This window comes from Oncorhynchus nerka, linkage group LG19 (assembly GCF_034236695.1).
Source record: "Oncorhynchus nerka isolate Pitt River linkage group LG19, Oner_Uvic_2.0, whole genome shotgun sequence".
Classification (NCBI taxonomy): Eukaryota; Metazoa; Chordata; class Actinopteri; order Salmoniformes; family Salmonidae; genus Oncorhynchus; species Oncorhynchus nerka.
In genome coordinates this window covers 22,695,525-22,829,541 of record NC_088414.1, presented here as the reverse complement: position 1 = coordinate 22,829,541, position 134,017 = coordinate 22,695,525, and the positions used below count along the sequence as shown (strand labels likewise).

Genomic DNA, 134,017 nt, shown 5'->3' with positions numbered 1-134,017 from the left:
GTCATTTCATCCAATGGCAGCTCCTTTCTCTCTTCAGCAACTACATTCTTTTAGCCATTAGTAGTGAATGATTGACAGCCCATGGTTGTGTGGATTCAATCATTTCCTCTCTGGGTGATAAAGTAAATAACTGAAACAGTAATGATGGATCTTCTTTGATTGAAGCCAAGTCCATGCGACTGACTGGCTGGTGCTTTTGAAGCAGGGGTGGAGTGTGCTGTACCGTCTGCTGCGGTGAGCAGAATATCAACTCCCCCACTGGCCCAGCTGTAAACAACCTTTGAGGGAGACAGTCACTCCATCGCTCTACCCTGTTCTCTCTCTTCCTTTTCATCCCTTCTTTCCATCTCACAGATCTTTTTTTCCCCCAACTCCAGGTCTCTCCCTTTTTGGGAATAGCCATTCCTTTCTCCTACTGTATGAATGAAAATATTCACTGCTCTGATCGTACAACCATTTGTTCCCCCAGTAGACAATAAGAATGTCTACGTATATAAACAAGTGGGTAGACAATTTGGAGGCGCTATTGACTCTAAAATGCTAAATTATCACGGTAAAGTGGAAGTAAAGGCAGACAGACATTAAGCAAGACAAATAGCTGCTATCTCCCCACCTATGCATTGTCTGTAAGTCCCTCTCCCCTTGGACTTGCACTACTGGGCTCTCTGCCTAACTGTCACAGTGCTGCCAGCGTGGTGTGGGGCATGACTAGTGGCACGGAACATGGACTCATACGTGTGTCAATCAAAAGTGCACCCTGTGTCCCCCATGGAGAGAGAAAGGAGCGCTGGGATGGAACGGTCCGCTCTGGGAGGCACCAATCAAATGTTGGATACTGGCTGTGGCCATTCCACTGGGAGTGGAGTGGGGATGCGCGTCACATGACAGACAGAAAGGAATAGATGTGGCTAACTAGACAGACACACAGGGGAAATGACAACAGAGATATACTGTGTGTGTATACAGCGCAGATTCCCATAGGGACATAGAATGCATGTTCAAACTCATAGTGTATGTCTAAGAATCATAGTACTAACCTACAGAAATACACCCTGAGGTACAAACACAAACAAACAAAACACAGGTTTGTAACATAACACACTGGCAACTAGAATCAAAGTCTCACAGTGGTGTACACAGATCCAGTGTTTCTCAAGTGCTGTGCATACAAAGACAAATTGAATTCGGTGGCACAGAAATACTCATTCAAAAAAAGCATTGAGAATGAAATACTGTGTGTACTCTGCGGGTATCTGTGGTTTAATTTTCAGCCTTATGTCAAAAAGATTCTAAAAACACACCTTCCAGTCCTTCTGAATTGATAAAATAGCATATCATCCCAGTATACATGGAAGAGGTTGGAGTTTAGAATAAGCTTTCCAAGACCTAGGAGAAAATCCATGATCTTTTCCTATGGCTCAGGGATTCACTGTGGAGCTCACTGTGGAGGATGACACTTGGCTACAAGTGGATCTTCCAGCATGACAATAACCCCAAGCACTAATCAAAATCCACAAAGAAATGGTTCATCGACCACAAAATCAACATTTTGCAAAGGCCATCTCAGTCTCCGGACTTGAACCCCATTGTAAAACTGTGGTTTGAATTGAAGAGGGCTGTCCATAAGAACAGATGAAGGATATCAAGGATCTGGAAAGATTCTGTATGGAGGAACGGTCTATCCATCCAAACATGTTCTCCAAACAAGAAATATTTATCTGAGTAATTGTGTTAGTATAAAATAATATAAATTGTATACATTTTTAGCATACAATATAGCTCAGTATTTGTATTATTTATTTTCAAACAGTCTTTTTTGCTTATCTTTATCAAGGGTACCAATAACTATGGACCTAATTGTATGTATACATCAATTGATGTAGTCATTAGTGTCTAGTTAAACCGGGGGTAGTTTTTTCAATTTGAGGGTCCTTCCACGAAATAGGTTCCTTTTGCATCCCGTTGATATTTTGTGGACCAATATTACATTTTAAAACATGTAACTGACAAAATAAATGAAACACCAACATACAGTGCATTCGGAAAGTATTCAGACCCCTTGATTCCCCCCCCACATTTTGTTACGTTACAGCCTTATTCTAAAATTGATTAAATTGTTTTTCACCCTCATCAATCTACACACAATACCCCATAATGACAAAGCAAAAACAGATTCAGAAATGTTTGCAAATGTATTAAAAATAAAGGAAATATCACATTTACATAAGTATTTAGACCCTTTACGCAGTACTTTGTTGAAGTACAGATGGCAGCGATTACAGCCTTGAGTCTTCTTTGGTATGACGCTACAGATCCGTTGGACGGGGAGAGTCGCTGCACAGCTATAGGTGAACGTTGCAATAAGACAGTGATTATGAGCACACAGCCAAGACAACGCAGGAGTGAACCCGATTGAACATCTCTGGAGAGTCCTGAAAATAGCTGTGCAGCAATTCTCCCCATTAAACCTGACAGAGCTTGAGTGGATCTGCAGAGAAGAACGTGAGAAACTCCCCAAAAACAGGTGTGCCAAGTTTGTGGCGTCATACCCAAGAAGACTCGACGCTGTAATCGCTGTCAAAGGTGCTTCAACAAAGTTCTGAGTAAAGGGTCTGAATATTTATGTTAATGTGATATTATTTTTAATAAATGAGCAAAAAAAATTTAAAAACGTTTTGCTTTGTCATTATGGGGTATTGTGTGTAGATTGATGAGGGGGAAAAACTATTTAATACATTTTAGAATAAGGCAAATGTAACAAAATGTATAACAAGTTAAGGGGTCTGAATAATTTCCGAAGGCACTGTATGTGATGGGATGTATAGACATTATGGACAGTATGTGGAAAGAATATGTAGTATATATGAAGAATACAAAAGGATATAATAATAAATGTACAGCAATAGTTGAATAGGATGGTCTTATCTAGAATACAGTATATACACATATGAAATAGGTAAGTACTGTATGTAACAGTATGTACATTATACAAGTGACCAGTGTTCCATAACAAGGAATTTGAAAGGATTTATACTTTTACTTTTGATACTTAAGTATATTTTAACAATTACATTTACCTTTGATACTTAAGTATATTTACAACCAAAAACATTTAGACACATACTCAAGTAGTATTTTACTGGGTGACATTCACTCGAGTCAGTTTGTATGGTCAAATCAAATCAAATTGTATTTGTCACATACACATGGTTAGCAGATGTTAATGCAAGTGTAGCGAAATGCTTGTGCTTCTAGTTCCAACCATGCAGTAATATCTAACAAGTAATATAACAACCCCCAACAACTACCTAATACACACCAACCTAAAGGCGTGAATGAGAATATGTACATGTAAAGTATCTTTCCTTTTACACTTGGGTACTTTTTCCACCACTGGGATCATAGCTTTCAACTGGATTCACCTGGTCAGTCTAACACCTTAGCAACAGCTGCCAGTGAGAGAATCAGGTGTTTTATACCTGTTAACAACTTTAATTATTTAAGCTTTGTTGCGATGGTGGCAAAATGAATGACATGCTGTGTAATGGGTGCAAAAACAGTTCCTTGGAAAAAGATAGATCTGTGTAGAAAACCTGGCTGCGACCTTCATGTCTACATTATGTAACAGATTGATCGATGCTTCGTGGGCAGATTAGAGTTGACAGAGTGCAGCTGGGGGAAACGGCATGGGTAACAGAGAAAAAGTAGATGTGGTGAAAGGCCAGCTTGACTAATGATACTACAATACTGTGTGTCAAATAAATCACAACGCCTTTTGAAAATCGGATCCATGCAGAATTCAATTCACTCAGCATAATTTGCAAGACTCACTGTTACAACCAATACAAAACACAGTAAAAGTCATTTTGAAGCATAATATACTTAACCAATGCAATTTATTTACGAGAGGTTGCATCTGAGATCAGTTGCTTCAACACTGCTTTCAAATTCACCAACGCTTCCTTACAGATTACTGAGGAAAATAGGCTTGTGCAAGGGATCTTCTCCTGTCAGAGTTTTAAGCTGACACTGTCAGTCCTGCACCCACACACTGCCATTAATAAAACATGTGGCCGCTTCCTCTCATTTCACCCAGATCTTCCAATCCCCCACAGTTTATCATCCAACAGGGATTACACGCAATGGGGACCGAGGTAAAGAATGACAGGATTAAGAAGGGGGGGGGCACCACTGCCGACTGGCATCTGTGTGTGACAGAACAAGGAGTGCCCCATTGAAACATACTTTCCATGGTCAGAATGAGTTGTGTAGAGTGCACGTTCGCATCCAGTTGCATGTGCCTTGCAATAGTACCAGCATATTAATAAAACGTTCTGCACATTGAACCTAGATGACATTTCTCCAGGCCATTATACGGTGCACACCTACAAAACATTTTTACTGCACTCCAAGTGTGGGTCTAATCGGCGTGCACTTCAAATTCCACATGCCCGTTTCATGTGTAACACCTTCCAACATCCACAACAACCGGTGTTGCCTGGTCACGAACATGTTCCCTACTATTCCCATGCTAAAGCAAGACAGCTGATCGACAGGCAAGACTTGTGAATAAATTGGACCCTATTTTTCTAATGGTAAAGAATGAATGATCACCAGAAGCAGTTAAAGATCTGCCTCTACAGTGATACAGTTAATAATTCTGCTATAGATTTGCTGGAACAGGAAGGGAAGCTTTGAGAAGGAATTAAACTCAAATGAGATGTATTCATATTGTTGTGGTTCTTATGCAACAATTCAGACCGTGAGGTGTGACTGTATCTTCAACAAGCAAGGTTTGACATGAAGTATTAAATATTCACTGCGCTGGAATTTTATGAGACTAATTTCTCAACCACCACTATTGATTTTGATATCAATATGTATATTGTGCCTTCAGAAAGTATTCAGACCCCTAGACTTGTTCCACATTTTGGTAGGTTACATTCTTATTCAAAAATGTATTATTTTGTTATTTTTTTCTCTTCAATCTACCTACATACAATACCCCATAACAGGATTTTTTTGTTGTTGCTAATTTAAAAATCAGGCTGTAAATATCATGTGAAGGGAATTTAATCACAACTCTGCTATTTTTGGATAAACTCCTATTATGGTGTCCTGGTAAGGTCAATAATGTGCTACTGTTTCTGAAAACGGCAAGGGTCCAGTGTATTTCTTGCCTGGCTACCCACACTCCTTGTTCAGGTCAAACACTACACCATATGCCCACGGACGTTAGTTTCTTCTCTGCAATGAGTCTGCATCCGAGTACTTCCTTCACCGAATAGGACCACATTTGGGGCAGTCTGATTGGTCCAGAAACCTATGGGTTGGGCCAGAGCCAGAACACACGTGAGTAAAGCGGTGGTTTGAAAGTTCGTCATTGGCTTTCATACTCTGATTGGTTAGAGACAGTACAATTGCTGATTAATTCTTGTACAACGCCTCGTCACCACAAACAACTTCAATGATGGCAGTCTTAGACTAAAGTATGTAGTGAACGACAGAACAGCGGACAAATTTAGTGTGAGGTGTCAGGCTAGTGTTTTCCAGCATAATCCCTCGCAATATTGTAAAGGTACAGTAAAGCATGACTGCCACAAACATCAAGTTTGAGTTTAATTAGGCTCTTTTCCTGTGATGAAAAATATTATATATATAATATATATATATATATATAATTTCTTTATGGATACTGTAGACCAAGCTTACATAATAAACATATTGTGGGCCAAAATAACAGATCTCCCTCCCTCCAAAATTAAAACAGCGTAGATTCTTTATTGTAGTCCAGGCCATCTTGGTCTGTAAAAGCACAGAAACATCAGTGTTAGACACGGCATGGCTGCACAGGCCTCCATTATTAACTGTAGCAGGTTTGTTCTCAACTTGAAAACACACCATTTAGTTTCCTCCTGGATTAGGGGACCTCACTGGATCATCTGAAAGAAACAACTTCTTTTTAGGTTATTTGTGTTTAAAGACCATTTCCTACTTGATAAGCTAATGCCCAAACAATGAAAGTGGGGGGGGGGGGGGCACCATTAACTGTGACACCAACCAAGGGATGAGTTAAATAATTGGATGAAATAAGAGGGGGGCTAATGGGCTAAGGCTAATATTAGTGGGCTAAGGGGCTAGTGGGCTAAGGCTAATATGTTGTTATCACATGGGATGCATTCAGCAGCTGAACTCACAGCAAGCAGTCTAAACCCATGGATATATAAACCTACACATTGAGGACTATATTATCAGATGGGAGTATAAAGAGAGAGAAGGTTGTTTTTACAGTAAAGAGTGTTTCCACTCCGGGCATGAATACCTAGCCTCCGCTAACAGCGCAAAGACCGAGAGCCTCTTAAATAATAGCGGCCTTCTCCCGGTATCAGTGATGAGCGTGGACACTAATTGTAATTCATTTCATTTACGATGTCTGCCTGCGGCACTCTTATCTCGGCTGAGGTAAATCTATACATCCACACAGAAACACTGACAGCACACAACCTAAGATATGGAAGGTTATTTCCTCTCTCCTCAGTTAGTGGATTGTGGCTCCATCAGATAACTGGCTGGCTGATGTGATGTTAAAGTCAGGGTCGCATGGCTGATTTCACTGGCGCGCCCTCACACAGACGGCAATCAAATACAAAATGTCTGCATGTAATTACTGTAAAAGCCCTAGAGGGCACACAGACTGATTCCTGCACCCTTACTGTCCAATCAGACAAGGCAATAGAGACTGGGAGTAGGGTCAACTATCTATCTATCACACACACACAGAGAGCGAGCAGTATTTCAAAACCTCTGACCACGTGAAGGGAACATTGGCTACATGCACTTGGCATGACATGGTATTGTTGGGATAGCACTGGGCAGCTGGGAGATGGCGCACACACACACACACACATCTAACTACACCTCTAATGCCACTGTATATCAGGCAATAAGAACGCAATCACTGTTTGATGTGCGAATTTGCAAACCTCTCACTGATCTTGAATTTGGAGTCTCCGGTGTGCTCTCGCTTGCTTGCGTCCCATTACATAATAAAATAAGCTGCCAGCCACAAAGCTAGACCATAGTGATTACTGACTACACTCTCCAAATCAGACTTTAAAACATCTGTTTACCTCTCTCCCTGTCCAATCTGTGTGGTGGGGAGAAAGGGATATTTTTTACCAAGGTTATCAAATGCTACCCTCACTGGCACCCATGCCTCTGTTGCTAAATGAGTCACTGGGGATTTGAAGACAATCAAATCCAATTCTCCTAGGATGAACGAGTTGAAAAGCAAGTAAGCTCTATTAGCCAGTGACAACAGGCGACCAAACCTTCCATTTAAAGCCAATAACTTTCCCATAACATAAAAGTGGCATAAATCTGACGAAAAAACAGGACAGGTACCATACCTCTAAAAGCTAGCTACATATAGTTGAAGTCGGAAGTTTACATACACCTTAACTAAATACATTTAAACTCAGTTTTTCACAATTCCTCACATTTACAATTCCTGACATTCCTGACAAATCCTGTTTTAGGATCGCCACTTTATTTTAAGAATGTGAAATGTCAGAATAAGAGGAGAGAATGATTTATTTCAGCTTTTATTTCTTTCATCACATTCCCAATGGGTCAGAAGTTCAAATACACATAATTAGTATTTGGTAGCATTGCCTTTAAATTGTTTTACTTGAGTCAAACATTTCAGGTATCGTTCCACAAATTGGGTGAATTTTGGCCCATTCCTTCTGACAGAGCTAGTGTAACTGAGTCAGGTTTGGAGGCCTCCTTGCTCGCAGACGCTTTTTCAGTTCTGCCCACAAATTTTCTATAGGATTGAGGTCAGGGCTTTGTGATGGCCACTCCAATACCTCGACTTTGTTGCCATTTGTTGCCATTTTGCCACAACTTTGGAAGTATGCTTGGGGTCACTGTCCATTTGGAAGACCCATTTGCAACCAAGCTTAAACTTCCTGACTGATGTCTTGAGATGTTGCTTCCATATATCCACATAATTTTCCTTCCTCATGATGCCATCTAGTTTGTGAAGTACACCAGTCCCTCCTGCAGCAAATCCCCACCACAACATGATGCTGCCACCCCCGTACTTCACGGTTGGGATGGTGTTCTTCGGCTTGCAAGCCTCCCCCTTTTTGCTTCAAACGATCTATTCTATTCTATTTTTGTTTCATCAGACCAGAGGACATTTCTCCAAAAGGTATGATATTTGTCCCCATGTGCAGTTGCAAACCCTAGTCTGGCTTTTTATGGCGGTTTTGGAGCAGTGGCTTCTTCCTTGCTGAGCAGCCTTTCAGGTTATGTTGATACAGGACTCATTTTACTGTGGATATAGATACGTTGTACATGTTTCCTCCAGCATCTTCACAAGGTCATTTGCTGTTGTTCTTGGATTGATTTGCACTTTTCACACCAAAGTATGTTCATCTCTAGGAGACAGAACACATCTCCTTCCTGAGCAGAATGACTGCTGTGTGGTCCCATGGTGTTTATACTTGCGTACTATTGTTTGTACAGATGAACGTGGTACCTTCAGTCATTTGGAAATTGCTCCCAAAGATGAACCAGACTTGAAGAAGTCTACAATTGTTTTTCTGAGGTTTTGGATGATTTCTTTTGATTTTCCAATGATGTCAAGCAAAGAGGCACTGAGTTTGAAGGTAGGCCTTGAAATACATCCACAGGTACACCTCCAATCGACTCAAATGATGTCAATTAGCCTATCAGAAGCTTCTAAAGCCATGACATAATTTTCTGGAATTTTCCAAGCTGTTTAAAAGCACAGTCAACTTAGTGTTATGTAAACTTCTGACCCACTGGAATTGTGATACAGGGAATTATAAGTGAAATAATCTGTCTGTAAACAATTGTTGGAAAAATTACTTGTGTCATGCACAAAGTAGATGTCCTAACCGACTTGCCAAAACTATAGTTTGTTAACAAGAAATTTGTGGAGTGATTGAAAAATGAGTTCTAATGACTTCTAATGACCTAAGTGTATGTAAGCTTACGACTTTAACTGTAGGTCTCTGGGTACATCAACATAGGTTGACCCCCCAGAAATCAGCTCCGCATCCAACACTGGGTAGGCTTATTGCATTACACACTCTGCCGGCTTGTAGACAAGCCAGCGAGCAGAAAAGGCTGGACCGATGAAGCAGCGAGAGCGTGAACAATGCCAATCATCCCTCTGTAAAAAGAGGGAGAGAGAAACCGACCGAGTGGTTGTTTTTATCTGAATTCCTCAAAAACAGCTGCTGTCCCCACGGGTGCTTGTATGACTGCTATACTCTCCCGCTCTCTGTCAGAGCAACGACAGAGGGAGAGAAAAGGACGAGAGAGAAGGCAGTGCTGCAGTCTGGGAGTTGTCATTGTTGAGCACCACAGGACACTGAGTACGTATCAGCGTTGCACAGCAGCAGCAAATCCACAACACAAAGTAGACTGTTCTTGATCTGTTCAAATAAGTCAATTGTGGGAAGGAGGGTGGATACTGTGCTGAAGCATGTGTAGCAAAATTTATAATAAATTGCCAAGTGAGATATTGAAACGGAGCAGATATTCCACATACGTATACCTATGACTGACATTTCACACACCACACAAACACACCTCACCTTGGGCAATAACAGCAAAACATACAGTTAAAAGTGTAGACACACCTACTCATTCAAAAGTTTTTCTTTATCTTTACTATTTGTAGAATAATAGTGAAGATATCAATACTATGAAATAACAAATATGGAATCATGTAGTAAGAATAAGTGGTAAACAAATCAAAATATATTTTATATTCTTCAAAGTAGCCACCCTTTGCCTTGATAACAGTTTTGCACACTCATGGCGTTCTCTGAACCAGCTTCACCTGGAATGCTTTTCCAACAGTTTTGAAGGAGATCCCAAATATGCTGAGCACTTGTTGGCTGCTTTTCCTTCAATTTGTAGTCCAACTCATCCCAAACCATCTCAATTGGGTTGAGGTCGGGTGACTGTGGAGGCCAGGTCATCTGATGCAGCACTCCATCACTCTCTTTCTTGGTCAAATAACCCTTACACAGCCTGGAGGTGTGTCGGGTCATTGTCCAGTTGAAATGCTGTGGTAGCCATGCTGGTTAAGTGTGCCTTTAAAATTGTAAATAAATCAGACAGTGTCCCCAGCAAAGCAACCCCACACCATCACACTTCCTCTTCCATGCTTCACGGTGGAAACCACACATGCGGAGATAATCCGTTCACCTACTCTGCGTCTCACAAAGACCAGACGGCTGGAACCAAAAATGTCTAATGTCCAAAAATGTCTAATGTCCATTCCTCGTGTTTCTTGGCCAAAGCAAGTCTCTACTTCTTATTGGTGTCCTTTAGTGGTATCTTTGCAGCAATTCGACCATGAAGGCCTGATTCACGCAGTCTCCTCTGAACAGTTGATGTTGAGATGTGTTTGTTACTTGAACTCTGTGAAGCATTTATTTGGGCTGCAATTTCTGAGGCTGGTAACTCTAATGAACCTATCCTCTGAAGCAGAGATAACTCTGGATCTTCCTTTCCTGTCGCGGGCTTCATGAGAGCCAGTTTCATCATAGCGCTTGATGGTTTTTGCGGATGCACTTGAACAAACTTTCAAAGTTCTTTAAATGTTTGACTGACTTTCATGTCTTAAAGTAATGATGGACTGTCACTTCTCTTTGATCTGTTCTTGCCGTAATATGGACTTGGTCTTTTACCAAATATAACCATCTTCTGTATACCACCCCTACCTTGTCATAACATAACTGACTGCCTCAAACACACTAAGGAAAGAAAATCCACAAATGAACTTTTAACAAGGCACACCTGTTAATTGAAATGCATTCCAGGTGACTACCTCATGAAGCTGGTTGAGAGAATATCAAGAGTGTGCAAAGCTTTCATCAAGGCAAATGCTGGCTACTTTGAAGAATCTCAAATATATTTTGATTTGTTTAACACTTTTTTGGGTAATATATGTTTCCATGTGTTATTTCATAGTTTTGATGTCTTCACCATTATTCTACAATGTAGAAAATTGTCAAAATAAAACAAAACCCTGGAATGAGTAGGTGTCTCCAAACTTGACTGGTACTGTACATTAGTATGAACGATAAGCGGTAGAAAACATCCTTAAGTCCAATACAAATGTAACTCCCTCTCTCTCGTCTTGCCTACCTCTGATACCACTGACAGTTATCCATCTCTAATATTATCTGCCCTGAACACAGTGTGTGTGACCAATCATATCCTAGCAAACAGGGGAGGATAAATTCAACTGTTACAGTGGGAAGCTAGGACTCTAGGTCACATGTTGTGACTGCAACATTCCCCAATCACTTGAGTGTCCGGGCTTGCAACATTCCCCCCATTGCCAGGCCCGCCAGAGTTAAGGGGACAGAGCGACGGTGACATTCTCAATTGCGGTGACCATGGATGGCATTCTGGTGACAGCCACAAACACCAGATACCACTACAAAACACTAGCACCCCTCTTTTCACTATACACTCATTCCTGCAATGTCTTAGGCTTACATCCAAATGTCTAATACTTAATCAGGGCCAGTGAATTCCTCCACATCCACCCACCTGGAGCTCCCTTACCTTACTTATGCTGCATTCAATTACTTCATTTTTCACCAGCTAATGCCAGAGACAACCCTCTTCAGCAGCTCTTCTCTGATTCAAATACTCTTAATCCAAGGTTGATGAATTAATTACATCAATTAAATACATCAATTTACATGATACTGCCACAAATTTGCAACAAATTTGCCCCACGGATACAATAGACAGTAAAGTATTTAGTCCAAAGACATCTAATTGTTAAACAGCAAGCTAATCATGTATGAAATCTTCTGTTTAATAAGCAGACAGACAGACTCCCGAGTGGCGCAGCAGTCTAAGGCACTGCATCGCAGTGCTAGAGGCATCACTACAGACCCTGGATTGATTCCGGGCTGTATCACAACAGGCCATGATTGGGAGTCCCATAGGGTGGGGCACAATTGGCCCAGTGTCGTTCGGGTTAGGGGAGGATGTGGCCGCGGTAGGCCGTCATTGTAAATAAGAATTTGTTCTTAACTGACTTGCCTAGTTAAATAAAAAAACAGACACAAAGGCAATAGGAAAATAGCCAGAGGCTGTCATCATTAAAACAACAAAAGGCGATCAATTAGTGCTCATCTTCAGTGCGTTGTCAAAAAAAGAGAGACTACATTAGATACAGATTTGAGAATTGCCAAGTTTATTTCCCATTTTCCATGTATAAAATATACATATTTATAGGAATGGGGGTACCAGCAGTAGGCATTATAAAAAGCAAAATATTTTCTCATATTGCAGTTCATTGTACGCAATCAAGAGTTGATACTTCTATCAACGACCTGCCGAAGTCTTGCCTGGAGTCAGTAAATGATGAATTATTGTTGCGGAGGATGGTATTTCCTACTCCATTTAGTGAGACAAGACATGTTTTGAGAAACATTAAGAACTTGATTCTTATCAGAACTACTAAAGCTTGTAATATAAGATATCTTAAAACTTCAATTGAAAGTTTAAAACTTTCCCAGATTCAAAATATGTGAGAACGAGGCTCAATTATGAACTGCAGAATTATTTTATAGAGGAAAACAAAGTTCATATGGATGAACAAATCTATTATAGCGTTACAGCCAACTGTTCTGATTTGAAAAACACACACAAAATGTAAATTCACTCATCCAAATACACATTCCACATGGTAGTCACCACTGATGTACTTGACGTAAGACTATTACGATGGTCTATGAGATCAGTCTACATACTTTACAACTAGTTTGGACTGTCTCACCTCAACCCCCCTTCCTTCCACCCCCAACCTGCGCACCCTTCCTCCCCCTTCTCCCTTTAGGTGTCGTCTACTCAAAGAGCTTGATTGCAGAGAGCAGTGTTGCTGGTCACACACACCAGGGGTGCACTCGCCCGGGGCGGGACAACAAAAACTAGCTTCTCCAACCCGGACCGGCTCCAAACGTTTGAGAAGATGATCTGAAGAAAAAACAAACAATGAAGACAGAAACAAAACAAAAAAAACGAAATTCTGCTTGGAAAGTTAGCTACCTTATTATGTGATGGTTTGGACTTTTCCCCCTAGGCCCTGCCTTGCCCTGACTGATGATTATGAGGAATACTACTGCTGTCTGACAGTACTGTGAGGGATGTACGTACTGTATACACAGGGACATACAACATATATGAGGAGGGAGTCCTGGAGGGCACACGATACATATCAACACATAGCACACTAAAAAGGGAAGATGAAGGAGTAAATGGATGGGTGGAACAGAGAAGGAGAGAGAGGGTTGAGATAGGTGGGCGAGGGGGAGAACTGAGGGAGGTGGAGAGAAGAAAGTAGGAATGGGACTAGAAGGAGGAAGAGTGATGAGAGGCACTTGAGATATGTCCGGGTGGTTAGAGTCATACTAGGATGCAGCTACATGAAGAGTGGTGTCAGTTTCTATGGGACAGAGGGGGGAATGAAATTAATTTGACTTAAGAACTACATATAGCTGCCGTTATGTACTGTAAATTCTGTCTACATGAAAACACTTTGCCTCATGAAAATGTATTCAGAATGACATCAGGACTTGTTTTAAAAAAAACGCAATGCTTGCTTGTGTCAGAGTATTAATATAAACCATGTTTCTTTAAGCATATACATTCTAGTTGCATCAAATGAAACTAAAACATACACAGAGGACCCATCTGAAAGCATTTGGCAGCATTTTGCTCTCATCAACAATTATAAAATGGGTACGATGAGGGGATGAGGAAGAATAGAGGAGCGAGTGAGAAGGAGAATTAGGAAGAAGGGGGGGATGAGGGAGGGAGCAAGGTCAGAAATGGGGGTGTTAAAGGAGGGACGAGGAAGAGAAAGCAAGCAATAGAAGACAAGAACAGAGAGAAGAGGAGGGAGAGGGTGAAGCGGAACAGAGGGAGACAGAGGAGCTTATCTAACAGCGTGTGAATGACTGAGCTGGGCCGTGTTGCCACACTCTCCTGAGCACTTCAGATCGCATTCCACTGCAATGCACCCTGGGGGATACACAGGGGCCATGTGACACAGCAGCACAATGAGAGGAGGCATGGGAGAGTGGGAGGAGGAAAAGGAGGGCAGAGACAAAAGGAGGGGGAGGAAGCAGGAGGGGAAAGAGAAAGAGGGAGGGAAGAGGCAGGAGGGGAAGAGGGAGGAGGCAGGAAGGGAGAGAGAGTGAGAAGCAGGAAGGGAGAGAGAGAGGGGGAGGGAGAGAGAGAGAGAGAGGGAGGGAGGAGGCAGGATGGGAGAGAGGGCAGAGATAAAGGAGGGATGAGGCAGGAGATAAAGAAAGGAGGGAGAAAGGGAAGAGGTAGAGGTAGGGGGAAAAGGAGAGCGGTAGATGAGATAGGGGGAAAAGGAGAGCAAAGAGGGGGAAGCGGCTCGAGTAGGCGAGTGTCTGGGGTGAGGCCTCGAGGGTGAGGAGATCAGTGGTGTTAGAGATGAGAATGGTGAGGGTTGAATAAGGTACAGGAGAGACAAAGGGGGGAAGGAGGGATGATATATTAGGGCAGCTTGTTATGAATTCGTGCTGCCCATCAGATTCTTATAAGTGGGCTGTGGTCACACTTTTCCTTCACACGCTACTGCCAGAGACACAAGCGAGTGCGTATAGGGAGGGTTCAAACACTCAACATACAAATGTATACACTCAAGCAAAGACACTCATGAACACAACAAATGTGAACAGACACCAAACACCCATCCACACACACACAAAGATGAGTGATACTTACTGATTTGATCCAAAACCGCCAGCAGACCCAAAGCCTGCAACAAAAAAATAGACACAGAAAAACAAAACACACTGAATTTAGATCAAACTCTTTTTGCCCCAGGGGCACTGAAAAATGATTAGATTTCCTTGTTGTCAAAATGTGCCATTTTTGGGGGGTATTTTCAGTGCTCCGACTGTCTAGCTTTCATTTCAGTGATTATTAGCCAGCTGGACACAGTCAAGAAACTGTATGAATGTAGGTTCAGTATCATTTCTACAGTTTCAATTTGGTTTTAGTCATTTTAAATTTGATTGAGTTGCCTGCCTCCCCCCGATTTGTTTAACATCCTCGATCTAGATAGAATTATCAGTAGAGACTATTTAAAATGACCCTGTAAAATGTTGACTGAATAACACAGAGAGAAACCTGGGTGAGTTACTACTACTTCCACCTTATTACCTCTGTTCCAGAGCCAGTCAACCACTTGGGTGCCAACACAAACCATAATAATGGGATTGCTTATCTAGTTCCTCTAGACCTAACAGGATTTGAAATAGGCCCTAATCTATGAATTTCACATGATTGGGAATACAGATACGCATGTTGGTCACAGATACAGTACCAGTCAAAGGTTTAGACACACCTACTCATTCAATGATTTATATTTTTATATATTTTCCACATTGTAGAATAATAGTGAAGACATCAAAACTATGAAATAACACATATGTACTCACCAAAAAACAAAATCAAAATATATTTGAGGTTTTTCAAAGCAGCCACCCTTTGCCTTGATGACAGCATTGCACACTCTTGGCATTCACTCAACCAGCTTCATGAGGTAGTCACCTAGAATGCATTTCAATTAACAGGTGTACCTTGTTAAAAGTTAATTTGTGGAATTTCTTTCCTTCTTAATGCGTTTGAGCCATTAAGCCGTTGTGACAAGGTAGGGTTGGTATACAGAAGATAGCACTATTTGGTAAAATACCATGTCCATATTATGGCAACAACAGCTCAAATAAGGAAAGAGAAACGACCGTTCATCATTACCTTAAGACATGAAGGTCATTCCATTCGGAACATTTCAAGAACTTTGAAAGTTTCTTCAAGTGCGGTCACAAAAACCATCAAGCGCTATGATGAAACTGCCTCTCATGAGGACCGCCACAGGAAAGGAAGACCCAGAGTTACCTCTGCTGCAGAGGATAAGTTCATTATAGTTACCAGCCTCAGAAATTGCTGCCCAAATAAAGTTCAAGTAACAGACACTTCTCAACATCAACTGTTCAGAGGAGACTGCGTGAATCAGGCCTTCATGGTCGAATTGCTGCAAAGATACCACTAAAGGACACCAATAAGAAGTAGAGACTTGCTTGGGCCAAGAAACACGAGGAATGGACATTAGACCGGTGGAAATCTGTCCTTTGGTCTGATGAGTCCAACTGAGATGTTAGGTTCCAACCGCTGTGTCTTTATGAGACGCAGAGTAGGTGAACGGATGATCTCCGCATGTGTAGTTCCCACGTGAAGCATGGAGGAGGAAGTGTGATGGTATGGGGGTGCTTTGTTGGTGACACGGTCTGTGATTGATTTAGAATTCAAAATGTACACTTAACCAGCATGGCTACCACAGTGTTCTGCAGCAATACCATCCCATCTGGTTAAATCTGAGTGGGACTATCATTTGTTTTTCAACAGGACAATGACCCAAAACACACCTCCAGGCTGTGTAAGGGCTATTTGATTAAGAAGGAGAGTGATGGTAGTGCCGCATCAGATGACCTGGCCTCCACAATCACCTGACTTCAATCCAATTGAGATGGTTTGGGATGAGTTGGACCACAGAGTGAAGGAAAAGCAGCCAACAAGTGCTCAGCATGTGGGAACTCCTTCAAGACTGGTTGAGAGAATACCAAGAGTGTTCAAAGCAGTCATCAAGGCAAAGAGTGGCTACTTTGAAGACTCTAAAATCTCAAATATATTTAGATTTGTTTAACACTTTTTTGGTTACTACATGATTCCATATGTATTATTTCATAGTTTTGAGGTCTTCACGATTATTCTACAATGTAGAAAATAGTAAAAATAAAGAAAAACCCTTGAATGAGTAGGTGACCAAACTTTTGACTGGTACTCTACCTTACAAAAAAAATGGGCCTCATAACAGGCCTCAGGATCTCATCACGGTACCTCTGCATTTAAATTGCAACCGATAAAATGCAATTGTGTTCGTTGTCCGTAGATTATGCCTGCCCATGCGATAACTCCACCATGGGGCATTCTGTTCACAACATTGACATCAGCAAACTGCTCACCCACACAAAACCATACACGTGGTCCGCGGTTGTGAGGCCGGTTGGATGTACTGTCAAATTCTCTAAAACAACGTTGGAGGCGGCTTATGGTAGAGAATTCTCTGGAAACAGTTCTCGTGGACATTCCTGCAGTCAGCATTCCAAATGCACGCTCCCTCAAAACGTGAGACATCTGTGACATTGTGTTGTGTGACAAAACTGCACATTTTAGAGTGGCCTTTTATTGCCTCTGCACCTGTGTAATGATTATGCTGTTTAATCAACTTCTTGAACATTTCTGGCTCATGAAACATGGGACCAACATTTTACATGTTGCATTTAAATTTTCGTTCAGTGTAAGATGCTGAAAGAGTTCTTCCCACCCTCCTCTTCCCATCTTGAGAAAACTGCCATATACAAACAAAAAAGATAACTTGCATGGCGGCATGTGACCGCAGTAGGAATGTGCGTTAATAGGAAGCCACTTGTGGGATTCCACCATCCCCACGGCTAGCCTAGCCTAGAATGAACCTAGTGCTGCATCTTGTGGCCCTGTTGTACTGCACAGCAGACAGAGTGCTGGGGATAGCATTAGCCACTAGGCTAAATGACTGCTATTTAAAACAAGCTTAGGAGGGGGCGGCAGGTAGCCTAGTGGTTAGAGCGTTGGGCCAGTAACCGAAAGGTTGCTGGATCAAATCCCCGAGCTGACAAGGTAAAGAAAGATCTGTCGTTCTGCCCCAAGTAGGCCGTCATTGTAAATAAGAATTGACTGACTTGCCTAGATAAATAAAGGTTATATTAAAAAAACAGTGGCTTTACTTCAGGGGAATAGGGGAAGGGACTCACTGGCAAGGCTTCAAACGAGGACCTTGTTTATTTGTTCCGTATTGGCTGGGGGAGTGGGGAGGAGACTGGGGGCAGAAATGACTAAACTGGGGGTTGGACTCCTTTCATACAGTTTAGTCACAAGAATAGGGAGGGAAGAGTCAATTAAGGCTTGGGGTGCATCTGGATAATCTGGAGCAGCGTTCCCATGCAATGATCTGAAAGAACTGAACGGGTGAGATATTACTACTCACCTCCTCCTCCCTGCTGTCCGAACCCAGAGAAGCCACTGGGCTGAGGAGCTCCGAACCCTGACCCCTGCTGCTGCTGGGCCAGGTTACCAAATGATGGGGCACTCTGGTTGGCCAGAGCACCAAATGACATTGTGCTTTGTTGAGTGGAAGCAAAGCTGTGAAGGAAGAGAAATGCACATAAAAGATTAAAAACATTAAAAGACTGAATATTCAATATTACAGTCTAACAATAGCCTAATAAACATTTAATGGAAATGTGTTGAATAACCATTGCTACATTTGATTTCTTACGTTATTGAGGCACTGGTCCGTTTACATCCACTTTATAATACTCTATGTCTACGTCAGTCCTGAGACCATACAGTCAGAGGACGAATTACTATGCTCTGTGCTCCTTAACTCCCTCTCCCTCCAGTCTGTAGACTGTTTAGTACAGCTAGTCTAGCACACTACCCCAGTCACTCTACTCTGTACCCATTACCATTCTAACCCAGAGAGGAGAGGTAACCTAAAATATGCAGAGGAACAGCCTTGCCTGGAATAATATCAGAGCCCATTACATCAAAGCATATTGCAATAAGCCTTGATTTAAATGACAATGGAATAAGTCGCTATTGCTCCCACGGCTCTTCCCCTACTGATCCGGGATCTGTGTGTGGAAGCTACGACACAGTCAGGGAGCAGAGTTTGTTTGATGTTTTATTGAGTTTAAATGTAGTAGAACAGTGTGAGGGGAAGTTACTTCTGACAGAGGCTTCAGGTGCCCTGAGCGAGACAGACAAGACCAGTGCCAGTCACACAACCGAACCAGGATTATTTGACTAGTCATCAAACATCAGCAGAGAGATGAGGGGATGAGGACGAGTAAAGGAGAGACATATTATACTATGTGCATATGTAATAAGTGTGTTGCAGTAGTCAGAGGAGACAGAGAGAGAGGGGAAGAGGAAAAATAGACAGACGAATAAAGACATGAAAGAAGAGAGCGAGAATATAGAGGGATAGTGAGAGAGGGGTAGAGAATAGTCCGGGCCGTCCAGCCAGCTCAGTTGCTCTGCTGGTTTTAATCTTGGAGGCAGCATGGGTAGACCCCTGGACAGAAATAAAGGCTGACCTCTGACCCTAATACAGGAGACAATCTTTTTCTGCTCAGCCCGCCCACCTCTACCGCCCTTGGGTCAATCGCCTCATCACTAGGTACGGCAAACTGCTAAATTGAGCCACTTTAAAAAGATAGGGAGGGTGACATTTACTGGTTGTAGGGAGTCATGAAATACTGTATCATCGAAACCATCTTTCAAGAAATATTTGCAGGGGTTTGGAAAACAAAACTAGGACCGGCATTCGTAAACAACTTTATCAATATTTCTCCTTGTAAACAAGACGACGGGGTGATAACAAGTGAGAGACTGCAAAAATAATTACCTCACGAGTCCTGACATAATAACACATAAAAAAATAAAAAATAAGTGTGACTGAATGGAGGAAGGGAATGAATGAAAACACCAAGCCACTTGGCCTGCTGCCATCTGACAGCCCAATAGGATGAAACCCTGACAACTTAAATAGAGAAAGGAGTGAGAGAATGGGAGAAGAATAAGAAAAACAGAGAGATGAGTTCACGCACGGCAAGGCTAGCTCCCATCTCCCTGCAACCAACAGGACCCGAGGCAGAGGGTGTAAAGCGTGTGTGTGTGTGTGTATAGAGTGTGTGGTAGAGAATTGAGGGGTGGGGGTTTAGTTGGCAATTCCCTCTAGAAGACCTGTGCCTAATACAACAACTCCAGGGGGAGAGAGAGAGGGAGGCTAGAGAGAAGGGGGGAACTAGCCCATCTTAATCTGCTGGCAGTATGACCTCAGAGTGGGATTATCTGGAATAATCTAGCTCTACATGCCTCTGTGGTTTGGGGCTTGGCAGAGGTGCCCAATGCCTCAGCAGGCCTGCACATGGCCAGGGGCTGCTCCAGGGGGAGAGGGAGCTGAGCAGGAGGGGATGAAGGAATAATCCCATTTTCTCCCATAATTGTACAATGAGGGTTGAGGTCAAATTCAGAGCTAAGGTTGACTCTGCAAGAGGTCTGGGTGGTTATAGCTGACTGATTTCCATCCCCTGATGTATAGTGATAAACAAATACCAGAAATACTTAAATACTTGATGTAAATGCAGTAAGTAAATCTTCAATACTCATCTACTGTGGACTTTTCTAAATTAAATGTCAAGCTCATGTGCCTGTGTAGCCGAGCAGGGTTTAGGGTATTATGCCCCAAGTTGAGAAAGGAGGTTGGGGGTTAGCAAGGTATTATTTACTTATCAGGGAGTGTTGGTGACAAAATCCATGTGTTAATATGAAAACAGTGGCTAGGAGGTGTCAGCGTGCTCTCAGTTGGAATGGCTAAAGCCCCTCGTCTCTATATAGCTTTCCTTTAATTTGTCAACCTTAATCATATTTTTTATTTATTTAACCTTTATTTAACTAGGGAAGTCAGTTAAGAACAAATTCATATTTACAATGATGGCCTAGGAACAGTGGGTTAACTGCCTTGTTTAGGGGCAGAATGAGAGATTTTTACCTTGTCAGCTCGGGGATTCGAACTAGCAACCTTTCGGTTACTGGCCAACGCTCTAACCCCTAGGCTACCTGCCGCCCCTAGGCTACCTGCCGCCCCTAGGCTACCCGCCGCACATAGGCTACCCGCCGCACATAGGCTACCCGCCGCACATAGGCTACCCGCCGCACATAGGCTACCCGCCGCACATAGGCTACCCGCCGCACATAGGCTACCCGCCGCACATAGGCTACCTGCCGCACATAGGCTACCTGCCGCCCCTATACATAATATACATAAGAAAACCAAGACAATAACCAATATACAGCAATAAACGCATAAAAACTTTGCAAGACATTCTACAGCCTTTATGGTCAGTATTATCAAGAATGTTGAGATCTTCTACACTGTCATTTTAGAACAATACAAAACATCTCACTCTGCATATCCAATAAATGTCTAAGAGGGGTGTCTTTCTTACCCGAATCCTCCCACGTTGGCGGCTGCCGTGCCCTCTCCAAACACCTTGCTGGCTGAGGAGCCCATGGGACTGCTGAAGGACGGGGCCGAGCCAAATGCTGCTGACCCCCCAAACGCTGGGGAGCCCCCGAAAGCAGGGGGGCTACCGAACACAGGGGCGCTCCCAAAACCACCTGAAGGGGTACAGATAGAGGGGTGTGAGGAAGAGGAAGTTGGCTGACTTTGATTTGATAACAATACGTGAGCGGGACGGTTACATGAATAAAGCTGACACGTATATGAGCAATATTCTTGAATTCGTTGAGATGGGCGGGCAGGACAGAATGTCTCAGGGGACACTTACCACAGTCTAATACTAACCATACATAAGTAAATACTTCAAAAATAGAAGCAAACACAGGCAATGTTTATATTCTTCCTCAACTTTGATGGATGTGTATGTCACACCTGCTGTTGCCCTGAAACGAACAGCCCCAACATGATTAATAAAGTTTTTATTGTATTATTGCCTGCTCTACAACACCTCCATTTCTGTTCAGGGACAACAGCTTTCTCACTCATAGATAAATGGACATGGATAACACACACACCATTGCGGCTATGAGGGCTTGATGGGAATCAATTTCCAACCACACATTCTATGGGATGAAAAGAGAGTCATAAACAGAGGGGATCACTGAAATGACAGCCTGGCTACAAGCACGGCCCAGTGAATAATTGATTGGGTTAATGTAATGGGATTACATTCCTTGGACCCTGGCCAGTGATAGTAGCTATAGAAGTGACAGCAGTACCAAAAAGACGCAGGTTCCGTATTAATAAAGCGTCTCAGAGTAAGAGTGCTAATCTATGATCAGGTAATGAATAAGAGGGATGATGAATAGCAATCCTATTCTTAGATGCTTTGTGAAAATGACCAGAAGATTTTAGGGGTAGATGCTACCACTATATAGCTAGCTGAGTAAAATGCCAAGACAAAACTGCAGTGGTGCTAACTTTTGGGGAACGCTATGACCCTAATTGCTAAGATATGCTATATTATTTGCTAAATTGAGGAAATATAACTGCGTTGACTAAATTGATTGATGCTTTGACTTCTTTAGCCAAGTAGACGCCAAGACTGTTCATTAGCTCGGAAAGATGCTACATTGTGGAATGTAGCCTAACCATGATCCACTAGTGCTGTACTGGCAGAGAGAGAGAGATAATGTGACTGTAGCTGTAACTCAGATGATAAAGGAGTACAGAGTGAGTCTCTCCTTGGGGAGCAAGCAGTGGCGGCAGCTGAGGTTGCAGGGAGTGGATCTGCTGCTGCCACAGGGCCAAAGAGGAAGTGATGCGTGTGTGGAGTGTTCATCCACAACCACCTGTCTTTCTCTCTGACCCTCACACATCACAGAGCCGCCCGCCGCATCAACACCCCAAGGCGGACAGGACAACATCAGAGACGGAGCCAAGAATGTAAATGGCTGTTACTATTACAGTCAAAGAGACTGGAGGGGATAGTGATGGGGAATGCGTTCACAGAGGGTAGAAGGTATTGTAAAGAGACCGCTACGCCACTCGGGAGGCCCAAGGCACTGCATCATAGTGCTAGAGGCTTAACTACAGACCCCGGTTCGATTCCGGACTGTGTCGCAGCCGGCCGCGACCGAGACCCATGAGGCGGCGGACAATTGGCCCAGCATCGTCCAGGTCAGGGGAGGGTTTGGCCAGCCGGGATGTCCTTGTCACATTGTGCTCTAGCGACTCCTGGTGGCTGACCGGGCGCATGCACGCTGACTTCGGTTAAGCGGGCAGTGTGTCAAGAAGAAGTGCGGCTAACAAAAGAAGGGTTATTTGTAACTTTGTTGGATAACACTTTTGAACATATACAGTACATCACCATGGGCACAAAAGTCTGGAGTTGACAGAGCTGGGTGACTTGTCACTTGTTTTGGGGTGAGGGTGTAGCCTACCTGTTTGTTTGGTGGGGGTGGAGAAGGAGCCGAACCCCTGAGCGGCCACGCTCCCCCCTCCCGTGCTGAAGGTTCCACTGGCCGTCTGCTCCCCCCCTCCGAATGTTGACGCTGGGGAGCCAAAGCCAAAGGTTTTGGCCCCGCTGTTCCCAAACAGGGTAGTTCCTCCTGTAGGACAAACAGAGGTTAACAGTGGATTTATAGCAGTGCTAAACTGAAATAGGTGCCTGTACTCATTTTGAGTGCTGGGACTGTTCATATTTAGGTGCAATAGTTTTGAGCTAATATTCTATAAGGAGGTGCAGGAACTCAAGCAGCAGAACATTTGAAGGGCCGGTACTCAGTTCCAGTTAACTTATAGTTAAGTCAACAGCCTTAGTGTTTCCAATAGATAGAGAGGAAAACAAGAGTTTCTACACAAAAGTAAACCAACCATGTGTTTCCCATAAGAGTTAAAATGAACCCCAAATATTTCTAGACAGAGCGCCACTGAGCTAAGCATCCTGCCTAAGAAATGCTATGGGAAACAATTGACAGCTTCACAGAGCTCTCTTTCCTGCCCATGATTCCTCACTCAGACACATCCATTTCAAAATCCTAATCATGCGAGGAAAATCAGCCCCCTAACTTCTTTCTCTCCATACATCTCCCTCCAAGCTCATTAGATGTTCATCTCTAGAACGATGTGGTGGAATATTGTTTGGGGGTGTCATGAGAACACACTTTCCGGTTGACCCAGGTCTCCCTCTGTCTTTTGATCTTCACAGTGCAGTGCGTCTCACTTTTAAATGGCTGGGAAGTCTGCCTCTTCATCTGACCTGGGATCAGCTGCAACCTCACAGCCCACTGGTCACTTTCTGTTCCGACTGCACTGGCAGATGTGGCCCCCATGTCAACGCTGCCAATGTTTCAATACACATGTAAATCTTTCCTCTCTTTTTGATAGAGAGACACTGGAGAGATGTTTAAAAGGTTTCCTGCTCATGTTCATTTCACACATCTTTTCCAAGTCCCAGACATCATATATCAAATCAGCATAGACTCTTTTCTAGGAGCCATTTTCATACTTTTTTTGCACAATGCTTTCACCATAATGGTAATACTGAGCATGGAAAGTACTTGTGTGTAAATGACACGCAACACTGAAATCTCATTTGAGATGCAATTTAGCACTTCACGCTTCAACAATTTGCAACATAGTAACTTGAAAGCAAACAACGTGAGATAAAATAAAATAATCACCTTTCAAATCAAAATGGATTCTCCTGTGGCTGGGTGGTTACATAGACAAGTTACCTGACTACCAGATAAAGGGGGTCACTTTTCATCGTAGAGACAAGGAGGGAGGAAATGGATATGTGGCTAAATGGTATTAGGTGTGTGTGGAAGACATTGGGACGGACACTTGATGTATTACGCAGCATGGCACAACGCCTACTGTCAGTTAAGAGCTACTCAAGGAAAATAGTCATTTGCAGTGCTCTTCCTAAAGGTGATTGTGTCCAAGAAACAATGGAATTGAGGAATTTGACTAAAAGCTAATGGTCTGCATGCAGCAAAGACATGGGTGAAAATGTGGGTAAGAATATGTTCAGGGAAAATGTAATAAAAAGCAATACGAGTGCCATTGCATGACTTATCTCATAAGAATCAAAGCCGTGGGCAAACAAGCGATATACTATCACATAGTCCCTATGAAATGGGTCATACATATTCACATAGCCATAATCAGAATACTGCACCATTTCAATTCGGAACAAAAGAGGGCATAGGAGGACAGAATGGGGGTGGCTCAAGTGGATATTTCTACTCATCAAACCTACATGTACAGTACCACAGTTTCATTAACATTGTTTAACACAAATGAATCACGTACCACCTCAAGGTCTCAAAGGTTGAGAAAATATTAACATATTTGCATTCATCTACAGAACAAACATGGATGATTCGATGCAGTTTATGTGCATTAGAGGAATAAGAAAACAAGAGATACAAGCCTATTTGCTATGGAAAACTATGCCAGTCTGTTGAGCAGTAACATATGACCGGGAGCTATAGAGGATGGTTGTGTTGTGTTGACTCATGTTGTGTCATAGATAGGACAGCACAGATACATACGCTGTCAGTGCCTCCAGCAGCAACAGGCTAAATCACTGCTCTGCTTATGAGATTAAGACTCGCAGCATAATGCTGAAGAAAATCAATTTACGTGAGGCTGTGTTTAGAAACAAAAAATATGATTATATTCGCTACCTCCCCCCACATGAAAACATCGGTCTTGATAACATTAATGCAAAAGTATTGGAGCTATGAATTTATTGCAGTGGACTTTGTCATCCTTTTTCAAGAGGGATGTCAATCAAAGGGTTCCCACCCTGCTGATGATAACTGCACCCGTCCGTCTTAAAATTGAACAGGAAGTTTAAATCTAAGATCAGTCATCCTTTCTGCTACAACCCTTCCGCCCCCTGTTGGTTCTCCCACCTGTCTGGTTGGGCTGTCCGAAGCCCCCGGTGGCAGCGGCAGTGCCGAAAGGGTTCTTGTTGGCGGCGTCCTCACTGGGTTTGCCCCCCAGGCCACTGAAGAAGCCTCCCCCTGCCTGCTGGGAGGCTGCAGCCGGGACAGAGCCAGATCCAAACAGACCCCCACCGCTGGATGGCTGCTGCTGGGTAGGATAGGGGAGGGGTGCACAGCCACGGTCACAACAAGGTCACAATGATCAGTGTTTGTTATGCAGTAATAAGTACATATGAGCCTCCCTGATGAGTTCTCTCCATGATTCTTACCCAAATGCAATAATACATCTCATGTGTATGTGAGTGGTGCGGCGTGTGCACATTTGAAGAGGGGCATTTGGGAGTCTTTCCCTGAAGTGTTACATATCAAAATGGTAGGATGGTTGTCTATTTTGTACACACTGTCAAATGTGAATGTTACCTGTCCAAAGACACTCCCAGTACTGGACTGTTGACCGAACACTGAGGTAGTGGAGGAGTTTCCAAAAGCTGGGAGGGAAGAGGACAGAAAATAATAAGTAGCACATAAAATACATTAAGCAGGCTCTGTACAATACAACCATACAAACTATCACAATTTGTCCTTTAGACGTACAGTCATTTAAGGTTAGCGATGATGACAGTGGTAGGACGTCAGAACTGTGTGTGTGTGTGTGTGTGTGTGTGTGTGTGTGTGTGTACGCTGATAGTGCAGTCGTTTTATGGATGGTCTCGTTCCAGCAGCATTAGACTATGGCGACAGAACTATTTTCTTTGCAGGTTATAGATGACTGAGGGGGGAAGACAGTGGAGCAGAAAAAGACAAATCCCCACATTTATCTCTGACACAATGCCACCATGTACACTGGATATGTATGCAGTGTGATAAGCCCTCTGACAAACTCTAGATGGATGTGTACATGCTGTGTGTGTGGCAGAGCTTAAGCTGTGTGTGTGTGGGCGTGCCTGTGCGTGTGAGAAAGAAAGGCATACTGGCTGGTGGATATCTTCCACCAGTCAACTCCACATTTCCCTTTTATTCCACTTCCATTTTGCCTGGGCCTCTGCTCGTTTTCCCTTTAAATCGACTGTCCATTAAATCCCTCATGCCGAGAGTCAACTCCCCTATAATAAATCAGGCGGAACATGAAATGCTATTCTCTCAGAGTATGGGGGACAGGTCTACAAATGAATGCTGGGACTGCCTTTAGTCTGGACCTGGGACTTGGTAATGACTCATTCATGACACCCACTATATCATTTACTGTGGCTTGAATTAGTCCATGTGGTGACTTTGTTGGTGAACAAGTTTAGGGCGTAGATGAAATGCTTCTGACTGTGTATGCTAATTTTCTATAAAAAGAAACAGTAGGGCTGACTCCATTTAGACGACTGGTCGATTGTTTGGTTGATAGGCTGTTGGTCGATCGAGAATATTTTAGTTGCGCAGTTGTAACAACAAAAATGTGTTGCACATGTCTTGACTGACGCCTGTCTGAGTGGACTAATCCATTGTGGAGAAGGCGGGGATGGCACACCAGTATCACCAGCAGTACATGTACTGTTAATTCCCATCATTTATCATCTACAATGTTTGTTTGGTTACAGTCATTTCTGTTAATGCATTCAATATAGGCGTTCAATATTACATAAATATTACATAAATATTTTACAGTTCTCATTGTCGGAGTGGACACGTTGTTTGCAGAGTGCACAACCTAGGTTACACTTGTGAGAAACAAGTTTTGGTTTATTTCATTCCATTTACGAGTTGTCCATTTATTCATTGTGTTTCGTATGGAGGGCTCCTGTCAATGTTGAGTAAGGACACGTACCTGATTACACAGAAGTAGGCCGTGGCTACCTGGCCTGGGGGCAAACATAGGCTTATAAATGTGCCCATTTGGGGATCTGATAGTATTTCTGATTTAACTCACCACCACTACTGAGCTTTGGAGCATCTAAGGAATTTTTTCTTCACCGCAAACAGCAAGTAAACTCAGTCTGTTTTTACATACATTGAGAATGCCAATAGTTCCTCAATGTAGCCCATTTGAAAAATCTTTCCAGCTCTCTCCCATTCGAAAAAGTGGGGGGAAAATGTCATGCTCCGAACCGGTGGAAACGTCTTAAAATAGGCATACCTGATTACTTATCCCTTAAGCAAATAGACTACAGCTGTGTCTGTCTGAAGCTCACTGGCCCGGGAAACTGAGGGTCCTTAATATTTTATACAATGTTGCAAGTTTGTTAGTGCAAGCTTCAGGCTGGACCAAGTTGATAGTTGATACAATTTTTGAAGGTCCTTGCAGACAAGCCATGATTAGCCAATGTAATTTATTTTTTAATCAGGATATTTTCTACCTGCAGGCTGCAATGTTTTATTTGTTGGCTTCAGATAGGCTAATTTTTACATAGTTGGCAATGGCAATAGAAGATACTTTTAGATTTGTATAATTTTCATTTAGATATCATTTTTATTAATCACATGACAACTATTTTGAGATACGAAGACTTTATTATGAAATAAATTGAACTGTTCCACAAGAATGTGCATATGAAAATCATAACTGGCACACAGATTGGTAGAAATTGTAAGATAAATTGGCACTCCAAATGGAAAAAGGTTACCGACCCCTGGTTGTAGCCTATTACCGGCAACTTCTAGAGCGTAGTGGCAGACTCTGCGAAGGCTAGCAGCAGAGGGAGGAGATGATTCGGGAACATATTTTTTTCTTTTGGTTAGGCTATCTTGATCTCTGGCTCCCTCAAGACATTTATGTGTTAAGTATTTAATCACAGTGGGCTTAAAGCATCAGACAAGCTCAGTAGCCTACATATTTAGTTGATTTGATCAAATCACATAAGGTGTGTCTATATATGGTGTGTCTATATTCCCCCCCCCCCCCCCTCTCTCTCCCCGGGGACAGCCCTAAGGAACAGTCAACATTAATTTTTATTAACGAATACATTCACGAATGTTCCTGTGCAGTTTGCGGACGACGGACGTGCAAACAAAATCAAATGTAACAGCAGCCCTTTTGCTAGTTCACATAGCTATGCTGACAATATACTGCCTGAAATAACTAGCCAGCCGTGAAGGGGACAGAAATAATACATGGGAATGCATAACACATATCCAGACTCAATAGGAATTCTAGGGCCATTTATAGTGTAACACCTGTTGCTGTCCTGGCGTTGCTAGCTAGTTGGCTATTGTAGCTATAAGACTGGCTGCTGTCACCTCAGACCTGCACAAAGACATTTAGAAACAAACATGACCCTGGCTATTAACACTCCCTTAGATACCCCTAACTACCCTCTCTACCAAACTGCTAATAGAGTTAAGAGAAATCACCCCTAGGCTTACAGAGCAAAGCCAAAGTCTCTCCGATTTCTTCCATGTCTATGATGTCAAATGAAGCTTTCTTATTAGACAAGTTCAGGCAGTTCCTCCTCTGTTTCAATACAGATTTAATGTAGTCTGGTCTTTGGTTATACCATCTTAATCCAGCTCTGTTAAGAGCGACATCGACCAGGCGTGCTCTGACGCAGGGTAAGTAGGCCTAATTCATGTTTAACCTGCTGTGGGGCTCCGCGGATAAATGACGGGCCAAGGGCTGCTCTCCTCACATATTGCCAATCTAATACAGTAAAGACCGACAAAGGCACCGAAAGTGGTACAGACCATGCACACCAGTGAGCTCAATTAACCCCCATCACAACCTCCTCCGTTACAGATAACTAGTTCAGATTTCCTGTTCACCTCATCAATTTGACAGCGTAACTAACCCTGCTTCCACATTCAATTCTTTGTGTAATTAAAATGAAAAAGTAACCCAACGTGGCTTTGAAGTGTAAGCCTATCTCCACTATTAGTACATGCATATGGCCAGACAGACACATTGCCACTATGATATAACAGAAAGCCTATCTGGGTGGGAACACAGAGCCCTAGGACAGTCAGAACCGAGACATTGCTTCAGTAACTACGGAGTTGTTGTGACACACACAGACAGGTCAACTGTCTTCCCGCGGCCCAGCACCTCTTAGCACGGGTGGGAATTCAGAGAATCCCTGGGAAGAGGGCAACTCCCGGCTCAACATCACTTCACCACCCAAATCATTTTTTAACGTGGTGCCATAATAATGGCTTAATTAAAGTGGAACTGACAGTGTTTTAACTACTTTGCAATTATGAAACAGAATCGTGACAATACCAGTAGCGCGAACATTTTCAACAGTAACTCTCGGTTCTTTAAAAACCTGCAGTATGTACATTTTGTCTATATTTTGGAAAATAAATAAATGTGATTCTGGATATAAACAATGTTTGTTTCCAAAATTAGGGCTGTTTTCTAAAGAAGTTAAATTGGCATTGTTTTTGTTTTCCTTGTCACGATACTAACGACTATTGAAATACTGGTATCATCCTGGCAATAAGTAGAGTGTTTACCTTATACTTGGGTTTACAGGGTCAAGGTAGAGCTTACCCCTAGAAGTAAAGATCAGGGATCAGCTAACCACCATCCTCAACCCTAACCAGATCGGTAACAGGTGAAACAAAACTGACCACCCTATACCAGTGGTCAATGCCAACTTCCTCCAGCATAGTGGTTTAAAGAGGCCTATGACCCATGGAGGAGTATGGTCTGCCAGCCAATACCAGCAGATCCTAACAGGCCCTGATGGATGGATGGGATTGGACTGGATAAGACCATCAGAGAGTAGTGGCCTTCTCTCTAAGCTCCATTATCCTAATGGCGTGATAAATACCCATCCTAATGATGCTGCTCAGTCCCACAGAGGGAAAACAACTACATTAATTTAAGCACTTTGGCAGCAGCTCTGACTGGATGAGTAACTGAGGTAACTGCCTTTATCAGGATGCCCCATTGCTTCGTTCCCTAGATACTGCGCCTTCGGAAAGTATTCAGACACCTTGACTTTTTCCATATTATGTTACATTACAGCCTTATTCTAAAATGGCAATAAAGATTCCTCAAATCAATCAAAAATACAGCATAATGACAAAGCGAAAAAAGGTTATTAGAAATGTTTGCATATTTATTAAAAATAAAAAACAGAAATACCTTATTTACGTAAGTATTCAGCCTTTGCTATGACACTCGAAATTGAGCTCAGGTGCATCCTGTTCCATTTATCATCCTTGAGATGTTTCTACAACTTGGAGTCCACCTGTGGTAAATCTATTGATTGAACATGATCTGGAAAGGCACACACACCTGTCTATATAAGGTCCCACAGTTGACAGTGCATGCCCATGAGGTTGAATAAATTGTCCGTAGAGCTCAGAGACAGGATTGTGTCGATGCACAGATCTGGGGAAGGGTACCAAAAACATTACTGCAGGATTGAAGGTTCCCAATAACACAGTGGCCTCCATCATTTTTAAATGGAAGATGATTGGAACCACCAAGACTCTTCCTAGAGCTGGCCGCCCAGCCAAACTGAGCTGGCCCCCCAGCCAAACTGAGCAATCGGGGGAGAAGGGCCTTGGTCAGGGAGGTGACCAAGAACCTGATGGCCACTCTGACAGAGCTCAAAACTCTGTGTCCTTCCAGAAGGACAACCATCTCTGCAGCACTCCACCAATCAGGCCTTTATGGTAGTGGCCAGACGGAAGCCACTCCTCAGTAAAAGGCCCATGACAGCCCGCTTGGAGTTTGCCAAAAAGGGACTTATATCACACAGCCAAGACCATGCAGGAGTGGCTTCGGAACAAGACTCTGAATGTCCTCGAGTGGCCCAGCCAGACCCCGGACTTGAACCCAATCTAACATCTCTGGACAGACCTGAAAATAGCTGTGCAGCGACGCTCCCCATGCAACATGACAGCGCTTGAGATGATCTGCAGAGAAGAATGGGGGAAACTGCCCAAACAGGTGTGCCATGCTTGTAGCATCATACCCAAGAAGACTCGATGCTGTAATCCCTGTCAAAGGTGCTTCAACAAAGTAGAGTAAAGGGTCTGAATACTTACGTAAATGTGATTACATTTTAATTGAAAAACTGAGCAAAAATTTAGAAAACCCTGTTTTCACTTTGTCCTTATGGGGTATTGTGTGTAGATTGATGAGGAAAAATCCACATTTAATACATTTTAGAATAAGGCTGTAACTTCAAATGTGGAAAAAAGTCAAGTGCTCTGAAAACTTTGCGAAGGCACTGTATGCTGCAATTATATAGGTCAACATACCATGGCTGAAATAATACCAGCCTAGTAGTCCTAAATATGGATTTTGGAGATCAATCAAAACCAACTAGAATCTGGTAATCCAATCCATAAGCATTTAAGGTATCATCTGATTCCTAGAGATTGTACATCCAGTCAATAAGAAAGACAGGTTGGCAGCTTGAGTGGCCGTCTGTGTAAATGCTAGAGGCTTAAAACAACTTAATAGTGTCATGGTGATGTCCAAGGGACGCTCTTCCAATAAGACCACTGTCCTGAGCTGTCTGCCACATATAAAATATATAACATTACATTGACGATTCATTTCCAGTTTTGTGATATGGAATGCAGAGGCCTAACAGCTACTTCGTATTAGTGCATTTTCACAAACATGTGACATATCACAGATACACTCACCTGCAGGCTGTCCAAAGCTGAAGCCAGTAGAAGATGTGGTGGTTGTGTTGCTTCCAAACATAGAGCCTTGTCCAAACCCAGCACTCTGCTGCCCGAAGGCCGGGGTTGCGCTCGGCTGCCCAAACAGGCCCGTGCCCGTACTGCTGGCCGTACTGGCGCTGGGGGAGCCAAAGGAAAAACTGCTGGCATTGCTGGCACTGGGGGCTCCAAACAGACCACCTCCACTAGCAGCGGTACTAGCAGCTGCAGCAGTGGTGGCCGCTGCAGGCTGCCCAAATCCAGGGCTGGCCCCGAACGCAGACTGGCCAAAACCGAAGCCACCGGCTGCGTTGGGAACAGGTTCGCCGAACCCGCCAACTGTCTGCCCAAATACAGGTTTTCCAAAGCCAGCCCCTGCACCTGCAGGTGGAGCACCAAAGCCAGTGGAACTAAAGCAGCCGGCAGTCACTGGAGCAGGCTGTCCGAAAACTGTGCCTGTGGCCGGGGCTGCGGTGTTGGAGTCAGTAGGGGTGGTGGTGGTGGTAGCAGGGGCCGCAGTGTTTATGACCGTCGTGAGGCTGGTGACAGCTATAGTGGTGCTATCTGTGGTGATGGCAGGTGGCTGGGTGAAGATGGAGCCAGGTTTGTCAGAGCTGGGGGCCGGGTAGGCTGGTGGTGGGGCCTCCGGGGTAGGGGTGATAGTGGGTGGTGATGCCTCGGGGGCAGGGTCTGGGGTAGTGCTGGGGGCTGCCTGGGCTGGTGGGGTGGTAGAGGCAGGGGGACAGGGGTGGTGGAGGCAATGGGGGAGCTGGGGAGGGGGTGAGGCAGGGGAAGTTGTGGCCTTTTCAGGGATGGTAGGGGTGGGGGTGACTGAGGACACTGGGGAGGTAGTAACTTCAGGCTCAGCAACAGGGGGCTGACAGAGGGGCTGGGCTGTGAGGGAACAGGCTCTGGGGGTGGAGTAGGGTCTGATAAGGGGGTGGGGGCTTTGGGGGCTCTTCCTCCAAGGTGGGGGAAGGGGAGGAGAGGGGTGCAGCTAGGAGGCTGCTGAAGGAGGTGGCTGTTGAAGTGGAGAACGCAGGCTTGGTGATCGACAGGGCTGCCAGTTCGGGAGGCTTGAATGCAGTCTTGGATAAGTCTGTCACGGTAGAATCCGCCTCACCAAATGCAGCCTCAGCTGGCTTTCCTTGTTGGAGGGTCGACCCGAAGCTAAACTGAGCCGTGCCCGTGCCTAAACCTAGCCCCACTCCATTGTCCGGCTGGCCAAAGCTAAACGCGGCCGCTGAGGGCTTCTCTTCGTCCCCCTGGCCCACGCGTAGACCCGAGAAACTCCCCAGGGTCTCTCCTCCTACCACCTTGGTTGCCTGGGGCTCCACTCTGAAGGTGGGGGTGGGCCTCACAGGCTCCCCTGACATGCTGGGAGGAGGGGAGCTGGTGCTCCCCAGGGTGGGGGAAGTTGATTTTGGGATGAAGGAGAAGGGTTCCTCTCCGGCAGAAGAGCTGAACATCATCTTGCCGGTGGCGCCAGCGCTGCCAAAGAAGAATTTACTGGCGTCCTTCACTGGGAGGAAGAAACATGGACAGCAGATTTACAAACTATGCCAGACATTGAAACACTTTGAACAAATAGATTTAATACATGACTACCGCAAAACTTCAATTAAAACGCTGCGTCTCAAATAGCCGCCTATCCTTTTTAATAGTCGGGCAACCGCACAGTAAATAGTAAATACTCGCTGTTTAAAATAAATGGTGGGTCTAAATTAATTGCTTACGAGGTTTAATGTTTTATTTGATAATTGATTTAAATTATGTAAGTGAATGCTGGAATTAAACAATTAACTATGCAAATGAGCAAAAGCTGTGTGCATTAAAGAAATAGACATCTGGCTCAAAAAGAAATGGGAATACCTAGTCAGTTGTACAACTGAATGCATTCAACTTAAATGTGTCTTCCGCCTGTCTCTAATGCGCCTGTCTTTAGTAATTTAAGAAAATAAACACCCGGGATATTAATTGAAGTTACTGTAATTCATTGATATGGCATTCATTGAACTATAGCACTGACTTTACTGTCTAATAACACCAATGAGTGGCATATATGGCTGTATATTTGAGAGAGGTACCTGGTGGAGCTCCTTGGGACACAGAGGAGAAACTGAAGGCCCCGGCAGACCTGTCCGAAAGCATCATAAAGTATGAGAAAACACAGTCAGCCAGAGCTAAAAAAAAACATTCCTGTTTTCTGATCAAGAAGGTCTGACATGAAGTTTCCCTCTCTGACCCCTGACCCCCAGTGACTCACGCTGTGGTAAAGGAGGAGAAGGCTTTGCTGCTCTGCTCGCCTAGTGACGGGGCTGAGCTGGAGGAGGCCAGGGAAACTAGGGCGTCAGGTTTAGGGGGTCCGCCTGGGAGAGAGGGACAGGAGGAGACGACATTAAAATAAGCATGACAAAAGAGTTAACACACCTTATACAAAGAGCTAATAAAATATGAAATATAATGAATGTAATCAAATGGATGTAATGTATGAATGGTTCAACCAGAAATTGTGTAGATTTGTAGTATATAAAACCCCCCGAAAAAAATATTACCTGGGAAAAGGTGGAAGGCATTTTCCAACGTGTCTTGATATGATGAGCATCTAAAACATCTTATCTTTATGTACTTACCAAACACAAAACCCTGGGGGGAAGCTGAGCGGATACTCTCAGCAGACACCTTCAGTATGCCTTGAGTAGAATTCTGAGGAGAAAAACAACAGAAGGAAAGTTTATACATCTCTCATTCCCATGGCTTCAAGAATAACTACACAAAGTAAGAGTGTGTTTTAGAGAACCTAACAATCAATGTTCATGTTTATCTTAAGTCAAAGCTAAATGTAATTTAGTTAATCTCACTACTCAAGACTTTGGAGTCTGTTTCTTGCAAAACAGTGTTTTAGTGTTCGTATACGCAGTGTTTTCTGTGAGTGTTTCTGTGTGTAGGATTATGAGTCATGCATCCCATGAACTTGAACCTGGTTCGGACTGAGGTGTGATGTGCGAGAGTTCCCCTGTATGAATCCGTTCCCACCCAGTCGCCACTTGTATCACTCCTCCGCCGGCACATGGGAGAAACCTGGGACATTTCACAGCCCTGTCATAACGACCTTCCACTCTATCCTATAACATCGCAGGCCAGCGGTCAGCCAAGTACACTGGAACTCCAGGAACTACACGGAGTTGCTGAGTTCTTAGAGATGGGGTGTACAGATATTCAGTCTCTGATAGCGGAAAGCACACAGATGAAACGCCTTGACAGTTGGGAGGATGTTAGATGTACTCTTCATACTCACTCGTTTGGCCTGGTTGGTGTTGGCTACCGTCGCCAAAACCTGCTGAACAACCTGACCAACCGGGGCTGGGACTGACGAGCTGAAAGAGAGAGAGAGAGAGGGGAAAGAAAATAATTGAGCAACGACCTGGATTTACACAGCACATAAAATTTTAAATGTTGCCTAATTTCTCTTCTCCACACTCTCTCATCAGGATTTGCTTTCTGAAAGTAAGTGAATGCAAGTCAGTCATGAGGAGACATGCACATATCTACAAATGAGGTATGATAACAATTCATGCCACGTTGATTAATTGGGGTGTGTGCGCATTAGAACTTTGTATCAGTCTATAATTTACTGCCCCATCTGACAATACGTGGCATAATCCAGGGATAATGTCGTCCCAGATAAAAGCCAGGGCCATGCACAATATCTACAGTAGTGAATAGAACACAGAAAACAAAAGCCATGGTGAACTGCACTGCCTCACTAATTATTCTCCAGCATCAACCCTATAACTACTGCCACAGACAGACCATAGCCAACTGAACCATACTGACGTGGATAGACACATTACAGGCCCAGTGTTGTGACTGAGAGACTGACTGGCTGGGGAGTGCATCTCTAAAATAAGCCCCCTATCTGACGGTTTGGCTGGGGTGGACTCGTTATTGTGAGCAGGGCTAATTTGGAAAATGGCCCCAGGGGGAGTCCTGCCTAAAATGTATTCAACCTCAATACAACAGTGGAACGAGGCCTGGCCCAGCAGAAAGTGAGAGAGTTTCTGCATTAATTACATAATCTCAGAGCGATAGAGTTGGCGAGAAAGAGAGAGAGGAAAGGGGTGGAAATCAGGGCTGAGCGATTAGTGGTTTTTGAGGTCTGTTTGGTTCGATTATTCAAAAATAAATCACCGTTAGAGATTTCAATCATTTTTCTTGAACATTAAATGCATTATGAAATAATGACAAAAATTATAAAGAGCTTTTTAATGGAAATTCCAAAGCCAAAAATATTGAATATTCAATTGCCAAAACATTGAAAATGTTCCACATCGAGAAAAAGGAAATTACTATTAAATAACAAAATATTTCAGTCGTGTATATTACTAGTTTAATTTGATGACTTTAAATTGCTTAAATTCATCATCTCAACTCTGCTTAGGCAGTAGCAGCCAGCCAACCAACCATCTAATGTTCTCTGTTCTCCCCATACTGTACAGTCTTTTAATCAACCTATTTAGCTAGGCTAGCCTGCCTAAATATGTTGCGGAGCTGTCTGATTAAATAATTTAACTAGTAAATAAGACATACTTTCACGAACTCTCTATCCCTTTCTCTCGTTGTGTTGTGTACATTCCTCTCTCATGCGGTGGCTTATGCGGTCTGTGTGTATCTAACTTAAAGTAGCAGGCGTAAAATTGTATCCATCTGTATCATAGACGGAAAAGAACAGGCACAATGGATTATGGTCATTGTAGACAATTACCATGTTTCTACGCTGAACTAGGTTGAATATTTGCTTACTGAAAACTACAACTTCCTTCAGCTCAGTGTCCCATATAGTTCTAGACTTCAACTCTCTTGTGAATGATTTGATTTCCCTCTGGAGAAACAGTGTGAATGAACCGACATCGGGCAATTACTTGTTTAATAACCCCCACAAAATAATGACAATTTGGTTAATCGATCAGCACTAGCATAGATGGAAAGAGAAAGATTTTGGGAGAAGGCAGAGAGAAAATGAAAGACAGTGAGCGACTGGGAGAGAGAGATGGGAGAACCAAAGATGAGGGAGGGAGGGGACAGAGGGAGCTGTTTGATTGAGAGAATGGGAGAGGCTGAAAAAAAAGAGTGATAAAAAAGGGAGATTGGAGCAGAGAGTGCTGTGAGGGATGAAAGAGGGGGAGAGACAGTTGGGAGAGGAGAGAAATGAGAGGAGAGATGCACTCAGATTGTTAGCCTATGCTGGCAGTGAATCAGATGCGATGGAGGCAGTGACCCGCTATCTAGCTGGGGTCTATTTATCTCGGCTGAGGGCCACATACACAAACCAGGGCTGATGGCTCGTGTGATGGACTCACCTCGACTGTGCCATGACTCTACATCAGAGATACTGTATATCAGCCTGACTAGGGGCATAGCTCATCTCCCGCTCTAGTAGATATGCCAGGGAGTGTGTTATAAGAGTGTGCGTGTGTTTCACATAAGGTTGGTGGGTTGTGAAATGGAATGTGCATGCTTTTTACTATGAAATTATTGACAGGGCACCAAATAGTTACAATTATAACTAAGGTTAAGTTACAATTCTGAAGGCAATTATGTTCTTAAAATGACAAGGCAATGCAAGACGGTAGATATTTTACCAAAAATACCAGCAATGAATGTGCAGGATGAATGAATAATGGATATTGTGATGGCAAAATGATGTACTAATGTGATAAGCTACAGAATCAGAGTCAGACAGGGAATGGGGATTAGAGGGCCTAAGATCAAACAAACAGTTATTCTTTATATTTCAAAATGAAACAAGGCAGGCAGGGATTATAGGAGAAATATAGATAGTAATGATAAAAGTAACAGATACAGGTTACACACACATTCAAAGCAGGGAAAAGATAGGTGAGATCGAGCTGGTTACTCATTCAAGGGTTTTTCTTTATTTTACTATTTTCTACATTGTAGAATAATAGAAGACATCAAAACTATGAAATAAAACAAACAAAAAACTTCAACAAATCAAAATATATTTAATATTCTTCAAAGTAGACACCCTTTACGTTGACAGCTTTGCAGACTCATAGCATTCACTCAACCAGCTTCACCTGGAATGCTTTTCCAACAGTCTTGAAGGAGTTCCCACATATGCTGAGCACTTGTTGGCTGTTTTCCCTTGACACTGCAGTCCAACTCATCCCAAACCATCTCAATTGGGTTGAGGTCGGGAGATTGTGGAGGCCAGGTCATCTGATGCTGCACTTCCTCCCTCTCCTTGGTCAAATAGCCCTTAGAGCCTGGATGTGTGTTGGGTCATTGTCCTGTTGAAAAACAAATGATCGTCCCACTAAGCACAAACCAGATGGGATGGCGTATCACTGCAGAATACTGTGGTAGCCATGCTGGTTAAGTGTGCCTTGAATTCTAAATAAATCATGACATTCATGACACCAGCAAAGCACCCACACACCTCCTTGCTTTATGGTGGGAACCACACATGCAGAGATCATCCGTTGACCTACTCTGCGTCTCACAAAAACAGAGCGGTTGGAACCAAAAATCTCAAATCAGACCAAAGGACAGATTTCCACCGATGTAATGTCCATTGCTCGTGTTTCTTGGCCCAAGCAAGTCTCTTCTTATTGTTATTGGTGTCCTTAAGTCGTGGTTTCTTTGCAGCAATTCGATTATGAAGGCCTGATTCACGCAGTCTCCTCTGAATAGTTGATGTTGAGATGTCTCTGTTACTTGAACTCTGAAGCATTTGTTTGGGCTGCAATTTCTGAGGCTGGTAACTCTAATGAACTTATGCTCTGCAGCAGAGGTAACTCTGGGTCTTCCTTTCCTGTGGCGGTCTTCATGAGAGCCAGTTATCATAGCGCAATGGTTTTTGCAACTGCACTTGAACAAACTTTCATAGTTCTTGAAATGTTCCGGATTGACTGACCTTCATGTCTTAAAGTAATGATGGACTATCATTTCTCTTTCCTTATTTGAGCAGTTCTTGCCATAATACGGACTTGGTCTTTTACCAAATAGTGCCATCTTCTGTATACCACCCCATACCTTGTCACAACACAATTGATTGGCTCAAATGTATTAAGGAAAGAAATTCCACAAATGAACTTTTAACAAGGCAACTGTTAATCGAAATGCATTCCAGGTGACTATCTCATGAAGCTGAGAGAATGCCAAGAGTGTGCAAAGCTGTCAAGGCAAAGGGTGGCCACTGAAGAATCTTTTTTGGTTACTACATGATTCCACGTGTTATTTCATAGTTGGTCTTCACTATTATTCTACAACAAAAATAAAGAAAAACCCTTGAATGAGTAGGTGTGTCCGAACTTGACTGGTACTGTATATCTGTCTGGAACCAATGACTTCAGAGGACATTGGCAGGCAGTCCAAAACAAAGCACTTCAATAGTCCAGAGAATTCTTGCAATGTCCCCGCGTGGGGTGTCCTTGGACTGTTTTGTAGTTCATAATAGTAACCATATGGCTGGTCGCCGTCCGAACACAACAGTCCTTATTCTGAGAGCCCATATGAGTTTATTTGAGTCAATAATAATCTATTATGTTAGCCTGAAACAGGTGCGTAATCTGTAAATCCTTATTGTGAATTAAGCCTATGAAGTTGTTCCTTATGATTAGACCCACGCTGTATGTCTCCTTTGTTTCGTTTTAGGATTATTAGAATAATTGCTTGCCTCTATCCTTAGTTTAGCCTAGTTGAATACATCTCTCCTCCCAGATTAGGAGCCAAGGCAGTCGTGCATGATTCATACTCTAGTCCCCATTTCTTTGACAATTCTATTGTTGGATTCTAATTGCATTGTGTAACCTATGGACTTGGACAAATCATATTATTCTGATATTGTAACTTGGTGGACATGGTGTTGACCCCTTTGGACAAGGCATACTTTAAGGTAGTGATGATTGAATTAGCCTAGCTTTTCTGCTAAATATAGTGCCTTTGAGTTGAGTTACTGTTTTTGGAAAACATATCTAATTAGGCTGTCCAGTATCTAACTGGTAGCCTACGATTATTGAATTCCTGCTAGTAATAGAGTAAGGTCTGATCAACCTAACTACCGTTTTTATTTTTCTGATAGTGAGTTCAAGGGGAGCTGCCATACTCCCTCAAAGACTACAGCAGACTTTAATTACAGTTGAATAATTGTAATTTTGACCCTTGTAGTAGGTGATAAGCTATATCTTTTGGTACCCTTCTCTTTTAATTAGGTGTCCAATTTAGTTTTATCCAGGTAATATTCAGTGTCCGCTGGTATTGCTAATGATTTTCTGATAGTTAATGAGGCTGCTCATACTAGTGTAACTTGACCGTGAGCCATAATTTTGATTTGAGACTTACGTTAGGTGACAACCTATAACTGTTGTCTGAAAGTGCCCTGCTCTTTGAGTTAGGCGTACTATTTTTGTTTGCGTGACCACGTTAGCATTGCTAGTGATCAAAGCCTATACATTACAGGGTACACAACCTGAACCAGTCATAATTTATATGTGTATTTCCCAGAGCCAACAAGCTCTTTATATGTACATGCAACTCTTGCAGGAGGATAGTCTCTCAACATGCAATACACTGCTCCAGGTAGTCCATTGGCCACAGATGACACAAGATGCCCCTAAAGAGGCAAAAGCTGCCTAGTTTGTTCCCAATTTCAACCAGTCCCACCCACTTTGCAAAGCAACTCAAAAAGAGTTCCAGGGGGGTGACCATCATTTTAATGCCCCAGGGTTAACCAAACCCCATACGGTCTTCCTCGTTCTGTAAGCCAGGCACTCCCAGGTCGATGTGCATTCAGATAAACGCTAAATAGTATATAAGTTACTTTTGGTTATCCATAAACAATTGTCTTGGTTGTGTATTCTAATCTTCTAATCTTTGTGGTAAAGCTCTATAGTGTATAGTCCTCGTAGTTAACTTGAAGTCATACTTTTCACACCATTAGAATTTGTGTGTGGGATTAGCACTCCTCCTGTGTCAATTGTTGTATTATACGTCAGGTCATAGACCCGATGAACAAGGTATTGGGACTTCAAAAACCTACTCCCAACTGACTTGAATTTTACACGGTATTTCTTTCAACATTTTTGACTAGAGTACCAGTCAAAAGTCTGGACACCTACTCATTCAAGGGGTTTTCTTTATTTTTACTATTTTGTACATTGTAAAAATAATAGTGAAGACATAAAAAATATGAAATAACATATGGAATCATGTAGTAAAAAAAAAAGAAAAAGTGTTAAACAACTCAAAATATATTTGAGATTCTTCAAAGTAGCCACCCTTTTCCTTGATGACAGCTTTGCACACGTATGGCATTCTCTCAACCAGCTTCATGAGGAATGCTATTCCACCCATCTTTTCCCTGCTTTGAATGTGTGTGTAACCTGTATCTGTTACTTTTATCATTACTATCTATATTTCTCCTATAATCCCTGCCTGCCTTGTTTCATTCTGAAATATACAGAATAACTGTTTGTTTGATCTTAGGCCCTCTTATCCCCATTCCCTGTCTGACTCTGATTCTGTAGCTTATCACATTAGTACATCATTTTGCCATCACATCATCCTGTACATTCATTGCTTTACCCTGGTTATTTTGAAATACATTATTTATTTTGTAAAATATCTACTGTCTCCAAGAATGCATTGCCTTGTCATTTTAAGAACTAAATTGCCTTTAAGAACTAGAATTCCATGTTAACTGAAGTTGCATTGTAACTATTTAGAGAGAGACGCCGAGACAGAGAAGAGCAGGTGGCAGAGCTGGGGATGATCACTCAGCTCATCAGCCGCTTTCCTCATGGCCGTCTCAGTGCTGCATCAGTATGAGCACCACGTCACCCTGGGGAGCCCGCATGGATCAATAGACACACAAAAAAGGACTGTGTGTGTGTGTGTCTGTGGAGGAAATAGCCTAAGCACTAAACAAGACAGACACACTGAACAGGCTTGACAGATATGCAATCTAAACGCTAATAGATCCTGGATCATCCGCTATAGACGTATAGCCAGTGAGGTTACAGACAGAGGAGGATGTGTAGTGTAAAGTGACAGCTGATCTTCTGACAAAGTTTAATCACATGGTGATGAGTTTGAACTGTGGGGTGCCAATGCTGTCATCTTGAAGCCCACACTCACTCAAGCATGCCCAAGTCAGGCCAAGAAAAGCCAGTGAAATTCCATTGCCAACAGGGTCCCTTCCAGGGATAAGCTCTCTCATCAGGCAGTGAGAAATATACTGGTAACTAGAGGTCGACCGATTATGATTTTTCAACACCGATACCGATTATTGGAGCACCAAAAAAAGCCGATAGCGATTAGTCGGCCGATTGTTTTTATTTATTTGTAATAATGACAATTACAACAATACTGAATGAACACTTATTTTAACTTAATATAATACATCAATAAAATCAATTTAGCCTCAAATAAATAATGAAACATGTTCAATTTGGTTTAAATAATGCAAAAACAAAGTGTTGGAGAAGAAAGTAAAAGTGCAATATGTGCCATGTAAGAAAGCTAACGTTTAAGTTCCTTGCTCAGAACATATGAAAGCTGGTGGTTCCTTTTAACATGAGTCTTCAATATTCCCAGGTAAGAAGTTTTAGGTTGTAGTTATTATAGGAATTATAGGACTATTTCTCTCTATACCATTTGTATTTCATATACCTTTGACTATTGGATGTTCTTATAGCCACTTTACTATTGCCAGTGTAACAGTACAGCTTCCTTCCCTCTCCTCGCTCCTACCTGGGCTCGAACCAGGAACACATCGACAACAGCCACCAGAGAAGTGACACAATTTCACCTGGTTAATATTGCCTGCTAACCCGGATTTATTTTAGCTAAATATGCAGGTTTAAAAAGATATACTTCTGTGTATTGATTTTAAGAAAAGGCATTGATGTTTATGGTTAGGTACATGTTGGAGCAACGAGTCCTTTTTCGCAAATGCGCACCGCATCGAATATATGCAACGCAGGACACGCTAGATAAACCAGTAATATCATCAACCATGTGTAGTTAACTAGTGAGTATGATTGATTGTTTTTTATAAGATAAGGTTAATGCTAGCTAGTGGTTAGAGCATTGGGCAAGATTGAATCCCCGAGCTGACAAGGTAAAACTCTATCGTTCTGCCCCTGAATAAGGCAGTTAACCACTGTACCTAGGCCGTCATTGAAAATAAGAATGTGTTCTTAACTGACTTGTCTAGTTAAATAAAAGGTGTAAAAAATATATATACATTAAAAAATAATAAAAATCGGCATCGAAAAATAACGATTTCCGAAAACTTGAAATCGGCCCAAATTAATCGGTCATTCCGATTAATCGGCCGAACTCTTAATGGTAACCAACTCAAGATCTGTCACTGGTGTCATTTTCAATGGGAGCAAATCAAGCATAGTGCGCAGAACAAGCAAGGTGGTGGGCATTGCCAAGCACAAGCTAGCGAGATCACATTGGTGCGTTTTAGTATTTTTCCGTTATCCAATAACTCAATTCACCCATACACTCCCAAACAAAACCATTTTTTAAAACTTTGGCAATGGGTCAAGTCTACAAAACATGGTGCACTCTTCTTAATAGATTCTAGTTTTGGGTACAGAAACCTGAATTGAGATTGAATGTTTCATCAATGAGAATATTAGCAGAAAGTCAGCCAAGTTTCATCTAGTTCCATCTTCTCTCACTTCACATCACTAGACTAAACAGGTGTTTCAGATTTCTACATCCTGTGAGACATTTGGCTCCTTCTTCCATCTGTGGCAGTACGGTGCACTGGAACATGAGTAGATAAGTAGTTAACCAACAGTGAAGCATGCAATAATTCAGAATTACTCCAAGCACGGTAAGGATTAGATAGGTGTAAGCAAAATGGTGATGGCAGGTTTTTATTGGAGACTCCTCCATTTTGCTTACACCCAACTAATTATTTCAGATCTGCAAAGGCCACAGCTAGGAGTTGTTTCTCCATGCTACAACGCATCCATAGTTAAAAACATGTCAGTTTGGTGAGCAGCACCTGGGTGTTGACCGCTCCCCCTGCGGCTTGCCTTGGGTCAGCCACACCCACTGAATAATTCAGTGTCTCTCCATCAAAGTTGCATGGGCAGGCCTTAGCAGTGCATTAACTCAGATGAGAGAGAGCTCTGCTGTCGCCTGCTCTTTCCTAGGTGCTATAAGTCAAGCAGACACACGCGTCAGCTATTCATTCCCAGGAAATATTAATAAACACACTTTTTAAAATACTTTTTACACAGTTATTCATTTTTAAAATTTACCTTTATTTAACTAGGAAAGTCAGCTATGAACAAATGATTATGTACAATGACAGCCTACAGGGGAACTGCCACCTTGTTCAGGGGCAGAACGACAGATTTTTACCTTGTCAGCTCGGGGATTCGATCCAGCAACCTTTCGGTGCTCTAACCACTAGGCTACCTGCCGCCCCATGACAGTCTTCATCCATAACAGTCGGTTACATGGTAACTGAGCCAGCCCTACACACGCACGCACATAGCGTAACCTGGCACCAACAGACACACACATTTACAAGCACTGGCTATGAATCAGCCCAGGTTTACAAGTCAACCGGCTTTGACACTGCCAGCCAGGCACCAGTGACCACCCAACTCCAGTGCAATGTTCCTGCTGTTAATTGGAACATAGTACACTGTAACTCTATCACACAGGCACTGAAGCTTGAAATTAAAAGACCACCCACGGATAAAATGAAATGAATTAATCAAAGTAAATCTTAATAGGAAGGATAGGAAGCTACAGCTGGCTATATGCTTGGAGATGCTCTGCTCAAAAGACCATGACTGGCATGTTTAAGTAAGATACATTTTGTCAGTCGTGTGTGTGTGTGTGTGTGTGAGAGAGTAAGTAAAAGGGCATGAGATGACAGATGTAGTAACAAGAAAGAGAAATACAGGAAAGGAATGGGAGAGCAGAGGACAGAGGACAGAGAGAGGTTGTGTGAGAGAAAACACTATTACTGCTGCGGTTAGGTTTTCCCCCATACACCAAATCCCATTCTCCGTCCGGACGTTGGCACGCCATCAAGTGAAAGGTCACAGTGGCTCTTGGCATCTGGCTGGCAGCAGCAGCTCTGATAATCTATACTATGTCCCCAGTTACACACCGTAGCTGGGGCAGGACAACACCACTACTGCAGTAAAGACAGGACAGGCTGGGGACATGGGATTAGTAAATGGCTGTTCCTGCGTACAGCTCTTCTGGGAAGTAATAACCTGCTAATAGGTGACTATTAGCCATGGGTGATGTAGCTTGATGCTGTGGTGAAAAATAGGGAGCAGGGTCAAAGTAAGAGACAAAGAAGATCTCCCTAGACAAGGATGATGGGTAATGTGCATTTGACAGTCTTAAATGTAATCAAAATGTAAGGAGTAGTCTGAATAAATCAATTCATTCAAACTATTTCATTCCCAAATACCAGTTACTGTCTACAAAGAGTAGAACATTTGTGGGTTTATTCGTTATCTACACTTCAGAAGCATAAAATGCACTTTCAACTGCTCCTTCCCCCAAGAACAATTATTATGAAAACAGAAACTGCTGACAGTACAAATTGAAGGTCCTCCTCCGCCCTCCAGTCTGAATGTGCTGTGACATTGGGGAGTGACATTCTCTCTCTGTCATTATGACAACAGGGACACAGGCCTGTACTAGGGCTGGGAATTGCCAGGGGCTTCAAGAGATTACAATACTTAAGTGCAGATACGATATGTACTGCGATTCTCACGATTCTATATGTAATGTGATTCGATACGGTGATTTTTTTATTGCGATTCAATGTTCCAAACATATTGCTCACCGTATGTCTGCTACAGAGGGACAAGCGAGAGCATGAGGAAACGAGTTTTGATCAGTCATGGAAATAAAAGTGCTGAAAGCAAATTTCCCCCAATTTAAAAAGATGGAGAACAACACTATGAAGGAAAAATACTGGAGTTTTGGTGCAGGTACAACTAACTAACATAAAAATAATATTGCGATATCAAAACGATACATCATCAAAAATAATATCCCGATATGTAACTATTTATCCCCCATCACTAGCCTGCACCAGCTACCAACATCTGTCCATTCTGTCCAACCTTGCACCGCTCAGTCCCTCTGGCATTGACAAATGACTTGCACAGCTGTCATCAACAGCCATTTATATCAGCAATTGCAGTGACACAAGAGGTCAAAAATTGAGCACACTCACACAAGCGTGACGGGAGTCTGTGTGTGCATCCAATGTATGTACTTTTTGGGAAGTGTGTGTATGTGTGTGTGACCTCAAAGCTCTAATACACATCTCATATTATTGAGCAACGTTAAGTCTTTAATTAGCAGCGTTCCATCTGACTCTTTAAGTCACAAGGTCAGGATGTCAACCATCTAACCGTCACTCTAGGCTCTAAAGGCGCCCGCATAGTAGGTTCGGTTTGATCTTAGCAGAAGGCGACAAACGTCTGTTCCTCCAATACTCCCTTTAAAAGAAAAAAGTGTGTGCCTGAACAGCCTAAAGAAACCTGACGAACGCAAAAAGTCTGAACACTTCCATAATTTGTGCGCAATTTTTCCACTGGGAAGCATGTGACAGGCTTATGGTTGGTAGAAATCTAGGACTGTTGTATGAATGCTTCTCTAAGCATGTTTGGAGGGTCTTGATCTTGCCAATCCAACCTCAAAAACAGCTGGTTACATGCTCTGAAATTGTTTTTAAACCTCCCGCTTTGGGCTGAATGTGTCAATGTGTACTTCATACAGTGGGGCAAAAAAAGCATTTAGTCTGCCACCAATTGTGCAAGTTCTCCCACTTAAAAAGATGAGGCCTGTAATTTTCATCATAGGTACACTTCAACTATGACAGACAAAATGAGAAAATAAAACCAGAAAATCACATTGTAGGATTTTTTATGAATTTATTTGCAAATTATGGTGGAAAAATAAGTATTTGGTCAACTACAAACAAGCAAGATTTCTGGCTCTCACAGACCTGTAACTTCTTCTTTAAGAGGCTCCTCTGTCCTCCACTCGTTACCTGTATTAATGGCACCTGTTTGAACTTGTTATCAGTATAAAAGACACCTGTCCACAACCTCAAACAGTCATACTCCAAACTCCACTATGGCCAAGAAGAAAGAGCTGTCAAAGGACACCAGAAACAAAATTGTAGACCCTCACCAGGCTGGGAAGACTGAATCTGCAATAGGTAAGCAGCTTGGTTTGAAGAAATCAACTGTGGGAGCAATTATCAGGAAATGGAAGACATACAAGACCACTGATAATCTCCCTCGATCTGGGGCTCCACGCAAGATCTCACCCCGTGGGGTCAAAATGATCACAAGAACGGTGAGCAAAAATCCCAGAACCACACGGGGGGACCTAGTGAATGACCTGCAGAGAGCTGGGACCAAAGTAACAAAGCCTACCATCAGTAACACACTACGCTGCCAGGGACTCAAATCCTGCAGTGACAGACGTGTCCCCCTGCTTAAGCCAGTACATGTCCAGGCCCGTCTGAAGTTTGCTAGAGAGCATTTGGATGATCCAGAAGAAGATTGGGAGAATGTCATATGGTCAGATGAAACCAAAATATAACTTTTTGGTAAAAACTCAACTCGTCGTGTTTGGAGGACAAAGAATGCTGAGTTGCATCCAAAGAACACCATACCTACTGTGAAGCATGGGGGTGGAAACATCATGCTTTGGGGCTGTTTTTCTGCAAAGGGACCAGGACGACTGATCCGTGTAAAGGAAAGAATGAATGGGGCCATGTATCTTGAGATTTTGAGTGAAAACCTCCTTCCATCAGCAAGGGCATTGAAGATGAAACGTGGCTGGGTCTTTCAGTATGACAATGATCCCAAACACACCGCCCGGGCAACGAAGGAGTGGCTTCGTAAGAAGCATTTCAAGGTCCTAGAGTGGCCTAGGCAGTCTCCAGATCTCAACCCCATAGAAAATCTTTGGAGGGAGTTGAAAGTCCATGTTGCCCAGCAACAGCCCCAAAACATCACTACTCTAGAGGATATCTGCATGGAGGAATGGGCCAAAATACCAGCAACAGTGTGTGAAAGACTTACAGAAAACATTTGACCTCTTCCAACAAAGGGTATATAACAAAGTATTCAGATAAACTTTTGTTATTGACCAAATACTTATTTTCCACCATAATTTGCAAATAAATTCATAAAAAATCCTACAATGGATTCTACAGTGATTTTCTGTTTTTTTTCTTGTCATTTTGTCTGTAATAGTTGAAGTGTACCTATGATGAAAATTACAGGCCTCTCATCTTTTTAAGTAGGAGAACGTGCACAATTGGTGGCTGACTAAATACTTTCTTGCCCCACTGTATATGCATAATCTATGAGCAGTACTACTGTGTTACCTCAATTAGCCACAAAATTCAGTTTGAAAGTGACTTTTTCTGGAAACCTATGTGCCATTTTCCCTGGGCCATCCCCCTAGCAATTCGATTTATAGCCAATGAACTTCAGCCCCTCGCTATTTGAGTGACAGATAGCAAGATGCACACACAGCAGAACTACTGGCTAAAAAGTATACAAAAGTACCGGAGAATCTCTTTAATGCTTAGTCTCTAGACATATATTCACATAAAAATACTTGATGTCTTTTTGTGTGTGTTGATCTCTTAAGGGTTCAATATCATGCTTTAGTCTATACACCAATGCCCTTCACATATACCCCATTAGCGTTACAACCTGGGTGTCCTACGGTTGTTTATTTCACCCATGCGTTTTATGATTGCTCAATTCTGTGTGCATTTGTGCTCTCAGATTAATTGATCAGTTTATTGCTGGTCATCTTGTCCTGATAAGGGAGACGAGGGGCGAGGTTTTAAATGTCAGACCTAACACAGAGAGAGAGAGAAGAGTGGAGAGAGAGAAAGAATGGCAGTGCTGTGCCTTGTGCTGTTGTGGCCCCCAGCATATGGACTAGAGGCCTGGGATATGCCAGCTGTGATGGAACTCGCACAAAAGATCCCAAACCACACATATTGTACATGAGTGTATGCAGGCACACGCATAGACAAACGGCATAGGCTAGTACCCCCTCCCCCAGGACGTAAACTCACAACACGTACACACTCTCGCTCTCACACACATACTTTAATATCATGGTCCATTGCCCACGTGTATGCCCATCCCCCACATACACAGCCCCCCCCCATGCAGCGCCAGTCTAGTGCTGTGACCGTCTATGTGCTGGACCAGGGTAAATATTTCACAGTATGTTTTGTGTACTGTATATGGCACACTCGCTCACCACGTTCTTTTCATTGCCCCTATTTGTATGTGGCTGTATCTTTCTGCCTCAGCGAGTCACTGTAAACATGCCTCACCAAGCTAAAATAACGATTCTCTCCCTCTACCGTGACCTCATTTTAAAGCCTTGCCAATCGGAAGACCCTGCATCGCTCAAACTCAAAAAAATACACGTTATGCTTATTAGACTAAGGAAGACGTCTTTCTGTGACTTGAGTTGTTTAAAAAAAGAGAAATAGATTCGCTGTGGCAGACCCTAAGGGACTCTGAGGGACACAGCACTGTCAGCAGACCCAACACTGCAGTGCACAGGACTTTAACTTAGACAAACAGAAACACACACAAGAAAGCTGCTGTGTACAGTATTTATGTGGACTGTAGGTTCTGTGTACAGTAATGGTGAGTCAGATTGGAATCATCCAATTATTGTAATATTGTAGTGGTATGAGATAGGAATCCTTCAGCCGTGCTCCTAATCACGAGAAATGTATTTACTTTGTCACATTTCTTATCTACATATATATTTTTTTAAATATAAATGTCTTATCTATGTGCATATATTTTATGTTTTGGAAACTGCAATCAGAAAAGGTGCCTAGCATTGTTGAAAGTAGGCTCCAGGTAAAGCCCCGATGAAGAGGGATGGTAATAAAGATGAAGACTTACTTGATCACAGTGGATACAGGCAGTGGCGGTCCTTTGTCCTTGAGCTCCTGGACGTTGACCACCTGGGGAACGGTCTTCAGGGTAGACTCTGCCAGAGAGGAACTGACCACTGGTTGTCCACAAAGGAGAAAAATCAAATGATCATTATACAAAAGTGATAAAATACATGCAAAACCATGTTGCTATTCTTGCAAAGGATGCAAACATTTTACTCAAACTATTATATTAATCTGACTATCCACAATACTAGCATAATTGTGTGCATCTAACAGTACTAAATGTCACGTTATGTTGGGTTACTGACACACAGACGTATACTACCATGAATAGGCCTAATTGATTAAAAGTACTGTTTAGATAATTGAATTTGTTGACTGAAGTTTTATCAACCATAATTCTGCATCGTAAAACCATGGGGTTGTCAGTTCACCAGTGATCCTGGTCTTTGTCTCCCCATGGTGTCAGAGTATGAATATGGCATGAAGACAGATGGTGAGCAGAAAAGCTTTACCGGTCACTAAAGCTCTGCTGGTCAATACATCGGATTGTCAAACTGTTTTCAGTGTAGCGAGACCACCAATGAAAGCTTCTTCCCAGATTGAAAAATGAACAAACTAGCAAGTTATATTACTGAGGTTAAAAGAGCATAATATGGTCGAACAATACGGAAACAGGTCCCATGTCCTGTGCGGAGCAGAAAATGAAACATTGATAGATTCTTTACTAGGTAAATGCAACGTTGTATGGGAGTTACAGTGACAGAAAAACAGTCACAAAGGCATTACACTTTCCATTATTTGCAACCTCTACAAATGTCAAGCCCCGCCTACCTGTTTTCTGATTAGCCATTTGCCTGAGGAAAGCAGCTTTAGCAGCAGCCTGTTGGGCAGGGAGGGGGACGGGTGTGGCCTTCTCAGTGGGAGGGGCTCCGTGCTTCACAGTCTTAGTGGCTAGTGCCGTGCTGTCCGCACCGCCCATGTTGATCTTATTGGTTGGAACTAGAAAAATCGCTAAAGATGTTAGTACATTTGATAACTTACTGTACAACAGACCAGCTCTCTGAAAACCACATTGAACAGCACATTGTCATATGGTTGGCTGTCCACTCTCTGTCCTGATGGTTGTTACTAGAAGATAAAACATGCAATACAAACTACATAGTACAACAGCAAAGTTTTAGAACCTCTTGTTATCTGACCAACCTGGTTAAATAAAGGAAAACTAAAAAGTCAATGGAGTTTCCTACCTGTGCTTAGGATGGGGCTGAGTCCCAGGCCCATGCCCAGGCCTTGGTGCACCTTGCTGAAAGGAGTGGACTGGATGGCACCAAACCCTGGGGCTATGGAAGGGGTGCGTACCACCGTGGGGTGGCGGGGCATAGAGGTGGGCAGCACGGGGAGGGGGGCAGGCTCGGGCTCCGGTTCCTCCTCAAAACAGTGGGAGTAGTCTGGGTCAAGGGCCTGAGACAGGGAGGAGGTGGAGCTCACATCGTCCAGATCCTCGTAGTAATTGGGAGAGAGGAAGGCCGAGCGGAACAGGTTGGCTGGGGTAAAAGATGGAACCATTCAGGAGAAGTACATTCCACACATTACTTACACTACACTGCTCACTATGTTCTGTGTGTTGGGAGTACCTGGAGCGGTGGAGCGGACTGGTGGTGTCTGCCTCTTGGAGAGGAAGTTACGCAATTGAGACTGCTTCACTGGAGACATCTTGGCTGAAGAAGTGGGAAGAATCATAATACATTTACATCACTCAAGAACAATAGTTAACACAGTGAGACACGGGTTGGAAAGTACTTTACCTGAAGATTTTAAGGTCTTAGGAATGGTGTCTAGACTGGCTTTCAGGAGTGCATCTCTCAAACTCTCCAGCTCGTTGTCCAAACTATTAAACACAAAAGTATTTTTTTATTTCACCTTTATATAACCAGGTAGGCCAGTTGAGAACAAATTCTCATTTACAACTGCGACCTGGCCAAGATAAAGCAAAATAGTGCGACAAAAACAACAGTTACACATGGGATAAACAAACGTACAGTCAATAAAACAATAGAAACATCTGTATAGTGTGTGCAAATTAAGTAAAGAGGTAAGGCAATAAATAGGCCAATAGTGGCGAAGTAATTACAATTGATCAATTTACACTGGAGTGATATATGTGCAGATGAGGATGTGCAAGTAGAAACACTAGTGTGCAAAAGAGCAGAAAAACAAAAACAAATATGGGGATGAGGTATGTAGTTGGTTGGATGGGCTATTTACAGATGGGCTGTGTACAGCTGCAGCGATCGGTAAGCTGCTCTGACAGCTAACGCTTAAAGTTAGTGAGGGAGATATAATTCTCCAACTTCAGTGATTTTTGCAATTCGTTCCAGTCATTGGCAGCAGAGAACTGGAAGGAAAGGTGGCCAAAGTAGGTGTTGGCTTTGGGGATGACCAGTGAAATATACCTGCTGGACCGTGTGCTACGGGTGGGTGCTGCTATTGTGACCAGTGAGCTGAGATAAGGCGGGGCTTTACCTAGCAAAGACTTATAAATGACCTGGAGCCAGTGGGTTTGGCGACGAATATGTAGCGAGGACCAGCCAATGAGAGCATACAGGTCGCAGTGGTGGGTAGTATATGGGGCTTTGGGGACAAAACGGATGGCACTGTGATAAACTGCATCCAATTTGCTGAGTAGAGTGTTGGAGGCTATTTTGTAAATGACATCGCCAAAGTCAAGGATCGGGAGGATAGTCAGTTTTACGAGGGTATGTTTTAGAGGTCGACCGATTACGATTGTCCAACGCCGATACCAATTATTGGAGAACCAAAAAAAGCCGATACAGATTAATCAACCGATTTGTTTTATTTATTTGTTGTAATTGTCATTATTACAATACTGAATGAACACTTATTTTAACTTAATATAATACATAAATAAAATCAATTTAGCCTCAAATAAATAATGAAATATGTTCAATTTGGTTTAAATAATGCAAAAACAAAGTGTTGGGGAAGAAAGTAAAAGTGCAATATGTGCCATGTAAGAAAGCTAACGTTTAAGTTCCTTGCTCAGAACATATGAAAGCTGGTGGTTCCTTTTAACATGAGTCTTCAATATTCCCAGGTAAGAAGTTTTAAGTTGTAGTTATTATAGGAATTATAGGACTATTTCTCTCTATACCATTTGTGTTTCATATACCTTTGACTATTGGATGTTCTTATAGGCACTTTACTATAGCCAGTGTAACAGTATAGCTTCCGTCCCTCTCCTCATTCCTACCTGGGCTCGAACCAGGAACACAACGACAACAGCCACCCTCGAAGCAGCATTACCCATGCAGAGCAAGGGGAACAACTACTCCAAGTCTCAGAGTGAGTGACATTTGAAACGCTATTAGCGCGCACCCCGCTAACTAGCTAGCCATTTCACATCGATTACACCAGCCTAATCTCGGGAGTTGATAGGCTTGAAGTCATAAACAGCGCAATGCTTGAAGCATTGCGAAGAGCTGCTGGCAAAACGCACAAAATTGCTGTTTGAATGAATGCTTACGAGCCTGCTGGTGCCTACAATCGCTCAGTCAGACTGCTCTATCAAATCATAGACTTAATTATAACATAATAACACACAGAAATACGAGCCTTAGGTCATTAATATGGTCGAATCCGGAAACTATCATCTCGAAAACAAAACATTTATTTTTTCAGTGAAATATGGAACAGTTACATATTTTATCTAACGGGTGGCATCCATAAGTCTAAATATTCCTGTTACATTGCACAACCTTCAATGTTATGTCATAATTACGTAACATTCTGGCTCGTTGCGAACTAATTTGCCAGACGGCCCAAACTGTTGGATATACCCTGACTCTGCATGCAATGAACGCAAGAGAAATGACACAATTTCACCTGGTTAATATTGCCTGCTAACCTGGATTTCTTTTAGCTAAATATGCAGGTTTAAAAATATATACTTCTGTGTATTGATTTTAAGAAAGTCATTGATGTTTATGGTTAGGTACAGTCGTGCAACGATTGTGCATTTTTCGCAAATGCGCTTTTGTTAAATCATCCCCCGTTTGGCGAAGTTGGCTGTCTTCGTTATGAAGAAATAGTCTTCACACAGTTCGCAACGAGCCAGGCGGTCCAAACTGCTGCATATACCCTGACTCCGTTGCAAGAGAAGTGACAAAGAAATTCATGTTAGCAGGCAATATTAACTAAATATGCAGGTTTAAAAATATATACTTGTGTATTGATTTTAAGAAAGGCATTAATGTTTATGTTTAGGTACACGTTGGAGCAACGACAGTCCTTTTTCGCGAATGCCACCGCATCGATTATATGCAACGCAGGACACACTAGATAAACTAGTAATTTCATCAACCATGTGTAGTTAACTAGTGATTATGATTGATTGATTGTTTTTTATAAGATAAGTTTAATGCTAGCTAGCAACTTACTTTGGCTTCTTACTGCATTCGCGTAACAGGCAGGCTCCTCGTGGAGTGCAATGAGAGGCAGGTGGTTAGAGCGTTGGACTAGTTAACCGTAAGGTTGCAAGATTGAATCCTCGAGCTGACAAGGTAAAAATTTGTTGTGCTGTCCCTGAACAAGGCAGTTCACCCACCGTTACTAGGCCGTCATTGAAAATAAGAATGTGTTCTTAGCTGACTTGCCTAGTTAAATAAAGGTGTAAAATACATATATATTTTTAAATCAGTGTCCAAAAATACCGATTTCCGATTGTTATGAAAACTTGAAATCGGACCGAAATAATCGGCCATTCTGATTAATCGGTCGACCTCTAGTATGTTTGGCAGCATGAGAACTGAGTTCATGAGGACTGATAGCCTACTTCATTTTTAATCCACTGTGCATCATTATTTGCAACACACACATGCCCCAATGAACATTTGACATATAAAAAAACTAAACAGACCAAAAACATCCTCGTGCTGCTACATATCTGGCCATTGTATTTCAGGCATACACCCTTGTACATACCCCTGTTCTGTGGGGGTGGCTGCAGCGGGCTGGGTGGGGCCAGGAGTACTCCAGGCTGCAGTCTTGTTGTAGAGCCGCAGGGCATGGAGGTCTTTGACCAGTGTGTCCAGTCTCTGCTTCTGCTGGTTGATGATGTCCAGGTTGTTGGCCAGGGCCGTGAACAGAGCCTCCCTTTCTGGGACAATCATGTGTCTGGGAGAGACAGGAGTCACAGAGGGAATTGGTTAGAAAGGAAACATTTAACATACAATGAATGATAATGAGAAAATTGTCATAGGAAATGAATTACAGGTCAAAAATTAAAGTGATCCATTTTTCTTTTTCTCACTCACTTCTGTTTCTTCTTCTTCTTCTCTAGATGTTTCTCCCACTCCAGGTCCAACACGTCGTTCACATCCTCCACAGCAAACTTCACATACTGGTACAGCCTGCGGATCTCCTGGTTAAGGGGAAAAAACCACGAGGAAATTAACACCCAACAAAACAGTCTGCTGTACGAAAAACTGTTTAACATGGGTCATCTTGTTCAATAGTGTTTTGCCATTTCTAAAACATCCACTCTGATGAATCATGGAAGTTCCCTTTACACACCCAACCATCCATCTCATCCTCCCATAATGTATAGAGCAATCATCCTCCTCCCCCCCAGGCTTACCTTGAGTTGGTCTTCACTGCGTGGGTCCAGTGGTTTCTTGTACAGCAGCTGCAGGTAGCCTCTGTCTCTGTTGAGCTCACTCATGGCCTTGGCGTCCTCTGCACCGGCAAAGCCCTCCAGCATGGTGGTTTTCAGAGTGCTGATGTCCCCATGGAGAGACTGGGGAGAACAAGAACACACACATGGTCAGAGCCTATGAGGGATAGAAAGGGTTTATGTCTTTAGGAGGTTGTAGTGTGTGTGGTACCAGTTTGTTGTGTGTTATTTTGAATTGGACACAACTGGATACATTAACAATGGCAACTTCACCAAGCTTAATGTCCTGATTCAGACTGGCTTTACCTCTCATTTTAATAATACAATCTAATCACATTCAGTTCGTACCTCAGTGGTTTCTTTTATCTCCAGGGTGAAGACGTGGAGGTCTTTAGACTCTTTCCTCAGCTCCTTCATCTCCTCTATGGTGCCCACTCTAAAGTCTGCCTTGTGGCTGCGCGCCTTCAGGTCAGCCAGCTCCTTCTGGAAATGGCCAATCTGAGAGGAACACAATCAGCATGAAGCTACCATGAGGACAATATACTTACTGTAAAATGATTGGAGCATGGTGCTGGAAATAGCCAAGTGGTGGGTTCGATTCCTTTGTGGGTTAATTACAGTGATTATGTGAGGTTATGACAACAAACAGCATTAAGTAATACAATTAGAAAGTAATTAAATAGCAGTAGCTTAAATCTGGAATCCTTACTTAGTGAAACAGCTACGCCCATTTGGAATATTATAACAACAAAGAAGTTACTTTAAACAACGGCCATCATTGCACACGCAACAGAACACCAGAATATACAGTACCAGTCAAGTTTGAACAAACCTACCGATTCAAGGGTTTTTATACATTTTTACTATTTTCTACATTGTAGAATAATAGTGAAGACATCAATACTATATAAGGCCATTCTACTGCCAGTGTTTGTCTATGGAGATTTTATACACCTGTCAGCAACGGGTGTGGCTGAAATAGCCAAATCCACTCATTTGAGATTAGTAGCCACCCTTTGCCTTGGTGACAGCTTTGTACACTCTTGGCATTCTCTCAACCAGCTTCATGAGGTAGTCACCTGGAATGCATTTCAATTAACAGGTGTGCCTTGCTAAAACTTAATATGTTCTTAATGCGTTTGAGCCAATCAGTTGTGTTGTGACAAGGTAGGGGTAGTAGACAGAAGATAGCCCTGTTTGGTAAAAGACCAAGTCCATATTATTGCAAGAACAGATCAAATAAGCAAAGAGAAATGACAGTCCATTATTACATGAAGGTCAGTCAATGTGGAAAACTTCAAGAACTTTCAAAGTTTCTTCAAGAGCAGTTGCAAAAACCATCAGGCGCTATGATGAAACTGTCTCTCATGAGGACCGCCACAGGAAAGGACGTCCCAGAGTTACCTCTGCTGCAGAGTATAAGTTCATTAGAGTTACCAGCCTCAGATTGCAGCCCAAACAAACGCTTCAGAGTTCAAGTAAGAGACATCTCAACATCAACTATTCAGAGGAGACTGCGTGAATCAGGCCTTCATGGTCAAATTGCTGCAAAGAAACCACTACTAAAGGACACCAATAAGAAGAAGAGACTTGCTTGGGCCAAACAACACGAGCAATGGACATTAGACTTCTGCCCTATGGTCTGATGAGATCAAATGTGAGATTTTTGGTTCTAACCACCGTGTCTTTATGAGACGCAGAGTAGGTAAACGGATGATCTCCGCATGTATGGTTCCAACCGCATTGAGGTGATGGTGTGATGGTGCTTTGCTTGTGACACTGTCAGTGATTTTTTATAATTCAAGGCACAATTAACCAGCAAGGCTACCACAGCATTCTGCAGCAATACACCATCCCATCTGGTTTGCGCTTAGTTGGACATTTACCCGACCTCAACCCAACTGAGATGGTTTGGGATGAGAGAACGAGAAGTGAAGGAAAAGCATCCGACAAGTGCTCAGCATATGTGGGAGCTCCTTCAAGACTGTTGGAAATAGCATTCTCTCAACCAGCTTCATGAGGAATGTAAGAGTGTGCAAAGGTGTCATCAACGCAAAGGGTGGCTACTTTGAAGAAACTAAAATATATTTTGATTTGTTTTTATGGGTTTTATTTCATAGTTTAGATGTCTTCACTATTATTCTACAATGTAGAAAATACTAAAAATGAAGAAAAACTCTTACATTTACATTACATTTAAGTCATTTAGCAGACGCTCTTATCCAGAGCGACTTACAAATTGGTGCGTTCACCTTATGACATCCAGTGGAACAGCCACTTTACAATAGTGCATCTAAATCTTTTAAGGGGGGTGAGAAGGATTACTTTATCCTATCCTAGGTATTCCTTAAAGAGGTGGGGTTTCAGGTGTCTCCGGAAGGTGGTGATTGACTCCGCTGTCCTGGCGTCGTGAGGGAGATTGTTCCACCATTGGGGGGCCAGAGCAGCGACAACTCTTGAATGAGTAGGTATGTCCAAACTTTTGACTGGTACTGTATATATATATATTTTTAAATCACAATGCCGGACACTCCTCGCCTCTGTTTCATCAACCAAACCAAACAATAACAAAGACGCTGGGACGAACAGTGGTGCTGTTTCACGTGTGCAGATTACAGTTTTAAGAGAAAGACCATTAGATTAACCTGTTACCTCCTCCAGTATTCCAGCCATGACTGGGTCCGAGTCCTTCCTCTGCTGCAGCTGTCTCTCCAGGGCCTTCACACTCAGTGCTGCCTACAGGAGGGAACACAGACAGATTTTGTCTCTACTATTATGACCAGTACTACAAGAAATGGATTGGCCTAATACCCGAGAAGGCTGATGATTTAATACCTGTGGAGTGGGTGCACTTGCCTGGGTGGCTGGGGCAGGTTTTTGTGTAACCATGGGGGGTGTACTGGTTTGGACTGGGCGAACTGGGGATGAGACAGAAAAGATAAAGAATCACAAACCAAACTACAACATGACTGAATACAAACAGTGTAGCTATTCCCTCCGCGAGGCAATCAAACAAGCTAAGCGTCAGTATAGAGACAAAGTAGAGTCACTATTCAACGGCTCAGACACGAGAGGTATGTGGCAGGGTCTACAGTCAATCACGGACTACAAAAGAAAACCAGCCCCATCGCCGACCACGATGTCTTGCTCCCAGACAGACTAAACAACGTTTTTGCTCGCTTTGAGGACAAGACAGTGCCACTGACACGGCCCGCTACCAAAACCAGCGGGCTCTCCTTCACTGCAGCCAACGCGAGTAAAACCCTCGCAAGGCTGCAGGCCCAGACGGCATCCCCAGCCACGTCCTCAGAGCATGCGCAGACCAGCTGGCTGGTGTGTTTACAGACATACTCAATCAATCCTTATCCCAGTCTGCTGTTCCCACATGCTTCAAGAGGGCCACCATTGTTCCTGTTCCCAAGAAAGCTAAGGTAACTGAGCTAAGTGACTACCGCCCCATAGTACTCACTTCAATCACCATGAAGTGCTTTGAGAGACGAGTCAAGGACCATATCACCCCCACCCTACCTGACACCCTAGACCCACTCCAATTTGCGTACCACCCCAATAGGTCCACAGACAATGCAATCGCAATCACGCTGCCCTAACCCATCTGGACAAGAGGAATATCTATGTAAGAATGCTGTTCCTCGACTATAGCTCAGCATTTAACACCATAGTACCCTCCAAACTCGTCATTAAGCTCGAGACCCTGGGGCTCGACCCGCCCTGTGCAATTGGGTCCTGGACTTCCTGACGGGCCGCCCCCAGGTGGTGAGGGTAGGTAACAAAATCTCCACCCGCTGATCCTTAACACTGGGGCCCCACGAGGGTGTGTTCTCAGCCCGCTCCTGTACTCCCTGTTCACCCACGACTGCGTGGCCATGCACGCCTCCAACTCAATCATCAAGTTTGCAGACGACACTATAGTGGTAGGCTTGATTACCAAAAACAACGAGACGGCCTACAGGGAGGAGGTGAGGGCCCTCAGTGTGGTGTCAGGAAAATAACCTCACACTCAATGTAAACAAAACAAAGGAGATGATCGTGGACTTCAGGAAACAGCAGAGGGAGCATCCCCCTATCCACATCGACGGGACAGTAGTGGAGAGGGTGGAAAGTTAAGTTCCTCGGCGTACACGTCACGGACAAACTGAAACGGTCCACCCACACAGACAGCGTGGTGAAGAAGGCGCAACAGCACCTCTTCAACCTCAGGAGGCTGAAGAAATTCGGCTTGTCACCAAAAACACTCAAACTTCTACAGATGCACAATCGAGAGCATCCTGTCGGGCTGTATCGCCACCTGGTACGGCAACTTCTCCGCCCATAACCGTAAGGCTCTACCTGCCCTCCAGGACAACAACCACCCGAGCCACTGCCTGTTCCCCCCGCGATCATCTAGAAGGTGAGGTCAGTACAGGTGCATCAAAGCGGGGACCGAGAGACTGAAAAACAGCTTCTATCTCAAGGCCATCAGACTGTTAAACAGCCATCACTAACATTGAGTGGCTGCTGCCAACATACTGACTCAACTCTAGCCATTTTAATAATGGAAAAATTGATGTAATAAATGTATCACTAGCCACTTTAAACAATGCCACTTTATATAATGTTTACATACCCTTCATTACTCATCTCATATGTATATACTGTATTCTATACCATCTAGTGCATCTTGCCTATGCCGTTCAGCCATCACTCATTCATATATATATTTTTATGTACATATTCTTATTCATTCCTTTACACTTGTGTGTATAAAGGTAGTTGTTGTGAAATTGTTAGGTTAGATTACTTGTTAGATATGGTCGGAACTAGAAGCACAAGCATTTCGCTACACTCGCATTAACATCTGCTTGTGTATGTGACAAATAACATTTGATTTGATTTGACAAATACGCTAATGTTGGTATACAAATAAAAAAAATATTATTTTATCAAAGCCATTCATATAAATATGTATGAATAATGCTGTAAAGCTCATCATTCTCCTTACCTGGCATGGCTGTGGGCCTGGTGACAATGGGCAGCGGGGCGGGCTGGCTGGTGGGCTCAAAGAATGCAGGTTTGGGGGTGAAGGAGAAGGGTAGGGAGGCTGTAACTGCAGCTGGAGCAGGAGTCTCCACTGCCAGGAACCTGAGGAACAGAAACATAAATATATCTAGCCAAGTCAGCCAGCTCGCATCTAAGAGATATGTGAACACAGTCAAATTTATTCAGCAAGTTATATCAAACTCTCCTCTTACCTGTCACTGAGGTTCATCTTCACAGCGGGAGTGGCTGGCTCGGGGATACCTCTGAAAACCGTGATAGGGGAGGCGGTGGCCAGGCGCTGGGGGGTGGGCGTCGGAGTGGGGGAGGGTTCTGGAGTAAATTCCACCACTGGAAGCTTGGGGGCACTGAAGGAGAAGGAGGAGGCTGCGGCGGGGGTATCAGTCAGAGGCTTGGAGGCGAAGGAGAAGCCAGCGGAGGTGCCCGAGGCTGGGGCCGTGCTGAAGGCTGTGTAGCCCCCGAGGGACAAGGCGGGAGGAGCAGTGGAGGAGAAAGGGGGCATGGAGAATGAGAAGCCGGATGAGGAGACTGGAGCTGGGGCAGGGGCTGTGGTGGTGAACAGGGAGGCAGGGGGAGTCTGCGTGGGGGACGAGGGGGGGCGGAGAGGAGGGAACGACCCCAGGGTTGATGCGAGAGGGGTTGGGTAAGGGGGCGGGGGGGCTGCAGAACCTGCAAAGCAGAGGAGAGCGCTGCTTTTAGTGGGCCATATCACAACACTATTATAAGTACTCCACAGTATGTTAGTAGTATAGGTATAGCAAGTATCTCCAGTGAGACATAAAATAAATACACAACTATTTGTAAATATGAAAAAGTTCCTCCAGACCCGCAGGGGGCAGTCTCTCTCCGTCCAGAGCCAGGTTGGTGGGGGCAGCGACCAGCTGCTTGGCCCCAGGGTTAAGGTTGAGCAGTGAAAAGGGGCACAACACTCCGTCTGTAGACAGAAGCAGCAGAGTAGGCACCGGGGAAGAGTCTTCTCATCGGCTGTAACGACAGTTGAGGTGATAGACATGTTAGAGGGCCAACGAGAAGCGCAGTACAACTATGGGTAGTCAGAGAGAAACACACAGGCATAAACACACAGACTTCAATACAACAGCAAACCCACAGCCATTGAAAGGCACACAAACACCCACATGGTAAACACACTAAAGCTCTCGAGGCAGATGCACACCCACACAAAGCTGAGATAAGTACAAGGACAGAGCATAGGAAGGGCTATATTTCTGTGTGAGTTAAGAGACCTTAAGGTCTTAATAAGAAACAAAGCCCCAAGCACCATCACTAAGGCCAGTGTGATGAGACAAATAATGAGTGTGCCTGAGACTGCTCTCTATAGAGAAAACAAAAGTTTGGAAAGCTCAAGGTAAACCTCATCAACATTCTCAGATATGCTTGTCTGGCTATGCTGTTTGTTGTAATTTAATTTGTCTGAGTCATTCTAATGAGCGTGGGCCTCACCATCTCTCCCTCGCTCTTTCTCTCCAATACAGTTGAGGTCTCACTTAGGTTTGATCAGAGTACAATCATTTCAAAATGCTGCACAAACGGCTGATTTGGTTTGCTGGTGGAGTCCTTTTGAGTGGGTAGCCCAGACGGCAACATCAGCGGTGCTATGTGACTGTCTGACTGCCTTAAACAGTAGATTCTGAGACAGTAGCTGATCACTTTTCATCTCACAGCTGCCCAAAAAAAAACACTGCGCCAACCAGCGTTGCCTACCAACTGCTACTGAGGAGATGAACGTTGCACAGTGCATTACAAAAAGTATGCATCTAATTGAAGTGCAACATTCACGGATCCTGCCATGGTTGACCAACATATCAGCTGATTCCAAATGGTTCACCATCTTATTTTGCTTGAAGCTTCCAGTGTATTCTACATTCTCAGATCTGGGCGAACTGGACTGGTAACAATATGGCAGGTTGGCAGGAAGTGTCTGTCAAATAGCTTACTTTAAACATTTACAAATCCTAATGCAGGTCAAGGATCAAGTGACCAGTTTGGAATGGGGTCATAGAAGAATGTGGAAAGTTGGAAGAGGAGAGAGCAGCAACCACTCACTGATGTGGATCTCCTGCTGGCTGGTGTAGACGATGGCCAGGCCCAAAGGCAGTGTGTCGTCGTTATTCTGTGAAACGGGCAGCTCTCCCCTACTGGCGTCCTCCAGCAGCCACAGCTCCCAGTTGGACTGAACAACACCACAACAGCACATGGCAGAGGTTACATGACATAGACACCCAGTTGCTCACTAGATCAACATCACTAGGCCTTTGGTAAGGGAAAGGCGATACCTAGTCAGTTGCACAACGGAATGTATTAAACCGAAACGTGTCTTGCGCATTTGACCCAACCCCTCTTAATCAGATAGGTGCGGGGGCTATTTCAACCGACGTCCAAGTCATTGCGCCCGGGGAGTAGTTGTTGTTTGGGGTTAACGGCCTTACTCAAGGGCAGAACGGCAGATTTTTCCACCTTGCCAGCTTGGGGATTCGAACCAGCAACTTTTGGGTTATGTCCCAACGCTCTTAGCCGCTAGGCTACATGCCACCCAGGCTTTGCTACTCTATAATAATTTATCAGAAGATACTGAGGTGATGTTTGCTTGTGGGAGGTACCTAATGGATCTGACTATGTGGTGCACAAAGACATCTGAAGTTGAGAAATCCACATTGACCTGCTACAGTTTCTAAGACCCAAGGTGAGAATCAAACCAATAGCGGGTCCCCAAATATTACCTTATCTTCTTGCTTGGCGATGACACTGACTTCAATGGAGGCTGCCGAGGCGGCAAGAACAACATCCCTGAAAAAAGGAGAAACAATGAGTATATGTGATTAACCAACCTCACGGTTGTTCCTCAAAACAGAACAGAGCTTATACCAACTAAGTACGCATACAAAAGCCACTTTCTACAAACAAGAGCTTTTTAGCTTTTGCAGTGTTCTGTACACAGGCAGGGCAGAATACAGAGTGGGCAGCGTCTCACCAGTCCTCTATGTGGCTGAGGAAGTAGTGCAGTTGTCTCTCTGTGCAGGTGCCGTAGACGGGGTCGTTGAAGTTCAGGTACCTCTCCTCCCTCTTCTCGGTCTTTGTCTGTCAGATTCACAATTCATTTGTTAATTGTCAAAATGTCACAATCTATCAGGAAGGAAAAAAATTGTCACTGCGTGAAATTAACCTTGTAATATTATAACAATTAAACACTGCAAAATGTTCTAATCATTCAGCTGTACGACAGAGCAGCGGTACTACTCACAGGGAGGGAGATCACCACCAGTTCAGGGGGTGTTTCTGGACAGCCATCGGCTGCTGCATACACCACAGCAAACACAAACGTACTCAGCCACTGCACATCAAGTACTGACAGAGAAAGGACAACACAAAGAAAACATATCTGTGAGATTGGGGTTATTTGGCCCGGAGAATAAAGGCACTGAAAATGTCTAAAAAGGCTAAGAGGTTTATTGCTTCAGGCCAGCAGGATCTGTGTCCAGTTTACCTTTGACAGGGTTGTCGGAGCTGTAGAAGCTTGGGCAAGGGATCACTTTCTTCTCCTGAAGCCCCTGTTCAGGAGAGCAGAGTCAGAGTCACACCAGGGCGTATACTACATCATACACACGGCACAGGAATAATGGGTGTGTCTACAATTACTGTACTATGCTGGAGTTGATGGGTCAGACTTACTGGAGTGTACTGACTGACTGTCGCATTCATTTTTCCTGCTGCCACTTGCTTTCCTTTGGGACTCCAGCATACTGTATGAAGAGAGAGGATGACAGAAATAGTGAGCAAAACTGTATAAATGATAATCACATAAAAATGTAAATAATTTCAGCATGTAATCTTTAAAGCGATGACACACTGACTGTCACACTCACCACAGGTGATTCCTTCGGTGGCGGGGAGCTGGGCCTGCACTGTGACGCTGTCTGTGACCTCAAGCACCATCATGCTGCCGTCAGACAGACAGGTAGCCAGCATGGACGCCTGCACCGGGTTCCATTTGAGGTCCTGCACAATTATGCCCAGGCAGACTCCAGGTCGCAGAGTCACAAACGGCAACTTCTGTTGTCGGGCCTGGAGAAAGGGGACAGCCATAGAAGTGAGGGGATTAAGTGTGTGGGGAAAATACGGAATTGAAGAAGTGGGGGTGACTAGTCTTATTGTGCTTGTGGCTGATATCAAAGCTTGGACTCTGAACTCTTTCACCATGATGAAACCGTATCACTTCACTCTGAAAAAAAGTGGTTTTCTAACACTGTCCCCCAAAGATGGACATATTGCTTCTCAAAAAAGCAGGCCATAACAGATTCTAATGAAAAATGAAGAGAACACACATATTGCAGCAGGTACTAGAACATAAAACGATCCATCTGCTCCATTAGCAGGTGGGGGTTGTTATGAGTCAGGTAATCACCTTGTTGATGAAGGTACGGATGTCGTAGAAGTCCAATGACAGGCCAGACTCCTCTGACATGCCGCTGACTGACAGGGTGAGCTCATCACTGCTGAGGCCCAGGTTGTGCACAGGCAACTCCACAGCAACATCAGCCAAGGCTGCTATCCCCTCAACTAAGGGAGAGAGAAAGGGGATAACAGAGAGAAGGGAGTAAGATGTAGAGAAAAGGGTAGAAATCAAGTCAAATTGGCCAAGGCAAGCCATTAACAGTCTTCGCTTAGCAAAAACTGTACAAGATGGAATGACCAATTTAAGGACATTCTTACTTATTTCATTGGAGTTCCCATCAACTTTGTCTGCAGCTAGGATGTCCCGCGTGCGGTACACCTTGATCTTTTTGTCTAGTCCGACAAATGTCAGTCCGAATTTGTTTGAGATGGCAAGTAGACTTGATCTATCCTTTGGCAGGTCATCAGGTGAATCAAATACTCGGGTTTTCTTCATTTGCCGGAACTGAAAATCCTGCATAAAATAATAATAAAATACTTAATGACCGTGATAGCACTGAAAGTCTTGTACTGTAGGCTACTGGTTTAAGACCTGTAAAGAACATTGACTATGTTAATAAACATATATTGTTGATAGGATGAGTTAGATTTGTAAATAAGTCAAAAAGATAGTTAGTGGTGCTTTATTATAGTACTACTACCACCAATGTTGGGATAGCTAGTAGCTGAATGAATGCCTTCTGGGGAAAAATGCTCCTATTAATAGCAAAAACAAGATTCAGAGCACAATATTCATAAATGGTTATCGCTAGAGTAGCAGTTTTAAGAGGTACATTTAAAGGAAAGGTCATCAGTAGTAGGTAACGTTTTATTTAACACCCACCATTATAACATTATGACAGTTATAACCATGTCATATCAGCAGACATAACACTGCCCTGACCCATATATTTACACCTGTTGTGACATAAACTACCATTCAAAAGTTTGGGGTCACTTAGAAATGTCCTTGTTTTTTTAAAGAAAAAGCAATTTTTTTGCCGATTAAAATAACATCAAATTGATAAGAAATACAGTGTAGACATTGTTAATGTTGTAAATGGCTATTGTAGCAGGAAACGGCTGATTTGTTGTGGAATATCTACATAGGCGTACTGAGGCCCATTATCAGCAACCATCTTTCATGTGTTCCAATGGCACGTTCTGTTAGTTAATCCAAGACTCATTTTAAAAGGCTAATTGATCGTTAGAAAACCCTTTTGCAATTGTGTTTGCACAGCTGAAAACTGTTGTGCTGATTAAAGCAGCATTAAAACTGGCCTTCTTTAGACTAGTTGAGTACCTGGAGAATCAGCATTTGTGGGTTCGATTACAGGCTCAAAATGGCCAGAAACAAAGACTTTCTTCTGAAACTCGTCAGTCTATTCTTGTTCTGAGAATTGAAGGCTATTCCATGCGAGAAATTGCCAAGAAACTGAAGATCGCGTGAAAAGCTGTATACTACTCCCTTCACAGAACAGCGCAAACTGGCTCTAACCAGAATAGAATGAGGAGTGGGAGGCCCCGGTGCACAAATGAGCAAGAGGAGAAGTACATTAGAGTGTCTAGTTTGAGAAACAGACGCATCACAAGTCCTCAACTGGCAGCTTCATTAAATAGTACCCGCAAAAACCAGTCTCAACGTCCACAGTGAAGAGGTTGACTCCGGGATGCTGGCCTTCTAGGCAGAGTTCCTCTGTCCAGTGTCTGTTCTTTTGCCCATCTTAAATCTTTTATTTTTATTTGCCAGTCTGTGATATGGCTTTTTCTTTACCACTCTGCCTAGAAGGCCAAGATGATTTATCCATAAAGATGAAGTGGGTGAGGAACAAACCCATCTTTACATTGTTTAAGATAGAACTGAAACGATATTTTGAAATGGTCAGTAAATGTCAAAACAAAAAAGTACATCAAATAAAACTGACAAATTTAAAATGTATTTAGACATGTAATACCCATGTCTATGTAGCTAGGTTTATGCACCTTTGTCTGTATATTTCTGTTTTTGTATGTGTGCTATTGTTCATTAAAAAATATATATATATAACAAATAAACGTACAGTAGTTAGTAGCTAACTAACGTTACTTACTAAGTTACAGCTTATGGTCAATGTTAGACACCCTATTGTACACAGCTAGCTAGGTAACGTTAGATATCAAATGTTAATCCGTAAAGTTACATTGCTTTTATGGAGACATATTGATGTTCGTGATGTTGTTAGCTACCTAGCAGAGTCTCGATTAGCTAGTCATCTTTCACTAAAGTACATGCAAGCTTCTAACGTTAGCCAGTAACATTGTGGGGATTTGCAGTAAGGAATAGCCCATACAGTACTTCAGTTGGAAGGTTATCCCCAGGCCGACACTAAAACGAGTTAACCCGTCTATGTTGCCTTTAGCTAACGTTATCCAGCTAGCTAACAAACCACTTGCTGCGCAAGTAAGCTATTGCCGCAACCTGAACCTAGCAAGCTACACTACGTACAATAATATGCCTACCTTCATTTCCCTTTCGGGAGGAGAGTCCGGGTCGTCACTCATGTTGAAATAACAGCAGGTATAATTGTTTTGGATACAGCCGAACTCTAAGAAATATACACGGGTTAACTTTTCGTTTCCACATGAAACGAAATCATACCGCGCTCGAATTTAGCGAAATACAATACGGAAGTGACACTAGCATTAGTTACGAAGGTATTATGCCGCGTTCATGTATTAGTCGGAACTGGAAAACTCGGATATTTCCGATATGCTATTTGGTTGTAGTTTTACACGTCCCACTTTCAAAGACAGAGCAAGTCAGCAATGTTGGAGTTTCCTAGTTCCAACTTGTCTTTGAACGCGGCATAATATAAGAACGCATTTTGTTTTTGTGATGAACAAGCTTTTATTTGTATTTTACATTGCTTAAACATACCTACTATTACATTGTTAACATTGTGTACATTGTGACTGAAATCATTTCAAATACTTTATCTGGGCTTGATTGAGTTTGACTGGCGTGAACTCCGGACTGACATTGTGTTTGTATACATTTCAGTAGGCTTACATTAAATAAGATGAGGACTGTAAGTGATGTATGGATGTGTAAGTACCTAGTGGCCTCCTTCACCCCAAATCATTCCAAAATTCATTGTGTTTTCAATGGTGTCTATGGCAACCTTATGTCTTTTTTCTTGTGTGTGCTGGTGTACATTAAGATGGGTTGATTGAGCAAAGCATTTCCCCACAGACAGAGCAGAGGTCAGGCTTACAATTTACATTTAAGTCATTTAGCAGACGCTCTCATCCAAAGTGACTTACAGTAGTGAGTGCATACATTTTTCACAATATTTCATATTTCGAAAGACTCTTCTCTGCCTCGTCAGCTTCACGATGTTGTCGAGGCTCCCCAGAGGATCCACAATAGTCACGTTGCCAGCCTTCCTTCTGAGAAGCAGTCAGTCACCCGGCTGTTATAAGAACGGGTATTCTACCAGCAGCACAAATTATGACATCACTCGTATGATAATGAGGAATTCCTTAAAAATATAAGCCTGAATTTCAAAACATTGCAATGTGGACAACTCATTCAAAAGATATTGAGGTTTAACCAATGGCCACTTTTATGGTGCCAACAAGAAAAGTCAATAAGTAATTTATGAAAACAATAAAACAATATATGGTTAACTTTTGGGGGGGAATACAATATTGGGATGCAGAGACAACTTTTCTACCTGCCTCAGCTAAAGTGGGTTGGGAAATACTCTGTAGGGTCTCTACACGAACAAAATATGTTTAGTTTTGGAGGGGGACTGTGTCCCACCGCCTGCTGATGGTTTTCACTCCACCCCCTCCATAGCCCCCTATGTAATACATTGTGCATAGAATACATATTGGATTGTAGAGAGAAAACCTTTCTACCCGTATCATCTGAAGTCGGGTGGAAAATACTCAGTAACGTCTCTACTAACCAAATATGTCTAACTTTGGAAGGGGACTGTGTTATAGATATATGCATTTAGTCTTGAATGTTATATTCATTCCAAAATAATAAATTAATGTACTGTTATTTTGATGAATATCAGTTGGGAAGACAAAACACCATAACACTTTTTCTTTTGCTTACCCTGCTCGCTTCCAGTGTGAAATCAAATGCCATTTCATACTAGACTTTCATGCACTCTTGCCTTGCCCCAATGGAGGTACCAAATACCAATTATTAGCAGTTGATTAGTCGAGAAGTCAACTGCTTCAAAAACACAATGTAAACAATGGACTAACATATCTGTTAAACAAATTAGATTAACGTAATGGAAATGGATGCAACTTTACACATATAAACCAGCCCAAGGCCAGTCTTGACATGAACCAAAAATGCATCATGTCAATCACTTGGCCTGACAAAATAAAATATTTTTGAGGCAGTATGCTTGTAAAATCATGTTGATATATGTTTATATCACCCCAATTATGTACAGCCTTCTAACAATTTTCTTAAACCCACCTCTCCATCTCTCCAAATTGTCATTTCTTAGAAAAAGTTATTATTACTTAGCCTTTGTATTGTCTTATTTAAAGAGCTTGGTTGTGTATGTGTGCCATTCAGAGGGTGAATGGGCAAGACAAAATATTTAAGTGCCTTTGAATAGGGTATGGTAGTAGGTGCCAGGCACACCAGCTTGTATCAAGAACTACAATACTGCTGGTCAACATGGGCCAGCATCCCTGTGGATGCTTTCGACACCTTGTAAAGTCCATGTCCCAACAAATTAAGGCTGTTCTGAGGCCAAAAGGGGAGGGGGGGAGGGGTGCAACTCAATATTAGGAAGGTGATCCTAATGTTTGGTTTACTCAGTGTATTGCATTGCAGTGAATGTAGTGGGTGGAGTAAGGAGTGACTAGCACTCTGTTAAACCCATTACCCAGCAAAATAGACTATGTATACTGAACAAACATATAAATGCAACATGTAAAGTGTTGGTCCCATGTTTCATGAGCTGAAATAAAATATTCCAGATATCTCCATACTGTATGCACAAAAAGCTTATTTCTCTCAAATGTTGTGCACAAATTTGTTTACATCCCTGTTAGTGAGCATTTTTCTTTGCCAAGATAATCCATCCACCTGACAGGTGTGGCATATCAAGAAGCTGATTAAACTGCATGATCATTATACAGGTTCACCTTGTGCTGGAGACAATAAAAGGCCAAATAAAATAAAATTGTATTAGTCACATGCGCCGAATACAACAGATGTAGACCTTACAGTGAAATTCTTAATTATGAGCCCCTAACCAACAGTGCAGTCTCTAAAATGTAAAGTTTTGTCACACAACACAATACCACAGATGTGTCAAGTTTTGAGGGAGTGTGCAATTGGCATGCTGACTGCAGGAATGTCCACCAGAGCTGTTGATGATGTGGCCTATTTAAAAAAAGAACAATGATAAACAGGGAATATAAAACAAGAAGACAGAAGATATGGTGAAGTAAGGAGTTTTATTAAAAAGCAGACTTCTCAATGTTGCATTTGAAAGAAATCAGTTACTCTTGAACTACACAAATGTCAACCTCAACTAAAACTGATGGTGGAAGGAAAAAACATAACGAGGATGGAGATTTTGTATTCTTTATGCAACATCAAAAGTGTCATCTTGTGTTTGTCTTGTATATATTATTGATGCTTGAGTTAGAAAGCGCATACACATTTTAATCATCGTCATTTAAAATATAAAGCAGTCACAGAGTTCCATTAAAACCATTTTGCCAGGTTCCAACCCTAAGGAACCCAATCTCTAAGAGATCGACAAATGTCAAGTCACTTGTCCTATAGATTTGTCAAGTAGGCTAAGTTACTCCAAAGCGCTGCTCTAGGATCAGCTTAAGCTACCCTCATCCTGAACATGACATTTAGGAGTAAAAACACAGCAGGTCCTGGATCAGTACTTAAGTGGAACTTCTATCTAAAAACAATCAGGTTCTCAATCAAATCTACAGTAGCTGAGAGAGGTGCACTGAGAACCAATAAGTTGCCTTAAGCCAGTGTTTCCCAACTCCGGTCCTCGAGTACCCCTAACAGTACATCTTTTTGTTGTGGCCCTAGACAATCACACCTGATTCTACTTGTCAACTTATCATCAAACCTTTGAGAAGTTGAATCAGGTGTTTTTGTCCGGGACTAAAACAAAACAGTGTGCTGTTAGGGCTACTCGAGGACCGGAGTTGGGAAACAGTGGCCCAGGTAATCCTGAGGGCTGGAGTTGGAACTGCCACGGGCCTCCACTCTGGAGTAAGTAGCTCACATGGACCAATAGCAAAGCTGGAAGCAACAAGGCAGGAATTAGCAGGAGCCCAGCTATTGACGACAGATCTCCCATAGTGCACGTGGGTCCTCCCTGTTCTGATTGTCAGCGCTCTGAGCACATGGCTTTGAAGGTTGCTCCCAGAGACTTAAGTCTGTCGTCCAACCTTCTCTCTTATATTTTTGAAATTAAATGTATTTATTCTTTATTTTAATGGCATTATGTCCAAAGACAAACAAACAAACTTAGTGCAGTTATTTTCTTAGTCTGTTCATAGGTTCACATGCACATCCATTGCAATAGTCAGTCTTCCAATTCCTCAGACTTTACTGTAGTAAGCTGGGTGGGTTTATGCTAACAGTCAATAGGTTTTGTATTGGTAGACAAAATGGACACTCATTCATGGCTGTCTGCTTTGTCAGAAGCGACCATAGCAAAGAGCTTGATATAATTTAGAAGTAAAATGTGTCAAGATCATAGACTTCAATAAGGTAGGAATAATGGGTGTCTGGGTATCAGCATGCATTACAGACATTTAACAAAAAGCCTGTAGTTACTGAGGCTGACCCTATTTCAACATGTCGAAAATCCATATGAAAGGACTTGTAGTTACTGTATTTTAGAACCTCTCCTTTCAGGACTAAAAGCCAAACCAGGGGTACTGAGTTAGAGCTGTGTAGAAGTGTGTACTGTAGGAATTGGGTAACCATATGCCACACAAAGCAGTTGGTTATGGGGAACACTTAACAGCTCAGATTACTGTGTGCAGACTGTTCACATTGCATTGCCAAAATGGTGGATTTACACACCCACTCAGCACAATCCCATATTCTATCCTACTTATTGAATTCATAGGTTTTGTTGGACAAGCTGGACCAAAATGCAATGTCAGATTATCGCTGATTTCTGGTAGTCAATAGGCCTCTATTTGAAGAAATAGCAAAGTGCTACACTAACGTAAACATTGTAAATTATAGCATTGTATTATGTTACATATGGGACAGAACTTTATTTCTTCAGCCACCACAAAAAGAGCTCATTCTCTTTCGGTTAGCCACGACATTCTCTGAGCTTCACTCAGTTTTCTAGTGCAACATCATTTCATTTCCAACTTCACCCCCACAAAAAGACGTTAGGGCGAGAGCTAAGAGTACAGTTTGTGAGGGTGTTTTTTGGGGGCTTGGACAGAATCAGATACAGAAGATGCAGAAAGGCAGGCAGGAAGCGGATCAGATATAAACGAGATGAAGCATTAAAAAAGGTAAATAAACAAAGAGAATGTACATAAGGGCTCCTATGGGTGAAAGTCTGTATAACTGTAGCCTACTCCATGGGTCATCTGAAGCTTTTCCAGTCTTTGTGGACATTTATGGTGATAACTGTTTGAGTGTGTGATATATCTTGCAGATTGATCAAGTTCACATGTTATCCAGGTGGTTTTGAAATAACAAAGTGACACCAATAACTAAATAACCTGCCACTCAAGCAGTATAGACCACTACTGACAAGTCATGGAGTAAACCTGGTTGTTATACAATCCAGTAGCATGAAACTAACAAAGGTTTCTAATATATGTGATAATATGTCACTATTGTAGTCTGTCAGATTCTCTAGACCTATACAAGCAGTTCCATGCAAAATGTCACAGTATTGTTTTTCTCGAGTTTACACATGTTTTGCTGAGATTTAGGAAGGCAAATGGTTCGGGGCTTAAGTCCAAAGTCATTATTATTATTTGCTTACAAGAACACAGTTCTTAAAGCTGTAGGGGTTATTTTCCAAGAAAAAGCAAGACACCTCCATCCTAACCTCACCTGCCAATGTGTTCTGAGAAAACAGAGCCTATTTCCCATCAGCATCATTTACCTTAGCATTCAGAACTGTACATAAAACTCTCCATTATGTCATTAGGACTCTAAAGCTAGTTTCTGTATTTGTTGAGGTTCCAATGCAAACAGATGGTGACTAAGCACAACACTCTCTCCCCCTGCAGTCTCAATTAAGGCACTGATCCCCGCCCCTTCTTCAGAACAGGAAAACTCACCTCCCTAATGACAGTATTTTACTGGAAAGCCATTTCACTTCCCCTTAGAGCCAGTAGTGGTTGCACATGCAAATTGACCAAAGGAGTCGATTTGCAGTTATTACCTCTATATTACAGGTTTGGTTTACAGTCTATCTTTCCTATCGTATTAGTGATTTGCAACAAGCAGGTTTACTTATAGATGAATAGAGATTGAGAACAAGGAAGATAATTGGTTTCTTGTCGGGATGTGGATAGAATAAGTATATAGGCCTACAGTATAAACATTGCTAGTTTGACTGTATATTTGGAGATTTTCCACAATGGAAGACTTTCACAGTGCTACTTTATTGAAATCACACAGCAGCTCTAGTGGCCTTTAGAGGGAAAGTCAGATACCCCACCTTTGTTTTCAAAGAAGTGTCATGTTATTCCATTCTCTGGCCCACTTTTAAATGAGTACATACAACACTGTACAAGGTGCTAGAAAATAGTTATCTTGTGGTACCAAGATACTGTATTTTTACTGTACAGTACTGTTCCCATACTCTACCAAGGATAGGTGAAGCAGTTCTACAGTTTACATTTACCCATAGTCCCACACACCCATTCACCCATCCCCCTCCCCTGCCTTATTCTCCAATGCAGGTCACATTTCTCCAAAAAAATACTCTTGTAAACATGTTTTGTTTTCTCATTACCTAGTGCAATTATAACCCTGTGCTCCTTATTAAAGAAACCGGACCATGTTAATTCCTCCCCAAAATAACCATACAACTGGATCATATAGATATTCAACACAACATAACGGGCCCAGTCTAAAAAATGGCACATAATAATAAAGCATTTGAATTTGACAGAGGAAATGTGATCTTGTTGTTTCGTTGTTGAGATCCCAAGCCAATATGATAACTGCCAGCGTCTTGAATCGTGGCTTTAGTGTAGGCTGTCGTCGGTTGACATTGATATTCGCTTCTCAAAACCAGATCAATCTTATTTTCACTTAATATAGAACAATAACATATGACAAACATGATGTGCTTTTGCATCATGCGATTATAAGACAACAATTCAAAAGCAAGGCTTTTCAGAAGGCTGGCCATTCAAATTATTATCTTGGAAGTGAATTATTTAGGTTTTTGGGACCACTCCAATTCTACTGTCTCCTTACCTTATGTTTTTACCCAGGTCTTATGATCAAGTACACATTCATAAACTACAACATACAGTGTGGGTGTCTGATAGGCCTATCAATGTGTTACCCCAAGCAACTTATTCCGGTGGGTTATCGACCAACCATTATCGTTAGAAGCTATTTATAGACTTCTTCCCTACTTTTGGCAAAAAGTAACAGAGCGAGAACAGACAAAATATATAAAAACTAAAGTGCAACAAAACTAGTAAATGTCGCTGTGCAACATTTTGTCTCTCGTCTCCCCCCTGCCGTAGAGCAACAGTCGCCGTCAGCATGACCGACCATCCAAGTCCACAAACCTCAAATCCTCCAATCGAACAAGGAGATATGGGGGCAAATTTCAGTTAGCCTACTTCTTTATAACAGTCTACGCATCTCCATAAGCTCCCCATCAATCTCTTCCTATAACCTCTTCAAGTGCAAATGCAATAAGCCAACAGAAAAGTATCATATTAGTTTCATTCAATAATTTACAAAAAACAAATAGCGGATGCAAGAAAGCTGTAGGCTGGGTGCTGTAGTCTTAGTGCTGATCCTTTCGAGCACGCCGTGACGCTAGTAAAACCGTGCTTTTCACCGGCAACTCACTTTGAAGTCCTCACTACTATGTAGTATGCTCAATTCAGCATGTCTCTAGTGCCCTCCACCCCAGATGAAAGCCAGGCCATACCCAAGTTAACAAACCTGGGTGAAACACAGGCGAAATGCATGACTCTGAAAAGAAACGCATATATAAAGGTACCTCCTTCCATATTAATGATATATCTTCAGGCAACTGCAGCTGTTGTTTCTTTTCTGTATGCATATTCATAAGTGGCTCTGTTGTTGATGTATTTTAGATTCTCTGTATTCGTTTTGCATGCAAGCTTTCTGTTAGTGCATGTTCGTGTCTCTGACATTTCCATGACTCAGTCTGCGTTACTGTGTACTATTGTAAGGGTATGCTAAGTTTGCAAGCACTGTTAATCTGATTTGTCAGAGTCTCAGATGCATCAGTACTGTATTAAGAGGTTAAAATCACAAGGTGTGTGGGAACAGTGATTGTGCGTGTGTGTATATGTACTGTATGTACGTGCGTCTATCCGTTAAAAGACACAGGCATTGCATTGACTGGCCAATCAAAGATGACGTCATCTTGTCTAAGGATGATCCATAGACAAAAAGCTCTTCGTGTTTCCAGATAATCTTTTCAATTGCGTGGAAAACCACAACCCTGAAGCAACACAAAGGGAGGTTAAAAGTTTCTTTTCTCTCTCTCTCACAACATCACATGCTATTTTTTTTTTCCCAACGTGAAATTGTTCAACTGATTTGCTGTATGTTGCGACGAGATCGTATTATATCTTCCAAGAATCTGTGTGGCACTTTAAGAAGGAATATGGTAAATTGTATTAAATACACTGAGCCATGTTGCTCCTGTAGAGTACTGTATGTTTAGTCTCTCACACCCCCAGTGTAGTGTGATCTGTTTCAAGGTTACTTAGGTTATTTATAGAACCCATGCTGCTTTCCTAGAAAGAGGACTATCATTTTACAGTCTTATCTGACCCACACTCCATAGATGTACAGTAACTGTTACTGTTGTGTAGCAAGTTCTACAACTATGCAGGAAGGATAACGCAGCAGTGTTACTTTTTTCAGTTTTAACTACAATGTGGTCTTGAAGATGAATACTAAAAATAGTCCGGAGAAAATTACCTGATGTCTCAGGTCTAAAGTAAAGTTCTTCCATATTCAAATGAGAGATTTTTGAATTCTCGCTAAGTAATTCGGTTTGTTCCCCGGCAATGCTTGTGTCTGTTCAACATAGCACATCTTGTACTCCCTGCCCTGCTAAAGAATACACCATGTGTGTGTGTTGTACTGTAAGTTCTGAGAGCATGGCTTTTTGTACTGAGAGGTTACCTTAGGAAAGGGCGGAGGAGGAGGAGGGGTGGAAGAGGAGAAAAAGAGCGAGTGAAAGAAAGTGTGGCGGTGGATGGATCAGAGATAGACGCCAGAGGATGTTCACTGCCCGTTCATTCTCAGGTCCTCTCCTAACTCCTTCCCTTCCTGTCCTGGGGCCATGTCACCCCGCCCCCCGGCCTCGCCTCCCGGCATCAAGGCCTCCTCCAACCCAGCCTCCTCCTCCTCCTCCTCTTCCTCCTGTTCCTCCTCCCCTCCCTGGGGACCGACAATTTCTGCGTCCACGCCCTCCCCTCCAGCCTCCCCCAACCCTGGGCTGACTGTGTCCAACAGAGAGTGAGTCCTGCGTGGGTCCTTCTGCTCTGAGTACAGCCTCTGGTCCAGGGACAGGCTAGAGGGGGTCAGGGATTTAAAATCGGTTTCGAAGGGGAGCACCACCCCGGGTCCGGCGGCTCCCAGGGCCAGGCCCAGGCCCACACCAGCAGCCACCCCTACACTGGCCCGGTAGACCTCCATACCATCAGGCAGCATGGACTTGATCTTGGGCAGCCAGCGTTTGCGAACGCGCCGCGCGTTGGTGCACATGTCTGCGGCGATCACGTTCATCTCACTCTCTTTGAAGTTGGGTGCAAAGTTCTGACAGTAGACTGGAGAGAGAGAGAGAGAGAGAGATAGAAAGAGACAGAGAGATGGAGAGACAGACAGAAAAAGCCAGAGAGAAAGAACAAGAGACAGAGACAGAGGGAGAGAAAAAGAGAGAGAGAGAGAAAGATAGAGAGAGAGAGAAAGAGACAGAAAGAGTTGGAAGACATATTTTTTTTTAAATAACCCGCTGTTTTGCCTGTGGCTCAGTCTATATGAATAGTTGATCAAAAGCCCCAAAAACGAATATTACAGTATGACTTAATTTATTTTTATTTTTATGTACTCACAGTTCCATAAATTCATAAATGCTTGTGTTTTCATAACCTAAAATGGCTAATGGCTACAGACTAGTCTGGAACATCACACTTCTTCATTCAAAGTCTCATAAACCATCTACAATAGTTTGAATCTGAAACAGTAACATCATTCAACAGAGGCTGCCATCCCCCTGAACCATTATCCTCCATTCTAAACAACCAGATATTTTACCATGTAAGATCACCGTTTGACCAACTTCAGACTCACGTTTGACAGCGTTGAGCACGCGGCTGTCCAGAGGTTTCCTACTGGGGTCACTGGTGGAAGAGCGGATGCCAGTCCCACAACTGTTAGCCAGGGTGTTCCTGCAGGCACACAGAGCCAACACCAGAGGGCAGTATGAACACCACTTTCATATGAAACGTCCGCACTGCAAACCGTAGGTTTATGTTGACTTGAGAAGATAGATTCATACATATATACAAAACTTTGTGCAACTAAGGGCATTGAAAACAAGGAATCTAAATGTAAGTTGGATATGTGTACGGATTCTGAGTCTGAATACGATCGCATATGAAACAGACACTTCATCATGAAAACTATACTGATAAAGCCAACAGCTTCTGGATCTGAGTCACACCTAAAACATGTAAATCATTTAACTGTTAATCAATACCTTTTAGATTGGCTTTGACTTACCTGTCGAAGAAGGTGGCGAGCAGGCGACGCAGTAGGACTTTGTGTTTGATGCCAGCGCACAGGTGACAGTTCATTAGCTGGCCCCGTGTCATAAACACAGATGTACCTTGGGTGGTGTGAGAGAGAGCTTCCTGATTGAAATAGGTTTCCCCATCATGACTCCATTACCCTATGTATTTCTATCGCTACTTTATAACCCAACTCTCATTTCTTTCATTAAACATTTATGCTGTAAAAGTACTCTCACCGAGACAGTGCTATTTCACCCCATCACTTATCTTCATTCCCATCACTTATTTTATGTGACACCTCTTGAATAAATAAGATTTCCATCGTATTCATTACAAACGGCAAATCAACTTGAACATTTCATACAGCATTTGATCTAATCTCTCTACCTTCTACCTCAACCCTTTTACCAAAGACTAACAGAGACCTCAGCCTTGCTACTTCAAAAAAACTGGTCTCATCTAACCAGTATTCACCAATCCACCTCTCATTCTCTCCTCCTGCTGCCTACCTCCCACCAGCTCCAGTTTCTCCCCCGGGTCTCCTTCGGTGTAGAGCTTGGGGTGGCAGCGGTAGCCGATCTGGCTGACGAGGCTGGCGGGCAGGGCCACCAGGTCCCTACGGATCAGCACACAGGAGCGGCTCTCCAGGGACAGGGGCATGGCTGCCATCTCTGGTTTTTCCTGGACTGGAGAGGGACAGGTGAGGAGAGGGAGTGGGTTAACTCTGTAGTGGAAGAAATCATAAGTGTTATGGAAATAACAATAAACCCTTTCTAATGAGAGGGAGACAAAATCTCCCTGGGTGAAATACAGAGAGACAGAAAGACAAAGAGAGACAGGCAGACACACAGGCTACGATCTAGTCCTTCTATAGTGCTCTTACATATTTCAAGGAGAAAGCTAGATAGAATTTAACATCAGCCTACACACAAGGTTAAGGTGATCTCCATTAAAAGTGAGGGTGTTTAATAAATGATTCAAGGCCTAGCACAGCTAAGTTCCAGATTCGCAACGTGCTGTATCAGCATCTTGAGAGACACAGGGGGGAGTGTTACTGGTTTCAAACTGTGGATTAATTTCCCTCCCAAAACCTTCACATTGACCTCTAAGATGGCCCGCACACACTCTCTCTCTCTCTCTCTCTCTCTCTCTCTCTCTCTCTCTCTCTCTCTCTCTCTCTCTCTCTCTCTCTCTCTCTCTCTCTCTCTCTCTCTCTCTCTCTCTCTCTCTCTCTCTCTCTCTCTCTCTCTCTCTCTCTCTCTCTCTCTCTCTCTCTCTCTCTCTCTCTCTCTCTCTGTAATATATCACAATCTCTCTCTCTCAAATATCCCACAATGTCACCCTGGGGTGTTCTGACTGATTGTAGATAGAATGGATTTCATAAATATCTGAAACTCTAGACTTAGACAAACCTGTCCAATAGCAATGCCCTCTGCAACAAAAAAATAAAAACCTCTGCAGTAGGGACAGTGGGGTGTTTTAATGTCTGTGTGTGTGTGTGTGCGCGCATGAGTGTGCAAGTACAGTGCATCCGGAAAGTATTCAGAACCCTTGACTTTTTCCACATTTTGTTAAATTACAGCCTAAAATGAGTTCAATACTTTCTAAAAAATTTTTTTTTTTAAATATCACATTTGCCTAGGTTTTCAGACCCTTTACTCAGAACTTTGTTGAAGTACCTTTGGCAATGATTACAGCCTCGAGCCTTCTTGGATATGACGCTACAAGCTTGGCACACATGTATTTGGGGAGTTCATCCCATTCTTCTCTGCAGATCCTCTCAAGCTCTGTCAGGTTGGATGGGGAGTGTTGCTGCACAGCTATTTTTATGGATCTCCAGAGATGTTCGATCGGTTTCAAGTCTGGGCTCTGGCTGGGCCACTCAAGGACATTCAGAGACGTCCTGAAGCAACTCCTGCGTTGTCTTGGCTGTGTGCTTATGGTCGCTGTCTTGTTAGAAGGTGAACCGTTGCCCTAGTCTGAGGTCCTGAGCGCTCTGGAGCAGGTTTTCATCAAGGATATCTCTGTACTTTGCTACATTAATCTTTCCCTCGATCCTAACTGGTCTCCCAGTCCCTGCTGCTGAAAAACATCCCACAGCATGATGCTGCCACCACCATGCTTCACCGCAGGGATGGTGCCAGGTTTCCTCCAGATGTGACGCTTGGCATTCAGGCCAAAGAGTTCAATCTTGGTTTCATTAGACCAGAGCATCTTGCTTCTCATGGTCTGAGTCCTTTATATGGCTTTTGGCAAACTCCAAGCGAGCTGTCATGTGCCTTTTACTGAAGAGTGGCTTCCGTCTGGCCACTCTACCATAAAGGTCTGATTGGTGCAGTGCTGCAGAGATGGTTGTCCTTCTGGAAGGTTCTCCCATCTCCGCAGAGGAGCTGTCAGGGCGACCATTGTGTTCTTGGTCACCTCCCTGACAAAGGCCCTTCTCCCCGATTGCTCAGTTTGGCCGGGCGGCCAGCTCTAGGAAGAGTCTTGATGGTTCCAAACTTCTTCCATTTAAGAATGATGGAGTCCACTGTGTTCTTAGGGACCTTCAATACTGCAGAAATGTTTTGGTACCCTTCCCCAGATCTGTGCCTCGACACAATCTTGTCTCGGAGATCTACAGACAATTCCTTATATGGACAGGTGTGTGCCTTTCCAAATCATGTCCACAGGTGTACTCCAATCAAGTTGTAAAAACATATCAAGGATAATCAATGGAAACAGGATACACCTGAGCTCAATTTCGAGTCTCATAGTCTGAATACTTTTTTTTGGTTTTTCTGTTTTTTATTATCGACATTTTCAAAATGTTTGCAAATGTATTAAAAATCTGTTTTCACTTTGTCATTATGGGTTATTGTGTGTATATTGATAAAGAAAAATAAATAATTTGATCAATTTTTGAACAAGGCTGCAACGTAACAAAATGTGGAAAAAGTCAAGGGATCTGAATAATTTTCGAATGCAATGTATGTGTGCGTGCGTGTGTGTGTGCATAAAAGCCAATTCATGCTCGATCCCAAGATGGAGAGTATGATGCAATTGCGGAGCCGCCGGAGGCATGCAGAGGCCAAATTGAGCTCTGTACCGCATTGCCGTGCGTCACCTACATTTTTTAACAATGTGGACGCCTCCGTATAGCTCTGTATAGCACCGCATTGACATGATTGGTTGATGGTAGGTGGTGGCAGGAGATCCAGTATAAAAACAAACTCACTTCCTGAACAACTTCCTTCACAACAGCTTTGCTCGCAATAAGTATAAATGCCCTGAAAACTGCAGATGCTATATTGCAGTAAATGCTGTACAGCCTCTGCAGAAGTCGGATTGACCATGCAAAGCCTTTTAGTTGTATAATTAATACAGTAACTATAACCTCATATAACATTCTCATAAGTCTACATAAATAAGACTATTTAAAGCCCACCATCAAATGAGCATGACAAGACACAATGCTAATAGTGCACGATGTTCATGATTGATGTTATGAGATGCATTATATGAAATCCCATTTTATGAGGCCACGTGACATAATTTATGACACATTCAAACCAATTTTATACATGGCTGTTTTTGTGTGTATAAGGTGAATGAATTTACCTAACATGCATATTCTTGATTCTAACACTTTAAAATGAAAAAAATATTGCTTAATTTTTGCATGTTTCGTGAACAGTGTTGGGGTAATGTGATATGCTACTGTACTCTGATCAATTTAAGTAATATGTTACTTTTTCAAATAAGTAACTACTTACTTTTACAATACTTCTACATTTTTCCATATATAGACACACCCTATGTGTTTTAATAAAATCAACTATATGCACTGAGCTTGTATAATACTTTAAGTGTACTGTTTGATGAAATAATTAAGACACATAAATGACTCAAGAGGGAGCCATCGATCAAGATAACCAGAAGAAAAAACCTGTTCCCAACCGTCCCCCTTCCGCTCCTGCTGGCCTTTGCCTTTTTCTTGTGGAGGGCCAATTTACAATTTATCTTACCATTTCTACCGATCTGCGTGCCAGTTATGATTTTCATAAGCACATTTTCATGGAACAGTTTAATTTCAATTATAATAACGTATTTTAGATATATTGCAAACTAGGTAAAAATAGCCTACAATAAAGCAAACAAACAAAAACAGGTAGAAAATATTTTGATAGAAATAAATATCCTATAAATCACTGGCTACACATGGAGGATTGTTCATGTTCTCCAATCGCATTCATCTCTCTACTCTACCTGTCTTCAACAAACATGAAACATTGTATCAACTATCAACTGGGTATGGCCTGCAACTGGGTCTAGCAAACTTACAACATTGTATAAATTACTCTGGGTTCTCAAAGTTTCCTGTGCCAGTGAGCTTCACAGACACAGCTGTATTTGCGCAAGGGATAAGAAGTAATCTTTTTTTTATGACGTTTACACTGGATCAGAGCATGACATTTTTCCCATTCACACCGAGAGTCGGTGGTTATTGAAAGGGGTAGAGCTGGATAGATTTTTCAAATACATTGAGGAACTATTGTCATTCTTAATGGATGTCAACTGTTCTGCCTGCGGATATGGAATCCTGACCTGTTCGGACGTCCTACCTGTCCCAGACCTATTATTTGACCATGATGGTCATTTATGAACATTTGAACATCTTGGCCATGTTCTGTTATAATCTCTACCCGGCACAGCCAGAAGAGGACTGGCCACCCCTCATAGCCTGGTTCCTCTCTAGGTTTCTTCCTAGGTTTTGGCCGTTCTAGGGAGTTTTACCTAGCCAACGTGCTTCAACACCTGCATTGCTTGCTGTTTGGGGTTTTAGGCTGGGTTTCTGTACAGCACTTTGAGATATCAGGTGATGTACGAAGGACTATATAAATAAATTTGATTTGATGTAAAAACAGACTTTGTTTACTTGCTGTTTGAGGTGAATAAAAAAAATACTTTGAGAAGCTCCAAAGTGGTGGTGCGTTAAAACAATTAGAAATACTGTCATACATGCCCAAATGAGCACATTTATACTTTTGCGCGCAGGCCAGGTGGTTTAGGCCTACATGTATACGTAATCAGGTGTGTGTCCTTACTCAACAATATGACAGGAGCGCTCCCAACAAAATACAATTAATAAATTGACAACCCATAAATGGAATGAAATAAACCAAAACTTGTTTCTCACAAGTGTAACCTAGGTTGTGCGCTCTGCAAACAACGTGTCCACTCCGACAATGAGAATGACAAAAGACTGGAAAATTAATATATTGAATGCATTAACAGAAATGACTGTAACCAAACAAACATTGCAGATTAGAAATGATAGGAATTAATGGTAAATGTACTACTGGTATATGGTGGTATATGTAATGGTGAGTTGCAAGACATTAACAATCAAAGGGCAATTCACACAAGTAAGTTATAAAACAATGAATGCGCACAAATTGGCGGGAGAGAGCACATTCTAGAGAGACAAGCCTGGTGCATCTAAGCCACAATCCCTTCTTCTTGAATCAACATTTTAAATTATACCCAAAGACACATTAATACTCTCACTCTTGCCGATATCTGTCTAAGAGTGATGGACTGTACCATCTCCATGGCCTCCGCAATGGATTAGTCCAATGAGACAGGCGCAAATCAGTCACGTGTCTAGTGTGCCATGAATTTTTTTGTTACAATTTTTGACGGCCGAACTAAAAAAATCTCAGTCGAACAACAACCTATCGACCCAAAAAATTGTAACATAACGGGTTACTTTTAATGCAAGTAATGTTGTAACATAACAAGTTACTTCATGAAGTGAGATGTTGCAAGTGAGCCCTTGCTTTGACATGAAAGGATATTCTCATAACAAGAGGTAGTCAGAGAACTGGGCAGCACTTTATTTGATACAGTCCTGTAAAGTATTTGAAACAATTGGCAGTCTGGCAGTTTGGCAGTCTGTCAGTTTGGCAGGTGTTGGTATTCATTGTCGGTATTCATTTTGGGCTGCTTTGTACGAGTTCATTTGAAATGGTTAAATACAACTGGCAACTTTACACCAAATGGAACTTGTGCTTATTTTCCCTATGAAGTAATAGAAACCAGGAGGACTATATATGGTAATAATGATGACAGCAGCTAGGCAGTTATGTAAGGGATAAATGCAGACATTCTGTACATTATCTTGGAAATAATGGACAATGTAGTGGAGTTAATTTTTCCATGGTAATGTATAGAACAGAAGAGTTTATCCCGCTTATACCACAGTTACCAAATAAAACAATATTTACCGGTAGAAATCAAACATCTTCATTGATATTTTCATTTTTTATAACAAATTCATACTTTTTTTCTTCTTTTGGTTGCTAGAGATGCGACCCAGTCATTCTCTCGATTAGTTCTATATTTAAGGACGCAACCCGGATTCTAATTCTAATTCTATATGTTCCATTACTATGCTCACTAGCAATGGTCTTATCCCTTGCTTGCTAGCTAGCCAAATAGCTACGGTTAACAGTTACGACGTCTGCAGACAGAATAACAGCGAACTAGCTGAATTTGCATTTGCTTAAGCCGTTTTCTATTGACATTATTTTGGATACATCCATAACAATAAGCAGATGATGCCCACATTTTGCCTGGCATAGTGCCTTCTCTCAGGACACTCGTCGATATAAATAGTTTGTTGCTAGCAAACCTGCCAATATGACAACCAAATGAAAAAATATCAGTTGCTGAAAACAGCTGGTCAAACCAGAAACATGTCGGAGGATTTGACAGCATAGCACCACTTGCGTCATGACTACCATAGAATTTCATGTTCATCATTCACCACATTAGGTCATCCCAAAAATATGTCTCTACAAAAACAAATCAATTGCTAGTTAGCTAGCAATGTTTTTCTATGTTGGACCTGCTTTTACAATGTATACAATTTTGGGTTTGTGTGGTTGTTGGTTTAGCTTTCTGTAACTTTGTCGCAATGGTCTGCATGTGTAGGTGCATATTGCATCATGATTGCAAGGTTTCCCAGTATCTTTTCCAACTGTCCCGATATCTTGTCCAACCGTCTCGTTATTTGGTTTTAATGTCCATTCTAGAATGCGCTTCTAGCCAATCAGAAACGAGTATTCAACAATGCTGTGGTATAACATGTATTATATGTCATTTCTACCGGTAAATGTGTGCTTAAGCATTGTTTTCTTTGGTAACTGTGGTATATGCGGGATAAACACCTCCGTTCTGCACATTACCTTGGAATAGTGAACTCCGCAAAGGGACTCGGCGGTCATCCATTCTTTTCAAGGTGATGTGTAGAACGTCGCATTTATCCCGCATATCACAGTGAACACCAAGGAAATAGCTGGCAGTTAAACAAATGAGTAGCAGTTATACTAATATACAGTAACAGAGAACTGCATTATTAAGCAACAGTTGATACTTACTTCCGTATGGGTTGGCTGAGCGCCCATAGATCTGACTGTAGGCCTCTTCCGTGATCCCGTCATACGGCTCTTCCTCAAACTCCTCATCCTCATTCTGGTAGGAGGTTGGGCTGTCCGTGGTAGGCAGGCTGGAGGCCCCAGGACTGGACCTCTCTCCCCCTGCCACTGGATAGGGCTGCATCCCGGGGAAGATGGTGGTTCCCCCCGCCCCCGTGTAGAACAATGAGCTTCCCTTGGAGAACCTCCCTCCCAGCTCAGATGAAGAGGACCCTTTCTTATGGTGACTCAGGCTGGGCAATGGATCGCACCCCTCCAGTTTGATCCTCCGCGTGGGCTGCACCAGGGAGGGGGACCAGCCCGGCGGCCCCAGGATGGACGTCCCTGACCCGGCCAGTGTGTTATTACTGGGGCTCTGGGGCTCTGAGCCTGGTTGCTGCTCCTCCATGGCTGCCGTCTGAGAGTCACAGTGGGGCGAGTTGGCCTTAAACATCAGGTCCATGCCCCGCTCCACAATATGCTGGATCTGAAGATACCCGGCGGTGTACATCACCACCAGCTGCTCACTGGCTGCCATGGTCAGCTTTCCCGTGTAGCAGAAGGATAATATCAGCTGGAAGCAGGCGGGAGTCACCGACGAGGGCAGCTCAAACTGGCTCTTGGACGAGCTGCTAAACAGGTCGCGGAAGTAGAGGCTGCTGGCGGCTAGTACAGCCCGGTGGGCCTTGAAGGCCTGGCCTTTAACCAGGATGGAGACATCGCAGTACTGACCGAGCAGGCGCTGCTCATTGAGGGAGCCCAGCACCGTGCTGCCGAAGTTGGGGATCTCCAAGTGGAGCAGCTGGGACATGGTGGTGGAGAAAGAGGAGGAGGAGGAGGAAGAGGCTTCAGAGAGTCACCACTGACAAGGCCAGAGAAAGGGACATCTGTACAAGGAGAGAAGGAGGGATGGATTAGACAAATTGGAAAACTTGAGAAGAGAGGAGAATAGAGTATGTGAAAAACAGAGAGCAAAAAGAGACGTGAGACAGACAAGTGAAACCGATGTGTGAAACAGAGGGCACAGCGGGAAAGGGAGGAAGAGAGAGGGGGACGTTGGAGAGAGAGCAGAAAGAGACATGTGACAGAAGAACGTGTATGAAGAGAGAGACATGGGATAACTGCAGAAATATGGTATAAAAACATAAATTAAGGTAATATGCAAAGTAAGTATTCAACGTAGTAGGCCTCAATGACCAAAGGAACAGTTAATATAATCAGTGTAATGATATACAGTGGGGCAAAAAAGTATTTAGTCAGCCACCAATTGTGCAAGTTCTCCCACTTAAAAAGATGAGAGGCCTGTAATTTTCATCATAGATACACTTCAACTATGACAGACAAAACGAGAAAAAAAAACCCCGAAAATCACATTGTAGGATTTTGAATGAATTTATTTGCAAATTATGGTGGAAAATAAGTATTTGGTCAATAACAAAAGTTTATCTCAATACTTTGTTATATACCCTTTGTTGGCAATGACAGAGGTCAAACGTTTTCTGTAAGTCTTCACAAGGTTTTCACACACTGTTGCTGGTATTTTGGCCCATTCCTCCATGCAGATCTCCTCTAGAGCAGTGATGTTTTGGGGCTGTTGCTGGGCAACACGGACTTTCAACTCCCTCCAAAGATTTTCTATGGGGTTGAGATCTGGAGACTGGCTAGGCCACTCCAGGACCTTGAAATGCTTCTTACAAAGCCACTCCTTCGTTGCCCGGGCGGTGTGTTTGGGATCATTGTCATGCTGAAAGACCCAGCCACGTTTCATCTTCAATGCCCTTGCTGATGGAAGGAGGTTTTCACTCAAAATCTCACGATACATGGCCCCATTCATTCTTTCCTTTACACGGATCCGTCACCCTGGTCACGTTGCAGTAAAACAGCCCCAAAGCATGATGTTTCCACCCCATGCCTCACAGTAGGTATGGTGTTCTTTGGATGCAACTCAGCATTCTTTGTCCTCCAAACACGACGAGTTGAGTTTTTAGAAAAAAGTTATATTTTGGTTTCATCTGACCATATGACATTCTCCCAGTCTTCTTCTGGATCATCCAAATGCTCTCTAGCAAACTTCAGACGGGCCTGGACATTTACTGGCTTAAGCAGGGGGACACGTCTGGCACTGCAGGATTTGAGTCCCTGGCGGCGTAGTGTGTTACTGATGGTAGGCTTTGTTACTTTGGTCTCAGCTCTCTGCCGGTCATTCACTAGGTCCCCCCGTCTGGTTCTGGGATTTTTGCTCACAGTTCTTGTGATCATTTTGACCCCACGGGGTGAGATCTTGCGTGGAGCCCCAGATCGAGGGAGATTATCAGTGGTCTTGTATGTCTTCCATTTCCTAATAATTGCTCCCACAGTTGATTTCTTCAAACCAAGCTGCTTACCTATTGCAGATTCAGTCTTCCCAGCCTGGTGCAGGTCTACAATTCTGTTTCTGGTGTCCTTTGACAGGTCTTTGGTCTTGGCCATAGTGGAGTTTGGAGTGTGACTGTTTGAGGTAGTGGACAGGTGTCTTTTATACTGATAACAAGTTCAAACAGGTGCCATTAATACAGGTAACGAGTGGAGGACAGAGGAGCCTCTTAAAGAAGAAGTTACAGGTCTGTGAGAGCCAGAAATCTTGCTTGTTTGTAGGTGACCAAATAATTATTTTCCACCATAATTTGCAAATAAAATTCATTAAAAATCCTACAATGTGATTTTCTGGATTTATTTTCTCATTTTGTCTGTCATAGTTGAAGTGTACCTATGATGAAAATTACAGGCCTCTCTCATCTTTTTAAGTGGGAGAACTTGCACAATTGGTGGCTGACTAAATACTTTTTTGCCCCACTGTATGAAGTACACATTGATATATTCAGCCCAAAGCGAGAGGTTTAAAAACAATTTTCAGTAGCCACCAAAGTTCCAGAGCATGTAACCAGCTGTTTTTGAGGTTGGATTGGCAAGATCAAGACCCTCCAAACATGCTTAGAGAAGCATTCATACAACAGTCCTAGATTTCTTCCAACCATAAGCCTGTCACATGCTTCCCAGTGGAAACAGTTTGCGCACAAATTATGGAAGTGTTCAGACTTTTTGCATTCGTCAGGTTTCTTTAGGCTGTTCAGGCACACACTTTTTCTTTTAAAAGGAGTATTGGAGGAACAGACGTTTGTGTCACCTTCTGCTAAGATCAAATCGAACCTACTATGCGGGCGCCTTTAGAGCCTAGAGTGACGGTTAGATGGCTGACATCCTGACCTCATTAAAAATCCTACAATGTGATTTTCTGGATTTTTTCCCCTCATTTTGTCTGTCATAGTTGAAGTGTACCTATGATAAAAATTACATGCCTCTCTCATTTTTTAAGTGGGAGAACTTGCACAATTGGTGGCTGACTAAATACCTTTTTGCCCCACTGTAATTTACATGTATTTTTCAACTCAGTAAGTATGCTCCCATCACTTTGACTGTATAAACTAAGCTGTAGCCAGCAAGGAAACAGATGTATAATAACTAGAAACACCTAACTTCAGAGACACAAAAATGTGTGACTTTGATAGCTCCCTTTACAATATAACACCCAGTTACAGCCAGGCATGCTCCCCAGACATATTTGCATACGTTCCTTCTTTCCATGAACCTTATCTCTGTGTTTTTCTCCACCACACACTCGCCAGTTTCATTATTGAGCAACGCTGTAGGAGGGTTTCCAAGAATACAAACGGAAAATTGTCAACCCCTCTCTACCCCCCTCCATAGACACACACACACACAGCCCTCTTCTCCTTTCTCTCACACACACACACTTGGATGGACGCAAGCACCAAAACACAAACACACACACACCTCCATCCCAGACAACTCTGACCTGTACAACCCAGTCCGTAGGAAAGGAGAGTGGACACACCATGGAGCTTCCGCACGCCAGGACCAGAAGAGAAGAAGGGAGGAGAGAGAAAAAAAGCGCTCTGATGCTCTTCATCTGTCTCAAAGCTTTGCTCTGTCTCACTCAGCGCTCTGAGCTTTTCCCTCTCCCACTGTTTCTCTCTTTTAAAGATTTTCTCCCTCGCTCTCTCTCTCCTTTCACTCACCCTCGCGCTCTTTCTCTCTCTCTCTTTCTCCCTCTGTCTCTCCCAGGGCTGAATTCAACAAGTGCTGCTGCAGCTGGAGAGAGCGCATCAGTGATGAAGGGAGTGGGAGGCTCTCTGTGTGCAATCAATGCAGCATCTATACGTATGTCGCAGGGAGAGGGAGGGATGGAGCCAGGGAGTGAGATGGAGAGAGAGAGAGAGAAAAACACAGGCTACAGTTACAGACAGAGACAGAGATGGAGACTGGGCAAGGGAGGGAGGGGGTGGGCTGAGACAGAGGGAAAGTCATCTAAGGACAGTACGAGCAAAGAAAGACAATTGCGTTTGGAGCAACTTCAGCTCCTATCTGGATGTAGACAATGGCCAAGAGAGAAAACATAATCACAGAACTAAGTAAATAAAATTAAAGTTAAATTAGAGAAAAAGGGGGAGCAGAGAGCAAAGGAGTTAACTATGCTGTAACACAGTCATTTGCTCTGAAATCGTCAATGCAATATCTTATTGAGAATGTGACTCACACAAAAACAGCTCCTACTATTACCACTACTGATTCTGAATGACGGAAAAGATTGAACTTGCTAGCGTTTGTGCAAGTATTACGTTAGATTCGTTTAAAATGCTGTGACTGTCTGTTGGGGGATTTCTAACATGAGCGAGTGAGTTCTCCCAGTGAGATGTCACTGAGTTCACTGTCTTAGTTTGTTCAGGTAGACAATTTCCTCTGTTGTTGTCTGGTTACATTTTTGCACAGGCACTAAGCAGGGCTCCCGGACTGGTGTTTGGGATGGATTAGAGAAGGAAAAAGGACCCCAGACGTCATTGAGTTTGACAGAGGAAAGCCCAGGGAAAGGTTAGACAGCAGCTTACAGTACAGAGAGTGTCTCTGCTAAGGACTATGAGGGAAGCTGTGAACATAAAACAACCATGACACACACATGAGAGAGAGAGAGAGAGAGAGAGAGAGAGAGAGAGAGAGAGAGAGAGAGAGAGAGAGAGAGAGAGAGAGAGAGAGAGAGGGGTGTGGGCAACATGAAATGTGTGTTTGTAAAAAGTTGGAGTTTCACTCGTAATTTACTCACTGCGTAGCTATGTAAACAACACCTGCTATGTAAACAACACCAGCATTTTTAACTCCCTCCTTCTCTGGCTCTCTCTCTCTTACCCACTCCCTCTCAGACAAAAACCCAGCCTGCCAGATGTAATGAAAAGATACCAAAACTGGGCAAACTTCTCACTTCACATCACCACAGGGAAAGAAAATGGAGAAGGGAAATCACACAGTCAGTTAGTGTGGTCACACATCAGCAGTCAGAGCAGTGGTGATGTCTGTATAAAAAACTAAAACTCAGACGAGTTCTGTCCCATTTAACACCTGCATACCGTCATTGACACTCTTCCCTCATCCTGTCTATCTGTCTGTCTGGTTGTCTGTCTGTCTGTCTGTCTGTCTGTCTGTCTGTCTGTCTGTCTGTCTGTCTGTCTGTCTGTCTGTCTGTCTGCACGCTGAAGCCTTAGGATACCTCCCCTCACTCCTGCTTTCTCTTTCCCCCTCCCTCTCTTCACACCACTTTCCCTCTGAGCTGCTGTCTTTCTGCCAATCAATGCACACGGGGCTGCAATGCAGTGAGTCCCGCGTGCGCCACAGCACAGAGAGAAGTGAAGCATGCTGGGTATAGAGTCTACAGACATGCATGTACGTGCCAGCCTGGGCAGAGAGGGGGAGGGGGAGCCAGAAATATGTTGAGTCAGGCAGACGGGACGACACAGCACTGCGCACAGCACATCAGAGAGAGAGAGAGCGAGAGAGAGAGGGCGATGCCCTCATGACAAGAATAACAAGATACTTTCATCAGAGAGAGAGAGAGTTAATGCGCTTGTGTGAGAGGGTGTTTGTATGCGTGTGTGTGTGTGTGTGCGCACATCCACTCTTTATGTGTCACTGTGAGTTATGGGTGTGTAGGTGTAGTTTATAGAATGGGACATGACATTTGAATGCTTTTACTGCTCCTTCTAAATTTGTTGGAATGTGTGGTGGAAATTTGAATCAGGGCAGCACTCTGGGGCCTGGTGCTGATTACTTGTAGTAGCAGGCTGGAGTATTTGAATATGTAATACATGACAAGTACTGATACAATGATAGACAAGGACAGTCACACAAATGTAATACACAACGATACACAAACAATACAACAGCAGAAATGATGTGTGGGTTAGAGTGTGTCTGTGTGTGAGTGTGTTTGTATTTGTGTCCCTTCACAGTCCCCGTCATTCCATGAGATGTAATAATCCATTTTTAAAGGTAATTTTACTGTTTGCTTGAGTAATTGGAGACAGAAGGGAGTTCCATGCGATCATTGGTCTGTATAATACTGTGCGTTCCCGTGAATTTGTTTTGTACTTAGGGAAGAGACCCCTGTTGACATGTCTTGCGGGTTATGTATGGATGTCTTAGCTGAATGTTATTTGATTATGCAGACAATCTGGAATATTCATCACAGTAATACTTCTCATAAAAGCTAGGAGAGATGCAGTTAGTTTCCCGTCAAGCCTCAACCAGGAAAGACTGGCAGGCATGTTGTTGATGTTAGTTCTGTAGGTGCAGTTAACGGCAAGGTGTGCTGCTCTATTTTCAGCCAGCTGCAGCTTTGCTAGGTCTTTTTTTGCTGCACTTGACCATATTACTGGACAATAATCAAAATGGGACAAGACCAGAGCCTGAACAACTAGTACAGTTGTTTTTTGTGTAAAAAAGGCAGAGCATATTTTTATAACAAACATACCCCATCGTCACAACAACTCTGCCAATATGACTTGACCATGATAATTGACCATCCAATCCAATACCTTTTCATTTATTTCACCTTTATTTAACCAGGTAGGCCAGTTGAGAACAAGTTCTCGTTTACAACTGCGACCTGGACAAGATAAAGCAAAGCAGTGCAGCAGTATTCATCGACCTGGCCAAGGCTACGACTCTGTCAATCACCACATTCTTATCGGCAGGCACAATAGCCTTGGTTTCTCAAATGACTGCCTCGCCTGGTTCACCAACTACTTCTCAGATAGAGTTCAGTGTGTCAAATCGGAGGGCCTGTTGTTGGGTTCAATTCTCAGGCTGACTCTCTTCTCTGTATACGTCAATGATGTCGCTCTTGCTGCTGGTGATTCCACCTCTATGGAGATGACACCATTCTGTATACATCTGGCCCTTCTTTGGACACTATGTTTACTAACCTCCAAGCGAGCTTCAATGCCATACAACTCTCCTTCCGTAGCCTCCAACTGCTTTTAAATGCAAGTAAAACTAAATGCATGCTCTTCAACCGATCGCTACCACACCTGCCCGCCCATCCAGCATCACTACTCTGGACGGTTCGGACCTAGAATATGTGGACAACTACATATACCTAGGTGTCTGGTTAGACTGTAAACTCTCCTTCCAGACTCACATTAAGCATCTCCAATCCAAAATTAATTCTAGAATCTGCTTCCTATTTCGCAACAAAGCATCCTTCACTCACGCTGTCAAACATACCCTCGTAAAACTGACTATCCTACCAATCCTTGAATTCGGCAATGTAATTTAAAAAATAGCCTCCAACACTCTACTCAGCAAATTGGATGCAGTCTATCACAGTGCCATCCGTTTTGTCACCAAAGCCCCATATGCTACCCACCACTGCGACCTGTACGCTCTCGCTGGCTGGCCCTCGCTTCATACTCGTTGCCAAACCCACTGGCTCCAGGTCATCTATAGGTCTTTGCTAGGTAAAGCCCCGCCTTATCTCAGCTCACTGGTTACCATAGCAGCACCCACCCGTAGCACGCGCTCCAGCAGGTATATTTCACTGGTCACCCCCAAAGCCAATTCCTACTTTGGCTGCCTTTCCTTCCAGTTCTCTAATGCCAATGACTGGAACAAACTGCAAAAATCACTGAAGCTGGATACTCATATCTCCCGCACTAACTTTAAGGACCAGCTGTCAGAGCAGCTCACAGATCACTGCACCTGTACATAGCTCATCTGTAAATAGCTCATCTGTAAATAGCCCATTCAACTACCTCATCCCCATACTGTTAGCTATTTTATTTATTTTGCTCCTTTGCACCCCATTATCTCTACTTGCACATTCATCTTCTGCACATCTATCACTCCAGTGGTTAATTGCTATATTGTAATTATTTCACTACTATGGCCTATTTATTGCCTTATCTCCCTTATCCTACCCCATTTGCACAGTCTGTATATATACATTTATATTGTATTATTGACTGTATGTTTGTTCCTTCCATGTGTAACTATGTGTTGTTGTTTGTGACGCACTGCTTTGCTTTATCTTGGCCAGATCGCAGTTGTAAATGAGAACTTGTTCTCAACTAGCCTACCTGGTTGTATAAAGGTGAAATTTTAAAAAACGAATAATAAAATAATAAAAACAACACAGAGTTGTTGGGATAAACAAACGTATAGTCAATAACACAATAGAAAAATCTATGTACAGTGTGTGCAGATGAAGTAAGGTTAGGGAGGTAAGGCAATAAATAGGCCATAGAGGTGAAATAATAAACAATGCCACTTCTTATAATGTTTACATACCCTACATTACTCATCTCATATGTTTATACTGTACTCTATACTGGAGGTCAACCGATTAATCGGAATGGACGATTAATTAGGGGCGATTTCAAGTTTTCATAAACACCTTTATTTAACTAGGAAAGTCAGTTAAAGAACACGTTCTTATTTTCAATGACGGCCTAGGAACGGAGGGTTAACTGCCTTGCTCAGGGGCAGAACGACAGATTTTTACCTTGTCAGCTCAGGGATTCAATCTTGCAACCTTACGGTTAACTAGTCCAACGCTCTAACCACCTGCCTCACGAGGAGCCCGCCTGTTACGCAAATGGAGTAAGAAGCCACGGTAAGTTGCTAGCTAGCATTAAACGTATCTTATAAAAAACAATCAATCAATCAACCATAATCACTAATTATAACTACACATGGTTGATGATATTACTAGTTTATCTAGCGTGTCCTGCATTGCATATAATCGATGCGGTGCACATTCGCGAAAAAGGACTGTCGTTGCTCCAACGTGTACCTAACCATAAACATCAATGCATTTCTTAAAATTAATACACAGAAGTATATATTTTTAAACCTGCATATTTAGCTCAAATGAATCCATGGTTAGCAGGCAATATTAACCAGGTGAAATTGTGTCACTTCTCTTGCGTTCATTGTACGCAGAGTCAGGGCATATGCAGCAGTTTGGGCCGCCTGGCTCATTGCGAACTAATTTGCCAGAATTTTACGTGATTATGACATAACATTGAAGGTTGTGCAATGTAACAGCAATATTTAGACTTAGGGATGCCACCCGTTTGATAAAAAACGGAACGGTTCCGTATTTCACTGACAGAGTAAACATTTTGTTTTCGAAATGACACTTTCCGGATTCGACCATATTAATGACCTAAGGCTCGTATTTCTGTGTGTTATTATGTTATAATTAAGTCTATGATTTGATAGAGCAGTCTGAGCGATGGTAGGCACCAGCAGGCTCGTAAGCATTCATTCAAACAGCACTTTCATGCGTTTTGCCAGCAGCTCTTCACAATGCTTCAAGCATTGTGCTGTTTATGACTTCAAGCCAATCAATTCCCGAGATTAGGCTGGTGTAACCAATGTGAAATGACTAGCTATTTAGCGGGGTGAGCACTAATAGCGTTTCAAACGTCACACGCTCTGAGACTTGGAGTAGTTGTTCCCCTTGCTCTGCATGGGTAATGCTGCTTCGAGGGTGGCTGTTGTCGATGTCTTCCTGGTTCGAGCCCAGGTAGCGGCGAGGAGAGGGATGGAAGCTATACTGTTACACTGGCAATACTAAAGTGCCTATAAGAACATCCAATAGTCAAAGGTATATGAAATACAAATCGTATAGAGAGAAATAGTATTCCTATAATAACTACAACCTACAACTTCTTACCTGGGAATATTGAAGACTCATGTTAAAAGGAACCACTAGCTTTCATATGTTCTCATGTTCTGAGCAAGGAACTTAAACGTTAGCTTTCTTACATGGCACATATTGCACTTTTACTTTCTTCCCCAACACTGTTTTTTGCATTATTTAAACCAAATTGAACATGTTTCATTATTTATTTGAGGCTAAATAGATTTTATTGATGTATTATATTAAGTTAAAATAAGTGTTCATTCAGTATTGTTGTAATTGTCATTATTACAAATTTTAAAATCCTCCAATAATCGGTATCGGCGTTGAAAAATCATAATCGGTCGACCTCTACTCTATACCATCTACTGCATTAGCATTAACACTGGAGTGATAGATGTGCAGATGATAATGTGCAAGTAGAGATACTGGGGTGCAAAAGAAAATAAAAAAATAATAGTATGGGGATGAGGTAGTTGGGAATGCTATTTACAGATAGGCTGTGTACAGGTACAGTGATCGGTAAGCTGCTCTGACAGCTGATGCTTAAAGTTAGAGAGGGAGATATAAGACTCCAGCTTCAATCATTTTTGCAATTCGTTCCAGTCATTGGCAGCAGAGAACTGGAAGGAAAGGCAGCCAAAGGAGGTGTTGGCTTTGGGGATGACAAGTGAGATATACCTGCTGGAGCACGTGCTACACGTGGGTGTTGCTATGGTGACCAGTGAGCTGAGATAAGGCTGGGCTTTACCAAGCAAAGACTTATAGATGATTTGGAGCCAGTGGGTTTGGCGACGAGGGCCAGCCAACGAGAGCATACAGGTCGCAGTGGTGGGTAGTATATGGGGCTTTGGTGACAAAACGGATGGCACTGTGATAGACTACATCGAATTTGCTGAGTAGAGTGTAGAGATACCTCAGAGTTTAGCTTCCTCAACTTGCTCAATGGTTAACCCTTCATGCACAACGCCAGTTGAGATTTAGGTCTTAGAGAATGTTTTGAACCAAATGGATGCTTTTAGTTTTAGATGTACAGTATTTAAGACCAGTTTATTACTAATCACCCATTCAGATACTGACTATAACTCCTTACTTAGAATTTCAGTGAGCTCACTGGCTTTGGGTGCTGACATGTAGAGTGTGGAATCATCTGCATACATAGTCATTCTAGCTTTGTGTAAAGACCAGTGGCAAATCATGTAAAAATAGAGAAGAGTAATGGCCCAAGGTAACTGCCCTGTGGGACACTGCACTGTACACATCTGATGTTGCAGTAGCTTCCATTGAAAAAAACTCTCTGGGTTCTATTGGATAAATAACTTTCCAACTATGTGCTGGCAGGTGATGTAAAGCCATAGCAAGTGAGTTTCTTCAATAACATCAAAGGCTGCACTGAAATCTAACAAAACAGTTCCAACTATCTTATTATCCAGTTATTTTAACCAATCGTCTGTCATCTGAGTCAGTGCAGTACAAGTTGAGTGCCATTCTCTATATGCATGCTGAAAGCAAGTAGTTAACTGAAAAATAGCATTGTATTTGGACAGAGATAGGCATAATATGGAGAAAAAAATAAGTAAAATACAAACATTGTTTCGCTAATAGAGTCCAATAATCAGGCACTTGTGAGTTTCAGTTGGTGTATGTGTGTGTGATGTTGGACTGAAGCTACTGACCCGGAAGTTTGTCTTTCTCTCTCACCCAGGCTTTTGGGAGGGAGGGTGGACAATGAGCTTGTCGTAGCAGATTTATGTCCCAGATTTATGTCCCCATGTACCCCGTTGCATTTTGGTCCAATGACTCTTCTTCTTCCGACGAAAGCCGTTAGCCGTGGTTCTGTAACCACCCACCACCAAAGGACCAAGCAGCGTGGTAAGGAAGAGCAGGGCTATCTGGAGAAATGGACATGGGAGGAGATACTGAAAGGCAAGGGACCCTGGGCACAGGCTGGGGAGTATCGCCGTCCGTAGGCAAGATCAGTTAAAAACAAATTCTTATTTTCAATGACGGTCTAGGAACAGTGGGTTAACTGCCTGTTCAGGGGCAGAATGACAGATTTGTACCTTGTCAGCTTGGGGGTTTGAACTTGCAACCTTCCGGTTACTAATCCAACGCTCTAACCACTAGGCTACCCTGCCGATAGGGAAACACTGTACTCTCCATTACTCCAACCTTCTTTAACTTTGGACGGCATGATGGTAGCAACGTTGGCTTATGCTGGAACTCCACACAATTTCTGCCAGCAACGTCCCAGCAAGATATGCAAACTTGCAGTGTATTCGAGTTTAAAAAATGATATAAAGTTTGTAATTTCCACTATGAAATTTCAGGCTTGATTTGCCCTCACGAAAAATGTATCAACCCCTACAAAAATGTCCATTAATTATAATCCACATAATAATTAAACATTTCTGTTGCTGCAGGATTATTTTCCTGCTGTAGCAAACTGGCTCAAATTAAGACTCTACATATGTAGGCTTAACATAATATATGTTTTAATGCATATAGTGCAGCAGCACCTTTCAATGTTTATAATGTGTGTTATTCTACATCCCTTCGAGGATAGATACAAGTCAATTCAAATTCTATACAATGTTAAACAGAGGCAAACATAGACTAACAGCTTTCCAGCACAAAGTCTAGTCACTGCTATAATAGTGAAGCTATACATTCTCAATATGTGTCACACCCTGATCTGTTTCACCTGTCTTTGGGATTGTCTCCACCCCCCTCCAGATGTAGCTCATCTTCCCCACTATCCCCTGTGTATTTATACCGGTGTTCTCTGTTTGTCTGTTGCCAGTTCGTCTTGTTTGTCAAGTCAACCAGCGTTTTTTGCATCAGCGCCTGCTTTTCCCCAGTCTCTCTTTTCTCGTCCTCCTGGTTTTGACCCTTGCCTGTCCTGACCCTAAGCCCGCCCGCTTGACCACTCTGCTTGCCCCTGACCCTCTGCCTGCCCGCCGTCCTGTACTTTTTCCCTGCCTCTGGATTACCGACCTCTGCCTGACCTGACCCTGAGCCTGCCTGCCGTCCTGTACCTTTGCCCCTGTTGCTGTAATAAACATTGTTACTTCGACACGGTCTGCATCTGGGTCTTATCTTTATCCTGATAATATGAACAATCCCTCTCTATAAATATTCAGATACTGCAGTTGTTCTCATGTCTATAGTTTAACAGACAACAGATTCCATCTACATTGTTGAGACGGTCGGCTCCATGGCAACAGTTCTACCAATCGGGAGAGAGCCTCAGCTCTCAGTCTGAGAGGAGCATTATGGTATGCATTGAGAGAAGTGTGAGAGAGAGACAGAGATAGAGAGAGTGAAAGAGAAAGATAGAAAGGAGGAACAAAGGAGAGGTGTCTGAGTGCTTATAGCTGCCTACAATACAACGTCAGGCTTTGCTTGACTACTCCCCAGGGAGAAGTTGTCTGTGCAAAGTCAATGTCAGATCATTTATTTTTGTCGTTGGAATCGTTTTGTGAACTACGGCTTGTGCAATACGCATACAGGGATGTTTGTTGTTGGTATGAATATTGTTTCGTTTTTTTTGTTCAAGGCTTCCTTAGCTGTCTCTAAGCTCTCGTTATCATCACAATGGCTACATATACAACACAACGTACAGTGTAAACGTACAGAGCATAACACATTTATCATATTCATACAACACAACATCCATATATTCCCTAACTAGTCTGGTGCATAGCCTTGTAGTTATTGTAGTAACTAACTACTATTTCTCTCAACCATTACACTCACATCTCAACCAACCCTCCACTTGAGTCTCTCAACACAGGTTTCTGACAGTGTACTCCTAGGGAGTAAAATCAGTAGAGGGACTGCCAGTGAGTGCGCTAATGGACTCCAAGTGGGCGTAGGAGCTAAACAAACAAACATTCACAGCAGCCCCACTGACAATGAATACAGCATGAGAGAGAGAGGGGATGGAGGATGACAAAGGGAGAGAGAGAAAGAGAGAGGGGGTGGAACAGGGGAGACAGCGAGAGGTAGGTAAAAAGGGGGACAGAGTGACAGAGGCAGAGACATAAAAAGAGAAACAGACAGAGAAAATGACCTAGGTGAAGAGATAGATAACACACAAAAAATGCCATTAGAGTGCTTGAAGAAGACAGCAGTAGAGAACTCAGTATTACATTAGAGAATTGTGCAGGTTATTCCCTTCCGTCCAGGGAAACCCAAACTCGAGGAATGTGTGTGTGTGTGTGTGTGTGTGTGTGTGTGTGTGTGTGCGTGTGCTAACATGAGCGTGTGTATCAAGGGCAGCATAAGTCCCATGTGATCTAATAACAGCTACTTCATTGTCGGAACTAGAAGCACAAGCATTTCGCTACACTTGCATTAACATCTGCTAACCATGTGTATGTGACAAATAAAATTTGATTTGATTTGAGTAAGACAACAGTCATTGTCACAGAGTCTATATTATAGACCAGGAGTGCTCAACTATTACCCTATGAGGCCTGCTGGTTTTCTGATCGACTTGATAGTTAATTGCACACACATGGTGTCCCATGTTTAAATCAGTCCCTGATTAGAGGGGAACAATGAAAAAATGCAGTGGAACTGGCTTCGAGGTCCAAAGTTGACTTTGAGGGTCATAGACCTTGTGCGAATCAGGTGCTAGAATAAACTCACAAATACACTACATGACCAAAAGTATAACAGCCTCCACTCTTGTGGGACGGCTTTCCACTAGATGTCGGAACATTGCTGTGGGGACTTGCTTCCATTCAGCTACAAGAGCATTAGTGAGGTCTGGCACTGATGTTGGGCGATTACGCCTGGTTCGCAGTCTGCGTTCCAATTCATCCCAAAGGTGTTTGATGGGGTTGAGGTCAGGGCTCTGTGCAGGCCAGTCAAGTTCTTCCACACCGATCTCAACAAACTATTTCTGTATGGACCTTGCTTTGTGCACAGGGGAATTGTCATGAATAAACAGGAAAGGGCCTTCCCCAAACTGTTGACACAAAGTTGGAAGCACAGAATCGTCTAGAATATCTATGTTGTAGCGTTAAGATTTCCCTTCACTGGAACTAAGAGGCCTAATCCAAATCAACTGCCCCAGACCATTATTTCTCCTCCACAAAAACTTTACATTTGGCACTATGCATTCTGTGAGCTTGTGTGGCCTACCACTTCGCAGCTGAGCCGTTGTTGCTTCTAGACGTTTCCACAGGGCAGACATTTGACTAACTGACTTGTTGGAAAGGTGGCATCCTATGACGGTGCCAGTGTTTGTCTATTGAGATTGCATGGCTGTGTGCTTGATTTTATACACCAGTCAGCAATGGGTGTGGCTGAAATAGCCAAATTCACTCATTTGAAAGGTGTCCACATACTTTTGGTGACGTAGTGTAGGTACATTATTCCATGGTCAAATATATAAGGCATTCAAGGGGAGACCGTCAAAAGATTCCTTTAGCAATATGATCTTTATAAGATCTATATTAATACATCATCAAAGAAGGCTTATGTATTCTTAGTGATTGTAAAACTGCAGTAACAATATAATCTAGTGTGATGGAAAATGTTATTGTGTGAAGAGAGCCTTGAAAATGTTAATCTTGTTTTTTGTGTCATAAATAATCCTTGGTTCCTGCCTGTGCTTGGTAAAGATATGAGAGGGGGCGACATGACCCCCTCCTTAGGACCATCTGGCAGAACTCCCAGAATATGTTCTATAAGTTAATATAGGAGACGGTGCCAGACACATGCAGGAACTAACCCTATGAACCATGCCCATGTAACTTGTCTGTGTAAGCAGTATATAAGAGATCTAACAGGCCTGCCCCAAAGGAGCTCACTTCAGACCAGGTACTTTATGCATCTAAGTTTGACTGTTCCCTCTCCAGCTTGCTGTTAATAAACAATGATTCATTTAAGATTGACTTCGAGAGTCCCTGTGTAGAATTTCCACGACACTAGCATCAATATCCTCTCATAGCAATCTAGCCAGGGACACAAACGTTTGCTGTTCTAATCAGCAAACCTGCTGATTAGGAGGTCCTGTGACTATATTTTCAACAAGCAACTATCAGGAAATAACACTGATGAAATGTTTTCACACTTTGACAGTGTTTGTTTCATCAGCTGTTGTAAGATATGATACAAAACACAAGGAAAATCATTTTGACTGCACTGGGCCTTTAAGGACAGTGGGGTCAACACTACAGACTCGGGCCTGCAGAATGTTTGCTGTCTCATACAGGGATGTAGTTTCCACTCGGTCTGAGGTAATGGGAGGTGTGTGTGTGTGTGTGTGTGTGTGTGTGTGTGTGTGTGTGTGTGTGTAAGAGAGGTGGCGAGAAAGTGTAGCATGTATGCATGTGTAATATAGTACGTTGGTGTGAGTTTGAAAGAGAGAGCGAGAGAGAATGTAGGCGTGTGCCTGAGTGTGTTCTTGTTTGTGTACAGTATGACACAGAGAGAGAGGAACGAGTGTAGGCGTGTGTGTGTGTGTGTGTGTGTGTGTGTGTGTGTGTGTGTGTGTGTGTGTGTGTGTGTGTGTGTGTGTGTGTGTGTGTGTGTGTGTGTGTTGTGTGTGTGTGTGTGTGTGTGGGACAGAATTGGGTACATCCTCTGCAAGGTAAGAGGACTCTATAACTCAATCTACAAAAAAAACTCTGCTCCTGTGCCATTGAGTCACCTGTTTTTAAGGACGGAACGCCCTGATTCTATATGAGTCAGCAGAAGAGAGGGGGAGAGAGAAAGGGAGAGAGAAATGAGATTAGAAAAACACAGAGATACATGGTATATGAAGGGAAAGTGAGTGAGTGAGAGAGAGAGAGAGAGAGAGAGAGAAAAGAGGGAAAAAGAGAGAAAAAGAGAGGGAAGAGGCACATAGTGATGAATGAGAAAGACTCAAACTGTAGTAGGCTATATGCAGTCTCGAAATTGAAAAGTGATTGAGTGAGAGGTGCCAAAAAGAGAGAGAGTGAAAGACAGAAAACATGCTAGTCAGGTCAGCAGAGCACATACATAACCTCCATTCTCAGCTGAGTGAATTACTGTACGTCATGTGATGCACGTCTGACATTAGAGTGGGGCAACATGGCTGCTGATGCGCAAAGTGAAAGGAGGACACATCATTCAGCATCACCGGTCACTGTCGGCACACCGAAACATACACAACACCCTCAGTATACTTCTGCACAGAGAATTGGTTGCAGATAAACTACTGTAAACCTGCAGGAAATATTGAATTCCATATCCAGCAAGCTCTATTATATAACCTACAGATTTTCCATGATAAGGACTTGGCAAACTTCTGCTGTACTTTGCTGTGGGTCCACCCATGCCTCTAAAAATATACTGAACAAAAATATAAACATATCATGTAAAGTGTTGGTCCCTTGTTTCATGAGCAGAAATAAAATATCCCAGAAATGTTCCATACACACAAAAATCGTATTTCTCTTATTTCTCTCAGACTTCCACAAATTTGTTTACTTCCTTGTAAGTGAGCATTTCTTCTTTGCCAAGATAATCCATCCATCGGACAGGTGTGTCATATCAAGAAGCTGATTAAACAGCATGATCATTACAAAGTTGCACCTTGTGCTGGGGACAAAAGGCCACTCTAAAATGTGCAGTTTTGTCACATAACACAATGCTACAGATGTCTCAAGTTTTGAGGGAGCATGCAATTGGCATGCTGACTACAGGAATGTCCACCAGAGGTGTTGTCAGAGAATGTAATGTTCATTTCTCTACCATAAGCCGCCTCTAACGTCGTTTTAAAGAATTTGGCAGTACATCCAACCGGCCTCACAAACGTAGACCTCGTGTACCACGCCAGACCATGACCTCCACATCCAGCTGCTTTACCTGAGTGATCGTCTGAGACCAGCCACCCAGACAGCTGATGAAACTGAGTAGTATTTTTCTGAAATAAAGCTCTTTTGTGGGGAAAAACTCATCCTGATTGGCTGGGCCTGGCTCTCCAGTGGGTGGCTGCGCCCCTGCTCAGTCATGTTAAATCTATAGATTAGGGCCTAAGTAATTTATTTCAATTGACTGATATCCTTATGTGAAGTGTAACTCAGTAAAGTCAATCAAATTGTTGCATGTTGCGTTTAAATTTTGGTTCAGTGTAATTTTATTGTTTCCACTTGCTTTCCACAGACACAGCTAGACACGCAGGTATGGCACTTTCCACAAACACACAGCTAGACACTCAGGTATGGCGCTTTCCACAAACACGCAGCTAGACACGCAGTTATGGCGCTTTCCATAAACACACAGCTAGGCACGCAGGCAAGAATGCACACACACACACAGACAGAATCTCACGTTAGTGGTTTACCAGACTTGGCTAGGTATTATAGCAGTTACACCCCCCCACACTCCACATACACGTGAACTCAAATAACATTTCAACTTAAATAATTACTGGAAGCCCCTGAGCAGTCCTCTCAAATGAGGTGTCTTTTCCTATAGACCTAGTAATAAACAGCATAGACAAAGACTTTATATATTATATTTACATGTGATTGACCTTCAGTGAGTTTACTTAAAAGAGGGAGAGTCGTGGGTCTCCACGTAATCTCGGTTAACCCAGAACTATAATCTCTCATCCTTTGGTCAGATACTTGATGTTTATGTAAACATCGAGCATCTGACCAAATTATACAACATTTTTGTTCTGGGTTAACAGAGATTACATGGAGACCTGTCCATCCATGAGAGATTAGTCTCCATGCATGATAGGATTCATAATAAGGGAATTGATTGTGGCAGCCCTTTTTAAATCTCTTTAAATGTGTATTGCTGTAATCACTAAAATACTATGTAGTATGTCAAATCAAATCAAATTGTATTGGTCACAAACACAGAGTTCGCAGATGTTAATGTTGAGTGTAGCGAAATGCCTGTGCCTCTAGTTCCCGACAGTGCAGTAGTATCAAACAAGTAATCTAACAAATTCACGATGACTACCTTATACACACAAATGTAAAGGGATGGAAAAATAATATGTACATATAAATCTATGGATGGCCGTGCGGCATAGGCAAGATGCAGTAGATGGTACAGAATACAGTATATAAACTCAGCAAAAAAAGTAACGTCACTTTTTCAAGACACTGTCTTTCAAAGATCATTCGTAAAAATCTAAATAACTTCACAGATCTTCATTGTAAAGGGTTTAAACACTGTTTCCCGTGCTTGTTCAATGAACCTTAAACAATTAATGAACATGCACCTGTGGAACAGTCGTTAAGACACTAACAGCTTACAGACGGAAGGCAATTAAGGTCACAGTTATGAAAACAGGACACTAAACAGGCCTTTCTACTGACTCTGAAAAACGCCAAAAGAAAGATGCCCAGGGTCCCTGCTCATCTGCGTGAACATGCCTTAGGCATGCTGCAAGGAGGCATGAGGACTGTAGATGTGGCCAGGGAAACAAATTGCAATGTCCGTACTGTGAGATGCCTAAGACAGTGCTACAGGGAGACAGGATGGACAACTGATCGTCCTCGCAATGGCAGACCACGTGTAACAACACCTGCACAGGATTGGTACATCCGAACATCACACCTGCAGGACAGGTGCAGGACGGCAACAACAACTGCCCGAGTTACACCAGGAACACACAATCCCTCCATCAGTGCTCAGACTGTCCGCAATAGGCTGAAAGAGGCTGGACTGAGGGCTTGTAGGCCTGTTGTAAAGGCAGGTCCACACCAGATATCACCAGCAACAACGTCGCCTATGGGCACAAAGCCACCGTCCCTGGACCAGACAGGACTGGCAAAAAGTGCTCTTTACTGACAAGTCGCGGTTTTGTCTCACCAGGGGTGATGGTCGGATTCGCGTTTATCGTCGAAGGAATGAGCGTTACACTGAGGCCTGTACTCTGGAGCGGGATCGAATTGGAGGTGGAGGGTCCGTCATGGTCTGGGGCGGTGTGTCACAGCAACATCGGACTGAGCTTGTTATCATTGCAGGCAATCTCAAAGCTGTGCATTACAGGGAAGATATCCTCCTCCCTCATGTGGTACCCTTCCTGCAGGCTCATCCTGACATGGCCCTCCAGCATGACAATGCCACCAGCCATACTGCTCGTTCTGTGTGTGATTTCCTGCAAGACAGGAATGTCAGTGTTATGCCATGGCCAGCGAAGAGCTCGGATCTCAATCCCAGTGAGCATGTCTGGGACTTGTTGGATCGGAGGGCTAGGGCCATTCCCCCCAGAAATGTCCGGGAACTTGCAGGTGTCTTGGTAGAAGAGTGGGGTAACATCTCACCGCAAAAACTGGCAAATCTGGTGCAGTCCATGAGGAGGAGATACACTGCAATACTTAATGCATCTGGTGGCCACACCAGATACTGAATGTTACTTTTGATTTTAACCCCCCTTTGTTCAGGGACACATTATTCCATTTATGTTAGTCACATGTCTGTGGAACTTGTTCAGTTTATGTCTCAGTTGTTGAATCTTGTTATGTTCATACAAATATTTACACATGTCAAGTTTGCTGAAAATAAACGCAGTTGGCAGTAAGAGGAAGTTTATTTTTTTGCTGAGTTTACATATGAGAAGAGTAATGTTGTAACGGATCTCGTCCTCCTCTTCTGAGGAGGAGTAGCGAGAAGGATCGGAGGACCAATTCGCAGCGTGGTAAGTGTTCAAGATGTAATCTTTAATAGATAAAAATGAACACTGAAATACAAAACAATAAAGTGAACGAACGAAAACCGAAACAGTCCTGTCTGGCGACACACACAAAGACAGAAAATAAACACCCACCACTCAAAAGTGAAACCAGGCTACCTAAGTATGATTCTCAATCAGGGACAACGATTGACAGCTGCCTCTGATTGAGAACCATACTAGGCCAAACACAGAAATCCCAAATGAGAGAAAAACGAACATAGACAACCCACCCAACTCACGCCCTGACCATACTAAAACAAAGATAGTTCTGTTATTATAAGGTCAGAACGTGACAAATGTAGGATATGTATACATTATTAAAGAGGCTTTATTTAAAGTGACAGTGATAACTTTATTAAATCCATGTTAGTACAATGATGTAGCAAGAATTATACTACTTCTTTGACTTAATGTAAAGTGTTACCACGCCTTTCATTGATATATCTATAGCACATTTCCTACCCTACTGACTACACACAGTTAACAGTGAAGACACCATTTATTTGATTTCACCTTCAGTTAACCAGGTAGGCTAGTTGAGAACAAGTTCTCATTTACAACTGCGGCCTGACCAAGTTAAAGCAAAGCAGTGCGACAAAAACAGCAGCACAGAGTTACACATGGGATAAACAAACGTACAGTCAATAATACAATAGAAAAAGTATATATACAGTGTGTGCAAATGGGGTAGGATAAGGGAGGTAATAATAATAATAATAGAATAATATGGGGATGAGGTAGTTGGGTGTGCTATTTACAGATTGGCTGTGTACAGGTACAGTGATCGGTAAGCTGCTCTGACAGCTTACGCTTAAAGTTAGTGAGGGAGATATACGACTCCAGCTTCAGAGATTTTTTGCAATTCGTTCCAGTCATTAGCAGCAGAGAACTGGAAGGAAAGGCGGTCAAAATACAAAATAAGTGTTGGCTTTGGGGATGACCAGTGCAATATACCTGCTGGAACGCATGCTAAGTGTGAGTCTTGCTATGGTGACCAGTGAGCTGAGATAAGGCGGGGCTTTACCAAGCAAAGACTTATTGATGACCTAGAGCCGGTGGGTTTGGCGATGGGTATGTAGTGAGGACCAGCCAACGAGAGCATACAGGTCACAGTGGTGGGTAGTATATGGGGCTTTGGTGATACAACGGATGGCACTGTGATAGACTACATCCAGTTTGCTGAGTAGAGTGTTGGGGGCTATTTTGTAAATGACATCGCCAAAGTCAAGGATCGGGAGGATAGTCAGTTTTACAAGGGTATGTTTAGCGGCATGATGAAGGATGCTTTGTTGCGAAATAGGGTAGCCGATGCTCGATTTAATTTTGGATTGGAGATGCTTAATGTGAGTCTGGAAGGAGAGTTTCCAGTCTAACCAGACACCTACGTATTTGTAGTTGTCCACATATTCTTGATCCGAACTGTCCAGAGTAGTGATGCTAGTAGGGTGGGAGGGTGTGGGCAGCAATCAGTTGAAGAGCATGCACTTAGTTTTACTAACATTTAAAAGCAGTTGGAGGCCACAGAAGGAGTGCTGTATGGCGTTGAAGCTCGTTTGGAGGTTTGTTAGCACAGTGTCCCAAGAAGGGCCAGATGTATACAGAATGGTGTCGTATGCGTGGAGTAGGATCAGAGAATCACCAGCAGCAAGAGCGACATCAATGATATATGCAGAGAAGAGTCGGCCCGAGACTTGAACCCTGTGGCACCCCCAATAGAGGTCCGGACAACAGGACCTCCGATTTGACACACTGAACTCTATCTGAGAAGTAGCTGGTGAACCAGGTAAGGTAGTCATTTGAGAAGCCAAGGTTATTGAGTCTGCCGATTTCGACAGAGTCGAATGCCTTGGTCAGGTCAATGAAGACGGCTGCACAGTGCTGTCTTTTATCGATGGCGGTTATGATATCATTTAGGACCTTGAGCGTGGCTGAGGTGCAGCCATGACCAGCTCGGAAACCAGATTGCATAGTGGAGAAGGTACGGTGGGATTCGAAATGGTTGGTGATCTTTTTATTAACTTGGCTTTCTAATATTTTATAAGGGCAGGGCAGGATGGATATAGGTCTATATCAGTTTTGGTCTAGAGTGTCTCCCCATTTGAAGAGGGGGATGACCGCGGCAGCTTTCCAATCTTTGGGGATCTCAGACGATACGAAAGAGAGGTTGAATAGCCTAGTAATAGGGGTTGCAACAATTTTGGCAAATAATTTTAGAAAGAGAGGTTCCAGATTGTCTAGCCCAGCTGATTTGTACAGGTCCAGATTTTGCAGCTCTTTCAGAACATCAGCTGTCTGCATTTGGGTGAAGGAGAAGTGGGGGGAGTAAGATTCGGCAGGGGGTGCTGAGATGTTGGCAGGAGTAGGGGTAGGGGTAGCCAGGTGGAAAGCATGGCCAGTCGTGGAAAAATGCTTATTGAAATGATCGATTATCGTAGATCTATCGGTGATGACAGTATTTCCTATCCTCAGTGCAGTGGGCAGCTGGGAGGAGATTCTCTTATTCTCCATGGACTTTACAGTGTCCCAAAACATTTGGGAATTAGTGCTACAGGAAGCAAATTTCTGTTTGAAGAAGCTAGCCTTTGCTTTTCTAACTGACTGAGTATATTGGTTCCTGACTTTCCTGAAAAGTTGCATATCGCAGGGGCTATTCGATGCTAATGCAGAATGACACAGGATGTTTTTGTGCTGGTCAAGTGCAGTCAAGTCTGGGGTGAACCAAGGGCTGTATCTGTTCTTAGTTCAATTTTTTTTTAATGGGGCATGCTTATTTAAGATGGAGAGGAAAGCACTTTTGAAGAGAAACCAGGTATCCTCTACTGACAGGATGAGGTCAGTACGCAGGCAATGAGGCAGTGATCGCTGAGATCCTGGTTGAAGACAGCAGAGGTGTATTTAAAGGGCAAGTTGGTCAGGATGATATCTAAGAGGGTGCCCATGGTTACGGATTTAGGGTTGTAGCTGGTAGGTTCCTTGATCATTTGTGTGAGATTGAGGGCATCTAGTTGAGATTCAAATCAAATCAAGATGTTAATGCGAGTGTAGCGAAATGCTTGTGCTTCTAGTTCCGACAATGCAGAAATAACCAACGAGTAATCTAACCTAACAATTCCACAACTACTACCTTATACACACAAGTGTAAAGGGATAAAGAATATGTACATAAAGATATATGAATGAGTGATGGTACAGAACGGCATAAGCAAGATGCAGCCGATGGTATCGAATACAGTATATACATATGAGATGAGTAATGTAGGGTATGTAAACAAAGTGGCATAGTTTAAAGTGGCTAGTGATACATGTACTCCATAAAGATGCAGTAGATGATATAGAGTACAGTATATACATATACATATGAGATGAGTAATGTAGGGTATGTAAAAATTATATTAAGTGTCATTGCTTAAAGTGGCTAGTGTTGAGTCAGTATGTTGGCAGCAGCCACTCAATGTTAGTGGTGGCTGTTTAACAGTCTGATGGCCTTGAGATAGAAGCTGTTTTTCAGTCTCTCTGTCCCTGCTTTGATGCACCTGTACTGACGTCGCCTTCTGAATGATTGTGGGGTGAACAGGCAGTGGCTCGGGTGGTTGTTGTCCTTGATGATCTTTATGGCCTTCCTGTGACATCGGGTGGTGTAGGTGTCCTGGAGGGCAGGTAGTTTTCCCCCGGTGATGAGTTGTGCAGACCTCACTACCCTCTGGAGAGCCTTACGGGTGTGGGCGGAGCAGTTGCTGTACCAGGCGGTGATACAGCCCGACAGGATGCTCTCGATTGTGCATCTGTAGAAGTTTGTGAGTGCTTTTGGTGACAAGACAAATTTCTTCAGCCTCCTGAGGTTGAAGAGGCGCTGCTGCGCCTTCTTCACAACGCTGTCTGTGTGGGTGGACCAATTCAGTTTGTCCGTGATGTGTACGCCGAGGAACTTAAAACTTACTACCCTCTCCACTACTGTCCCATCGATGTGGATAGGGGGGTGCTCCCTCCTGCTGTTTCCTGAAGTCCACAATCATCTCATTTGTTTTGTTGACGTTGAGTGTGAGGTTATTTTCCTGACACCACACTCCAAAGACCCTCATCTCCTCCCTGTAGGCCGTCTCATCGTTGTTGGTAATCAAGCCTACCACTGTAGTGTCGTCCGCAAACTTGATGATTGAGTTGGAGGCGTGCATGGCCACACAGTCGTGGGTGAACAGGGAGTACAGGAGAGGGCTCAGAACGCACCCTTGTGGGGCCCCAGTGTTGAGGATCAGCGGGGTGGAGATGTTGTTACCTACCCTCACCACCTGGGATTGTAGGACGGCCGGGGTGTTAAGCATGCCCAAGTTTAGGTCACCTAACAGTACGAACTCTGAAGATAGATGGGGGGCGATCAATTCACATATGGTGTCCAGGGCACAGCTGGGGGCTGAAGGGGGTCTATAACAAGTGGCAATGGTGAGTGACTTGTTTCTGGAAATGTGGATTTTTAAAGTAGAAGCTCGAATTGTTTGGGCACAGACCTGGATAGCATGACAGAACTCTGCAGGCTATCTCTGCAGTAGATTGCAACTCCGCCCCCTTTGGCAGTTCTATCTTGTCGGAAAACGTTTTAGTTAGGGATGGAAATTTCAGGATTTGACAAACGACAAAAGCCCCCTTCAACATAAAATTACCATGACAGGCATGAGCATCTGATAAAGCTACGCTAATTGCTCATGTGTTTTTGCAGTGGACTAGGGGAGCTGTGTAGCAGAGACTGTAGCTACTTCAGATGGCAGGCTTTTTCCATTGGCCTGCACTGGAAGTCCACTAAACTCTCTGGCACAGACTGAACAAACAGCGCACATACAGGGCAGGACTGCAGAGGGAGAGAGGGGTAATGGTGCTAACTCCTGCTGAAATCTGACTTTACACACAGAGGTTTGATTTAGGTTTGATTTCGCTCTGCAGAGAACCCTGTTTGTCACAATGTCATGTATTATCATATCATGATAGTTAGAATCACACTTTGAAGAAACAACTACTTATAAAGGCTTTATGAGCACAACATAGATGTTTCACAAATCATCAAAGGTGTGTTGCCTAATGTGACATAACTCAATATATACATTCCTCCCAAAATATGTGCTTTATAACACATGCGAATTAATTTGCAATTGTTGATAATAATAATACATTTTATTTAGCAGATGCCTTTCAGGGAACTCAAGGACATCTTATAATGTCCTTGATTCATGTGCATGAATCAATAGTGCAATTAAAATCAAAGACCAGACAAAACAGGACAGGCCACGAAGGGATACTGGGAAGGCACACAAGGAACTCCCAAACTGAAGAACAACAGTGCCTTCAGAAAGTATTCATACCCCTTGATTTACTCCACATTTTTTTGTGTTACAGCCTGAATTCAATATTTTTTTCTCACCCATCTACACACAATACCTCATAATGACAAATTGAAAAAATGATTCTTAAAATGTTTGTAAATGTATTGAAAATGAAATACAGAAATATCTTATTAAGAGCTTTCCACAGCTGGATTGTGCAACATTTTCCCAATATTCTTAAAATAATTATTCAAGCTCTGTCAAATTGGTTGTTGTTAATTCTAGACAACCAGTTTCAGGTCTTGCCAAAACTTTAACTCGACCACTCAGGAACATTCACTGTCTTCTTGGTAAGCAACTCCAGTGTAGATTTGGCCTTGTGTTTAAGGTTATTGGCCTGATGAAAGTGAATTAATCTCCGAGTGTCTGGTGGAAAGCATACTAAACCAGGTTTTCCTCTAGGATTTTGCCTATTTTGCCTCCATTCCATTTCTTAAAATCCTGAAAAACTCCAGTCTTTTAATGATTACAGAATACCCATAACATGATGCAGCCACCACTATGCTTAAAAATATGGAGAGTGGTACTCAGTAATGTGTTGTATTGGATTTGCCCCAAACATGGCACTTTCTATTGAGGAAAAAATGTATTGCTTTGCCACATTTACTTTAGTACCTTTTTGCAAATGGTATGCATGTTTTGGAATATTTGTATTCTGTACAAGCTTCCTTCTTTGTACTCTGTCAATTAGGTTAGTAGTGTGGCTGTCACAGTCGTCCTCCTCTTCATCTGAAGAGGAGAGGCGAGAAGGATCGGAGGACCAAAATGCGGCGTGGTATGTGTTCATGATGAATATTTAATAAAAGAAAGCACTGAACACTGAATACAAACTATACAAAAACAATAAACAAATAACGACCGTGAAGCTATAAATGAGACCTGTGCTGACAAGCAACTAACATAGACAATCACCCACAAACAAACAGTGCAACCCAGGCTACCTAAGTATGATTCTCAATCAGAGACAACTAATGACACCTGCCTCTGATTGAGAACCATACTAGGCCGAAACATACAAATCCCCAAATCATAGAAAAACAAACATAGACTGCCCACCCCAACTCACGGACTGACCATACTAAATAAATACAAAACAAAGGAAATAAAGGTCAGAACGTGACAGTGGCGTATCTACAATGTTGTTGATCCATCTTCAGTTTTCTCCTATCACAGCCATTAAACTGGGTCGGCGGGTAGCCTAGTGGTTAGAGCGTTGGACTAGTAAAGGTTGCAAGATTGAATTCCTGAGCTGACAAGGTAAAAAACTGTCGTTCTTCCCCTGAACAAGGCAGTTAACCCACTGTTCCTAGGCCGTCATTGAAAATAAGAATTTGTTCTTAACTGACTTGCCTAGTTAAATAAAGGAAAAATAAATAAAAAAATAAACTCTGTAACTGTTTTAAGGTCCCCATTGACCTCAATGGTGAAATCCAATCATTTCAAAAAACACAATTCCACTTTGACATTATGGGGCATTGTGTGTAGGCCAGTGATAAACAACTCAATTGAATACATTTTGAATTCAGGCTGTAACACAATAACATGTATAAATAGTCCAAAATGTAAATATCAGTAAAGCTATCACAAAACATTATTTTATGTGTTATTACCTAACTAGACGATAGGCTATAAAGGCCTGGGGAAAGTTGTGTAATTTAAATAAAACCAGAGAGGAAGAGGCAGACTTTCGGCTACTTTAGTGAATTAGCGATGCATGCTAGACAGATTACCAAGACATACACTACGGTTCAAAAGTTTGGGGTGACTTAGAAATGTCCTTGTTTTTGAAATAACATCAAATTGATCAGAAATATAGTGTAGACATTGTTAATGTTGTAAATTACTATTGATGCTGGAAATGGCAGATTTTTTTGTGGAATATCTACATATGCGTACAGAGGTCCATTTATCAGCAACCATCACTCCTGTGTTCCAATGGCTTGTTGTGTTAGCTAATCCAAGTCTATCATTTTAAAAGGGTAATTGATCTTTAGAAAACCCTTTTACAATTATGTTAGCACAGCTGAAAACGGTTAAATAAGCAATAAAATGGACTACTTGAGTATCTGCAGCATCAGCATTTGTGGGTTCGATTACAGGCTCAAAATGGCAAGAAACAAATAACTTATTTTGAAACCCGTCAGTCTATTCTTGTTCTGAGAAATGAAGGCTATTCCATGCGAGAAATTGCCAAGAAACTGAAGATCTCGTGCAACGATGTGTACTACTCACTTACTCACTATAGCTAAGACAATGTTTGTATTGGTAGTAGTATGAGTTGGGATTATGCCGGTTCATTGTTTAGCTAGCTAGCTACATGTCTAAACAAAAGACTCGCCAAATGATTACATGACCCATCATGTTAGCCAGGTGTGTCTGGGGGTGAGTAAGGCCATCTATTGTATTTCATGAACATGAGTACATGTCTAGACAATAGCGACCCATCCACTTAGCTAGATGTGTTTTTGGGGTGGTCATAGCATTTCCTTCACATGACCCATCAATTTAGACAAGTGTGTCGGGTAAGAGTCATCTAATAATTATAAAATATTTCTAAAATATTTTTATCTGGACACTTTCTGTTTTTGATATTGCTAGTATGCAAGTTACCATTTCACTGTACTGTTTACACCTTCTGTTTCCTGTGCATGTGACAAATAAACATAGATTTTATTTGATATAGTGTGTGTTTACCAGAGAAGGTAATGTGAAGAACAGCATGACCTGCACCAAGGTCAGATTAGGATATAGGCCAAGCACTAGATAAAGTGTAATTCTACCTGGAGTTTTTCCTTATTGTAGGTTACTACTTTTAATCTTTAAATCTTAGGTTGTTTACTAAACTACTCACTCTGTTTAGCACATGCCCTCACATGTGAATCATTAAAGAGATGGGTGGGACTAAGGCTTAAGAGGGTGTGAACAATGCTGAGTGTGCATAGACAAAGAAGCGCTCTCCAGTAGGTGTACCATAACATCCAAGGGCCATTTTCCCAAAAGTGGGGTTACAAGTTTATCAACTTTCAAAGCAGAATTACCTTCCCATTGTTCCTCGATTGCAGTGTATGATATAAGATTTTCTAGCTCTGAAAATTGTATATCATTACATTGGATAAAAAAATGTCATATGTAAAAAACACCATTTCAAATTTTGCTACATAAGATCGAATCGAGGCAGTCGGTCACATATACACTACATGACTAAAAGCATTCAGAGACCTACTTGTCGAACATCTCATTGCAAAGTAATGGGCATTAATATGGAGTTGGTCCCCCTTTTGCTGCTTTAACAGCCTCCACTCTTCTGGGAAGGCGTTTCACTAGATCTTGGAAAATGGCTGCAGGGACTTGCTTCATTCAGCCACAAGAGCATTATTGAGATCAGGCACTGGTGTTTGGTTCGATTACACCTGGCTCACAGACGGCGTTCCAATTCATCCCATCCCAAAGGTGTTCAATGGGGTTGAGGTCAGGGCACTGTGCAGGCCAGGCAAGTTCTTCCAGATGGATCTTGACAAACCATTTCTGTATGGACCTCACTTTGTGCATGGGGGCATTATAAAACTGAAACAATAAAGGGCCTTCTCCAAACTGTTGCCACAAAGTACTAAGCACAGAATTGTCTAAAATGTTATTGTATGCTGTAGCTTTAAGATTTCCCTCCACTGGAACTAAGGGGCCTAGACCGAATCATGAAAAACAGCCCCAGACCATTATTCCTCCTCCACCAAACTTTTCAGACACTATGCATTAGGGCAGGTAGCATTCTCCCAGATTCATCCGTCGGACTGCCAGATGGTGAAGCATGATTCATGAGCACCTCTCTCGCTCTTAATCACTGCAGAGAACATGTTTCCACTGCTCCAGAGTCTAATGGCAGAGAGGTCCAGCTGACGCTTGTCATTGCGCAATGTGATCTTAGGCTTGTGTGCGGCTGCTCGGCCAAGGAAACCCATTTCATGAAGCTCCCGACGAACAGTTATTGCTTCCAGAGGCAGTTCGGAACTCGATAGTGAGTGTTGCAACTGTGGAGATACGATTTTTGGGCTCTACGCGCTTCAGCACTCGGCGGTCCTGTTCAGTGAGCTTGTGTGGCCTACCACTTTGCGGCTGAGCCGTTGTTGTTCCTAAACGTTTCCACTTCACAATAAGAGCCCTTAGAGTTGATCGGGGCAGCTCTAGCAGGGCAGAAATCTTACGAACTGACTTGTTGGGAAGATGGCATCCTATTGTTGGGAAGGTGGTACCATGTTGAAAGTCACTGAGCTTTTCAATAAGGCCATTCTACCAAGCCAATGTTTGTCTATGGAAATTGCATGGTTGTGTGCTCGAATTTTATACACCTGTCAGCAATCCCCTAATTTGAAGGGGTGTCCACATACTTTCTTCTATTCAGAACCATTTTTTGTATTTTCGACATTGTAGAATAATAGTGAAGACATCAACACTATTAAATAAAACATATGGAATCATGTAGTAACCAAAAAAGAGTTAAAACAAATCAAAATATATTTTATATTTGAGATTCTTCAAAGTAGCCATCCTTTGCCATGATGACAGCTTTGCACACTCTTGGCATTCTCTCAACCAGCTTCATGAGTTAGTCACCTGGAATGCATTTCAATTAACAGGTGTGCCTTGTTAAAAGTGAATTTGTGGAATTTCTTTCCATCATAATGCGTTCGAGCCAATCAGTTGTGTTGTGACAAGGTAGGGGCAGAATACAGAAGGTAGCCCTATTTGGTAAAAGACCAAATCCATATTATGGCAAGTACAGCTCAAAAACGCAAAGAGAAACGACAGTCATTCATTACTTTAAGACATGAAGGTCAACCAATCCAGAAAATGTCAAGAACTTTGAAAGTTTCTTCAAGTGTAGTTGCAAAAACCATCAAGCATTTTGATGAAACTGGCTCTCATGAGGACCGCCACAGGAAAGGAAGACCTGCTGCAGAGAATAAGTTCATTAGAGTTTCCCACCTCAGAAATTACAGCACAAATAAATGCTTCACAGAGTTCAAGTAACAGACACATCTTAACATCAACTGATCAGAGGAGACTGAGTGAATCAGGCCTTCATGGTCGAATTGCTGCAAAGAAACCACTACTAAAAGACACCAATAATAAGAAGAGACTTGCTCTGGCCAAGAAACACGAGCCAAGGACATTAGACCGATGGAAATCTGTCCTTTGGTCTGATGAGTTCAAATTTGAGATTTTTGGTTCTAACCGCTGTGTCTTTGTGAGATGCAGAGCAGCGATATGCCATCCCATCTGGTTTACGCGTAGTGGGACTATCATTTGTTTTCAACAGGACAATGATCGAACTCACCTACCAGGCTGTGTAGGGGCAATTTGACCAAGAAGGAGAGTGATGGACTGCTACATCAGATGACCTGGCCTCCACAATCACCCGACCTCAACCCAATTGAGATGGGTTTGGGATGAGTTGGAACACAGAGTGAAGGAAAAGCAGCCAACAAGTGCTAAGCATATGTGGGAACTCCTTCAAGACTGTTGGAAAAGCATTCCAGGTGAAGCTGGTTGAAAGAATGCCAACATTGTGCAAAGCTGTCATCAAGGCAAAGGGTGGCTACTTTGAAGAATCTCAAATATAAAATATATTTTGATTTGTTTAACACTTTTTTGGTTACTACATAAGTCAATGTATATACTGTATATATATTTTTGGGGGGACGGTATTGAAAATGATACCGTCTGTATTTCAAAATTCCCCAGTATATGGTACAGTTGAAGTCGGAAGTTTACATACACCTTAGCCAAATACATTTAAACTCAGTTGTTCACAATTTCTGACATTTAATCCTAGTAAAAATTACCTGTCTTAGGTCAGTTAGGATCACCACTGTATTTTAAGAATGTGAAATGTCAGAATAATAGTAGAGAGAATGATTTACTTCAGATTTTCTTTCTTTCATCACATTCCCAGTGGGTGAGAAGTTTGCATACACTCAATTAGTATTTGGTAGCATTGCCTTTAAATTGTTTAACTTGGGTCAAATGTTTCGGGTAGCCTTCCACAAGCTTCCCACAATAAGTTTGGTTAATTTTGGCCCATTCTTCCTGACAGAGCTGGTGTAACTGAGTCATGTTTGTAGGCCTCCTTGCTCGCACACTTCTTCAGGTCTGCCCACACATTTTCTATGGGATTGAGGTCAGGGCTTTGTGATGGCCACTCTAATGCCTTGACTATGTTGTCCTTAAGCCATATTGCCACAACATTGGAAGTATGCTTGTGGTCATTGTCCATTTGAAAGACCCATTTGCGTCCAAGCTTTAACTTCCTGACTGATGTCTTGAGATGTTGCTTCAATATATCCATATAATTTTCCGTCCTCATGATGCCATCTATTTTGTGAAGTGCACCAGTCCCTCCTGCAGCAAAGCACCCCCACAACATGATGCTGCCAACCCTGTGCTTCACGGTTGGGATAGTGTTCTTCGGCTTGCAAGCATTCCCCTTTTTCCTCCAAACATAACGATGGTCATTATGGCCAAACAGTCTATTTTTGTTTCATCAGACCAGAGAACATTTCTCAAAAAAGTACGATCTTTGCCCCCTTGTGTAGTTGCTAACTGTAGTCTGGCTTTTTTATGGCGGTTTTGGAGCAGTGGCTTCTTCCTTGCTAAGCGGCCTTTCAGGTCGATATAGGACTTGTTTTACTGTGGATATAGATACTTTTGCAACTGTTTCCTCCAGCATCTTCACAAGGTCCTTTGCTGTTGTTCTGGGATTGAGTGCATTTTTCCCACCAAAGTACGTTCATCTCTAGGAGACAGAACACATCTCCTTCCTGAGCGATATGACGGCTGCGTGGCCCAATGGTGTTTATACTTGCATACTATTGTTTGGACAGATGAACGTGGTAACTTCAGGCGTTTGGAAATTGCTCCCAAAGGACGAACCAGACTTGTAGAGGTCTACAATTGTTTTTCTGAGGTCTTGGCTGATTTCTTTTGATTTTCCCATGGTGTCAAGCAGAGGCACTGAGTTTGAAGGTAGTTCTTGAAATACATCCACAGGTACACCTCCAATTTACTCAAATGATGTCAATTACACTATCAGAAGCTTCTAAAGCCATGACATTTTCAGGAATTTTCAAAGCTGTTTAAAGGCACAGTCAACTTAGTGTATGTAAACCTCTGACCCACTAGAATTGTGATACAGTGAACTATAAGTGAAATAATCTGTCTGTGAACAATTGTTGGAAAAATTACTTATGTCATGCACAAAGTAGATGTCCTACCCGACTTGCCAAAGATATAGATTGTTAAACAAGAAATGTGTGGAGTGGTTGAAAAACGAGTTTTAATGACTCCAACCTAAGCATATGTAAACTTCTGACTTCAACTGTATATATGGTATTCAGCCCAAGCCTATTCCAGTGCCTGGGTGTCGAGCAGCTGAAGGCCCGGCACCCATGGTGGAGAAGCGTAATGGAGGGGTGACAAGTACAGAGCAAAGAGAGTGGGAGGGGGCATAGAGTGGGAGTTCAGTGAGGTCGGTAGGTGCCAGGTAGGTGCCAGGTTGTTGGAGGGATATGTAGGTGAGGAGTGTCTTAAAGTTAATACAGAATTGGACAGGGATCCAATGTAGTTTGATGAGGATTTGTGTGATGTGTTCAATTGATCTGGTGCAGGTGAGGATTCGTGCAGCAGCATTCTGGACCAGTTGAAGTTTGTTGGTGAGTTTGGTGGGAATACCAGTAAGGAGTGTTGCAGTAGTCCAGTCGGGAGGGGCCAAAAGCATGGATGAGGGTTTCAGTGATAGAGTGTGACAGTGAGGGGCGGAGCCTCGAGATATTGTGGATGTGGAAGAATCCTGTCCAGGTGATGGTTTTTATGTGGGGTTCAAATGACAGGTCACAGTCATGGGTGACATTGAGGCGTTTGACTTTGTTGACAAAGGGACCTGGAAACCGTCTATGGTGATGCTGAGTTTGTGCCATTGGAAGACAGTGGATTTGGAACCGATGAGCATGACCTCCGCTTGTTGCTGTTGAGTTTGGGTTTGGTGGAGAGGTGGAGCTGGGTACCATCAGCATAGCAGTGGAAGTGTACTCTGTGATGATGTTATAGATTACACATAACATTAGTTGCCCTATAAACAGTTTAATCTGCATATGCAACCGCCATACTTGGCAGATACCTCGTGTTCTGGCCTGGAGCAAGGCAGGTGTAACCGTCATGTGAGGCCTAATGTGTTTATGCTAAACTAAGTCAATAACACATGCCCTCAGTAAACTGACATGGTAAAATAGAGATGTTATGTATACTATATAAAGCATTTATAAGTTGTAGTTTGTTTAAAGTGAAACCATGGTAAGATACTGTGCAGAAGTTACACTGAACTCGAGCCACACTACTTTTTTATATATTTGGCTGTCAAGTTGAGTGTGCCTGTGTGTGCATGCATCTATGTGTGGTGTGTATATATACAGATGTAGGATCTGAATTGCATCAGGTAATACAAAGTTGAAGTGTATTGGAGGTTTAAACAAGTTTGTTGTTTCTTTGTCCTAAAGAAAAATGTATCAACACCTACAAAAAATGTCCATTAATTATAGTCCACATAATAATTCACATGTCCTGTTGCTGCAAGATTATTTTCCTGCTGTAGCAAACTGGCTCAAATTAAGATCCTACATCTGTAAGTATTCCAAATTGTCAAGTCACTTAAAAGCCTCGGGGACTGAGGGAATAACATGTACTGTAGGTAATTGAGATATATTAGCCTATAATTGAGCTAAAGAAGTAATCAGATAAAGCCTGTAATCAGAGAAAGCCGGACCCTCAAAAAGATAAGGGAAATGAAAATACTGTTTTGAGCCCACACACCCTCAAGAACCATTTAGTGTTCACTGGAGAGATAACTCCAATGGTATTGTTTTCCCCTTAGCAAATTAACTTACATTTTACCTCAAGGTCCATGGACGGATACACATTAGTAATACCACTGACCTAGAGCTTCTGTATAGCATAATCTTATAGATAATGTAGGGAACACTCCCTTTTGAAGGACTGCTATACCTTTTATACACATTACTATATTTTTTTCAAAAATCAATGTAAATTCATGTACTCTATGATTACAAGTCCCCATAATAAATGATTAACATTTAGTGTTTTGTATGTATAGACAAATGCTAATGATACGTTAACAAATGATTTAATGATTTACACAACATCTATTAATGGTCTACAAACTATTTACTGATGGTTTTTAGTGATTTTCAGGAGGTTGCAATAGATTCTATTGACTTCTTTTCAGCCAAACCAAGACAAATCTACTTTTGAATTTTTGTATACAGTGGGAACAGAGGAAACTGCAAGTGTAAGGCTATCAAAATGTCATTAGAATTCCAGAATCATCCCACCCCTTAGTACTTCTCTTAATTTGCTGCAATGGCTATGTGCTCTCATTCATAGGGAAACACTTAGAACAGTAAAATGCACACAAAATCTCTCTCGCACTCTCTCTCTCAAACACACACACACACACACACACACAAAACTGCCGTGACATCCATGCCATGTGATCTTGCCAGGCGTTATGCCAAAGGCCAACCCATGTCACTTACCAGAAATCTCATACAGAGAGAAAGAGAGAGTGCACAAGAGCGAGCGAGAGAGAGAAGCAAGTAAGGGGAGAGTAAAGGGCCTTTAGTTATGCAAGAGCTCTTTGTCAATCCTCTCCACAACGTACACTGAAAAAGCATATGAAGCTTTATGACTTTTCTCTGTTTCTCCAACGTTCTTGAGGCAGTAGGCCCTAAGTAACAAGGAGCACATGAGCTCTTATGTTAAATTGTTCTGGAGAGCATGTTTACTGTCCATTGTCTCAGTTCTTGGAAGACTTCCTGAAAATCACAGAATGAGCCAAAGCACCCAAATCAGTTACATTTCATGAATCTCTCTCTCTCTCCCTCTCTCTCTCTCTCTCTCTCTCTGTCTCTCTCTGTCTCTCTGTCTGTCTCTCTCTGTCTGTCTCTCTGTATTTGTGTGTGTTTGTATTGGTGTGTGTTTGTATTGGTGTGTGCGTCTTCATTTAGAATGTACAGTGGGTTAACAGTTAAGGAAACACTGTTGACCAACCAAGTACCATGCCATGCTACACTACCTACAGTTTGATTTAATCTGCCACCCAAAATGTCAACAGTAGTTCAAATAAAGTCAACATACGTCGACGTCACTAGTTAGGCTCCATAGGTAGGCCTGTTTATTGTTTATTGATTGCATATGCTTAAAAGGCTTGAAGGATAGAAACAAATGGAAATACAGATCTGTCTCGCCATACAGATTCAAATTTCAGTCCATTTCACACAAGAATCTTTAAACACTATATTATATGGGGAAAAAAAGAAGGAAAAACGAAAAGAAAAAGGTTTGAAACCATACCCATAACTAAACACGTCAAAAAGAATAAGGCAATGCAATACTGTATGACGCAACCCACTCCACATCTAAATGACAGGATCTGTGTAGTGGACTCAGTTGACCTTGTGATGGGATCTGCGACAACACCACTGGCCCAGAGCAACTGTACATACTGTACATACAGATGACGCATGAGAAAATAATGTATGCCTGCTCTGTATCACGTACCATGCACATTGTCATCCCATTGTTCCATCATCATCTCTAGAGGGCCTCACAGACAGAGGCCAGATGAATGCCGTTTAGGCCTTTTTTACACAGAGCCTTTGTAGTATGGTTACTCCCTCCCTCTCACCAAGTGCACGAGCTAAACCAAGGAGCCAAAGAGACAGAAATCAACACTAGGCATTTTTCAGTGAGCACTGTAAACAAAGAATGGGAAAATCTCATCTCAAATATTGGTTGTCAAATAAATAACATTTACTCCCACATACTGGAAGTTAAATAAAACATATTCTCTAGACATTACTATAAAGTTGAATATTCATATTACAAAACCGGACTCAAGTTATGGTAGTACAAAAATATGAGAAAATAGTTCTACTGGTCGAGGAACAGAGTGGGTGGATCCTACAATGCTGGAGAATAAACATTAAGGAAGGTAACAAATAAACTTAAACATTTCCTTTACTGTCGATCGCCCCTTATGATAATGAGTCCATGCTGTTCAGTCAAGCATCTGATGATGCAGTTGAGTGAACCCTACAACCTCTCTCTCTTCCCATGTACGTGTCTATCAAAATGTGTGTGTGTGTGTGTGTCTCTCTTCTCACTTCCCCCCTTGGCCCCCCTGTGGAATGTTTTGTAGTGCGGGGCCTATGGAGGAAGGGCATCTGAGGACACGGCACACACAAATACAGCTGTTGAGCGCCATCACAGCGCTTGGCAGCCATCCAACTCAAAGACGTGTGGCGGTGAAGGCCTTGGTTAAGAAGAAAAAAGTTAACAAAGAGCACACTCCTTCCATGTACTGTATGTTGTGTTAAACATTGAAGATAAGAACTTGGCAGTACACCTCGATGCCCTCACTGACTTCCCAGCAATAAAGCAACTACTAAGAAAAAAAGGTGTCATTGTGTGAAGCACACTATATATACAAAAGTATGTGGACACCCCTTCAAATGAGGGGATTCGGCTATTTCAGCTACACCCATTGCTGACAGGTGTATAAAATCGAGCACAGGGCCATGCAATCTCCATATACAAACATTGGCAGTAAAATGGCCTTACTGAAGAGCTTAGTGACTTTCAACGTGGTACCGTCATAGGATGGCACCTTTCCAACAAGTCAGTTCGTCAAATTTATGCCCTGCTAAAGCTGCCCCGGTCAACTGTAAGTGCTGTTATTGTGAAGTGGAAACGTCTAGGAGCAACAACGGCTCAGCCACAAAGTGGTAGGCCACACAAGCTCACAGAATGGGACCGCCGAGTGCTGAAGCACATAGCGTGTAAAAATTGTCTGTCTTTGGTTGCAACACTCACTACCAAGTTCCAAACTGCCTCTGGAATCAATGTCAGCAAAAGCACTGTTCGTCTGGAGCTTCATGAAATGGGTGTCCATGGCCGAGCAGCCGCACACAACCCTAAGATCACATTGCACAATGCCAAACGTCGGCTGGAGTGGTGTAAAGCTTGCTGCCATTGGACTCTGGAGCAAAGGAAAGGCTTTCTCTGGAGGGATGAATCACGTGTTACCATCTGGCAGTCTGATGGACAAATCTGGGTTTGGGGGATGCCAGGAGAACGCTAACCAGCCCCAATTCACAGTGCCAACTGTAAAGTTTGGTGGAGGAGGAATAATGGTCTGGGGCTGTTTTCATGGTTCGGGCTAGGCCCCTTAGTTCCAGTGAAAGGAAATATTTATGCTACAGCATAAAATGACATTCTAGACGATTTGTGGCAACAGTTTGGGGAAATCCCTTTCCTATTTCAGCATGACAACGCCCCCATGCACCATCCATACAGAAATGGTTTGTCGAGGTTGGTGTGGAAGAACTTGACTGGCCTGCACAGAGCCCTGAACTCAAACCCCTTTGACCACCTTTGGGATGAATTGGAACGCCGACTGCGAGCCAGGCCTAATCACCCAACAGCAGTGCCTGACCACACTAATGCTCTTGTTGCTGAATCTCCACAGCAATGTTCCAACATCTAGTGGAAAGCCTTCCCAGAAGATTGGAGGCTGTTATAGCAGCAAAGGGGGGACCGACTCCATATTAACGCCCATGATTTTGGAATGAGACGTTCGACGAGCAAGAGTCCACATACTTTTGGTCATGTAGTGTATATAGGAAGGCAGGCAGCCAAGTACACGCCTACACACACAATGTGCCTATAGATTTAGTTTGAATCAATAAGCGGAGAGATGGGAGTCACTCTGTCTGTATATCTTTCTCTTGTTTGGTATGACAGCTCAGATGGATTTCACAGTGTTGAGAGCTGTGTGTGAAAGGCAAACCTGTAGACTTGGAGTGTTGGATGCCAGCCATGTTAGTTAAAGCTACACACACACACACAACACACACACACACACACGGGGCAAATGAGGCCAACCACCAACCCGACACCATTCCACCTCATATAGATGAAAATAGAGGGAACATCTTGCAATGTACTGGTCTAACAGCTGTAAATCATCTCCAAACAATAACTAAACAACATAAAGTGTGTGTGTGGGAGAGAGAGAGAGTTAGAGAGAGAAAGTGTGTGTGTGTGTGTGAGAGGAGAGAGAGAGAGAGAGAAGAGAGAGTGAGAGAGCAAGAGAGCAGGAAATGAATAAATTGCCACAAGTCACATGCAAGGCGCAAACAGTACAGTAGGCATTGATCACATGTCAGGGGCTTCAAGGGAGGCAGAAAGTGAGTAACATGCCAGTCAGACCCCAGGTCATGGAGAAGCACTGATCTAGTGTGTCACTGTCATGTTTAGCCAACAAACAGCAAGGATGTAGCCTATTGAGATTCCATTGAATCAATAATGGCCTATTACCTCTTCACAAACAAAATCATGTATAATGTATACTCCATAGGCTAAGGCATATAGGGCACATTTAAACAACTACAGACCCATTTAAATATTACACAGAATTACAATAGGACATCATAGTTCAATTATACCAAGTTTATAAACTATTCTCCATGCTGCATAGCCTACTTTATAGTCTACTCCTGAGGCTTCAGACTTAGAATGATTTTCTGTACACCATGATTCACAAATTATGGTTGCACCGAGGACATAACAATACTATGATATATAAGGTTGAAGCCTATATTATGCCACAAAATATTCTGGTCTGATGGCGGTGAGTCGAGTTGACCTAAATTCACAGTGTAACCACTCTCATTTGGATCCCATAACTTTAAGATCAACAGCTATGAATAGGCTACATTGTATATAACATTCTGTATGTTTGGGGTGTGGTTTGGTCGGCTACATGTGTGTTATAATGCCTACAGCCTACAAAGAAGTGGGGGGCGTTTTTGTTGTGGACTTGACAGCGACGCAATGACCGATATATGCTCCACATATCCCGTTAGAAACACTGTATTTCGTTGACTGATTAAAAGTGGTCCCAAAATGTCAGGCCTACATTTCATAAAGTTCATTGTTAAAGTAGCATTTCCAAACATCTGCGCAAATTCCTTTAGTCTAAAATACTGGCGGGTTATATTTTTCAGGAATCCAGTTGCATTAAATCAATGTCACGGTTCTAACAAAATCACAAAATCTACGAAATTTCTAGGCTATTCTACAATACTATAAAAAGTTAAATCGTTGTTGTAGTTTATGTCAATATCGCTATGTCATTCGTGAATTCATATATCAAGCGATGGATATGAAAGATGGGCAGATTCAATCTAGCCTACATACGAGGAAATAAAACATGGCAAAACCATATGCGTTATACAAACAAACACTATAGCCTACATATCAAACCACGATTATGACAAATGTTTACCCGATATGGTCGCTCCTCCATAAAAGGTTGCTGTCAGTAGCGGGCACAGCTTTATTTCTTGCGATGTAAAGTTTCCAGGTTCCGTCTGTAGCATAGGCAGGCCCCGAGTTCACCTCGTTTGCTTGCTCGCTCTCCTATCTTGCCTGCTCGCCCCCAGCGCGCTCTCTCTCTCGCTGCTCTCTCTCTCTCTCTCTCCCCAATGTATCCTTGTGCAGGAAGTGAATGACGCTCACATGGACGCTATATGAACTGTGCGCATAGCCACAGACTGACATCATTATACAGTCGATACACTTTCATTAAAGACACAGACTCGGCGTTTAGAGATGCTACTGTACAGTCTTTCAGATGTTATGCACTTTACTGTAAATACAAAAAAACATTGAGCTACGTATGCACCTCTAAATTATGACACCTTTACATGCACTCGATTCTAATGACAGAATTCACGACAAAGTTAATTGTTCAACTGTACCGAAATCTAGCTAAAACTCAAGCACGCAACATATGGAGCGCGAGCGCTGGAGTGCATTTACATGCATGGTTACCTCACGTGACCTATTAGTTGCAAGCTGCGCATGTGTGCAGCTCATAATTTTGGGGACCAACTGCGGGCTACATATTATGACCTCAAGTCAACTGTGCCCTAACTGCTGTATCCGTTTTACTGTAGTGAAGCCATATACCACCCACTGCCAGACAACAAAATTTATTTACATTCACTGATACATCTATCCATGACTCTATTTCCATCAAATCTGCTATTATATTTACTGTTTGTAGACCATGCCCTTAAATCTCAACTGTGCAGTTGCATGACTCCAAAAGCAACTGACCTTAACCATGTCTGACCAAATATTCCCACACATCATTAGACATATCTTTCAGTGTGTGTATCTCCACAGAGGGTGCAATGTAGAATATGCCCACTGTCAATAAACACATGTATGGTCATTGGTAATGGTTAATAACCATAAGGTCCCCATCATTAATACTGTAGACATGTTATAATGTATCCTAATGTATTTCCATATACTACACAATTGTATGAGAAAAATCTAAATACAACATAGTATGAAAATTTGTCTCTGTAATTCTATGAAACCATAAATTATCAGTCCACAAACATTGCAAACACCTAAAGCATATCAAGCTTTGCCCCCGTATTCATTATATAACAGGGAATACATTAGCATGGTAAAGAATGACACAAATAAAAACACCAGGAGCAGACACATTTTTAACATTTTATATATACATTTATTCATATGCTCTTCCCAAGCAGCTTTGGTAATATGAAAATGTACAGTACAATGCCCTGAATAACAGCAGCAACGGAGGAAACAATAACATACCATGTCCATTTCACACATACTTTTCCACATAAGCATTCTGAACAGCTTCGGGATATATTGAGATGTTGTTCATGAGGGCCAATGGTTGCCACTAGTTACCACAGCCACAAAGTCCAAATTGGCTATATTGTAAAAATTCATTTAAACAAAACATTGCCTTTTTGGGCTTAATTTAAAGGTTAGACAAAATGTTATCAGCGGGGTTAAGGTTAGGTTTCAAATCAGATTTTTTAGAAGATAAATTGTAGAAATTAGGCAGGGTTTAGACAAAATTATGCCTTTGTGGGTGTGGTAACTAGTGACGACCAGGTTCAATGGAGGGTCAACTCACCTGGCATCCATCAACTCAGGGAATAGACTTGAAATGTTGGTGAAAATAACTTGCAACTCTCATTTCATAAAATGTGAATTCTTTACATTCCTCAACTGAATTGATTTGGAATTAACCCCACCCCTACTTGCCATAGGCCTCCTATACATGGCTATCTATTGCATTGTACAGCTACAGTGGCTTCAGAAAGAATTCACACCCATGACTTTTTCCACATTTAGTTGAGTTACAGCCTGAATCAAAAATGTATTAAATTCTGAATTTTGTCACTGATCTACACAAAATACCCCATAATGTCAAAACAGATTTGTTTTAATTTTCTTTTACAAATTATGAATTAAAAATGAAAAGCTGAAATGTCTTATTGACTCAAGTATTCAACCCCTTTGTTATGGCAAGTCTAAATACACTGAGTGTACAAAACATTAAGAATACCTGCTCTTTTCATGACAGATTGACCAGGAGAATCCAGGTGAAAACTATGATCCCTTATTGATGTCATGTGTTAAATCCACTTCAATCAGTGTAGATGAAGGGGAGGAGACAGGTTAAATTATTTTTAAGCCTTGAGACAATTGAGACATGGATTGTGTACTGTATGTGTGCCATTCAGAGAGTGAATGGGCAAGACAAAATATTTAAAGTGCCTCTGAACGGGGTATGGTAGTAAGTGCCACGCACACTGGTTTGTGTCAAGAACTGCAACGCTGCTGGGTTTTTCACTCTCAACAGCTTCCTTTGTGTATCAAGATTGGCCCACCACCCAAAGGACCATCAGCCAACTTGACACAACTATGGGAATTCTTGACACCTTGTAGAGTCCATGCCCTTACGAATTGAGGCTGTTCTTGGGGCAAGGTATATTCAGTGGTATGGTATATTCAGTGTAAGTTCAGGAGAAAATAATTTGCATGGTCTGTGTACAATAATAAAGTTTAACATTATTATTACAATTACCTGCAAGGTCCCTCAGTCAAGCAGTGAATTGTAAACAAAGATTCAACCACAAAGTCCAGGAAGGTTTTCCAATGTCTCACAAAGAAGGGCACCTATTGGTAAACGGGTACAAATTTGTAAAAAGTAGACGTTGAATATCCCTTTGAGCATGGTGAAGTTATTACACTTGGATGGTGTATCAACACACACAGTCACTACAAAGCTACAGGTGTCCTTTCTAACTCAGTTGCCAGAGAGGAAGGAAACTGCTCAGGGAATTCACCATGTGGCCAATGGTGACTTTAAAAATAGTTAAGAGTTTAATGGCTGTGATAGGAGATCCCTGAGGATGGAGCAACAACATTGTAGTTACTCTACAATACTAACCTAATTGACTGAGTGAAAAGAAGGAACCCTGTAAAGAATACAAATATTCCAAATCATGTATCCTGGTTGCAACAAGGCACTAAAGTAATACTGCAAAAAATGTGGAAAAGCAATTAACATTTTGTCCTGAATACAAAGTGTTATGTTTGGGGCAAATCCAATACAACACATTACTGAGTACCACTCTCCATATTTTCAAGCATAGTGGTGGCTGCATCATGTTATGGGTATGCTTGTAATAGTTAAGGACAGGAGTTTTTCAGGATAAAAAAGAAACAGAATGGAGCTAAGCACAGGCAAAATCCTAGAGGAAAATCTAGTTCAGTCTGCTTTCCACCAGACACTGGGATATTAATGAACCTTTTAGCAGAACAATAACTTAAACACAAGGCCAAATCTACACTGCAGTTGCATACCAAGACAGTTGCATACCAAGACAGTGAATGTTCCTGAGTGTCCGAGGTAGTTTTGACTTAAATCTACTAGAAAATCCATGACATGAAAATGGTTGTCTAGCAATGCTCAACAACCAATTTGACAGAGCATGAAGAATTTTGAAAAGAATAATGCACAAATGTTGCACAATCCAGGAATGGAAATCTTAGAGAGTAGAGACTCTCTTAGAGACTTACCCAGAAAGACTCATAGCTGTAATCACTGCCAAAGGTTATTCTACAAGGTATTGAGTTAGGGGTGTGAATACTTATGTAAACTAGATATTTCTGTATTTAATTTTCCATAAATTAGCAAACATTTCTAAAAACATGTTTTCACTTTGTCATTATGGGTTATTGTGTGTAGACGGGTGAGATCATTTTTTAAATTGGAATCCATTTTGAATTCAGGCTGTAACTCAACCAAATGTGGAATAATTAATTGTGTGTAGATGGGTGAGATATAAAAAATAAAAAAAATGTAATCCATTTTGAATTCAGGCTGTAACACAACCAAATGTGGAATAAGTCAAGAGGTATGAACACTTCCTTTAGGAACTGTATGTCAAAAACACAATTCTTCCTTCTTTTCCGTTTTAACAGGACATACGAACTAGGCAAACAAATATGAGTGCCCCAGAGTATGAGGCATTTGATGAGTTGATCCTAGAACAATACAGGGTTGTGCTGTGTACCCACTTCGGCCCAATGCCAGTCCTCAGCCATGTCGCCATTTTAAATTGGTCAAAGTAGTCAACTGGGTAGGGATTCTTATGGGTTGTAGCCTCACTGGCTATCACAGACACTATAATGGCACAGATATTAAGATGAGTCCTCTATCTCTGAACTCCATCCAACGACTGGGGATGAGTCCCAAATATTTTAAATCGTTTTCTTCCCTTAGTATTGAGCACTGATCTGAAACAGACTGAATAGAAAGTAGCATGGTGGAAACTTGGCTTGCACACTGTTTAAGTACTGAAACAGAGGCTGTGACTATAACTAGGGCCAGACCTTTTCCTGGCCAGGACCTAGGCTTGTGGAAAAGGGGACAAGGAAAGGAGGAGAATTTAGGAGAAATTGATCAGGATTTCAGTACTTAAAATGAACAAAGAGAAAGTTATTGGCACATGGTCAGTGAAAACTACAGGCTTTACACATGACCACAATGATAAACATTCTGAATAGGTTTTCATCCTATCATTACAGCCTTTCCTATATTTATCAGATCAGTCCTAGTGTAGGGAAGAAGCTGAGTAAAGGAGGCCATTGGGACACAGCCACAGCCATTGTTTTGGTTGGCAGAGACGGAGGTGTCTGGCTGTGATTGGCTATTGTTTTCCGAGGGAGGCCGAACAGAGTGTTCTCTCTGCGAGAGGGATTCTGGGACCATGTGAGGGACTAAATGACCACTTCACCCAAAGCCACCCACTGTAACTAACTCGCACTGTTACAGACTCGATGACACAGCTCAAGCAGCAGGCCATGCCCATGGCAGATATTAGTGGCATCAATAAGACACAATCTGCAAACACTAACACATACTCACTTATCCATATACTTTACAGCACGATATTGTTTCTTTTTTTAAATGAAAAGACGATGTGTAAAATAATAACGTTACAAAAAGAATGTTGGTCACCAAGGGATTTGAATCCAACACCAATACGAACGTATCCTTTATGCTTAGAATTCAACATTTTGCGTGATTTGTTTTCTCCAGTCAAACAGAAGACAGCATGTTTTCCTTTCTAGGGTCTTGAGAGGCATCCCACCCCTCATGGTCCAAACTAAAGTAAGGCTTGTTATTACAGAAGTCTTAGAGTTAAGTATGCATCAGCTTTTTTCAGGCAAATAGCACCAGAGTGTAACCATATATTCTGTCCACCTTCTATTCCTGGCCATCCTTACGCCTTCATCGCAACTGCTGCTGTGTGGTAATGTTTTGGTACAAAATGGCTGCTGTGCATTGTGTAGAGGTCTGACATTGGTATATAACAGTGCACACACTGTATATAGACTTTTCCCCCCTACTGTGTTACTGACTGTACGTTGGTTTATTCCATGTGTAACTCTGTGTTGTTGTTTGTGCCGCACTGCTTTGCTTTATCTTGGCCAGGTCTCAACTGGCCTACCTGGTTAAATAAAGGTTACATTTTTTTTAAACAATAAAAAATCCATGGTCACTGTTGTCACCAGAAGCTACATGTCCACAAACACCATGAAGCACCAGCCCAGGCCTCCCACCAGGAACATTGTGACCTGCATACTGTAGATAAACAGGTTGTTGAGCACCCCAAAGTCAAGGCGCCGGTGTCCTAGCAACAGTAGGATGACGGACAGCTTGTACTGCAGCCGCAGGAAGACACGGGCGCTCATGTACTGCAGGCAGAATAGAGCCGACAGCGCCACCCAGAGGAGGGAGGTCAGAAGGCTGCAGCCGAAGTAGAGCAGGAAGCGCAGGAAGCCGTACATGCAGCGTGAGCGCAGGTAAAGGTCAAAGTTGTTGTACTTGGTGCGCACAAGCTGGGTGGTGTGTGCAGACCCACAGGCCGAGTGCATGCAGGTGGTGTGGGGACCATGGAAGCTACGCACACGCCGAGGGATGGGGATCACAGGCATGAGTGGGAGAATTGAGCCACAAGCTTCTGTGGGGAGTCGCAGCAATAAGCCTTGTCCTCTGCTTCAGGGGTGGTGGGGGTTAGCATCATTGACTGGCTTAGAGCTTAAACGGAACCCCAGTCATGGAATGTGGGCCTCTGATTAGGTCTGTTTGTAGTATGTCGCTACAGGCATCCAAAAGGCAACAAGGCTCTGTAAAGAGGGCACAACACATGTATGTTACATTTTTGTGTTACACACACCAAACTAAATATAGACATTGAAAGGAGCGATCCGTCTCCCTCACACACTATGATAGCAGTGTGACATTAGGACAGCCTTGATAGTAAAAGCAGTAAATCATGGTTTATGCTGCTTATGTCTATTGAAAATGCTCATTCTCAAATATTTTAAAATCTCTATTATGGATGTAGCCTGGGCCTATAGACTTGACTGCTTGGAAACGTCACTTGACATTACAATATGTATCTTATTTATCAAGCTGAAATTGTACATACCGTTCGTTTAGAAAAATTATTTCGAGTCATTGAAAGATGTCTTGCGCAATGAATTCTCAGCATTCGATTCGATGCTCATACATGAGTTCCTCAAACTCGCCGTAGTATGCTGTGAAACGACTGCTGCAAGTTATCATGTTATAACTCGTCACATGAAGACCTTTCAAAAACAACAAACAGTAATTACAGCCCTCTGATACGTCATTGTATTGACATAGATGGCTATGCTTGCTACAATGTAACTCAACAGGGGCGGTAGGGTTGCTCTGACAACTGGTGAATACATCCTGTCGTAAAATGTTTCAGTCATTCTTCTCACGACAACATCTGAAATTTAAAGGAGAAGGGTTAAAAAAATTTGTCCAGTTTAAAACTGTGGTTGGTTCTCTTTTTTGCCTTGGGTGTGATAGAGATTGTTATTGTGAGAAAAATGGCTTGCCAGGCTACATCCCCAAATCCATGTTGCATAGAGGTTAATGATTTCTGTGAATGTGTGATGACAGAGAAAAACTCTTCAGTTTCAATGTCAGTCAAGCCAAACTGCAATATGGTTTTGGAATGAAAAAATTATTGGAGAGAGTTTGGAGAGAGAATACATGGCCACATCATGTTATAGCCTCAGAGAACAGAGATCACCCCCAATCTGCCATTTTAATATTGGGAGACAGCTTACTGATAGTTTCACCCTAACACAAAAGGCCTAACCTAAGATTTAGCCATAGCCTGACCACAACAGTCATTCCTAAAGCATGTTGACCTAGTGAGTGTGTTTGAAACCTGTAGATGAATTCAAATGTACATCTAAATATGTTTGATAAAGTATACTTTAAAGTTTAAAGGTCCAATGCAACCTTTTTAAAATCTCAATATCAAATAATTTCAGGGTAACAATTAAGTACCTTACTGTGATTGTTTTCCAATCAAAAATAAATTGCAAAAGCATTTTCTAAACCAAGAATTTTGCTAGAATTG

General features: G+C 42.6%; 3 protein-coding genes across 3 annotated transcripts; all 3 read right to left on the bottom strand.

The window, feature by feature from the left end:
* Positions 1-12,914: 12,914 nt before the first annotated feature.
* On the bottom strand, positions 12,915-68,190 carry LOC115101190 (nuclear pore complex protein Nup214-like). The gene is given in 39 exon segments (XM_029620482.2): positions 12,915-13,050; positions 14,833-14,866; positions 18,194-18,348; positions 21,222-21,393; positions 23,179-23,346; positions 25,663-25,843; positions 26,116-26,183; positions 32,287-33,183; positions 33,186-33,251; positions 33,254-33,826; positions 34,392-34,441; positions 34,571-34,673; positions 34,938-35,010; positions 35,603-35,681; positions 50,310-50,418; positions 51,140-51,307; positions 51,556-51,852; positions 51,943-52,026; positions 52,114-52,196; positions 55,310-55,501; positions 55,642-55,748; positions 55,965-56,123; positions 56,349-56,498; positions 58,653-58,736; positions 58,836-58,918; positions 61,000-61,139; positions 61,250-61,724; positions 61,882-62,022; positions 62,025-62,039; positions 63,120-63,246; positions 63,794-63,860; positions 64,045-64,151; positions 64,315-64,418; positions 64,558-64,621; positions 64,743-64,813; positions 64,937-65,135; positions 65,476-65,630; positions 65,784-65,979; positions 68,004-68,190. Coding segments are annotated over 39 exon segments (6,084 nt in total). The 5' UTR covers positions 68,046-68,190; the 3' UTR covers positions 12,915-13,004.
* A 2,776-nt stretch (positions 68,191-70,966) lies between these two features.
* On the bottom strand, positions 70,967-126,979 carry LOC115101189 (nucleus accumbens-associated protein 2-like). The gene is made up of 6 exons (XM_065004786.1): positions 126,484-126,979; positions 85,949-86,871; positions 79,034-79,210; positions 78,514-78,619; positions 78,082-78,179; positions 70,967-77,558 (listed from the first exon to the last, which is right to left on the bottom strand). The coding sequence occupies exons 2-6, from the start codon at positions 86,793-86,795 to the stop codon at positions 77,014-77,016; spliced, it is 1,773 nt and encodes a 590-aa protein (XP_064860858.1). The 5' UTR covers positions 86,796-86,871; positions 126,484-126,979; the 3' UTR covers positions 70,967-77,013.
* Positions 126,980-127,718: 739 nt separating this feature from the next.
* On the bottom strand, positions 127,719-133,318 carry LOC115147023 (transmembrane protein 250-like). Its single transcript, XM_029689014.2, has 2 exons — positions 133,046-133,318; positions 127,719-132,740 (listed from the first exon to the last, which is right to left on the bottom strand). Exon 2 carries the CDS (start codon positions 132,546-132,548, stop codon positions 132,129-132,131), a length of 420 nt encoding a protein of 139 aa, XP_029544874.1. The 5' UTR covers positions 132,549-132,740; positions 133,046-133,318; the 3' UTR covers positions 127,719-132,128.
* Positions 133,319-134,017: the final 699 nt, after the last annotated feature.

What these genes read in the sequence shown, in the direction of transcription:
- LOC115101189 (XM_065004786.1), bottom strand. Translation starts at nt 86,795, where the DNA reads ATGTCCCAGCTGCTCCACTTGGAGATCCCCAACTTCGGCAGCACGGTG. An exon ending in CTCAGCCAACCCATACGGAA is followed by an intron (nt 79,211 to 85,948) that starts GTAAGTATCAAC and finishes GTCCCTCTCCAG; the next exon opens with TCCAGGAAAAACCAGAGATG. An exon ending in CGTGCTCAACGCTGTCAAAC is followed by an intron (nt 77,559 to 78,081) that starts GTGAGTCTGAAG and finishes CTCTCTCTCCAG; the next exon opens with TCTACTGTCAGAACTTTGCA.
- LOC115147023 (XM_029689014.2), bottom strand. Translation starts at nt 132,548, where the DNA reads ATGCCTGTGATCCCCATCCCTCGGCGTGTGCGTAGCTTCCATGGTCCC.